General features: G+C 34.1%; 1 protein-coding gene across 4 annotated transcripts; it reads left to right on the forward strand.

The window, feature by feature from the left end:
• The first annotated feature begins 3,333 nt into the window (after nucleotides 1-3,333).
• LOC118195496 (SEC14-like protein 2) lies at nucleotides 3,334-60,107 on the forward strand. Of its 4 annotated transcripts, XM_085810615.1 has the most exons (13): nucleotides 3,335-3,490; nucleotides 6,416-6,494; nucleotides 12,723-12,798; nucleotides 12,894-12,937; nucleotides 17,085-17,147; nucleotides 27,131-27,224; nucleotides 40,123-40,217; nucleotides 40,312-40,390; nucleotides 49,890-49,970; nucleotides 52,719-52,805; nucleotides 55,997-56,103; nucleotides 58,200-58,509; nucleotides 59,967-60,107. In XM_085810615.1, the coding sequence occupies exons 2-13, from the start codon at nucleotides 6,447-6,449 to the stop codon at nucleotides 60,068-60,070; spliced, it is 1,188 nt and encodes a 395-aa protein (XP_085666741.1). In that variant the 5' UTR covers nucleotides 3,335-3,490; nucleotides 6,416-6,446; the 3' UTR covers nucleotides 60,071-60,107. The 4 variants fall into 4 exon arrangements, with proteins under 4 accessions (XP_085666744.1, XP_085666741.1, XP_085666743.1 ...); XM_085810617.1 differs by lacking the exon at nucleotides 58,200-58,509; XM_085810616.1 differs by lacking the exon at nucleotides 52,719-52,805.
• The last annotated feature ends 84,072 nt before the right edge of the window (nucleotides 60,108-144,179 follow it).

Raw genomic sequence — 144,179 nt, forward strand, 5'->3', positions numbered from 1 at the left:
TGGTTAGGGAAGCTGACTGCAATACCAAAAGGGACTGGTTTCGAATTCCGGAGAAGGATGGTTGTAATTGTCCGTCCCTTCATAGGAGGCGATGGTTGCCCATCTATTAGGTGCCTCCATAAAAATGAGATCACCACATCTGGCCTTGTATAGATTAATGGACTGGGTTACACTGTAAGGCAATAGCTTTATTTGAAATTCCTTTCAATTCGTTTTTCAGTTTCAGCCAAAAGTTAACAAGTGTGTTAATTTTGAAATCTTCAGTTAGAGTTCGATCATAGGAATTTCCTATCAATTGTTCTTTTTCCTTCACGAGATAAAATTTCAGGTACATTTGAACAGTGAATTTTTAATCCAATTTTCTTTTTCAGAATCTTAAGGAAAATATAGGCTTACCAGCGGCCGAGCGGTAAAGATGCTGAACATGGTAGTTCGTTCCGAGATTCGAATCCCGCGAACAGGCTGGCTGCATGGGCGTTTTCCTGGTTTTCCCCAAGTGTAACGTGTATACGAGCCAGTTTACCTTAGAAAGTCCTCCATGAAGGCATCCCTCCTTTAGGCAGATAGCCCTCGTGTGCTTTGCCGTAATTAAATAGTCCAAAGTCCATAGAGAAAATACATGTTGAAATTATTTATCAATATCGGATGCTAATCCCTCATTTATTTTCAAATTATTTTCAGTTACAAACTTTCTAAAAGTGGTAAAAAGCTTAAACTATAATTATCTAATTCTTCGATTATTAGCTTTTTATCATTGCATTTATTTTATCTCTAATGGTACACAAATTAGCACTTTGGCCTTGCACTCCTAAATTTAAGTCATTTACTTTTCCAAAAATATCAGCTAAATACGCTAAACGCGCCCTCTATAATTTACAAAACTATATTTTTTGCAATTCCAATTCTGAATCACAGACAAAAATTTGAATTTCTAATCGAAGTTCAGAAAAGGTGAATTAAAACTTTACCTTTGGATAACCACCTTTCTTCGGAATGTAACAAAAGCGTTTTATGTTCATTGGCCATCTTTTGGCATAAAATACTAAATACTGTTACGAAATCTACAGGTGCGGTGAGGTAGCTTCCCCGCAAAGCAGTTTTAGGGTTGCCATAAAATGGCAAGGGAAGCCGGGTTGCCACATTTGGCGAGAAATCGCCAAATTGGCGACAAAATTTTCGATATGCCATGGACGGATGGAGAACCTTCTGGAACGAATTTTTACCAGTTTACCCCAGAATGTTCTCAAACACCAGTCAAAAGCTATATAAACCTTGCTGGTTCGCAGTCAGTTAGTGAGTGTCTCGCCTAGCGAGCTGATAGTATGTGTGCCTCGTCTAGAGGGCGAGTTAGTTACGAGTTAGTGTGTGTCTCGTCTAGCGAATCAGTCCCTGCGGAGTCAATCGAGTTGGCAGCCGGGCAGCGAGTGCCAAGTGGGTCGTCAAGTGCACCGAAGGAGTCTGTTAGTGTAGCGCGGTTAGTGCATCGTCGAGAGAGCGTGTTGAGCTCCGGGAACGACTGAACTGAAGAGTCGGGATCTGTGCTCGTGTGTCGTCGAGTGCATCGCGAGTTGTAGCGGGGAGAGTCTCGAGAGTACGTGGAGTTAGGAGAACGACCGAGGAGAGTCGGGAGCTGTATTCTGGTGCTTTGCAATCAAGCTGTCTCCACCGTGATAGCCTGATAACCTGAAGGCTGAGTCGCTGATTGTTCCAGCGAGTGTATACAGTAGATTTCCGACGACTGTAAAACGTGACTTTGGTGCTGTCCTGACAATACTGACAAATAAAGTGTGCTTCGATACTTCATCAAGTGTCGTCGTTATTCACTCCAAATTTACGAACCCCGTACGAATGTGAAGGAAGAAAATAACGCAACAACTGATGTCAGAAAAGAAAAACGTAATAATATTTTTATTTAAAGCTTGGCTTTTAATAAAATTAATAATTTTTACACCTTGATTAAAAACGATTTTCATGTTTTCGGAATTGTTTTGGTTGCTAAAGTTGCACGATAAATGGAGCAATAAGTAAATTTAGTTTCAGGTGCGACTTTGTTTATTTGAGAAATAACACTGGATGATTTTCTGTTAAAGCCCGATCTCCGTCACTGCACTTATTCCAAGGAATATCATTGTCAGACATAAAATTGTCAATTACTTTAAAAATTTCATTTGCAGTTGCTCTACGGTGACCCGTATGGATCACCCGTATGGACTGACCAGCATTCTCACCGGACTTGAATCCAGTAGAGCACGTGTGAGACATGCTTGGCCGACGAGTTGAAGCCCGTCAACCTCCTCCTACATGTCTACCGGAACTTCGGAGAGCATTGCGTTTTGAGTGGTGTAATATCCCCAAGATCAGATCGATAATTTGATACTCAGCATGCCTAGACGTTGTGCGGACTATATTGCATCGTCTGGGAGACATACAATGTATTAACAATCATACCAACCATGTAATATTGTTTTTTTGTAAATAGATTTTTTTGTTATTTGCTCCAGGGAGAAAAAATCGCTAATTTTTTTAATAATATTAAACACATAGCATGTTTTTTTTTTTTTTTCTCTTTACCTTTTGTTTAATAAATAAGCTTTACAAATAAGTGCAATTTGTTTTGCTTCTAACTCTTCCTTTGCCTGATTTTGCATTATCCTTAATTTATGGACATGAGTGTAATTTCAACTACATTTGAATTGTAAATAGTTTCCGAGCTGTCAGACGCATCCATTGAGGTTTCTTAAACTTACATAATGGTAACATATTTTAACGTTTTTGATCTTATTTTATATAGTTTGTAGCAAACTCTCGTTATTAATCTAATCAGCATTAAAGCTTATAAGTTAGCTTTAAACTGGGTAACCAATCACGTCATTTTAGATTACGTGCAAACACGTTTCTTAAGGTCACTCAGAAGGCTTAAAGAACATTAAAAGATGCTCTAAGCAGCTATCAGTTTTTTATAATTTAAATCTTCAAGCAGTTACCAATTTATTTTATATTTGCATGAAATCTATAATTTACTTATTTCCCTCAACCCCGTAACCACCTTAAAAGAATAACAATGCAATCAATTAAAATTTGTAGCCTGTATGCACGTTCAAGTTCCAGATTTTCCTCGAACATAATAGATCGTAGCCATTTATTAAATAACAACACATTGATGTTTATCTTATGTATAAGACAATGCTTAGATGAGAAATATTTTTCCTAAACTCTGATAATCATACTGGTCTTTTGTTTCATCTTGTTTTTCAGTTTCCTTAGAATGCCGTAAGGAAGTTCAGAATATGCTTTTAATGTCACATTATTAATTTCTTTGATTGTACGTGAATCATAAAAGCATATGTTTTGACAGGTGTTCTCTCTTTCAGTGTTGTGACGCGTACCAAGTGAGGAATTGCATATTAGAATGCATTTGTATTTATAAATATTGAGTAAAATCTCAACTTTTTGATTAGTTTTATACAAGTGTGTTATAATATAAACTTAGGTAAGTTTTTCATTTCTCTAGATTTAGACAGAATAATTTTTATTGTTAGGTAGTTTACTATTTTCAGCTTATAAATATAAACAGAAGTCTAGTCAGTAATTGTTTATAAAATTGTCCTTTTCCATTATTTAATGAACCGAAAATGAGACAGGGAAAAAAACTATAAGAAATACATAATGGCATTGATAGAATTATTGTGAAATTACTAAGATTACTTGTATATTATATTTAATATTGTAATAAAAACTAGAAGTATTTTGATAAAATATTTTAAGGACATAACTACACATCATGTAATAGTCATTCATTCTGAAGGGCATATTATAAATCAGAATGTTTTGGAGACATTCAAGGAAAATTAGTAATTGTTTATAAAATTGTTCTTTTCCATCATCTAACTAACAGAAAATGAGAGAGGAAACAAACTATAAGAAATACATAATGACACTGATACAATTATTGTGAAATTACTAAGATTATTTTATTAGAATAAGATCGGAGACGGAATTTTGTTTTGTTATTTCATGTGAAGTAAATCTCTTCATTATCAAAGTCATCTGTATATTATATTTAATATTGTAATAAAAACTAGAAGTATTTTGATAAAACATTTTAAAGACATAACCACACATCATGCAATAGTCATTAATTCTGAAGAGCATATTATAAATCAGAATGTTTTGGAGACATTCAAGGGAAATTATTTATTTTTGTTGAAATAAAATCAACGTTGATTTTATTTTTCTCACACCAAATTAATTAAAGAAGGTTTAAGAAAAACATGCGCAGAGCATGTTAACTTTGAAAATTAGCAAAACATTAATTACTGATTTGAAATAATTTCCGTTATTTATAATGATATGAAATATACCTTTCTATTTCAATAGAGAAAACATATTTTGGTAAGAAATGCTTCCGATTCTTTAGATCATTCTTATATAAAATGTTACTCTTGTATTGAAATAACAAGATGTGATAAATTAGTAAGACATTTTAGGCAGATTTTATTTATTTAGATACATTCTATAAGTTCGTATTTCGTCATTGCTCATCCTCAGTTAATCTATGACTGTAGTTTATTTTAAAAGTTTTGGAGAAGAATGTATTTATACGTACAACTACAAAATGTGATTACGAGACAGCTCCCATCACAGTCCTCCACGAATCTTTCTTTTAACGATTCTTTTAATGTTATGTGATTAAGTAAGAATAAGATATTCAAATCTTCGCAATCCCCGAATTCTAAAACATATTCGAAATACAAAAGTTGGAATTTTTTTTTCATTTTCCGTTATCCGAATCTTTCGAAAAACATTACCTGAAGAAACTTTAAACGACTTAACTTAAAACTTTGGGAACATTAATTTCGCTTAGGTCCAAAAAATGGTTTATTAAAAGTACGCGTTTGTTTCAATTTCAGTGGTACCTTAATTTGGTTCTGAAAGCAATATCCCGAATTCTCTGCAAACAATTTATCATTCTCTAGTTAGAGTTTTGCCTATGATAACTTTAAAAATAAGCCTCCCCCTCTATACTCACTTTAATTTTAAAAAATTCTGAAAAACGAAAACATAAATTGAATGCTTACTGAAATAGTTTTTGCTAATTATGTTGAAAACATGAACTTTTAAGTTTCACAGATTTTAACTGTATGTTCAGTTTATTTAATTTCTCATGCATTTTCTTAACACATATAGGCGTATATTTAAAATCTCAGCTTCTAAATGTATTTCTCATTTAGCGCATATTTTAAATTTTGTTTTTAATAAAACCATTTAAGTAAAAGATAATTTTTATTTATCCTAAAATGAAGAGCGATTCGAGAAAAATTAAGAAATGTGTGAGCATTTTTTGGAACACTATGAGACGAGATAAAAATTAATAACTGATAATTTAATAAAAGTAACACTTGTGAAAAAATTTACAAAATAAAAACGCCTGACTTTTTATGTGTTACTGAAGAATATGAATATGTAAATCTTACGCCACCTTCCGTTTTGTCATAAATCATTAAAATACTTTTTACATTGGAATGTTACTGGAGAAAATTAAATATGTTAACGTAATTGGCTATATCGCGTAATGCAACCCTTTTCTAAGATATGCTATCAAGAACAAATATCTGTGAAAGGAAATCATAAGCATAATGAACCTCCTGTTCATAAGATACACGAAGCTTAAGAAACACAACATAAAACAAAGCAACGTCTGGCAGGAACCCTTTGTGGGTCCTGTGAAGGCGACTGGCAATAACCACATTGCCTGTGGTTGAACAATGGATGCCCACCGCATTTCACCACACCCATATCCATATATCTGCGCAAAGATTCGTCGAATATCAATAAAGTGTCCCTAATTTTATATACAGTGAAACAATACTTCAAATGATGCAATAAATCATTCAAAATATAGGACAGCAGATACTATGCATAGGCAAAGCAAATTAATCCCTTTTCTGGATTTCGATCTCCATCATTATGACAAGATTTCGAATTACGTACAAACACTACGCTATTTTGTCACTTTGAATCAGATGTATCGAAAGGTAGGTTTTTTTTTTTAATGCAAATAAATATAAGAGAGGTACTTGGAGCGAGATATCAAATTACGAATCGAAAGCACATTTTCTCAGACGCTTAGAATAATACGTAAAAGCTGATACAACCTGATACTCGCAGATGTTTCCTTCTTACCTAAACAGTAATATACGAACAGGAACATTAGTACCAGAAAAATGTAATCAACTCATTCCGCACCTTTGCAGTATAATAAGTAACAGTAATTCTGAAAATGGTCTTTAGCAAAAAAATATTAACACCAGTTCTAAATATGTAAAACTAAACGTATTTGATATATTAATTCAATTTGCATGGGAAAATGGATTCGCTTCAATCACTCAACTTCTGTTCAAAATTTCGTTTATAGTTGCAAAGTTAATAAGAAACAAAATTCCAAGATGTCTCCGGAAGAATATACAGTGGAGGAGCAAGAGGCAATTCAAGAAGTAAGAATGGTCTTTAATTTTTATTACATTACTTTACCTTTTTTGGATGAATATGTTAGTAATATTACACATATTTCAGAATATTTCCTCTGTATACCTTATGTACTGCAGTTTTAAAAATCAGTGAAGCATCTGAAGTTTACTATTCCTAAATAAATATCAGCATTTGTTCTCTTCGGATAAATCCGAAATATTTAACCGAAATATAGGGTTGGCAAGAAAGTAACTTCGTTTTTAGTGTGAAATAAAATTCAACTTTTTCTATGTGAAAAATGAATTTTTAATCATTCAAATATCTTATTCTGTTCGATGATCTATTGCCATCTTCATGATTCCGCGCTCACAGAACTTCGGGTCTTTGTCCGCAGAAACTCCATTTAAGTGCAGTTTGAGGTCATTGGTTTACAGAAACTTTTACCATTTATGAAGTTTTGTAAACTCCGAAATAAATGATAATCCGAAGGTGGAAAGAGCTATATGGGGAATTTGATATCACTTTCCGGGCCAAGCTCCAATAATTTCGTAAGTGTTGCTAAACATATGTGAGGTCTCGCTTTGTCGTGGAGTTCCTTTACGATTCCTTTGCGGTTTGTCAATTCTGGCCTTTTCTCATTGATTGCTTCCTCCAATTTCATAAATTGTTGGCAGTAAACATCTAAGTTGATCGTTTGGTTCCTTGGAAGCAGCTCAAAATACATAACACCTTTATAATCCCACCAAATTGACAGTATGACCTTTTCCTAATGCCGTTTTAGCTTTCGATATGATTTGTGCTGACTCATCATGCTTAGACCATGATCTTTTTCGATTAATGGTTATTGTTGAGGATCCATGTTTCGTCCATCAATGAACGAAACGAATTATCGATTGCGTTACGTTTGCGTTACGGGTCGATTGCGTTACGTTTGAAATGCGTATCACAAATATTGATTGTGTTGAATGAATTTCTTTCAATTAATGCGGAACCCTAATATGGAACTTCTTAACGAGTCCAAGGCATATGTGATTTTCAATTGTTGTGTGTGATACATTTAATCTTTTTTCAATCTCTTGCACAGTTATATGATAATTCGATTCAATTATGGCTTTAACTTTGTCATCATGAACTTCAGAAGGTCAGCCAAGCGTTGGTTATCTTTAGGTAAAGAATCTCCAGAACAAAATCTGTTAAACCAATCCTGGCACATACGTTCTGTTAAGCAATCAGCACTATATAAACATCGCTTATCTATTTGTGAGCATCAATCGTTTTCTTGTCTTTATGAAAATTAAAAGTAATATATGTCGAAAAAGTTTATTTTTGCTCCCCATGTTAAAACTGACCTTAAAATAACAGTTGTAAACACAAATACGTTTGTTTCTATTTGTTTCTATAGCAACCTAAAAATGTCAGTTTTCAAATCTCAGAAGAAAAAATAAGACTGACTGAAGAATAACCAAACGAACATAACGCTATCTTTGGGCAAACCGAAAAAATTTTCTCGACAACCCAATGTCTAACTGCTTGAATTTTTATTTGTTAGCCCAAAGGGGCAATTTGCCCAGAAGGGATATTAATTTCGTTTTGGCATTTTGCTTCGAATCACTATAAACGGCGAATCTCTTTTTAAATTGTTGCCACCAAATATTAGAGCCCTGTATTGTATTTAAAGAAATTAAATAATGAAGAATCTGCATAAATATACGTATATTTCTAGCATTGTAATAAAACAAAGGTACCTAGAGCCATCAAATTTTGAATAACACAATCCTTCTCCGAATATGGGCATACGGAAGGCTTAATTTGGAATTTGAAATTTGTTTTATTATCGATTTCATATTTTGTAACACTTCAACGAATTTTTGATTAACAAACTCAACGATTTTAAAGCGAACAATGGCAAAACTGCACGGGAAAAAAAAATCATTTTTATCTCTAGCGCTCGAGACTGTGTATCGGAAAGTCTAAAGATATGCTCATTTTAAAATTATTTTTAGATATTGCTGTTGAATTGAATTTTATGTCTTAAGTGTGAAGAACATGATATTTAATAAATAAAGGTAACACACAAAAGGTTAAAAAAAGTTCTTTTGGGCGTAATATGAAATCTGGAAGCTTTCAGATTTTTTTAATTTATAACTAAAAAACCTTATAATAATAAGATTATTTTTTTAATTAATATTTATTTTTTTATTTATGCCGAAGTATACTGATAGCGATATATTTTATTTTAGGCTAGCAGGGGGAAAAATCTCAGTTCATATTTAGAAAACATGTATATCTGATATTTTTTTTTAACTTAGTCTGTACAGATACAAAAACAAAATGTTTTTAGAGAAATTCCTTGTTTGCTTCATCTGAAATATTACCGTACTTATTTGCATATTTTCTCCTCTTTTCCTACTACTTTTACAGCTGCAATCTGGGAAGGGAAAAATACGCGGTATGTACTATCACTGAAAAGACGGCTTTAATAGTAAACATAGCATACTAAAAATCTCACATACAGATCCACTAATATTATTATATTTTGTTTTTCAAAGGACTTATAACTTCCAATAATTTTCATTTTACTTACACAAAATACTTCCTTATTTGTGCTCACATTTTATATTGTTATCACAAACCAGAAGTTTCTAAATCATATGCTAAAACCTCTGAGGGGGATCACGAGTGAAGGCGAAATATGCAAGTAAATACGGTATTTCCTTGATCTTCAAACATAGATACCTAAAGTCGGTCCTTTTAAATGAATAAGGAAACTGTTTCAGAACTTTATAAATAATTTGTCTAGTTTCCTGCTTAGATTAGGATCTTCTGTATTGATAAGTTCTACACTGTAATAAGGCAATGAATAATAACATGAATATAAAAAAGGAAATATAATTTCTTAATCAACATGCAAGTAAGGAAGAACAATTGTGAATGAGTTGTCCAAAACTTGAGACTTTCCATAAGAAAGGACCCTTCAAGTATAAAACATATAAGACATTTAGAACCAATAACATTTAGTTAGATAGTAAATTTTCAGGTAACTTCCTTGAATATATAAGACATGCAGGCAGAATCTTTGAAATTCTTTGCCATTTTACTTGGACTCATATTTTACATATTTGCGGAACTCTCATAGATGCAATAATTTCTTATCTTTTGATGGTGTAGGGATAGAAAGGCCTAAGTACCCTTTATTACCAATTTGTTGATCGTTGATTGTTGACCCACAATGAAACGCAATTATTCAGTGGTGGCAAAAGCGTTCACTGACTAAAAATGGTGGAGTAGTTTACTCACAATTAAAAGAAGAACACGTGTAACTGGAGAGTTTAATAGTTTAGACTTTGAAACCTCTACACCAGTGATTCTCAACTACTGTGCCGCGGCACTTGAGTGCCGCCAAAGGTTTTTAAAATTTGTAATTATACTCTGATAAAAAAATAATATTCAGAACTAAATCATTCGGCCGTTTTATGGAAGTAGTCTAAATTTTTAACTCTCTTTGCAAACAACGAAAACTAATAATTTCTCAAGAAATATCACGTGCCTTAATTATCCACAAATCCTCACAAAAGATAACAAGACTTCGAAGATTCGAAATTGAATTAAAATAAAAATTAACTCCCTAAAATACCTGGGTGTCATCATTGATAAAAAAAAACTTAACTTTATAGACTATCTAGACTAGATTAAAAGCAAGACCTCCAAAATAGCAAGCAATCTAAAGCGAATGAACGGAATAGGATGGGGAATGAGCAGACCAATCCAACACCTCATCTACTCTTTTCGTTCTCCTGATGAGGAGAGACCTTTAGCTGCCCTCAAAATTGATTGTTTTAATATACTTATGCTAAATACAAGGTTGTTATTGCGATTTTGATTGTCACATTGGCGTTTTTCTCTTCTATTCTAGTTTTAAAAAAATAGTTTGTTCTCATAGTAGTTTTGGGAAATCTGTGCTTTCTTAGCGAAAACCCTGGCCGCTCAGAGAGTTTTAAAATTAGTTTTTATAATCGAATGGAACCGCCATATGTTTTAATTCCGTTTTGTTCATGTTGAGCTGAGTGGCGAAACAAATCCTCCAAAAAGAGTCCTTCTGGTTTGGTATTTTGGAAAGTCCTGATTACTAAGGATTTTGCAGACTTTTTCTAATATAACATATGAAACTTCTTGCGTAGAAAATTGTTCAGCTGAAGTAATTATGCCATAGTAGTGAGCACGTAAATACTTTAGAATAATGATTTGAACTATACTTTAAATAAATAATTTTCCGTGGCCATTTGATCTTCTTGGTAATTTAATATTTTAAATAAAAAACATGAATCACGTTTTTAAATTTTAGAATATATATAATTAAAAAAAATTCTAAAAGGTTTCAGATTTTAATGTTAGTCCAAAGGGTTTGTTAAGTTTTTTTACACTCTCTCTGAAGTCATAGTCTATTAGTCTGCTCTAGCAACTACTAGTCTGCTCTAATACGTTTAGAATTCCCGATGCAGTGTTAAGTGTTCGTATGCATTTTTGTATTTTTTCAGTCTTCTCAGTTCATCATATCAATGTTAAATTTTCTTAGTAAGATGGCTAACAAAAAATGTTTTCGCTTTTTTTATTATTAACTTTTTATGTGTTAACAAATACTACGTTTTTCGCATTTACGCCGCATAAAATCAAATTCAACAGAAAATCACAAAATATTCAAAAACAGTATATCTTTAGAATTCTTGTTATAACGATATAACGTTAGAGATTGCCATACATATTTTTATATTCTTTATATTACGTCTTTAAAAACTAGCCACTCGCACGGATAGCCGCCTAAAATAGTCGCCATAAAAAGTATGCATATCATAATTTTAATTCACGTTTATTTAAATCAATCGCATTAAAAAATAGAAAAATTATTCTTAAGAATTGTGTTCATTACTTTTAAATCACTTAGTTTATTATTACCTTTCAGAATAAATTTGAAATTATCTTAAGCTTTAATGAATAGCAACACGCTGATGCGAAAAAGATAAAAGTATTTTACTTTTTGGGATACCGCTTATAAAGAGCTTGTTCTAAAAGTCCAAATGCACAGTAATTCATAAGGAACACATCAGGAAACTTGGGTGGAATGCATTTAAAGGGATTTTTCGGTTTCAATTCTCATTTTTTTCAGAAAATTAAGCAGTAGGTTTAAAGGTATCGCTTGGAGTCTTATCCTGATGAAACTTAACACGGTGAAGATTGTTTGGATAAAGGAATGGAATTTCTTCTTTGAAATCAAATGTTAAAACATATATCTGATAGTAATCCTAATTAATTTTGACATCTTTTTCTACTTTCCTTATTTGAAGCTTTCCGTTATAAGAGAATCCAGTAATAACCATAAAATCTTTAGAAAAACTCTCCTTGTTTTCTCTGAACAAACTTATTAAGTCTTTATTCTCCTCTTTTTCGGTAGTAAATCGATCAATCGATCTTTTTTTTTTTTTTTTTGCAGTCGGATAAGGGTATCCAAGCCTCATCAAATGTGTTTACATATTTCCATCTTCTCTTGCCAAATAATTTTCATACAGCGATCTACACATAGTCTCACTCTGAGAAATATGTTTCGGCGTTAAACGATAAATATCATTTTTTTTTGTTGCTGTTTTCAAAAGCTTTAAATCAGACTTTATAATTTTGCTCACAGTTCCTACAGAGATATTTAAAGGTTTTGCAATATCTCTTTGGAGGGCTGGATTTTCCTTTAAAACATGAGATGCGACTTTAGATTTAATAAGAGCTGTACGTACATTTCTTGAGTATGTTGAGTATGCTCCCAGTCAGATGTAAACTTTGACGTTTCTTTCCATTCATATTAATTATGTCACTTATTTTACGTGTTTAAATGTTAAAACCATGCTTTTCATATCTTTCTTTAATAATTGAATAACAGAATTTCTCTTTGGACAGTGCAAAAGTCTAGCATTCAGCCCACTGTTTATTTTTCTGCGATATTTTAAAGAAAAGAATATTTTTAATGCTGCTGATGATAACTAAACCTTATACCAATTTGATGTCAGTATTTTAAATTTAATATTTAAATTCAATTATTAAATTCACAATCGTTGCAAAAATGTATGAACATCATCTGTAATCAACTTCATATTGAAGTATTTCGAGAGATAATCAGTTCTGTCCATTAAAAAAGAACATCAGTATTTCAAACTATTCATCAAACTTTTGCTTCTAAGTTTTCTAACAAGATAGCATTTTATTATTTTCAGTTGAAACGTAGACTGGATGGTGAAATGGATCAAGAAATGTTTGCCGACGATAACATGTTTATACGGTTCTTGAGAGGTAAAATATATGCTCTTTTGATAAACTCAGTTGAATTATTAAACTAAACTTTTATTTAAATTAAATTTTGTTTACTAAATACTCTATCTTTATAGCTCGAAACTTCAACATGAGTGCTGCTGAAACAATGCTACGCAATGTAAGGTTATATTTTGCTTACATGTAACATGATTAAACCTTATTTAACCTTGTTTTTCTTACAGCATTTGTATTCTACTAAGATAACGATTATGCATGGATAAAATGTTGCATTAGTTAGTACATAGTTTACGAAATAACTTCTTATGACTTATTGGTATATTTTCCATTTCAAATAAGAACTCTCTAAAAAATGACAGGATTCTTATAACTATATTTCGATATAAATTATGCTCGAGTATAAAATCTGAATGTCAAAGAATTCGTCACTTGCATGCTACGCATCTGACAGTCAAAAATAGCAGAGATAGCAATATTAATAGTAGACTAATGGCTGCCATAAACCACTCACCGATCGCAAGAAACCTTGCAAGGGTATTTCTTGAGAATTAGTAACTGAGTGGAAAATTAATTTTTGGGGAATCAAGAAGTTTTCAAAAAAACAAACTTCCCAGGTATAAATGGTGATGTATCATACCGAATAATGAATATCTTCTAAATGGTAAAAAATAAAGATTTAATTCTCCAGCTATTTCGCATATTATTTCCAGCTAATATATGTTTGGAGCATTTCGTCTATAGCTAAAGCGCATTTATATTTTCATCGGGATAGTATATATCTCACATGGCAATCGCTGTTTCAAGTGCTATACACTCAGTCAAATCATTCCGTAGAACTCCACAGTTTCGGCAAGTTCATTGGATGCCTTTTATCATACTCTCAACGGTCAAAAACCAATGCTTTAAATCTAAAATTCAATGCATTCTAAAGTGTAACAATAGTTTTTTAATTGTCCCTTGCTCAATAGAAAGCCAAGCAGTTAACAGAAAGGCAACAGACATCATAGGAAACTTAATAACTTAATGAACAGAAGTTGATGTCAAGATTTATTTCATAGTTCACGCAAGACATATTAACATTACGCATGCTTGGATCCTTTTTTTTTTTTTTTTTTTTTTTTTTGTATTTTTCCAAACAATTCTGTTGGTCATTACAATTGTTACATTTTTAATTGAAATAATTAGCAAACTCGTGTTTATTTTGAAAATACTTTATAAAATAAATGAATAAATGTGACTTAATTCAAATTCCCGGCACTTTTTGAAGCACAGAACATTACGGAAACCAATACTTGTATCTTCAGTACTTATGGCAATACTTCTGGCTATTATACGTCAATATTGCTCAATACTTCTGACAACTACATTGTGTTCATTTTAAAACAGACGCGATATAAAATAATTACATGAGCTTTGTAATTATATTTTGTTATTTCTATTGTTTTGCTCACTTATGTCTATTGTTACAGTATTTGAGAGAGAGAGAGAGAATAGAGAGTAGAAGAGACTATTTAAAACAATTGTAACAACCGACAAAACTTAACAATAACGTCAAATAACAGAAAGACAAGACTCAATGATTTTGTTCCGTACCCTATTTTAAATGAATGCTTTCTATAAATGCACTTAAACGACTATTGGGCCACCATGTCGATGATGAGTACAAACATCCAACATTCATTCCCGTCTTTGCTTCATGCACGGATTCGCCCACCATGATGATGTAGGTAAAAGCAGGATTCTTCTGAAAAGACAACGTCGTGCCATTGCTGCGTCCATGTGAGCGTGGTTGGAAGCGCCATTTTAGGCGCTGTGTCCTGTAGTTTAGTGTAAAAGGAAGCGGCAACAATAGTCGCTTTGCTGATAATTTGTAATTTTGCAGACATTTACGCATCATATGTACGAATACTTGAGGATGTGCAACACACCCAGTTACCAAAACAAGTACATGATGTGGCTGATGATGTCCCTAATACCTACTTTGACAAGAGTCTACCGTTTCGGGTACTGATGAATTTGGCCTTTGATATTCCAAACATCGCTTTGTAGAGCTGTCTTAAACCTATCCGTCGCAAATATTCATAGAGTCATTAGATCTCGATCAACGCGACCAGCAGTTGCGCGGTACGATAATCCGCAATCCCGGTAGGCTACGATCATCCGGTGATCGAATTCTAAAGCACGTTGATATGAGTTCTTTCTTCTTATAGCAAGCGAAACTTGACCGCCAACAGACACACAGAAAAGAGTGAACGTGATTTTCAAATAAAAAATCGACCTTTCAGACTTCTTTTATATTTTGCTTCAAGATATCGATGTTCTTCGTGTAATGTGCATATGCTGCAATAATCCTTGTAATGCGCATTATTCGTTTGCATATTCTCAGCATGATCTACTCTTCCAGAAAATTTCAGGTTTATTATAGGCTTAGTTCAAAGTATAGTTTTTTTATGTCCAACATTTATCTGATGAATGAAATAGTTTCTGTGAACTCGTAGGTCGTTCATACATCTTCCAAAAATGAAGGCGTAAATGTAAATAACAATAAACCACTGAAAAAAAGAAGACTAAATAATTTGCGTTGACGACAAACAGGTTTAAGTATTTAAAACTGAACTTTGACCCCTTAGGAATGTGCGAATTCGTGAAGTATGAAGTGATACGTAGCTCATATTCAATGGCAGGAGGTATAAGTCACGTCATTACTGGAAATAGCACAAATACCTCAGTGCAAATATAATTAACCATTTCCTTTAATAATTGGTAAGGTTCATTCTTAATTTTGACCTTTAATAAATTTTCATTTTAGCTTCTGTCTCTTTATTATTAGTTTCTACCATGCAAATAAATTTTCCTTTAATGTAAATAAATTTTCATTTAGCTTTTGCCTCTTGTAGTATTAGTTTTTCCATGCAAATTTAAACGTAGCAAATATAAAAAATTGAAACTAGAGCCTGCAAAGTTTCATTTTTCTGTTTCTGTTAAAGTTAAACCGTTATCGTGAAGACAATATTGTTCGCCCATTATTAGACATAAATAACTCATAAGAAAAAGGAATCAGTAACAGTATAGTATTTTTTGACTATTAGCGAATAGTTAACAACTATTGTGTATATTTAATTAGTTATTATTTTATGTTAGCGTAAAGTGTAATTACTAATTTCTCTAAAATAAAATGATAAATAACATAGTGACCAAACAATATTGCATTATTTATTATTTTTATGCAAATTTACTATTTGTTTCACATTAAAAATTGCAGAAAAATATATTCGTTTCAAACAATTTAATGAAATTGCATGGAAGCAAAAGTATTTAAGTTTTTCGATTGAGATTCTTCAGAATGATACTGAAAATAGCATTAAAATGTAAAATAAATATGTGAAAAATATAAAAAAAAGTCAGCTGCTAGCAAATGCAAAAAATACAACTTTGATAAGACTCTAACTAACACAGCACATTATAGCAATGTATCCCTCAATATACTGAACCTTATAAAAAATCCATCATGGAAAAATATATATTTGTAATTAAATTTCCTCGTACTGCTATTTTAGAGCATAAAATAACTCCTTTTCATTTAAACAATGTGTTCGAAAGAGATGACTGAAAACTTCATGCCCTAATAGAGTTTCGAAACTAGGTAGATAATTTTTTGAAAACAATTTTAATGCTAGAGAAGGAACGACTCTAAACATAAAACTTCAGTTAGTGAAACATTCATTAGGATTTAATAAAATTAGATCAAAAGATTTTCTTCCTTTTAGTACAGGATTTGAGGAAGCGTACATTTCGCAAAAATTGGAGCAATTAGTATTTTCATGGGGTCAATAACGAATGCTGTTTTGTCAAGGGAGATACATTAATAGCAATTTCAACTTTCTAAAGTGCCCCTTAATTTGATAGATAAATCGCAAATTTTGATTTATATTAGATAATGAAAAATGATCTAAGTCACCAAATTCATTCTTAAAAGCCTCTTCAAACTTCTCTGTTTTTCGTAAGGAGCATTTTATGCTTAATTTATTAAAACATAATAAATACTTCATTAAGTGGCATGTAAATTCTTTACTCCTAGCTTTGAACCTGCTGTCATAAGATTTTTTACCTCTAATTCAAAATAGTCTATAACTGAGTATACGAGTCTAAGATTAATATTTCTATAAGTAAACTCTATATTCATTTGAGACCGGTCTATTAAGTCTTGAACACTGATTCTTTTATAAACGTGCTCAGCGTTTCTGTGACATTACTAGGTTAAATTTAAAAAAAAAAAAAAAAAAAAAATTTGTTTTTTTAATTTCTAGCATATTTCATGGAGAAAAGTGATTAATACTGAGAAAATTTTGAATGAATATACTCCAAGAGAAGTAAGTTTTTTTTAATTTCTATTGCATAGCTATCAAATTTGAATACTTTATAAAAGACTTTCATCTTTTCATTTATAAAATATAGATACGTCATTTCATATTTAAAATGTATATATTTCAAGATTTATTTTTCTACGCTTGGAGTGATGTATAGCAAAGTATTATCGCAAATCTCTCATGATAAATTAAGTAATAAGCATAGTAATTTAGAAGCCAAACAAAAAAAAATCAGCGTATATTTGCAAATTTTTACAAGACTAGTTTCGATTGTTTTGCCAATCCATCTTCCCCAGCTGTCAAAGTGCAAATGAACGAGATAAGGTATACTGATAAGATAAGAATGGCTGGACAGGAGTTAAACTACTGGCGCCATCCGTTGATGAAAAAAGAAAACTAAAACATAATTTCCTTAAAGGCTGAAGGTAAATATGGATTGGAATTAGGGTCAGTAACTTTTATGAATATGAAACGCCTCTAGAAAATCGAATTCACCAATAGTAGATGTTTTTTGAGTAATTTTGGCTGCAGAAAAATTGAAAATTTGACTTTCGGACCAACAATGCTGGGCAACAGAGGACTTCTGTGTTTCCTTTTTTTCTCTTAGTTTGAGCAATGTAAATTAAGCCACACTGCCAAGGAATCCTGTAAATACCCCAAGAATTCATACCCGGAATGGGGTCCCTTTAAGTATGGAACTCAAGATTTTATTGATAGAAAAATAAACGACCCGAAATTTAAATTTCTGTAAAATACGAGCAATTTTATAGCTAATTGATTTTTAAAGAAAGGAATGACAACAGAGTTTAATTCATATTGGTCAAGCTAAGGGAGCCTTAACATTTCCGGTTAAGGAACATGAGGCATATGTTAGGAAAAAGGAAACACAGAAGTCCTTTGTTGTTCAGCGTTATTGGTCCGAAAATCACACTTTCGATTTTTCTGCAGCCAAAAGTATTCAAAACACATCTTCCATTGGTGAGTTAGATTTTCTAGAGGCGCTTCACATTCGAAAAACATTTTCTGTTCTAGTTAATGACCCTAATTCCAATCCATCTTTACGTTCAGCCTTTAAAGAAATTATGTTTTTTTTTTTTTTTTTTTTTTTTGTTTTGTTTTGTTTTGTTTCAACAATAGATGAAGCCAGTAGCTTAACTCCTGCCCAACCTTTCTTATCTTATCTCGTTCATTTGCACTTTGACAGCTAAGGCTGATAGTTCGGTAAAAGCATGGAAATTAGTCCTGTGAAAATTTGCAAATATAGCACTGATTTTTTGTTGTTTGGCTTCTAAATTCATATTTGTTCGGCGCGTTTTTTTTTTACCTTAATAAACATAGTATTCGGATGTTATGCATATTCTAAGAATTATATGTACAGGGTGTCCCAAAAGGTCGTTTACAAACTTAACGTGCTAGTCTGTCAAACCATGACGGACTTGTGTAGATAATTGTGGCCGAAAATCAAACCATGCGTGCTATAGCAACAGGATCGTCATACAAAAAAGGAAGCCGAAAGCGGCATTAATATATATAGTTATTAATAATAATATTATATAATAGGCATTAATAGTTATAGTTAATATAATAGGCATTAATAGTTATGGTTACATACAGAAAATGTTCAAAATTCCTTCCATCCACCGCAATACATGCTTCACAACGTCAAAGCATAATTCACGGACACATGCTGCCGCTTCTACGATCCTGCCGACGAAGTCGATGTCACATGATCCGGGTGTTCAGTATACCAGGAACTTGAAATCAGGACTAGAGGTCAAAGATTCGTGGTACTCTCAATTTACTTTGCACAGCTCTTCTACAACAGGTGTGGGTTCAGTACATTGCCACCCTATATAGTACTCGGAAAGCTCTAGTTTCATTCAATTTCCGGCGCAACTGCAAACAATAAATGACTACTCGATTCATGCGCCTCACGACCTGTCCATTTCCATCCACGGCCCCAAAAACGTAATGACATCAGCTAATTTCTGGTTACTGAATCGATACATCTCGCTCACCAGGTCTGTCTGTACGCCATCCTAAAACTCAATCACATAAAAGCAAGAGCAAATATAGTGTTATAAATATGTTCTATATGCAATGTTACTCCTGACAATGCATTTACAGAGTTGAATCTGCATAATGTAATTCGTAAATGTAATGTCAATAATGGTAATGTAATAAATACCACTATTATCTGAAATCTCATATATAATGTCAATACCGTATCGCATAGTGTATATATAAGACGATATCATAATTATGTAAATATGTATATGCACAGCACTATTTATACGTGCACTGCAGTAATTTAGTTGCAACCGCCTTCTGCACACATGTAGTGTATATGTACAAGCCCAGCATGAAAGCTCCTCCAAGATCACTCACGTAATTACGCGGAGTAAATATTATGTTCGATACGTAGCTATATGTAATGTCACTTCCGACAAAGTAAATACAATGTTCAATATGCGTAATGTAATTGTAAATGTAATGTCAATTAATGTTAAGTATAATTCCTTAATTGCTTCATAAACTGTAATAATAATGTCAGTTTTGTATCGTATAATGTACATATTGTTGAACTTATAGACCGCACCGAATAATAATAGGTAATGTTAAAAAATTTTATCAACTTTGTACTATTAAAATTTTTTGATCATTAAATAGATAAGTGAAGGTTCACTTACCTTCTAAATAGGGCTGCCCTGAACTGCCTGCTTTTCCTTCTTCTCGGTATCTGTCTCTATGATGAACTTCGATTTACTGCGCAACACAGCTATAAACTTTTTAAGAAATTTTAATTCGTATGAAAGATATCTACAAAATATTTACAAGTTACAATGAATACAAGCATAATTTATACGGAGACGGTCTATCGTTATACATCTGTTAGACGCGTCAGCCGTTCAACTGACTACTTTTAGTCTCTTTCGCCAGAGGGCGTTCGTGGAAGTAAAGTTCTAGTAAGCAAACGCGACACTCCCACCTTGAGGTCCAGTATCAACAGAGGATGGACCTCAACTGACCTGTAGTTCAAGTCTTTTGAGATTTCGTCATACGTCGAGTTCTGTACCTCACTAGCATATCCTACTCAGGTGTAAAGTTGAGTTCAAGAGGTATGAGGTTCTTAGTAGGTCTTATAATCTCCCCTTGTGCAGTTTTCAGTTTCACTAATCTAATGTGTCCGTCGTGGGATGGAAAAATTTCCACGATTCTAGCTAAGGGCCAGTTTATCCTTTTTTCATTGTTGGACACAATTACAAGATCACCAACTTTCACAGAAGATGGTTCGCGGATGAATTTTGAGCTTTGTTTTAGTTGCCCTAAATATTCTGATCGAAATCTTTTTCGTAAATCTTTTCTCAATTTGGCTCTGTAAAGGTATCTTTTATTGATGGATTTAGAATCCAAAAGATCTAATTCAGGAACTCCAGTCTCTGTAATTTCTGTTAGAAACATTGCTGGGGTGAGAGCTCTTAAATCCTTTACGTCTTCTGACAAATACGTGAGAGGACGGTTGTTCATAATGCTCTCGCAGTCACAAATGATTGTCAACAGTTCTTCGTAGTTCAGAGAAGATTTTCCTAGTACCTTTCGAAGAATTCTCTTTAGTACTCCAATTAATCTTTCCCACCACCCTCCCCACCATGGCGAGGAAGGGGGAATAAATTTCCATTCAATTTTCTTAACTGTTGCATTTTCTAAGATAGAATTCCAATCTATGGTCTTAAACAAATTATTTGATCCAACAAAATTGGTTCCATTGTCGGAGTATACAGTGACAGGTCTACCCCTTCGAGCGATGAATCGCCTGAACGCGTGCAGGAAACTTTCGGTTGATAGAGATGAGACTAGCTCTAAGTGAACTGCTCTATATATTGCGCAAGTAAAAATGACGATCCATGTTTTTGGCCTCCTTTTAAAATTAAGGGACCCGTCAGATCAACATCAATAATCTCAAAAATTAAAGCATCTCTTATTCTGTCTTCAGGTAGTGGCGCTTGAGGAATCTTATATGAATCAGAGTCGAACCTTCGACAACGTACACAGTTTTGGATAACCTTGCGTACGGTCTCCCTACTCTTTATGATCCAATATTTTTCACGCAAAGCGCACATAACGAATTGTACTCCAGCGTGACTTAGCCTTTCATGTTCAGATTTGATCAGTTTTAAGACTAATGGATGTTCTGAGGGAAGTAAAACTGGGTAACGAAAGTCAGCATCATCGTCTCTCTGAAAGATACGTGTCTTCACTTTTATAAGGCCATTGGAGTCCATGATAGGTTCTAGAGCACGTATTCTTTTATCTTTTAATCCTTCGAAAGATTCTTGTTGGATGAGTCGGAAAACCACTGTTTCAGCTCCCTTTAGTTCTTCGACTGAAATTCTCCCATGAGTTCTTTCAGATGGTGGTGTTGTAGCATTTTTAATGAATCTAAAGATCCAAGATACGACCTTTATGATCTTTTCAAATTTTGAAATATTGTCAAAAAGGTTAAATTTATCTGTATTCGTGTTATTGCTTGCTGAAACCACAGTTCGTTTTCTCTCTCCATTTACTATATCAAAGTCAGGATGTTCTCCATCTGCAATAGGCCACTCTTCTGGAGGTCGATAAATCCAATCTGGTCCTTTCCACCATTCGGATTTCCTCAATTCTTTTGCAGAGCAACCGCGTGATGGCAAATCCGAAGGATTAAACTTTCCGGGAATGTGATGCCAGTGATCTGGGTTACTCAATTTTCGAATCTCATTTACTCGATTGGCTACAAAAGTGGACCAATTTTCTTTGTGTTTTATCCAAAAGAGAGCATTTGTGGAATCCGCCCAGTAAAAAACTGGAGCCTCTTTTAGTTTCAAGTCTTCTCTTATTGTATGAGAGAGCCTGGCTCCAATAGTGCAAGCGAGTATCTCTAGTCGAGGTATGGTGAGTGCTTTTAGGGGAGCAACTCTCGCTTTAGATTGTATCAATTGACAAGTGACTCCACTCTCACCGCTGTGTCTAAGAAAAATGCAGGTCGCATACGCGTCCTTGCTTGCGTCCGAAAATACATGCAGAGTGGTACTTTCGTCTATTTTGGGAAGCAATCTAGGAATTTTGATGTCTTTCAAATATTTTAACTGAGATGACCATGTGAAAAATTTCCTTGCTAGATCATTCGGCAGATTAGTATCCCAGTTAATTTTCTGTTTCCAGCACTCTTGCAGAATCAGTTTAGGCATGAGAGTAACTGGACTAGTAAACCCAATTGGGTCAAAGATTTTACTCAATTCGGAAAGAACAGATCTTTTGCTCAATACAGGGTTTTCTTCATATTTCACGTGACAAGACAAAGTATCGTCAAACAAGTCCCATTTCAATCCCAATACTGACACAACATCTTCATAATCTTTATCAGAAAGGTTTAGAATTGAAGTTTCATTTTTAAGTCTATTATGTTTCCAACCTCTTAGGTCAAATTTTGCAGTAGCCATGATTTCTCTAGATCCTTTGATAAATGAGTTTAATTCTTCAATTGATTCCACGCTCGCTACGCAGTTATCCACATACATGGCTTTCTTTAGCTTTGAAGCTATTTCCTGATGATGTTTTGGTACATTTTCCAAATGGTAGTTAATCGTGGCAGCGAGTAAAAAGGGGCTGGCGTTTACGCCGAATACAACCCTTCGGTGCCGATATATAGTCAGTTTTTCAGGCTGTCCTTTCTCCCACCATAGGAATCGGAGGAAATCTCGATCCGCTGGGTTCACACCTATCTGAAGAAATGCTCTTTTTATATCCGAAATTACTCCATATTTCCCCTCTCGAAATTTTATCAAAATTTTGGGGATCAATTCAAGATAATTAGGACCCTTTTCCAGGCAGTCGTTCAGAGATACCGAATTTTTCTCCTTTGCAGATGCGTCGAACACTGGTCGAATTTTGGTAGTCGAATTTTCCCGAAACACTGCTCTATGTGGCAGATAATGCCCTTTGATCTTTTCTGCCTCCGAAATATCGATAGGTTCAATTATTCCCTCTTCTACCCAATCCTTTAAAACAGTTTCGTAGGCTTCTAAGGAATTCTTTGTCTGAAGGGTTTTCACGCAAGACTTCAGACTCTTTTCTGCAAGGATTCTATTATCTGGCAACTCAGGATGAATTTGAAGCCACGGAAGTGACACCTGATATCTTCCAGCGTCATCTCTTTCTAAAGTACGGATAAAATAATTTTCTGTAGCCTTTTGTATTTCTTGTTTTGTTTGCGAAAGAGCTGGTTCAGTTATTCCGATAGAATCAAGAGACCACAAGTCACAAATTTTTCTGTCACTAATGTGTAGTGATAAAAGAACTTCATTAAAATTTTTTCCCTTTACCTTCGTTCTCCCTAATATTGTCCAACCAAGGTGTGTATTCATCGCTACTAAACTCTCCGTTACGTGTATTATTTCCCCTGTAAAGAGTTTTCCGGCATAATCTGCTCCTACAAGCATGTGTATTTCGTTAGGGTGTTTTTCAAATAAACAAGAATTCTCATTAGTTACATCACTGGGAAAAATTTTGTAACCTCTTAGTTTCTTTAAGCATTCCCTATCCTCCAATTTTGGAATATGTGAGCATATGGTTTTTTGGCTCAAAACTTCCATTTCGCATGTGAATCCTGTTTTTGGATTATTTAACTTAATCAGATACTTGTTGTGATTTTCCCTTTTTTCTATCCCTCCAAAAAGCCCATGAGTCACACTTTCCTGACCTAAAGATTTTAGTTTTAATTTCTCCGCAAGAAATGTGCTGATATATGATCTGCTACTTCCGGTATCCAGAATTATTCGTGTAAAATTGCTTTCACCATCTCCGTAAACATTGGCAATTAAAGTTTGCAAGATTACACTTTCATAGGATGAATTATTCGTTAAGGCCTTATTTTCAATTTGTTCTTCCTTAATTTCTCCGTTTTCGTTTTTAAAACACATTATAGTGGCATGTCGTTGTTTACATAATTCACACCTTATTCTAGAAGTGCAAATAAAACTAAGATGCCGTGGGTGTAAACAGCGATAACAGATCCCTTTCGCTTTGCATTTCTCCCTTTTTTTCTCAGTAGACCATAAAGATGCTTGTTTACACGTTATAGACTCGTGATCAGAAGAGTCGCAGAAAACACATGGTGTTTGTCCCCCCCGCAAACTTGCGTTCGTTAACTCCGAAGCTGTGTGTTTCGCAATAGGTCTGGGTTCACTCAGTTTGTTATGCTTTTGCGGCGCCGCCTTTGGCTGGACCGTCTGGAATGTACGTTCCCGCGCAACTAACTGTTCAGAAAGAAATTCCACTAGGTGACTCAAATCGTAATTTGATTTCCGAGCTGTTTTATTATACTCCAAAACCAAATCTGCGGGCAATGTTTTAAGCAAAATAGGCGTTAATAAAGCTCCATATGTTTCTGAGGTCATATTTAATGATTCAAGACATCGAATATGTTTCTGTATATAATTGAATAACTTACGGAAATTTTGAATGTCATTACAATCTTTTAGAGGTCTTATTTTCAGTAATTTATCTATATGGGCGTTTATCAGTACATCTTTATTTCCAAATCTTTCTGTGAGGAGTTTAACTGAAGTTTCGTAATTTTCTTCGGTTAAATCGAAACCGTCAATGGTGTTATAAGCAGTGCCTCCCAAAAAGGATTTCAAATAATTAAATTTGCTTATAGCGTCAAGCGTTTTATTTTGATGTATGGCTGATTAAAAAGTGTTCCAAAATGTCAGCCATTCGCAGCTCTCGCCATAAAACTTCGGAATCCTAAGTTTAGGAAGCTTCACATTATGACTTTCAATTTTAACGTTTTCTATAATACTTTCACTTAACTGTTCAGTGCTTCTTAACACATTAAATTTTTGTTGTTCTATATTAATTTCTTTCAATTTTTTGTTAGCTTTGTATTTAAATGTAGTTATTCTTTCACGATATTCGTCAACACCGTTTAATTCCTGGTCTAGATCCTTTATGTTTATTAATTTTTCTATATCGGCATCTATTTGTTTTAACTCGTTCGATTTTTCATTTAAGAGTTCTAAAGAAATTTCTAGTTCCTCTGCATTCACTTCTGTTTTTGGTAATTCAGTTTCGATTCGGCCAATTAATTTTGTAACGGCAGCCCTTATGTGGCCGCGTTTCCTTTTCAATGTGTCGATGAATTCCGTCATTATTTAATATTCAACAATTCAACAAGTATCAGCAATTCACTAATTATTTATGCTTATGTATTATCTATATAACTGATATCAATTTAGACAGTTTCAATAGTTAGGAAAACAGCAGTTACTGGCAGTCCCTGTTCGGGCGCCATGTTAAAAAATTTTATCAACTTTGTACTATTAAAATTTTTTGATCATTAAATAGATAAGTGAAGGTTCACTTACCTTCTAAATAGGGCTGCCCTGAACTGCCTGCTTTTCCTTCTTCTCGGTATCTGTCTCTATGATGAACTTCGATTTACTGCGCAACACGGCTATAAACTTTTTAAGAAATTTTAATTCGTATGAAAGATATCTACAAAATATTTACAAGTTACAATGAATACAAGCATAATTTATACGGAGACGGTCTATCGTTATACATCTGTTAGACGCGTCAGCCGTTCAACTGACTACTTTTAGTCTCTTTCGCCAGAGGGCGTTCGTGGAAGTAAAGTTCTAGTAAGCAAACGCGACAGGTAAAGTCAAGAATATGCAAATATGCATATGTATAGCATATATCATATACTTACTGCAGCAATTCAGATGTAACCGCCCTTTGAACACCAGTAGTGTATATGCACAACCCCTGCAAGTAAGCCCTTCCGAGCTCACTGGCAAAATTGCCGGAACATTCATAATGTTCTAATACGTTACCTAGCAAAGTCACTCCTGACAACGTCATATCAGTGAGGAATATGCGTAATGCATTAATTGCAAATGTTACGTCAAATAATGTTAAGTGTGATAACATTCTTTGCCCATTAACTGATAGATGATATGCCCTCGTCGTATCGCATAATGTATATATATTATCAAATTATAGAACGCACCGAATAATAACTTACAATGTCATAAATAAGTAAAATGTAATGTATAGCATAAATCATACGTGTACTGCAGAAATTTAGCTGCCTTCTGAACCCTTGTAGTGTATATATGTTTACGCCCCAGCAGAGGTTAACTCTCACAAGTCCCTTTGCATAATTGCCGGAGCAATTATAATGTTCCAATACGCAGCTTAATGTAAAGTCACTCCCAACAATGTAAACACAGATAGAATTTGTGTACAGTTTTATTTGTTAAAGTATTACCAAGTAATGTCAAGTACAAAGTAGAGTATACATGTAAATGTATAGATCTCGTGAGGCTCCTCTCTAGCCAACTTTTAGATAAGGGTGGACGTGGTGCTGTACTGATTAATCTTTACGGCAAAGGGACAATGCCCACGTCCACCGTCACTTAATCACTTATCACTTATCTCGCCTGGGAACATCGCCTTCTAGAGGCGGCTGGTCAGGGTTTCGGACAAAACTTCCTATGTCTACTTGTCGTCATGGCTTGAGAGACCAGCACGTAAAGTTTGTAAACGACCTTTTGGGATACCTTGTATTTTTAAAGTTTTAACCTATTCTCAGCTTTAAGATAAAAATCTTAACACTATTAATATATCACCTTGTAGAATCATTAGGTATTTTGGAAGTAGGAAAGACGAAAAATATGCAACACCTTCGCCGGGAATCGAACCACAGACCTTTGGAATACGCGCCCAGCCTGCAGACTACCACACCACGAAGGCACGTTAAGAAGGCGGGAGATCTACCTTATAACCTCGCGTTAAATGTTTTCACATTTTCACCAACGTTAGCGTTCCCTCCTCGTCGTTCTGAAGGAATGAGATCAAGTATGGTAAACGCTCTCTATAAGTTCAGCATAATTATTTTAACATCCTGATTTCTACAAATGTATTTCGTTTTACTTTAGGTGATAGAAAAATACCTCACTATGAACAGGATAGGCTTAGATAAAGAAGGATCACCTGTTATTTATTCACATTTTGGAAATCTAGACACAAAAGGTAAACGTCTTTTGATTTACGTAAATACAACTGTAACGTAACGCTAAATTTCTGATGGCCAGTAAAAAAAAAAAAAAAAAATATGATTTTACCTAAAATAATTTTTGTGCATCAAAACCCGAATATCATATTTCATTTTATTATAAATATCATACAATTAATGCATCACAGATTTAATTTATCAGAAATATCAGAGGTTTTATAACAAAGATTCGTGTTCGAGAATATAAGTACTCATGAAACACAAACACCAAGATTTAATGGACTGTAGCATTATTTCTTTTAACTTCTGTTTGGATGGACACTCTTGCCATCGCATAGGTGCACCTCCCAGCATGCAATCAAGCACAATAATAATGGCCGCTAGCTAACCACGTTGTCGTTTTCTCTCATCGTGGTTGCCAGATCACTTCTGCCTTAACATACCGCCCGGGTTGGGCATTTGTTACATAATTAACAATGACCAAAATTAAACAGTTTTAAATCACCATATAGTCCAAATCATATATCAGAAAATTTAAATTGATACACATGAACAAAAGCAATAAACATAATTAACCACAGAACATGAAATGCACAACATCTAAATTAAAATACAATGCATATATATAACAATTTTTTGAACTCAGGAAATATACATGAAATTATGTAACATCTACTGGTAGTACAGCTAATTTAGTTATTGGTCTTTTTAAAACCTGACTTGGTTTTTACAATACAAACTCTAACCTTTTTATTCTTACCATAAATTACCTCTTCTATTTTACCCAATAACCAAGTCGAAGTGGGCATGTTGTCGTCCTTTACTAAAATTATAGTGCCCTTTTTAACGTTATCCTTAGAGAAATACCACTTAAATCGTTGCTGTAAATGACTGATGTAATCATTTTGCCATCTTTTCCACAAATATTGCGTTACTTTAGTAGTGCGCTGCCGGCGCTTTAAAGAAGGTATCTGCCTACGTTAAAAAAACGATTTTGGCGAAAAAATTAGATTTTTTTTTATTGCCCAATTTGAAAGGTCAGTTTTGTAGGATTCCAAAAATGGTTCATTTTTATGTTTACGATAATTAGAAGAGATGATATAGCCAATTAACTGCACCGGAAGTGAAAGCAGAAAGACCGGAAGTGCCATTTAAAGGGCTAAACTTAAAGGTAAACAATGGTGTTATCCGTGTTTTTTTTTAACCTGTTTGTATGTAAATTGTGCTAAAACATTTCATTTTAATTCTGGGTACTTTGTTTTGTTTCTGGCAATAATTATTTGCCTTAATTTTTAGAATTGGGACTGGCAACACTGCGATTTTTCTTTACATTTGTTCCATGCTTGTTCTTCGTTTGCTACACGCATATTCACGCTTTATTTTTGTTTAATTTTTATAGTTATCTCTTTGCTTCTTTTATTTATTTTCTTTTGAACATTTGTCGAATTGTTTTAAGTATTCTAAGATGCCAAAAGCGAGATCTAAGAGAAGTAAAAAGCGATCTTTTTACGGTAACCGTTATACAACTGGTACTCGAACTGTTTGTGATAATGATGTAACAACTGCAAGCTCATCGAAATTAAAAACTTTGGAATTTACAGATGTTATGACTGCAAAGAATGATCAAGACTTAAAAGGAAATAGAATATTTGATATTATAAAATTAGCTTCTATCTTTTCTATTCTCTACTGTCCAGTGTGTTTCAAAACTGGCTTGCAATTAGTAGAAGATTCAAAATTTGGACTTTGCTCAAACTTTAGCTTGAAATGCAAATGTGGATTTATAAAAGCATTTTCTTCAACTCCCAAAAATGGAAATAAGAATATTTTAAATTCTTTCTTGGTGCTTGGATTAAGACTTATTGGAAAAGGTTACACATCTGGTAAAAAGTTGTTGTTTACCTTGAATTTGCCATTCATATCAAAAACAGCATTTAGGCAGCATGAAAGCAAATTGTTAGAAGCTGTAAAATATGTATCTAATCAGAACATGAAAGAAGCTGCCAAAGAAATTAGAAATTTAAAGAAAAGTACAGCTTGTGGTGTTTCTGTAGATGGTACTTGGCAGCGTCGTGGCCATACATCACTGAATGGTTGTGTATCTGTCATTTCTATTGACACTGGTAAAATTTTAGACTTGGAAGTAATGTCTCGGTATTGCAGAATTTGTAATGGCAATTAAAAAAAATGTAATCATGTATGCTCGAATCATAAGGGTTCAGCTGGAAATATGGAAGTCGTCGGAGCATACCGAATATTTGAAAGATCGACAAAAAGTCGAGAACTGCAGTATATTGAGTACTTTGGAGATGGAGATTCCAAAGCATATATGGAAGTAAAAGACATTTATGGAAAAGACTCGGTTAAGAAACTAGAGTGTATCGGTCATGTCCAAAAAAGAGTTGGTACCCGTTTGCGAAATTTGAAAAAAACCAAAAAAGGGTTAGGTGGAAAAGGCAAATTAACGGATAAATTTATTGATAAATTACAAAATTATTACGGAATTGCTATCCGAAGCAACGTAGGAAATTTACAAAGTATGCAGTCGGCAGTTATTGCTGCATTTTTCCATTGTTGTTCTAGCAAGAAAAAAGAAATGCATGGACAGTGCCCAGTAGGAGCAGACAGTTGGTGCAGGTATCAAACAGCAGAACATAACGGATTGAAAATTTCAGAAAAAAATCCAGGTCTACCTGAATCTGTTTTGAACATTATCAAGCCTACATATATGAGTCTATGTGATAAAGGCTTACTCTCAAAATGTTTGCATGGAATGACTCAAAATTGCAACGAAAGCTTTAACAATGTATTATGGACAATCTTGCCGAAAGAAACTTTTGTAGGTATAAAGACTATGTTGCTGGGTGAATATATAGCAGTTTTAATTTTTAATTCTGGGTATCTTGGATTACTTCCTGTGTTTGAACATTTAGGTTTATCAATCGAACAAGAAATGATTAAAAATTACTTTGGAATTGATAATGAAAGAATAAAGAACTCGAAGCGTCATTCGTCACTCATTTCGAAAATAGCCAGAAAAAAATTAAAATCAAATAGGAAATCAAAATTACTTAAGTATGAAGATATAGAGGGAGTGATGTACAAATGTGGAGAATTTTAAGTGTGTAAATGCAACAGAACAGTTTTTCTGTTAATGTGAAATCTTTAAATGCGTTTTCTGGAAAACTAATTTTTGTAGTGTTTTTACATGCAAGAAATGTAATTACTCAAAATGTTCTATAGATATCTCTATGAAATTTCACTATAGTGTTTTCTATATTGTTTACTAGGTTTCAAGCTAAAATCTAAGTTCTATTTATTTATTTGATTGTTTTATATGCATTTCTCAATAAAACGATAAGAAATATTTTACAAAAAACTGTTTTTTTTTTTCATGTAATTACACATATTTTAGTAAATTTTAGAAATATCATAAACATTTTAGTTCATAACACAGATGAGTGTTGTAGTAGTATATAGTTCAAGTAAAATTGAAATATATGCAGTGGGAAAAAATATACGACATTTAACGTAAGTGTTAAATTCTCCTAAAAATTTGCATACAATTGCATATATTTAAAACATTTATGAAAATATTCCTAAAAATTTACCTATTTTCATGATTTGATATCATATTTTTACTAAATGAATATATATTTAATCAGAATTCTATGTTTTAAAAAAAAAGTGCTCCGAACGTAGGCAGATACCTTTTAATACAGTTTTTTGTAAAATATTTCTTATCGTTTTATATAGAAATGCATATAAAACAATCAAATAAATAAATAGAACTTAGATTTTAGCTTGAAACCTAGTAAACAATATAGAAAACACTATAGTGAAATTTCATATAGATATCTATAGAACATTTTGAGTACGTACTATCCGAAAAATCAGTTAAATCAGGCTCTGTTATTCATGTTAAAGGTCGCCCGACTAGAAAGTGTGCGGGTGTAAGAGCTTCTAAATCATTCTTGTCATTTGACAAAGGGAATATTGGACGTGAATTTAAAATTCCTTCAATCTGGTTCAAAATTGTAAGAAACTCCTCAAATGTAAAAATCAATCTCCCAACTGCACGCTTAAGATAAAACTTAAACGACTTAACACCTGCCTCCCAGATACCTCCAAAGTGAGGAGCCCTGGGAGGGATAAACTTCCAATGAATTCTTTCAGATGTCAGATATTTGGTTAAGAATTCATCAGGGTATTTCAAAAAATTGTAGAGTCGCTTCAATTCATTGCTAGCCCCAACAAAATTTCGAACGTTATCGCTAAATAAGGTTGCGCATTTACCCCTTCTAGAAATAAATCGCTTCAAAGCAGCAATAAATGATTCTGTAGACAAATTTGAAACGATCTCGAGGTGGACTGCACGAGTCAAGAGGCAAACATAAATTGCAACATAAATCTTGTGCACTACGCTCTTCTTTTGAGTTGTATACTTTATACCAAAAGGACCACAAAAGTCAACACCAGTATGGTTAAAGGAAAAGGATGGATTCAGTCTCTCTAATGGTAAATTTCCCATCTTTTGATCCAGCAATACTGGTTTTACTTTGGCACACGTAACACATTCTCTTACTATCTTTCTAGCAAGATTACGCCCACTTATCGGCCAAAGCCAAAATTTTTGTCTAACACTATGCAAGAGCGCTTGTGCTCCAGTATGAAGGTTTCGAATATGGTAGTGTAACATGAGTCAGTTTATGATTTTTTGGCAGGACAGCAGGGTGCTTTGTGTTAAAGGGTAAGTTAGCTTCCTGCAGTCTACCACCTACTCTAATAACTTGAGATTCATCTAGAAACGGACATAAAAATTTTAACTGACTATTTTTACATACTTCCCTTCTCTTACTTAAGTTCTTGAATTCTTCAGGAAAGTTTTGACATTGGACTAAGGAAAGTAATTTATTTTCGCTTAACGAAACCTCATCTATTGTCAGATTACTTACTTGTTTTTCCTTGGATCTACAATTTCTTATAAATCTTAAAACATAAGCAAAAACATTAATTAATTTAGCATAACAATTAGTAATACTAAAAACATAATCCAAAAGAGAATTTTTAACAGTTACGGTCAAATTTACATTAGAAATAAGTTTCAGTTCGCGCACATAGTTCTCATTTGAATTTTCAAAGTTATTATTAACACTATAATTAATGACCTGTTGATGCAGAAAATTTGGTCCTTGAAACCACAAAGAGTTGTCAGCAATAATTTCCGGTCTCAGACCAGGAGAAATTAGGTCAGCGGGATAGTCTGCGGTTCTGACATGTTGCCAGCAGAAATCTTTACTTAGCTCTTGGATACGAGCTACTCTATTTGACACAAACACTTTTAGAAGATGAGGAGATGTAGCAATCCAGGCTAACACAATTGTTGAATCTGTGTACAGAATAACTTTGTCAACATATAAACTCAAAGATGTTATTACCTTACACACAAGTTTGGAAAGGAGCTCTGCTGCACACAACTCCAGACGAGGAATGGTTATTACTTTGATAGGCGATACTCGAGATTTGCTGCAAAGTAAAGTCACTTTAACTTCGCCAATTTTAGAGACACAGCGCAAGTAAATTACTAGGTTGATCTTTAGATTATGGTAACTAGGCGATTTTTTGGCGAACATTTGGCGACCAACTCTCCTACAGCAACCCTCTATTTTTTTTTCCCCGCCGCCATTTTGTCTTCACGAAGTAAAGACATGTTTCTTTTCTTTTTATCTACTGAACACTTCTTCCAACGATCTAGTAGCCGAATTACACTTATGCTAGAAATTTTATCTAACAAAACTGCTTAATCATGACAAATATTCACTGCAAAATTGGGAAAACGTGCACAATACCATACTCCTTACGCGTTTTTCAAAATAACACATACACATAAACCATGTACACGTCGACTTATTTTTACTTAAAAAAAACATCCCAGAATTACACAAAAATGGCATTGCGCACACTCTTCACTATATCCATGTACACTGCTTTTTTCTCATAAATTAGAAAAATTTCACGAAAATAACATGACAATTTTCTGAATCTTTAAACCCGGTAAGAAGAACATATATGAAATTACCTGATCGCGAAAAAGTATATACCCTTTCCAAATATGAACATTTCCACATATAAAATAAATAAAATATCCAAAAACTTTTACCTCTAAATCATCTATTATATTATAAACGTCACCAACGAATTCATACCGCAAGCATTACAAATACTTAGTGTCAAATATTTAAATTATTTCCATGCACGTTTACTTCAACTTAAGCGTATACCAAATTCCTACAAACATAAAATTCACAAAATAACTATCATTTAATTAAAATATCACTAAACCATGTACACGTCGACTTATTTTTACTTAAAAAAACATCCCAGAATTGCACAAAAATGGCATTGCGCACACTCTTCACCATATCCATGTATACTGCTTTTTTCTCATAAATTAGAAAAATTTCACGAAAATGCATGACAATTTTCTGAATCTTTAAACCCGTTAAAACAACATATATGAAATTACCTAATAACGAAAAAGTATATACCCTTTCCAAATATGAACATTTCCACGTATAAAATAAATAAAATATCCAAAAACTTTTACTCTAAATAATCTATCATATTATAAACGTTACCAACAAATTCATACCGCAAACATTACAAATACTTAGTGTCAAATATTTAAATTATTTCCATGCACGTCTACTTCAACTAAAACGTATACCAAATTCCTACAAACATAAAATTCACAAAATAACTATCATTTAATTAAAATATAATTAAATTCAAAAACACAACTTAAAATATAAATAAGCACATACATTAAATTAATAAAAATTAGCTTACAATCCTAATTACTTTAAACTAAACCATTGCTAATAACAATTTTCCCAATAATACCAAATTACTTTACTTCCACCTTACATTTAGAACAATGCATAAAAATAATATCCTCAAATAATTAAAAATACTAACTTACCTAATCTTCTTCAGAATCTTGCTTACATGGTGGATACACTTTTATTATGTATTCAATAAAATTATTGAAAGATTTTTTCTGCGAATTTTTCCTCCACACTTCCTCCGCTAAATAAAAAGCAAAATTCTCTTTATCACAATGCCTCGGAATGGCGCTTTTTATAGCACTCCACGTGCCCTCTATTGTATTGGTATGTGCACCTGTTTCCGGATCTTTAAAATAATATTTGTGGTTCACAGCAAGATGTTTAAAACCTTCATCTTCCAAACATTCATACGATTTTTCACTTTAGACAGCGCCATACAATCCCAAAATTATTCAACCCTACTTCACACAACACACAATGAAGCTTAATACAAAATAATATACAGCCACAGATATTTTTCCAAATTCCCCCCTTTTCTGATTTAAGAACCGTAATTCGTCCATTAATATCACATGACATATCCCATGATCCCTCATTTCCCTCACACAAAATAATGCGTAATCGGAACTGAGTACTGCTCACATTATTACCAAAGTCCCAGGTAGTAACCTTTATCGCCTCCAAAATGTCGCCAAACTACCAGTTACCATATTCTAAAGATCAGCTAATTACTCCACCATATCCATACTTTGAAGCATCAGCAAAACAGTGGAGCTCAGTTTCTTTAATTGATTCTATTAGAGTGCAACGAGGGACTTTGATTTGTTTCAACTCTGGTAGGGTCTTTTGAAATGTCTCCCATTCTTGTCGTTCTTTGATAGGAAGTGGATCATCCCACTCTAGATGTAAAGCCACAGCCTTTGCAGGAATATCTTAGCACGCATGATTACAGGCCCTAGGAAACCTAAAGGATCAAACAGTTTAGCAATATCTGCCAAAACCGTGCGTTTTGTACAGATTTTTGACGAACTAGACACAGTAAAACTAAAAGAGTCTTCTTCTGGATTCCATCTTAAACCCAGAGTCTTTACGGTGCTTTGTGAAGATTCTCCAAAACGATACTCTTGTTTTTCGAATGGAACTTGTTCTAAAAGAATTTTTTCGTTTGAGCACCACTTGTGCAATTCCATTTTCGCAGATTGTAGCATGTCTATTAACTGCCGCTGCAATTCTACAGCAGAGGTGACATCTTCTGCACCCGACAAAATGTCATCATTATAAAAATCGTTGAGTGTCGTTTTAGAAGCCAATGGATACTTATCCTTTTCATCTAAGGCTAACTGCTTCAACACTCTTGTTGCTAAGAAAGACGCTGATTTTGTTCCATATGTTACCGTAAGTAATTGATAAAGTTTAGATGCATCATTCAATGTGTTTCCAAAGGATGCATTGAAGTTTGCGTTGCTCAGGATCTATACGAATCTGCCGATCCATTTTGCATATATCAGCAGTGAAAGCCACCTTGTGTTTTCTAAATCGTAGCAAGATAGCAAACAGGTCATCTTGAACTACACCTTCATTCATCAAACAGTCGTTTAATGAAACACCAGACGATGAAGGAGCCGATGCGTCGAATACCACTCGTAATTTAGTTGTACTGCTGTCTACCATGATAAGGCATTATGTATTTAGGAGTTTCCGTCACACTCTGCATTTTTTTTTTTTTTTTTGCATATGCCCTAACGCTTCATATTCACTCATGAACTCACAATACATCCTAGACATGTCAGGGGTTTTGTCTAGTCTCTTCCACAAATTATTCAACCGTTGGGTGGCTAATTGCGAAGAATCACCCAAATGAACATCTTGTCTTAATGGTAGCGTCACTACATACCTACCCTCAATATCCCTCCGATGGGTTTTTCTAAAATGCTTCTCACATTCTACTTCTTTATTTTTTATTTTGAGAGATTCTGTAACAGCCTCAATTTCCCAAAAGGACTTGATTAGTGAATTTAAGTCTTCTTCGACTTTCATAAATCCGCACTGTATCGTATTGCCTGAATTTGAACCAACATTTACACCGGTAGCAATGTATCCAAATACGGAATTTTGAAGAGTTAAATTAGAATTTCGTGGATGAATTTGATCAGCCTTCAGTAGTTCATAGAAGCATTCTGCACCTAACAAGGCATCTATTTTCTGGGGCTTATTAAAATGAGGATCCGCTAGTTTGATCTTTTGCGGAAGCTGTGAAAATGAAAATTTAAAATAATTCACTGGTACTAAATCATTAATTTTAGGTACAACAAAGAATTCAAGAGCTCTGTGGTAATCTCGCTTGTTTGATATCACAGCAGTAAGCTTGGATTTTACCGATAGAGCTTTTCCATTTAAACATGAAATTGATATGTTAATTTTACTCCCTTTTATTCTAAGCCTATTAGCGAAATCATAGGTGAAACACGAACACTGACTTTCGCAGTCAAGTAAAGCTCGACAAGCAATAAAATTCCCGCAAGAATCTTTAACATAAATAATAGCAGTAGATAGTAATACCTCCTTTGAAATCACTTGTGAAGCAGTTACAGACGAACCAATAAATTCCGAATTGTTTATTTGGTTGCAATTAGATAACATTTCAAAACATCTGGCGTCAGGGTTTAGATTCGAGTTGTCTACTAAAGGAGGGTCAGAATTATTAGCCGGTGCTTCCTCCTTCCCCACACAACTCGCTATAGTAGCAGGTGAAAGCGAAATGTCTTGATTGGGAAAATGCAGTAAACTATGGTGTTTTTTCATGCATTTTGAACAGCTGAATTCTGAACGACAGTTCTTTGCAGTATGAGTGTAAAACCCAAGCAATTAAAGCATAATTTGTGTTTCTTAACAAATTCAAGACGTTCACTTACAGTCATTTTCAAGAAAGAATTACATTTATACAACTTGTGAAAATTGATACTTTTACAACAAATACATTTAAAATCTTGACTTTTAACATTTGACACTAAGGCAGTCACCTTTTGAATAGGTTGACCCTTTTTTGCATTAAACACATTAGATGACTTTGACGACTGCAAAGTTCTAGCATGATTTTTTAGAAATGTAATAAGATCAGATAATTTAGGTAACTCACTTGATTTTGAATCTCTTTCCCACCAAAGACGAGTGGAAACATCCAATTTTTGCAGCAAAATATATGCAAGAAATGTTTCTGCGAATCCCTCTATTTTTTTGTCTAATATTTCCAAAGACCTTACACTTTCATTCACTGTGTCTACTAATTTTAAAATAGAAGACGGGCTTTCATTTTGTATGGGAGAAATTGACATGAATCGCTTTATCTGGGGGAAAACCTGATCACGTTTATTGGAGTATCTCTCTTCTAAAAAATCCCAAGCAATTTTATAGTTATTGTCACAAATTGTGACTGATTGAATAATCCTAGCTGCTTCGCCATGAAGCGATAACTTCAAATACGAGAGCTTTTGGGAATCCGACAATACATTATTATTATGAATGCTTGAAATGAAAAGATCCCGAAAGCTTAACCAATCTTGAATATTTCCACTAAAAGACGGCAAGGTTAATTTAGGTAATTTCATACCTTGTGCACTGGTATTTTCAATCTTTACATTACTTGCATCTTTAGCACTAAATTTTGACATTTGTCGTTTAACCTTAACCCACAAAGTATCAATGCTGTCTTGAACAGTTTGTTGTTCAGTTACATATTTCTCAAACTCTTTTTCATCAACTATTACAAATAATTTATCAAAAATCTCTGAACACTCATTATTAAATTTTGCACATTTATTTTCAAAAAGTTGTAACTGAAATTCATCACAAGTATATTTTTCGAAATCTGATGTCGCTTTCGTTATATTTGACTTTAAAATTCTTTTCTTAATTAAAAATGCTTCCATAATTAACGTTAATTAATAATACCGAACGTATATGAGCAAATTCACTTACCTCCGTTTGAGGTAATCCAAATGAACCCGAAATTTGTAAATCCAAACACACACTAATTTTTAGTTATCTTGTCGAATGCGAAGTAACATATTACACTTTTCTATCAATTTAACACTTCACCTTTAAGCTTTTTAACCAGCACTTTATCCATAGGCACTAATCTTCCTACCGGGTTGCACGGACCACAATATGTTCGAGAATATAAGTACTCATGAAACACAAACACCAAGATTTAATGGACTGTAGCTTTATTTCTTTTAACTTCTGTTTGGATGGACACTCTTGCCATCGCATAGGTGCACCTCCCAGCACGCAACCAAGCACAATAATAATGGCCACTAGCTAACCACGTTGTCGTGTTCTCTCATCGTGGTTGCCAGATCACTTCTGCCTTAACAATTTGCAAACAACATATCATACTATAAAATGACACTGTATAGCTAATTTATTTTCTTTTGGAGTAAGTTTTTAAACTAGATAACAAAATAATATTTTGCAGAATATCTAATACCAGAAAAATAAAAGGCTCCAGTGATGGGATAAATGCTTGTTCTGTCACAGCATTTTCATTCGATAAGTTTCAGAACGGTTGCAAGTGTTTTGTATGGTTGAATGTAAATCACCTACGGTACTTAGAATGCAAAATTTGAGACTTGGTAAATCCAAAGTCCCAGATGGCTGAAAATTATTTTTCACTAGTATCTCAGTGAGTAAGCGTTTTGGAGTTACTTAGCGAGAATGAAATATCTGCTTGCCTTAAGCACATGTCTCGAGGTTGAAGAATTGTCTTAATAAATATCTTCAGCTTTCCTACAACGTGTTTGATTTATTGCTATAGGTCTTATCTGGAATTAGTTAGGCAGCTATAATTAACCCAGTCATAGAGTTTTTAAACAAATCATAAGTATAGACTTTGGAACTTTATAACCTAACAGTAGCAGTAATCTAGTTTAACAAACACTTACGGTTGCATGGCATATATCTTACAAGTAAAATACACGCTCATTGTTTGGTGATAACTGTAGAACATAAAAATAAAGTGGTTGTCCACGGATGTCCACTTAATTATGTCGTGTCTGGTCGGCTAGTGACTTGATTGGATATTTAAATTTGAGGCAATGAATGATAAGTTAAATACATCTAGGTAATTATTAGTGAGGATGAACATAATCAGCTAGAATAAGATAGAAATGAGAAAAATTTATTAATGTATTTTCCAACACAGAAGAAGGATTGTTGAGAAATGGCTTAATTAAGAAAGAAGAATTTTAATTAATAATTAAGAAAGAAGAATTTTAGCCATATTTAAGACTGCTAAATACTAGTAGTTCAACCTGGCTTGAGTTCGATCCCAGGTGAAAGGGCTGGCTGCATTGTTAATAGTTTTTGTGGTTTTACCCATGTGTAACGTGAATACGAGCCAGTTTCATTTAAAATGACCTATATGAAGTCATCCCTCCTCTTACTCAGATAGCCCTCGTGGCTTTGTGATATTCAAATAACCTAACCTAACCCTTCTCTTAGACAGATACCTCGCGAGTGGTTTGATGTAATCCAAATAATCTCTTAATTCTTTCCTAAACGTAATTCGCGTTTTTATTTACTTGTACGAAGTAAAGGTAGTATTGTAATCGCGAAAAATTTATGTTTTCAGATTTCTACTGAAATATCCTTTGACCATTCTCGAATCCATTTCAACTGGTTCTGTGATGACTTAGTACATAACTTAAAACCGGTATGTCACATAACTTAAAACCGGTTCCTCTTAGCCGGCAGTATGACTAAATGGGACTGGCCAGAAAAATACAAATAAGGAAAAATATATAAAGTCTACAATCTGAGTCTCAGGGCCAAATTCCAATTCTATCTTTCTTCGTATTTATAATCTTCATTATTGTCCCTGCAAAATCTTTCAAAGTTCCTTTTAAAAGCTTCCTTAATTTTTTTTTTCTATATTTTTCTTTCTTTTCTTATGTCAAATGTATTTCGTATAATTATCCTTAATATTTGCGTTAATTACAGTTATTGCAATGCCTTGTAAATTTTGTTAATAAGGAATACCTTTGTAACCCAGTTCCGTGTTTTCTTTTAGGTCTTCTTAAATCGATGAAAAAGTCAGATGAAGTAAAAACTGTTGTAAAAAGGCTTGAAACAGATGTTTTGGCAATGAAAGAAGAAAGTGCTAAGGTAAAATACATTTACCATGATCACTTTTATTATTTTTAAATCAGAACAAAGTTCTCAAAACTAAATTTTATATCTTTATTCTCTTGTATTTTAGCGAGGAAAATGTGTGGATAAATGGACAATAATATTAAATTTTGAAAACTTCTCACTTTCTACAGCTACTCACAAACCAAGTAAGTTTATTCATTAATAACTTTTATCACCCTAGCTGCTGAATGTCATGATGCATATAAAGACCCTTACTAAACATGGTATGAATTTGCAATACATGTTATTTCAGTTATTGTATATTATAAATACAACAACGAAAGGTACTTCCAAAAATGCAAATTTACCACATCATATTCAGATTTTCTGCCATCAAATTTTCCTCTTTTCAAGTTAAAATGTAAATGTGTTGCAGATTTCTTTCTGAATAACTGAGTGGTTATACTTCAAAATAAATCTCTAGGCATTAGTTGTTTTTGTGATCTTCTTAAAACCGCTGTTGGCATACGCATTATCTTAATTTTCGTAAAAAAATATTAATATCTTTACCTACAATCGAATGCTGAAACATATTTTTTTCGCAAAATAATAATGGAGTTATATAGTCTTTTGTGCGTTAAATGTAGCACAATAAATATAAATGGAAGGGAATGCATGCGTTATTGTTGGTCGCGATCACTACCACGTCAAATGAAAGAACAAATACAGACTAGCGCATATCTTTTGCTAGTAGCATTAGCTACATAAAGAATGTTATTTACAAAAGTATGCTTTTCTATAGACATCGCGATGCGTACATAACCTCTCGCTACTATATCTCAATCCGCTTTAAATTATGGTTCTTCCACAGACCGTGTGCTTGCTCTACATCTTGTAACTACAAGACGTAATTACAAAATGAGCTTGAAACGTGCTGCCACCTGTTGAACAAATTAATAACCTATTTCTGACATTATTATTTGTTAGTGTTTCTTCTATCAAAAGAGCGAGTTTTTCTTCAAACGTTGTAATTTTTCAAAAACTAGTGTTGATTGTGTTTTATAACTGGGTTATTAGAAAAAGTTTATTTATAGAAATCTCTTTTCGGAATATATTTACTATCAATGTCACAGTTTAGAAATTTATCAGTAGTTTTTTAAACTACTCTAAGTTTCTGTTTTAACCTACTAAATGATATTGTAGATGAATTCGAAAATTAAATCCTTTATATGTCTGCATATTTTTTTAATTATTTTAACTTTAAATTTACTTTTTTACGTATACACATGTTTGTTAAAATATATATATATATATATATATATATTCAATATTGCTTTTCTTTCATTGATAAAATATGCACGTAAAAATAAAAATATGAATATTTAATTGAACTGCGATTTTTTAATTTAAAATTTAACCCTTGTGAGAAAGAACCATGGCTTTAGAAAACAGTTCTTAGTAGTTCTTAAGTCTCAAAAAGAGAGGCATCAGAGCCTTATAAAAAGCAAAAAATAAATAAATAATATAATACATAAAAATTACATTATAGGTTAATTAAAGTAAACTAATTCCTAAACAGAATACGTAGATGCTAATTTATAAGTAGTAAAAAGATAAATAATAAAATAAAACAAAAGCATCGTAAAATTTAAGGAAACAATAAAACATATTGAAATTTCTTTTCGAAATTCCATTTTTCTTTTCTTCCCTCTTGCACTGCTCAAGGTTTCCAGCTCTTCTGTTGCAAATGAAAAGGAATTTACGTTCAATAACTAGTGTTAGTATTAGTTGCACTAAAGAAATGTTACATGAAATATTATATACTGGTATTTTGGCATAATTCAAAACAAAATCTACTTATTTTCATCTGCAAGAACTATTGTTTTTCTTAATTTTACATGAGAAGGTGACCCGAATTTACACCAGTGATCGCTCAGTTTAAGCTCTCGTTATCTGCATTTCGTTTTTCAGTGAATATTAAAATGAAAATGAGCATCTTTATAATTGGTTTGTGCATTTATATGTCTGGGATACTAATTACTTAGCAGACATTTCACTTTTAATGAAAAATAGCTAGTTAGGTTAAGACGATTTACATTCACTAATTTAGGCTACAATTCAAATGAAGACTGAGGAGGAATAAAATTACGCTTCGGAATGTAATACATCTGTTATTTTAACGCCTCATTTCTAAAGTACAGATGAATGGGAGGTCAGAAACCGAATGTTCTTACATGGTGATAAGTAGCAAAATTAAAGAGAAACTAAATCTGTACCGTTGGGTATATTTCATGCAAAGAATTTTCTTATTACTACACATACACACACAAGTATATATATTGTTTTAGTTCATGAGCTGTTTTTGTATTATATATATATATATATACAGAGTGTCTCGTAAATGTTGCGACAAACTTCTGGGGGAGGTAGGGCACACTATAAGGATTAAGAATTGGAAAGAATTACCATGCCTGGAAATGTCAGGAGTAAGTGGTAGCAGATGGGAAAAGATTCGTTAATTTGAAACATTTATTGGGCATGAATACAAATGGTGTAAGACAGCTTGAATGTTACAACAGATGCTCGAAGTTTGCACCACCAGACGCCAAACATGGCTGACACCGACAGACTATTTATTGCCGGATATGTTCAAACACATCGAAAGTTTCTTTGATTGTAGCAGTTGCGTAGGCAAGTCTTATCACGAGATCCATTTCAGACACAACAGGATCGTGATACACGACACTTTTGATAGCTTCTCACAAAAAGAAATTAAGGCTCGATAAAGCCGGTGAGTGGTGGGGCCAGGAAACTGATCCACCACGCCCAATGCATCGATGCGGGAACAATCTGTTCGAAAGGCTACGAACATACAGTCCAAAATGAGACCACTTCTGACCCGTAGTCAGACAAATTTTGATACAGATGTGCAAACAAACTGTGGTATGGTTGATGTCTGGAGAAGCGTTCTCGATAAATGCGTGCAGCGGTTTGTCCATTACCCTCAGCTATTCCATACACTAAGGGCATGTCTGCAAGCTCACGGTTCGTATAGCGTTCCATGCTCTTCGTATGGTACCTGCCGCTCCGAATGAGGCAATCCTCACTTTCCACTAGCACTCTCCTGTACAGCACCCCTGGCGGCTTATAATGACGTTTCTGGACAAGGGTTCCTATGCAATTCTTCATTCCTATGATGTGCCCTACCTACCCCAGAAGTTTATCACAACATTTACGGGACACTCTGTATATATATATATATATACTATATATATAATTACAAAACAATTCTTTTGAAAACAAAACACAAACATGTCTAGTATTTTCGCGCATTAAGCTGCAGAAAAATTATCATTAAAGACATAAAATAAGAAATTTAGAACTAATATTTCACAAAGACCAGATATTGAAATTCATAATTAATAAATTTCAAATAATCATATAAATGCAGCAAAGAATTTTAAAATGTTAAAACCAAAACATCTCAAACAAGCAAAATCTCGCTTCAAAAAATTTATGAAATTGAATGAAAAATGAACAAAAATTCAATCAATGTCACTTCATCAGGGGGAGGAACTTTGAAAGTAATTGAAATCTCTCTTCTACGAATTGATTCTTCTTCTAATTGAAATCTGTCTTCTTCTTGATTTTCACTTTCGTTTTCCAAATTTTTTTCACTTTCGTTTTCAGTTCTTTTAAAAAGAAAAATAATTCTCTTTTAAGATTATTCTAATTTTTCGAATTAGAATTCCCCCCCTTGCTTTGAAGAAAGGCCAAAATTCTTTCTGTATCGGGACAGTTCAATATTTCCCGTTCTACTGGGACGATTGGCAAAATTCAAATTGCGTTTTTCATGTCTTGAAAGCGCGACTTAGGATATATATTAGATCCATATATAGCATTGTTCTAACATAGGTATTTTGGCACAAAATCGAATTTTGTCCGAAATAACATTCTATTTTTTCCCATATTTCAATTATTTCAATTCTACGATTCTATTTTGTAAAATTTGGTGCGAAATTTAAGGAGAAATTAAAAAACTTATCTTGGCGGAATTTGTTTTAGTTTGCACCTAGAATAATTCACTTGGCGAACTTTTAATATACGGCAGACGGCAACCAATTTTCTTTTCCTTTCCATTATGCCGGAGCGGAAAAAAAAGGCATCTCGTTCCTACCTTTTTACATTCTGCATGAGCGGAAAAGAAGGTCACATCGTTTCAAATAATTTTAGCAATGTGTCTAAACCACATCTGATTTTTTATCGCTTTCAACAAATATTCCAAATTTCAAAACGCGGCAATATATAAATTCACGCATATCTTCGAAAGTTTGGAACAAAAACCTTTAATTTTTTGCAGATATGCTTAGAAATACGTCTACTTTAAGCTGATGGCAAAACTTTTATAGAATATAATGCAATTTGTTTTGGAAAAATTTATAAAAATTATTTTAAAATACAAATTTAAAAAATAAATCATAAAAAATGGGAGAATTTTATTTGAAACGAACCTGAATTTCGAAATGGGAAAAGAGGAATCAAATAATTAAGACACAATAACACGCCGAACAAATACCAATTCAGAAGCCAAACAACAAAAATCAGCGTTATATTCACAAAATTTTCACAGGACTAGTTTCGATGGTTTTACCGAACCATCATCTTCAGCTGCAAAACCACAAATGAACAAAATAGGAAATAATGATTAGATAAGATAAGAAAGCCTGGACAAGAATAAGCAAGTGGCGCCATCTGTTGGCGAAACCAGAACTAAAACATAATTTCTCTAAAAGCCGAAGGCAAATTTGGATTGGAATTAGGATCGTTAACTAGAACAGAAAGATTTTTATGAATGTGAAATGCCTCTAGAAAATCCAGTTCTCCAATGGAAGATGTTTTTTGAATAATTTTGGCAGCAGAAAAATTGAAAGTGTGATTTTCGGACCAACAATGTTGAGCAACAGAAGACTTCTGTGTTTCCTTTTTTCTAACATATGCCTCATGTTCTTTGACGCGAAATTTTAAGGCTCTCTTAGTTTGACCAATGTAAATTAAACCACACTGGCAAGGAATCCTATAAATACCCCAGGAATTCATATCCGGAATGGGGTCCTTGAGTATAGAAGTTGGAATTTTATTGATGGGAGAATAAACAACCCGAAAGTTAAATTTCTGCAAAATATGTGCAACTTTATAGCTAATTGATGGAAAGAAGGGAATGACAACAGAATTTTTATAATCTCCTAAAATAAGAGTGTGGCTTTTAGTGTGTTGAGATGACAATTTTTTAACTGCTTGATTAATAATGTTGGGTGAAAAGCCCCTGTCAATAGCTATTGCTTTTAAATAATTTAGTTCTTCATCAAGGGCTAGTTTGGAGGAGCAAACTTGAAGAGCACGGAAAACATAGGAATAAAATGAAGCTAACTTTTGTTTAGTCGGATGACATGATTTAAAGTGTGGTGGAAGGCAAACCGATGAAGGTTTACGGTAAACTGTAGTACTGAAGTTGGATGTGTTACGTGTGACCAGAATATCGAGAAACGGAAGAGAATTGCAAGTCTCAAGTTCAAAAGTGAACTGAATAGCAGGATCGATAATTTTCACCCAACATTATTAATCAAGCAGTTAAAAAATTGTCATCTCAACACACTAAAAGCCACACTCTTATTTTAGGAGATTATAAAAATTCTGTTGTCATTCCCTTCTTTCCATCAATTAGCTATAAAGTTGCACATATTTTGCAGAAATTTAACTTTCGGGTTGTTTATTCTCCCATCAATAAAATTCCAACTTCTATACTCAAGGACCCCATTCCGGATATGAATTCCTGGGGTATTTATAGGATTCCTTGCCAGTGTGGTTTAATTTACATTGGTCAAACTAAGAGAGCCTTAAAATTTCGCGTCAAAGAACATGAGGCATATGTTAGAAAAAAGGAAACACAGAAGTCTTCTGTTGCTCAACATTGTTGGTCCGAAAATCACACTTTCAATTTTTCTGCTGCCAAAATTATTCAAAAAACATCTTCCATTGGAGAACTGGATTTTCTAGAGGCATTTCACATTCATAAAAATCTTTCTGTTCTAGTTAACGATCCTAATTCCAATCCAAATTTGCCTTCGGCTTTTAGAGAAATTATGTTTTAGTTCTGGTTTCGCCAACAGATGGCGCCACTTGCTTATTCTTGTCCAGGCTTTCTTATCTTATCTAATCATTATTTCCTATCTTGTTCATTTGTGGTTTTGCAGCTGAAGATGATGGTTCGGTAAAACCATCGAAACTAGTCCTGTGAAAATTTTGTGAATATAACGCTGATTTTTGTTGTTTGGCTTCTGAATTGGTATTTGTTCGGCGTGTTATTGTGTCTTAATTATAGAAGCCCCAAACAGGCTTACATTTTGCTTTCTTTTTTGCACGTGGTGTGGCCGCCATTTTGTGATTGTAGGAGTTTCGGTGAGTACATTTTTGCAACTTTCAAGTTATGTTTATGTTTTGTACATTTGGATATTGTGCTTTGCTTGTCTGACTTCATGCATTTTTCTTACAAACGTTTTGTTTTCTATTCATTTCAGTGAGGGATTTTTCTGCTGTATTGTGTGTACTTTATTATTTAAGTTAATTTAATTATGTTTATGCTATTAGTTTATGCTCAGTTAATTTAGTTTGATTTTTTGCATTGTTTATCATGCCTTCATCCGTTAATCGTTTCACTAAATTACGCCTGAAACGGCAAAAGTTCCTGAATCATCTTGACTTTTTACTTAAATGTAAATGTAAAAAATTGATCCCCAATTTTATTCAAATCAAATCTAATCAAAAACCTTCGAGTCGCGTTTCAAGAATTCTGTTAAATTGCAAGCTTGCCTTACTTCGGTCCGTGATAAGGGATACACGTCAACAATTGTCCAAAATTGAACATGAACTCTATAAGCTTCATCTGGAACTCGCTAAATCCTATCCAAAATTCACTGCCCTTGAACAAAAGTCTTGGTCTAGAACGGAGAATACAGTTATCCGTCATAAAAACACCCTTGCAGTTAAATTCGAAAAACTTCTTTTACAGTCTTCCAGTTCAAGTAGTTCAAAAAATCTTCCCATTGTAAACATCAAGCCAATAGTTAATATTTCTAATGTTAGTCTTTCAGAAGAACAAGAGAGAATTCTAAAATATAATTTTAACTTCTCACAAACCTGTAAACCCTCGATTCCAAAGATTTTGGCTCCTATCGAAAAAGCTTTCAAGTTCAGTAAAGTTTCAGATTCACAGAAAGAAATGATTAGGCATCTTATCGCTCATAATGTGAAATTCAATAATAAACCTTTGAAACCAAATCTAACTGCGAGAGAAAGAGCTACAATGCGCGAAATTCATTCTGACCCGGATATTATCAGTTCAAAGGCCGACAAAGGTGGCCAGATAGTCGTCATGGATAAGAACACTTACATCGATGGTGTCACTAAACTCTTAAACGAAGGACCATATAATCCGATCCCTAAAGATCCTTCACCTTCGGACTTATCCAAAATAAAAACTGCGATCAAATCTTCGCAAATCATTTCAAGCAACTTAAAACATTCGCTTATCCCATCTGTTGCGAATTGTGCCAGATTATATGCTCTTCCCAAAATTCATAAAAGTGGTATTCCTTTCCGCCCTATTGTATCAAATTTAGGTACTGCCTCGTATCCATTAGCTAAATATTTAGTTTCTAGATTTTCCACTCTATTAGACAATAACATTTACACCATAAAAAATTCAATAGAGTTTGTAAAAAAGGTTAAAAACATTTCTCCTAGTAATTTACTCATGGTTTCTTTTGATGTAAAATCATTATTCACCAATGTCCCAGTGGAGGGTGCATTAAGATGTCTAGAAACCAGACTTCGCGAATTTCATTTCTCTTGCATCGAAATTTATGAGCTAATTTCTCTCACTCTACTCTGTTTGAAACAAACACATTTTGTTTTCCAAAATAAATATTACAAGCAAACTGAGGGATTAGCCATGGGAAGCCCCCTCAGTCCCATCCTGGCTGATATCTACATGCATTATTATGAATCAAAATTGTTTGAAACTTTAAACTTCCCGGCATGGTTCCGCTACGTAGACGATACTTTTACCCTGTTTGAAGGTAATAAAGATGATTTAAATAAAGTTCTTTCAACAATGAATTCTATTGATCCTGCTATTCAGTTCACTTTTGAACTTGAGACTTGCAATTCTCTTCCGTTTCTCGATATTCTGGTCACACGTAACACATCCAACTTCAGTACTACAGTTTACCGTAAACCTTCATCGGTTTGCCTTCCACCACACTTTAAATCATGTCATCCGACTAAACAAAAGTTAGCTTCATTTTATTCCTATGTTTTCCGTGCTCTTCAAGTTTGCTCCTCCAAACTAGCCCTTGATGAAGAACTAAATTATTTAAAAGCAATAGCTATTGACAGGGGCTTTTCACCCAACATTATTAATCAAGCAGTTAAAAAATTGTCATCTCAACACACTAAAAGCCACACTCTTATTTTAGGAGATTATAAAAATTCTGTTGTCATTCCCTTCTTTCCATCAATTAGCTATAAAGTTGCACATATTTTGCAGAAATTTAACTTTCGGGTTGTTTATTCTCCCATCAATAAAATTCCAACTTCTATACTCAAGGACCCCATTCCGGATATGAATTCCTGGGGTATTTATAGGATTCCTTGCCAGTGTGGTTTAATTTACATTGGTCAAACTAAGAGAGCCTTAAAATTTCGCGTCAAAGAACATAAGGCATATGTTAGAAAAAAGGAAACACAGAAGTCTTCTGTTGCTCAACATTGTTGGTCCGAAAATCACACTTTCAATTTTTCTGCTGCCAAAATTATTCAAAAAACATCTTCCATTGGAGAACTGGATTTTCTAGAGGCATTTCACATTCATAAAAATCTTTCTGTTCTAGTTAACGATCCTAATTCCAATCCAAATTTGCCTTCGGCTTTTAGAGAAATTATGTTTTAGTTCTGGTTTCGCCAACAGATGGCGCCACTTGCTTATTCTTGTCCAGGCTTTCTTATCTTATCTAATCATTATTTCCTATCTTGTTCATTTGTGGTTTTGCAGCTGAAGATGATGGTTCGGTAAAACCATCGAAACTAGTCCTGTGAAAATTTTGTGAATATAACGCTGATTTTTGTTGTTTGGCTTCTGAATTAGGAATCAAATAAGTTTAATAAAAAAGAAAGATTAATAAATATATACCAAAATCAATTATCATTGTGGAGCTAAAATTTTTAGAACCAATTTTTTTAAAAACTACTTGTGCGATTTTTTTAAAATTTGGTAGTTTGTCATAATATGAGTCGTAGAATTGAACTTTGGAAAAAAAATTGGTATGTTATTTCAGAAAAAGTCCGATTTTGTGTCAAAATACTTATATTAGAACAATGCTATATATAATTCTAATAAATATCTTAAGTCACGCTTTCGAAACATGAAAAACGCAAATTAAATTACGTTAATCGGCCCAGTAGTAAATAGAACTGTAACAATCCCCCCCCCCGCAGTGTACACGAGAAAACAGCTAGTTTATGTCAAAGTCATTAACAGCATACATTCGGAGCAAGTTTCTTGAAATAAAATTATATGCTAGCTTGTACCTACCTCTCAGAACAAATATTATATTAAATTTCAATAATTTGATCTTTGTCATTTTACAGGTGTTGAAGCTTTTAGCACTTTAGTATCCATATATGAAGCGAATTATCCAGAAAGGTTAAAAGCAGGCTATGTAATCAATGGTAAGTTTTGATATATTTTTATTTGTACTCTTCCAATATATTTTACTATAATAAGCTTTTAATTACTGTATTGTACGTTAAATATGAAACAGAATTACTATAACTAAAATTAAATTATTCCAAAGATTGATTTAATGTTAATTCCTTTATTAAAATTTCATATTTTTTCATTTTCATTTCCTAAAATTTCTTATCTGCGCAACTTCAAATCAATCATTTTAACATAAAAGTAAATAAATTATATTCATGTTTGTAAATACCACATTAGTGTTGAAAAATTAAGCCAAAAAAGTTTAACATTTGGAATTAAAACTTAATATTAATATCGTGATATAAAATATCGCTCCAATTTCAAACATGGAGATGAAACGTTATAACTCAAACAATTGAATAAGAAACCTTTTCATGATAATCGCTCCGAGTTGTATAATACTTGTAAATCACAAAATTTGAGAGTCACTTGAGAGGACAAGTATCCAAAGTTAACTTGAACCTATGAAATGGTTTTGAGGACTATAGATTAAATAAAAATCAGTCCAAGTGGGCAAACAATTTAATATGCATTGAAAAATCTGATCAGTCAAAACGAGTATCAGACATATGTTTGAAATGACAAGAAGATGTTAATAAAGAAACTTTGTCCTATCTTTCTTACATTGTAGATCACATATCACTCCCTATTATATCTCCGATGACTCAATTTAACGCAGTATCGTCACTGCTATATTTCCTTTATGTGTTCTACTGTGCTTGTTGGAATGCAAAAATTACGATGAAATTTCTGTTTATATCATTTGCATATTTATCATATTCATTCTTTCAGTTTTATTTTAGATTATGATCTTTATGGTTAAATACGTTTTAGTAACAGATGGGAGTGATAAAAAATTTCTCGTAAAAATGAAAGATAAATTCTTACTAATTTCGTATTATAGCAGTTGGTGCAAAGTTTCAAGAGAACCTTGTCTCTCATAAAATGAGATAAACCTATTATACAGCAAAGAATGGCCCCTCTGAGCTTTACAAAATTTTTTATGGATTAGTAACTTCTATGTAAATTTCCTTTGAATTAGTAACTTCTATGGATTAGTAACTTCTGTGTAAATTTCTTATGGATTAGTAACTTCTATGTAAATTTCCTTTGAATTAGTAACTTCTATGGATTAGTAACTTCTGTGTAAATTTCTTATGGATTAGTAACTTCTATGTAGTATTTGCACTCCCAGTCCATTTATCACTACTTTATGTACAGACATCATACAAGAACGACAATGATATATCCATTTATTGTTTCATAAATAATAACGATGATTATATGTGTTATGCGAAAGCAGACCAGTTGATACTACCCGCAAAGTAAATTAATTTTTCGCATGCAATGATCATCAATTATCAAGTATGAAGATATACTTTACTTAAAATTCATTGTTATTTAAAACATGGAATTGGCTAGACGTCATGCGCTGGCCACATCAGATGTTTTCTTTATAATATTGTCTTTTTCGTGTTGGCTAAGCTTTAGTGAAACTGGTTATTTAAGATTTCATAATTCTCAGCTAGCCTGTTTTGGTACCTGATTTTTCAACATGAGTTGAAGAACTTTGTAATTGTATTACATTTAACATAAAGGTAACATATAAAAAAATCCGCATATTTTATGGCGTGCAGCATGGAGCAAATGCGATTTGAATTTGATTTTCTTCTTGGCACTTTTCGTGTAAATTAAGAAAGTAACAGAATATTGCAACTATACTCAGCTTTATTACCATTTCATGTGTTACTTATGATTGTAAATTAAAAAGAAAGCGATTTAACGTCAACTTAAGCAGCTTCACTTACCATACATTATTCAGTCAAGAAATTTATTTCAAAGAGGACCTCATCGTTATTATTTTTATTCTACAACATGTATCCTTTTTATACATGCTTCAATCAGCTTATTCTATAGGGTGCGGCAGCGTTCATAGCGTAGTTTGACTTGCGTATCCCAATGACGTACTGCATGAATGCGCGCCAGCTCGTGCCGCATTCGTGTACTAATGAGCTGCCATTTCGAGTGTGACAGTGATATGGATCGTTGGAGTGCACAGCATCATGCCTTTGCTGTTTAAAGTTATCTCAAAAATAACTACTCTGTTATTGCTACCCAGCGTCTATTTCGGCAATATTTCAACTTGGGACGTTATGGGAAAGTTCCAGATGGACGGACCATTGCGACAGACATTTCCAGGTAGAGTAATTTCCCGTTTTGGGGACATTTCCTAGCCGCCTCGCTCACCTGATCTTTCATGTGCAGACTTTAGGGGCACCTGAAGCAAGACGTTTTCCGAACACGTTGTGCCACCATTCCTGAGTTGAAGGATCGCATCCGAGCTGCCGTCGGTAATGTCCCAGGGAATATGTTGCGCCGAGCTATGGCAAGCTTCCAACGCCGCCTAGATGAATGTTTTGTGCAGAGGGGGCATCATATTCAAAAAGTAATCCACGCAATGGACAATGACTTACACATTAGTAAATGGCATACCTTTAATTATTAATTGATATAAGAGGCAATAAATAAAATTTCTGCCTTATGGTGTGTTTTTAATATCCTCCTATGAACGCTGCCGCACCCTATAGAAACTACTACTAAATATAATTCATCTTTCTCTCAGATTTGAAAATAAGTTTCTGTATTATTTTTAAATACTCGTTAAAAAAGTGCTCCAATATTATTTTTATAGCTTAATAATCATTTTTATATTTCAGCTCAACTTTACTTCACAATAGCTTTTGCTGCGATCAAACCATTTTTATCCGGCCCAACAGCCAAGAAAATTCATATTTTTGGAAAAAGTATGCTTGTATTTATTATCATTTAGAAATTTCTGAACAATTTAAAGCCCTGTACTGAAGATCTAGTCTAGTCTAACTGCGGTAATTACAATGACTGAAATTCTAGAATTTTATTGAGATATTTAGGATTGTTATTCTAAGAAAATACAAGTGTTAAGCAACGAAACTTAAGCACTTAACGAAACACTCCAAGTATTATGCTAGGATGTACATTTCCGGTTGTGGTTCTGAAAGTGTTCAAATTGTATTAACAACAATATTGCGCGGAGTTTGAATCTTCATGAATATTAGAGGTTTTAACTTCAAACAATGGGACATAGATGGGATATGTGTGTATAAACGATGAAGTTCAGAAGATAACAATGCGTAGTCGTCTGACTGCTGTATCAGTTACCAAAAGAGAAGGCCTTTTGGATGCGTCGAGAGCCACAAATCTCAAGGTAATAGTTCTACAAATTGAAAAAGAAAAAGAACTTTCATCACTGAGGTAAAAAGAAGTTATCTGAAAAGGATATTTGAATTTTAAAAAGAATTATATAAAGCGAGGGGTACTGAATTTATGACAGAATATTTCTTGAGTTCAGTTTTTCTACAAACTACCTGTTGGGACAATATTTACTATCGGATTCACCTTTGAAAACCAGTCTGTTTGAAGAACACTTGTTTCCGTACTGCCAGAGGTACAAACTTTTAGACACTACACATTGCAAAATGTGTATTGTTCATTGATGAGTTCACCTTCATCATCCTTCTCATGTCCTGTGAGTACTTGCCTGGAGAGATTTCCTTCAGATGTGGATGATTGGGACTGTGCAACAGATGAATCACCGATGACATTCTGGGCCGCAGTATTATTGAAATGTCTGGAAATACAGACTTTTCACAATCAAGAACTGTCTACATATCTAAGAGACAAAATTAAAATTCACCAATTTCTTCAAACTCTGTACCTCACAAGGAGCTGCCATGTTGATTTGAAGAATATGAAAGTGGACTTGAATCTCTTTCTTTTCATGAGTTCATTTAATCGAAACAACACTGAACCCCTGTTAGGTATAACAGAAGATAAATTTGAAAATATTTTCGTTCTCACCATCATTAAGGAAAACTGACACTGTTTTCAAGGAGAATGGTTACAAGGACTTGCATCGATCACTTCTGAACGATGAGTACTGACATCTAAAATAAAGCCTATACCGTATTACGAAAATATTACATTAAGATGTAAATATTTCAGTTGCATTATCGAACGTCTGTATTTTTTAAGTTTACTTTTGATAATTGGCTTATTTTGTTACAATATTTAGAATTCTAGGAATCAAGTTATATGTTTAAATGAATTATTTAGATGTTACTTATAATTATTAGTTATAATTGTAATTATAGGTGTAGTAATTGAATTGTACATGTTGTAAGTTTTCTACCGAACTTATTTCTATCGAATCTATCTGGCTATTTTATAACATGCTTTGAAACCCATTGCAAAATATTAAGTTCCTCCTAATACTCGTTCTTTGAAGATTAGCCTATTTTATCTATATATTGTTGTTCATTCGAGACACATTTAAGCACAGTATGTTTACTAAATGAAAATAATTAATTACTTTTCCTTTTGTCTTTCAGTAAAATAAATAAATCTTTTGGTAATTTACTTCTCAGTAATTAACAAATATGGTAAGCTGTCTATTTACATTGTATTTACAAAATTATGACGTAGCAATTTAGTGCTATATGCCAAAGGGATATGGAGGAGGCTTTCTTAAGGAAAAGACTCATATTAATGTTACACATGTAAAAAAAGTATGGAAACTCTCATATATTCAAACTCGTCGGCTAGGATTTGAACCCGCTCAAACTATCTCTGTTCAACTGTCTCATTAACTCAACAGCTCGTTCTAAGTTATCTGAATGGCTTGTTTTTTCAAGACAATTTATAAAATTGCTAACAGTTTGTGAAAAGCGTCTATGTAAAATGCTTCTAAGAGTTTCTTTTGAAGTTCTTTTTTTCCCTTATACTTTCACACATTTGTGTGTAAAAGTATGTTTTAAACTTCTTCCTGTTTCAAAGCACTTTGTCGGAGAAGCCTTACCCATCTTTAGGAATCATGGAAGTTTATTTATTTATTTGAATATCCTATGCATTATTTTTATCTGAATAAAAGTATAAAATTTTTAATTTTCGAATGTAATTAATATTGGTAATGTAAAATAATTTTTTTAAATGATAATAAAAAAAATAAATATTTTGTAGCAGCTTCTAATCTTTTGCGTTATTTTTGGGTGGAGAGATGTTTTCAATATAAAATATTTTTTCACTAGAGAATCTTCATAAAATAGACTCCCACCGTTAATGTTTGTTCATACAAAGCATCAGAATATGCTTGTCAAGTAAACATATAAATGTACATAAAGTAATTTTAACGATGTTCATATCATACTGTAAATGCAACGAAAAAAACAGATCCTAAACCGAAAATATTGTGTTTTTTTTTTTTTTTTTTTTTTTTTTCTTAAGGAAACTCTTTCACATTTTATTTTTTCAAGTTTTAAAATTAAATTTGCCTGCCGGAAATATTTATATTAAAATATTTCTAAATTTACGTTACCTTTTGATGCAATAAAAAATTTGCTTTTCTTCTTATATAACAGAGAGCAATAAAGAGTGAATGCACGTTTAAGGTAAATAAGTAAATTCAGTTATTCATGTACCTCCGAAGTTTAGTTTAGAAAATTTTTGGTGTGTATGAGAATTATACTGTAGGGGTTAATATTGAAACGAGGCAGTTTAGAAAGATTAGATGAGTAGAGATATAATGTGTTATTATAAATTGAAAGTAACATTTAATATCTTTTACTTCAAACCTGGTAAATAAATCACCAATACGAATCGTTAATTAAGCTGTTGTAGTAATACACAATGCGAAATGGAAAGACTATATTATGAGTTTCTATAAGCCACACAAGCAGGAAAGGATATAAATAAAATAAGCGCTTTAAATTATTTCTTAGTTTTGTTTCTTTAAATATGAATAGTATTGCTAAGCCACAAGTTAAAACTCATAGAATTTTTTTCAGAAAACGACGTTATTTTGAACACTTGTTTTTTTAAGATGGTCAAATACATTACATTTAAATATTTTGGCGAAACACTCGAATATATATTAAACTGAAATAACAACTTATGTTTTCAGATGGATGGAAAGAAGAGTTATTGAAACATATTGATGCTGATGTTTTACCAGCTTTTCTGGGTGGTACGCGCACTGATCCCGACGGTAATCCAGCATGTAAAACATTTGTAAGTATAATTTTTACTTTTTTTATAGGATTCAAGAAGTAAACATAATTTATAAATATATTTTTTTATTCTGGTATAACATCAGATAATTAGGAACACGTTTTACCAGGCAATACATGACTGTCTTTCTCTTTTATTTGAGATTCAAAATTAATATCTTCATCGTTGTAGATATAAATAGCGTGACATGAACATAATGAATAGGATGTTCAATCATTAAGAAAACCTCCATTTTTTTTTCTTCTCAACATGTTTTGCTTCGGCCTGAATAGGAAGATTTTTTTACTCTTCTAGAAAACAGTAAACCAAAGCACTTCAATTTACGAATATTTTGAATGATAAACGGCCTACAGAAACGAATGATAGTCATGAAAGCATCAGACATGATTAATCTTTATTTTATAATAAATACTTTTTAAAAGGAAGTTATCTACCAATTGCTGGTAATGAATATTAAATATAACGTAATTTCAAGCAGATTATAGATACTTTTTAAACAATCGGAAAGAAGCTTCATCGAGGCGTTTTATTTTTTATCGCGGTAGTAGAAGATATTGTTTCTTCCAAGTGTAAGAGTTTTAGATAAGGCTCGACGTTGGTCCTGTTGGCTCAATATTAGGCATATCCGCATATCGGAAGAGAAGTTATGACTCCTTGTTGCTAAAACAATCAACTGTAATTATACAACTTGTTGGTAAAAACACAGACGTAAAATCATGATACTTGAACTTTACAGAACAAGATGGTAAAGACTATTTGTTGTCAGCTGGTGGCACGTGCATCTGTTGAGAAATAATGTGACCACAGGTAGCGGCGTGCGCAGCTAAAAATAACTACAAAGGAAACCCTTTTTGCAAGGTTCGTACACAAGAAATGCAATGAAATAAATTTATGATTACGTCCTGAGTAATTAAGTAATTAAGTCTTTTCTGCATTAGAAAAGTATACAAGTCCCTACTTGAATCAATTCGTTATGAAATAATATCGCAGCAATTTTTTAATCATTTGGCTTTGCCGTGTTGAGCAGATCCTTTTGTATAGTCTATAAGGCATTTGTTTGAGAAGGAAACACAAAAAATATGCAATGCCATAGCCAGAACACGAACTCTTGACCTTCCTATGTTAGCCAGACGTGCTTGCCAATTATACCCCGATGGTAAGGAAGTAGAAAAACTTACAATTTTGAATAACTTTCGATATCTCGCATAGTTAATTTCTGGACAATTAGTTCTTAAACTAGTGGGCCTATAGTAAATGCTTAATTTAAAATAAGATCTGCATACTAAGATCATATTGCAATGCCTTTTTAATCCTCTGATTGTTTTATTTTTTATTTTAAAAATAATTTTTGCGTCTTTGAAGCTGAAATATTCAGAGTATTGCTTCAACATAATTTTATTCATTTTAATTTTAGAAAGGTCTTTTGGGCAGTTAAAATATGGCCATGATAGTAGATATGATCTTTCGGAGCATTTTATGATGCATACCTGTCTAAAATAGATTTCTTAGCGTCAAAGAAAACTTAAGATAAGTTTTAACGCGATAAATTTTTATTACAGTCACATAGCTGATTATAAATGCAAAAATGCCACAAATTATGATTATTTGATCCTTTGTGCATATTGCATAACCCAATAGAAATGCTACAGTGAAATTATAAGACTCTGGTAAACAACATTTATTATAATTTCGCATATTTGAATATTTACTTTATATATGCATAATAATACAATAAAAAATTTCTGAATGTATCGAAGATTCTCACATCCCCAGAAATATGAAAAATATTATTAATATGGAAAAGCAGAAATTTACAAAATCTTTAGCGACTTATAGCAGAAATGTAAGATGTGGTAATATATTATCTTATCAATATTTAGCTAAATATAACTTAAATATCTTATGTAATTATGCTAAAATGTTATCTGTATTTTAAGCAAAGCTTAACTCAATGTGAAAGCAACGTAAAATGATATAATTTAAGTTTACATTTATATTTATGCTATAAAATTTAAATAGCTGTCTCTTTTAATGTCCTGAACATGTGATGGTTGAATTTCACTTTTTTCTTTCCCCCTTCGAAAATTTTCCTGTAGATCAATTATGGAGGGCTGGTCCCAGAATACTATTATATCCGCAGATCAGGCAAGGAGTTTTCTCAACTTCCTGGAATCAAGAAATATACTGTGGCAAGAATGTCTAAAATTGAATTAATCATGACCGTAAATGAGCCTGGTTCATTAATTGAATGGGAATTTGAAACAAATAAAGATATTGGTTTCTCTTTGCTGTACAAAGAGAATAATACGGAGGAAACCAAGGTTAAAGAACTCATTCCGAAGCAAAGAATTCATACTTGCATATCGGAAGAGACAGGAGTGTTCAAATGCGAAAGACCTGGCATCTGTAAGAATTTACCTAATAATCTTGTCTTTTAATAACATTTTAAACTCCTTTTTAAAATTATTAGGATAAACTATGGCATCTATATTAAGGTTATAAGGTATTTCTCCCGCCTTCTTAACGAGCCTTCGGGGTGTAGTGATCTGCACGCTCAGCGCGTAATTGAGAGGTCCGCGATTCGATTCCCGGCGAAGGCGTTGCATATTTTTCATCTTTCTTGTCTCCAAATAACCTAATATCTCTACAGTGGCGCTGGAACTAAAAAAAATGATGTTGGATCATGATTCTCCTCACAGTGAATTTGGCGATTGGATCTTTAAAAACTGCAGCTGCCCTTTAAAAGGGAAAGTATATAACGTATTTCTCAAGCTTATATTAAAAATCAGGTTATGCTTGTTATGTAAAACTTTAATTTTGTAACGCTACTGGAGCAGCTATTAAAACACCGATCACTGCCGATTACAAGGTCTTGGATATATAACCGTGCATGAACAACCCGAATTATCTTGCATTATACGGGCGCGAATTGCTCTAGTTGTATAGATGCAGAATTTTTTATTATTTTATTTAAAAGGTACATTTGTAGCATTTTGTTATCCATAATGGCAGAAACGTCTTAAAAAACAAACGAAAAATAGTTGATGGTAGAAGATTAATTCAAGACAAGAGATCAGCGGTATATTTTGGTGCACAAAACGAACTTGATTCAATGTTTTGTTTATTTTGAAAATGTGATATTAAAAGACACAATATTAACTGTCATTAATGCAGACATAATCTTTGCTTACATACATAAATATGCAATTTTTTAAATAAGCGTTTACTAGTGGAGCCAAGCGGTAAAAGTCGCTGAGCACTGGTAGTTTAATCCGAGGCACTAATCCCAGAGAACGGCCTGATTTCATGGGCGTTTTCGTGTATTTTCCGTATGTACCGTGCATACGAATTAGTTTCTCTTAGAAAGTCCTCCCCGAAGGCATCCGTCCTTCCCCTTAGGCAGATAACCTTTGAGTGCTTTGCCGTAACTAAATGAACCAAACCTTTTAAATAAGAGGAAGGGTAGGAAAATATAATATTTTTTATTCTCTATGGAATTAAATGTCAGCAAATTTTACATTCCTTGTTTGCCTGAGTTAGTTTGTTAATGTGACTGTAGAAATATATAAAAGTAATTCAATAAGAACGCTGACAGTATTTAGCAACATTTTGCTAGACTCTAGTTTTCATATAATTTAACGGAATTTAATATTTATGCAACATATGCTTTAATTTTTAAGTAATTATATACTAATGAATTGGAAAAAATATTTTAGAATAAATTTGGGCTGCAATTTGGTAAACAACTTAAATCATGTTAAAAATGTATTGTTATTACATTCGCAACGAATTTCAAAATTTCGGCTTTAGATTTATAATTGAAATTAATTTCTTAAATTCAATAATAGCGTTTTTCTTTCCAGATATCATAGAGTTTGACAACACTTATAGCTGGATGTTTCAGAAGGAAATTTATTGTAAAGCCGCAGTCGTGAGTCAAGATCGTCAGAGAGTTTTCCTTGTTTAATGACACGTGGCTTCAATAAAATGACCTTTATCCTGCTCTTTTTTACTTAAATTTATGCTTCAATGGAAGCCTTTCATCATTATTAATCCGCATAATGTTAGCATGCTTTAACAGAGATAAAAGGAATACATTTCATGATTGTCAGTTTCGTTGTGCATTTCACGCATTCTGTATTCTGATTATAATTGTTCAATATACTCTAATTACAATTTAAAAAATCATATTGCAATCTAAAAATTTACGTTTACAACCTATCATCTCAAATAGTTTATTTACCATTAAATATTTAAAAAGTAAATCAGTAAATAAATAATGTAAATATCAGCACTTTTTTTAAATTGCAAATACTTATGCTGTTTCTAGTATAACTTCTAAAATGGTTTTAATCAAAATAGTTATGTTAGCTTACTAGTTTAAAATCAATCCCCATTAATTTTGATCATATGAAATGAATTTTTGAAATAAGTGTTAAAACGATAACAGAAAAGCTTGCTATGATAGTGTTATCTTTTCATACATTATCACTATGTGTAGATTTATGTACTTATTGAATAAAACATAAACTTAATTATTCAAATATTGCTGTACTTTTGTTTCGCTGGATCTCTCGTGGAAGAGGCTTGCAACAATTACTTCTCTCGAATTGGCAATATATTTTTATATTTTCAAAATACAAAATCTGTTTATTAGAAACTATAAATGCTTCAAAAAAATTTCCTTCCAAAAGTTTTAAAGAAAATTTTGTTTATTAGAAACTATAAATACTTCAAAAAAGTTTCTTTCCAAAAGTTTTAAAGAAAATTCTGTTTATTAGAAACTATAAATACTTCAAAAAAGTTTCCTTCCAAAAGTTTTAAAGAAAATTCTGCTTGTTAGAAACTATAAATACTTCAAAAAAGTTTCCTTCCAAAAGTGTTAAAGAAAATTCTGTTTATTAGAAACTAGATATTTCAAAAAAGTTCCCTTTCAAAAGTTTTAAAGAAAATTCTGTTTATTAGAAACTATAAATACTTGAAAAAAGTTTCTTTCCAAAAGTTTTAAAGAAAATTCTGTTTATTAGAAACTATAAATACTTCTAAAAGTTTCCTTCGAAAAGTTTTAAAGAAAGTTTTGTTTATTAGAAACTATAAATACTTCAAAAAAGTTTCCTTCCAAAAGTTTTAAAGAAAATTCTGTTTATTAGAAACTATAAATACTTCAAAAACGTTTCCTTCCAAAAGTTTTAAAGAAAATTCTGTTTATTAGAAACTATAAATACCTGAAAAAAGTTGAAAAGAACCAATTTTAGTAGGTTTATATATATTATATAGTTAGTATGTACATATATATATATATATATACTAATATATTATATATATATACATACTAATATATCATATATGTACATATATACTTACTATGTAATTGAATAATCTTGTAAATATAAATATGTAAAAAATGTAAAATGGACCTTACAGAGCTTATACATATATATGTGGATATATATTTGTAATAATAAAATTCCATAGTCAAACTAGTAACTGTATGTTCTTTTCATTTTTAATGGCGACGTTCTCTTATTTGAAAGTACGTGGAATTAAATTCACAGCCCCGTAGTCAAGTTGTTTTTCCCGCCTTTTCTACGCGTACAGTTTTAGAATGTTCTGGAGATTTTTTAAAGCGAACTGGATTCGCTGACGAGGCTGACGTCATTCTTGGAAGCTCCGCCTTTCCAGAGGCTATAAAAAGACTCGCAAAAGGAATATCGGGGCAATGTTATCAGAATTCGATGAGATATTTACGTTTTGAGCTTGTTCTTTTCAGTTCGTTGTTACGATTTTTTTCTGAAGAATTTGATCAAGAATAATCAGAACTTGATTTTTGAAAAAGTTTATTTGACTGATTAATTACCTTCAGGTAGAAAATGTCCTTTTATAGGACACCACTCGATAGTTCTGATGAAGAGGACTACCGAAGCGAGCGTTCGTCCAAATCCAACAAGACCTATCCATTGAAGAAAGAGGATTTCATACTTATGGCCAAAGAAAAGAAAAGTAAAGCAAAAAAGGCGAAAACTATGTCAGATACGGAAAGCGAACAACCAAGTAAGAAGAAAGATGTTAAACCTGGTAAGGAAAAAAGAGACATTCAAACACAGAATGGAGAAGCTACTGATGAACAGACACCAGAAGATTTATCAATGGGAAATGATGAGGACATCTCAAAATTCAAGTCATGTTCTGAAGAAGAAATCCGGGACCAGATTGCGAAATTTGGATTTGACGTAATTTACAATTACTTTCATAAAAGAACTAAGGGTGAGATGGATGTAGAGACATTCACGAAAATATTTTATCCAGGGAAGATAACTGAAAGAGGAACAGACAGCAGGGAACAAGAATGGATTTCTCCTAAGAAAACCGCGAAAGTATCAGAAAACGAAGCTCCAATGGAAGTTACGATGGAAAATCGATTTGAGCAGCTAAGTGAAGTAGAAGGTATGGAAGAAGAAGGAGGAGTCGAAAAAGAGGAAACTCCACCCCCAATAGTTTTCCAGCAAAGCGAAGTGGATTGGCCTAAAATTCATGAAATCCTTATCAATACAGAAAAGCAACTCTGGTTTTGCAGAAAAGAAATATACCATTTCATACTTTCCAGTTACTCAACGAAAAACCTATTAAGGTTGTTCTTAAGGGCCTCCCATCGACGATGAAGGAAGAAATAATCCAGGCAGATCTGGAGAGAAGGAAATTCCCGATAAGTAAAGTCAAGCAGTTTTCCAGACGAAGAGGAGACGCTATCGAGAAACTTCCAATTTTCCTGTTGGAACTGAAGAAAACGAAGGAAGGACGTGCAATTCATGGACTCAACAATATGTTAAGTGTTAATGTCAAGATCGAGAAGTTTGCCCCGAATAAACGCGTAATTCAATGCTATAGATGTCAAGAATATGGACATTCGCAACATCTTTGCTCAAATCCTGAGCGATGCTGCAAGTGTGGACAGCACCATAGAAGTAAAGAATGCCCTCTAAAGCCAGAAGAAAAACCTAAGTGCATCTTCTGGTCACTACCGCATGTAAGTTCATACAGGGGTTGCCCCGTGTACAAGAAGCGATATGAAGCAAAGAAGCAGCAGGCGAAGCCAGCAGCTAAGATCCCTACGCTGGCAGATTTTCCGAAATTCATCGAAACAGAGGAAGACAGCAGTAAAACCCAGATGAAACCTCTCCACAGTGATAGAGTAAAGAAAAAATTGGAAAACCCACCCACAGAGTACAAGGATATTATAAACTGGATCCAAGATCCTAAAATCAAAATATTTCTGAACAGTATGGTTGAGCACGTTGAGAAGATCCGCGCTGCAAAAACCACGGCTGAGAAGTTTACTGCCGGGTTCAAAGCAGCCATGACACTGATGAGATTTGCTGAAAGTGAAGAGTAATCACCAGCTTAGAAGCATTTGAGGGAATTTCACTATGTTTACGATTTCTTTCACTTTTTCAACACACAGGTTCCCCTGTTTACAGCAGCAGAGCTCGGGGTCAGTACTTGGGTGGGTGACCACCCACGTGACTGACCTCGACGTATCATCTTTCTTCAACTAGTGAAGATACATCACAGCTTGTATGGCGGCCAGATGCTCCTTCTCCAAAGTCTACTTGACCAACTCACGTGCATTAGCACATGTCCCTGCTTCACCTTTGTCGGTGCGGTGTAAATCACCTTAATTTTTAATTCTTCCCAACGCCTTAGGGCATATCTCCAACAGAGACGGTTAAAGTAGCAGAGGCTACTAAATGCCGCCTAACCATTCACTCGATTTCGATTTCGAATATCGGGGCTTTTTCTTAAATGTCACGATGCAGTAAACTTCATACAAAAAGTTATTAGTAATTCTTTTTATTTACTCCGGATATCTGATTTTTGTAACTACTATTTCTCCTGAATAATAATAAATGGATCCTGTTTTATAAACTTATCGTCTGATTATTTAAGCTACGACTACATTTATGATTCTTCAACAATCTGTTTATTTCTGACTAAAGCTGATACATCACATATATACTAATTATAAAATTCTTTTCAAAAAACATGCCTAGTATTTTCGCTCATTAAGCTGCTGAAAAATTATCAGTAAAGACATAAAGACATTAAATAATAACCACCTAAATTTAGAATTAATTTTTCATAAACGCCAAAAATTGAAATTCATAAATAATAAATTTCAAATAATACCATAAATGCAATAAAGAACTCAAAAAATGTTCAAATTAAAAACTTTTCAAGCAATCAATACGCTAATTAAAAAAATTAATGAAATTGAAAGAAATAATAGGAGATGAATTCAATCAACCTCAGTGCCACTTCGTCAGTAGAAGGAACATTGAAATCAATTGAAATCTCTCTTCTTTAAAAATCCTTGCTTTTCTGTTTCCAGAATTATCCGATGAACCATTTCAATGTATTTTAATTATAACAGTTCACTCGAAAATTCTAGCCCTTCCCAAAAGCAACGGGGGGAAAATAAAGTCAATTCTAATTAGAATCTTTTACATTAAATAAAGAGAATTCTATTTAAAGAACTGAAAACGTAAGTGAAATAATTATGAATTTCAATTTTTAGTCTTTGTGAAAAATTAGTTCTAAATTTCTTACTTTATATCTTTATGAATATATATATATACTTTATATAATAGAGAATATTTGTTAAATTTAAATATGTGTGTGTGTATATATATATATATATATATATATATATATATATATCAATTTAAAAGTGAAGTAAAAAGTCGAAATGTAAATTAAATATATATATATATAATTATATATATAACCATCTTCAATGAACGAATAGCTGTAAACATTAATACCTGGTACATAATGTCCTTCTCTCGCTCTAGTTTCAGCTCATACGGTACGGTTAAGAAATATGTAAATCCTGCATAATCCTATGAACATACTGTTTTTAACACTAATATTATATTTATGAATTGTACCATTAACATCAGTATAATTCTCTCAGAATCAGAAAGAGACGTGCATCTTCCTGATTAGATTTGTTGTTACCAGATAAAATAAACAATACAAAGATTTATAAAAGCAATATTTATGATGTTTTCAGAGCTAAACATATATAATTATTGAAATTAGTTTAAAATTAAAACAATTAGCTTCATTTAAGGCGCCTTCTAAATAAACTATCATTTGTCTGTATTATGCATGTGAAATATGATTCATCTCTTTTCTCAAACTCAATGGACAAATAAGTATGTGCTTTAACATTAACATAATAAAAGAAATCTTCAAAAGAAGATTAAATTAAAAACTGAGCATTAGATGCCGCCACTTTTCAGTACTGCAATATCGTAGTTTAAAATTAGGAACTCAAATAATACACCTATAGTATTTTATAAACGCGTATAGTTTTCTGCAATAAAATGTTGATATGCCTTTAACATTTTTAGGGTAGAAGTAATTGTATTTTTGTGTTAAATAATATTTCAATTTTAATAGGTTTCAAGCACTTGAATAAAAATTTTATGTAATTCAAATTCTATTTTAGCGCTTAGTAAACAGATACAATATCTAAATTTTTCTAGGTTAATTTCGATTAAAAAACATTTTAAAGCTATTTTAATATTAAAAATATGTTAAAATAATACTGAATAAAATTAGCCACCAGTAGCTTTGTGCTTTTAAAAATTGTACTTCTATTTAATGGGAAAAAAAAAAAAAGAAAAAAAAAAATTATACCTAGGAACGGAATTTAAAAATACTGTACATTTACCTCCTAAGAAAAACACTTTTCAGTTTGAAACTAGAGATACTCGTTGATAATTTGGCACTTACACATTATTCCGTCGACCGCTGGCTGTCCTGTAGAATTCTGAAGGAATTGACCGTCACGTTGTTTAGGGCCATGATCGGCTTTATCTGGTGATGAGATTTTTTGTTACTTGGTATATACTGCCTTATAATTTCAGATATTTTGCTTTCTTACTTTCATTAATAATATGACTGTCATCTTAATGAATGTAAGTTTATGAAAATAGACACTAAAATAGGTAAATATTTAAAATTAGCTAATAAAGACTCATATAGGTTTTCATGACAGATCCAAAACCCAGACCGCTCAGAGGGTTAATAAACATTCAATATGCAACCCGCTTCGTTTCTGCGCTTTGTAAAAAGGCTTTCGTTGATCTGTTATTTTTAGGCCCTCCGATTTACCGAAAGCCTTATTTAAAGTAAAAGCTTCTCACAAATAATATTTCTAATCTATTACTGTTTCGTCAGCCGTATTCAGCTGACCGTATGGTGTCCATTAATACGCACTTTTTTTATAGTAGGATCCCATAAATTGGAAAAATAATTCACTGCTTGCTATTCTGTAGACAATAGGTCCCAAGTTTTAATCTTTTTTTTTTTTTTTTTTTTTTTTTTTTTTTTTTAGAATTCAACAAAACATACAGCAATAACAGTTAATTCATATCATTATTAATAAAATCAAAACATGGTTTATGTAAAATCAATTGGGGTTACATCAAACGAAAGTGCAGATATTATGAGTGTGTTGCTACTTTACGCTTATCCATAACTGGCATTAAATCAGGCTGCTTGGCGGCAGTTTCACGATTTCCGGGATAAAGTACCATTAATTTACTAAATTTTTATGAATTTTGTTATTAGGAAACATCCTGTTTGTGAATCAAAGGAACCTCCATCGCTGTGTTGATAACCAGAGAAATGCCTTACAGCTTTTATTATTTATCATCAAGTTTTATTTCGAAAAAAATGCAAAAAAACTGCTTTTTTATTTGAGGCAATTTTTCAACATTCAAACTGTATGTGTTTCCAGGCGCACTGTAAAGTAACACTAAATATACTAGGAAAGACAACAAATGTAGACTTTGTAATGCAGAGAAAGTTACCAAATTCAAAAATTATTTTATAAATACTTGGAATAAATAAACTTGTCGACCGCAAGATATCAAAATGAATCAACTGTCTTCTAATCCAATGCCTTTGTAATCAGTTATGGCTTACCATAGTAAATAGGTAGGAGATTTAGTCGCAGTGGTGGTTTTTTCTTCGACGGTTAACAAAATAACTATTTAAAAAAATAAATCTTATTTGAACGTTTGAAACAGGTTTTAAATCCCCTCGCAATCCACCAGCGTCCGTCCCCGATGCTTCTCACTTTAGGATCAAAAACGTAATGATATTTTGCTGTATTGTTGAATCTGAACAGGAACAGAAATTTCTCTTGTTAATGCAAGATTCGTTTTAGCAGCTCGTAAGAAGTTATTGAATATATGATTCACTCTTACTCGGGAGAGAAAGTAAAATTTGAGGTCTGTCGAAATAGATCTTAGTGTCACAATGGGATTTCTTTGGGAAAGGAATATTCACGGGCTTTAACGGCATTCATAAAAAATACTACCTTATAATTTAAGGAATGCTGGCTTTAATTGCATTCAAGGGATGGTGGCTTTATTCGGTCATAAAGTTTTTTATAAGAATTAGTAACTAAAATTAGGAAGCAAATTTATCTCACCACAATGATCATTGCTCAAAATGGTATTTGCCCGTCCTTTTTTATTATTCTAGGTCTCATTATCATCAAATTGCTCTCCATTTCATTTGTAATAATATTTCATTCAGTTTTTGCGATATATTATTTCAATTTAGTATGTATCTTTTGATCATTTTAATTTAATTTATTGATACTTTTACATTTTATTTGTCTTTAAGTGTTCACTTTCATTGTTGTTGTAGTTAGTAATGCTCACTTGTCGTACTACAAGTTAAGTAACATGTAAATGCATGTTGACGTTGTTGCTTATGCTCACTTGTCTGACGTAGTCAGCCCATGCCCACGAAATGCCTCGTGGTAAGGAGCTCAAGATTACGCCTGTCGTTGGCAACAGCCTTGAGCACCTTACAGGTGACAGGGCGACTTAGCTCAGTTTCACCCCCAATTTTGATGGTGAGCACCCCTGGGAACGGGTCCTAGGATTTCCCCCCTCTTTTCCTACCACAACCTCTCGACAGGATTTTCTCTTCGCCGCATATTTAGAGTGCTTCCATGCCGCACGAATGCTAAACATTTACAAACATCCATGCCTTCTTCGGGATTCGAACCCAGGCCCTTCGTCACGGCAGTCAGCCCCGCTACCTACGGTTTTCCGACGTTCACTTTTATTGTTTTATTGATTATTTTATTTGTTTATTTCTCTTCGTCGTTTCTGACGTTCTTTCATAAGGTTTCAACACAGGGGTTATCAACTTGCCCCATCCATCGCTTTTAGCCATTGCAAGAAGATCATTCCCTTCTCTTCCCCTTCAAAACTCGACATTCAAAACTTCAAAACATTTTTTTTTATAATTTATACAATAAAACACATAGAAATCGCTGTTTGGTTTTTGTATTCATAAACTAAAACTAAATACCTAACAGACAAATAAAAGGCTCACCGTATCCTCCATGAAAATATGAAATCTCCCTAGGGAGAATATCTCCCCTGTTTAACAATCCCTACTCTAGCACATCTAATTTTAGAAATTAGGTCCGGCTTTTAGTTTATTTAAGCATTACGACCTGCACAATAAATGTGGTACTTCATCAATGCCCATAGTAAATGTTCTAATGACATTTAGCAAAAATTTTAACTTATTCGCTGCGTGTAACACAGAAAAGTATTAGACGAGCCAAGTCGTGATCTCACGACTAGATCCGCAATTCTTATACTACAAGAGCATCCTGGAACTAATCCACCTACCAGAGTCATTTCGCCTATCCCAATAACAATTGCATGGGTCATATTTCGAATGAACATTTATTTAAATCAAGAAATTCTCAAATTATTTTTCCTGACCTATATCCATTTGTGGTATGAGGAATATCTTTCAGCAATTTGAAGTAGAGGGTTTAGAGGGTTATTTATTTTATTCAACAGAAGATTAAGGCTAGATGAAATCAGTTGGCTTTTATAAGTCAGCCAAACTTCTCTATAATTTTTCTTAGTTTTTAAGGTTAAATTTTGAGCTTATGTTTCAGAAATAACGTGACTTCCTAATTTAAATTACATAATTTTCCATTTCTTCATCAATACCCCTAAATGCCAACTTCCAATAGCACATCGACTTCTTTGCACATATATGTGCAACTAAAATTTAATCGCTTTTACATTCCACACTCACAACTATTATTTATAAATTACCTTTTAGGAATTGACACAAAGCGAGACATTTCTCTAACAAAATAAAAACAAGATAAGATCTAACAAGAGAAAAATAAGATAAGATTTTCTCTAACAAGATAAGAGAAAAATTAAATATAAGCTCAGGAAATCTATGCGTTATTAAAATACAATACTACTCTGAGATATTTAGGTAAAGAACAACCTTCACAGAATATCATCTATGTTACTCTAAAAGTTTCATTTTCAAGAGTTTAAAATCAAATCGCAGATAGAATTCAATTCCACTACGCTAAGATTTTTATTTATAATTTGCGTTTTTATTGGAAACACGCTTTCAGAAGGATGAGGGAACTCAAAAGCAAAACTAAACTCCAAAAATTTCGTTTGATATGTTCTGTGTGATTGCGATTAAATGCGATTCCAGGTGGCAGCACTATTGCGGTTTTCACAGAGAGAGTGTTCAAAAACTTACCAATAGATGGCAGCACGAAATCATTGTATTCTTCCTAAGCATACAGTGGTGGCCAAAATTGTGTACACTTTTGGAAATTTGTATGCTTTTGAACATTGTATGCTTATAGAAAATGTTACGTTTCGCAAAATGCAAACTTTTATACATCATTTTAAAGAGAATGTATTACTGAATTCAATACAAAACACAAAATTCAATTATTTGCAATACAAAAAAGTTATATGTACTTTAATATAAATAAAAAACACAGTTATAAAGTGGTTTGTAATGTCTAGCTTTCCTGGCCAATCACTGTTCTTGTTCTGAGAACCAATCAAATGTTAGTAACTGCCAGTAGAAGCTGACATCATGTTTACATTTGAAACAATTCATTATTTTGCTTTGTTCTGTAGAAGGAGGGCCTGTTTCTTATACACTGCAATTACAAGTAGGAAGTTTTGTAAAAATTTTTAATATTTAGTCAAGAAGCAATGACATCAAATAAAAGAGTACATTGGACACCTAAAAAGAGATGTAATATTATTGTGTTACGAGAAAGTGGTCTTTTCTATGCTGAAATTGCAAGACAGGTGGATGGTTCAGTGACTACATCTGGAGTCCGAAAGTTTTGTTTAGGATATCAGGAGACAAATTCAATAAAAAACAAAGAAGGAAAAGGCCGAAAAGGTGCACCACATCTATTGATGACAGAAGAATAAAACGCCTATGTCTCCAAGATAGAAAAATGTCATCAGCGGCCATCAGAAGTGATCTGAATGATGCTGGTGTTTCTGTCAGTTCAAGAACAATCAGGAGAAGATTAACAGATGTTGAACTGAGAGGTAGAATTCCACGAAAAAAGCCTTATCTTAATTTTCAGCAACGAAAAAAAAAAGACTACAGTGGGCAAAGGAACACATTAATTGGACAGATCAGTGGTCACAAGTTATATGGAATGATGAAACTAAGACATCGTTATTCGGTAGTGATGGGCGAAAATATGTAAGACGTAGAATAGGAGAAGAGCTACATCCTGACTGCATTCAAGCAACTGTGAAGAAACCATTTACTGTTACGATTTGGTCATGCATGTCAGCAGATGGTATTGGTCACCTTCTTGTCATCGATGGGACACTGAATGCCAGAAAATACATTGACACTATTCCAGAACCGAAACTTCTACCTTACATCAGAAATCTCTTTTCCAACAATGCTTCGTTTATTTTTCAGCAGGATTCTGCGCCTTGCCACACGGCCAAAATATCGAAAGAGTGGTTTCCTACAAAGAGCATTAAATTGTTGTCATGGCCAGGAAACAGTCCTGACCTCAATCCTATCGAAAATTTGTGGCACCGTTTGAAAACTCTTGTCCGAATGAGGCGCCCATCAAATAAAAGGGAACTAATTGAGGCTATAATTGTTTCCTGGCATCATGTAATAACGAAAGAAGAGCTTAAAACTCTTGTCAGCTCAATGAAACGTCGATGTGAAGCTGTAATCAAAAATAAAGGGTACCCTACTAAGTACTGATAACTCACTGCAATCATCACTATCTAATGTATATCGATAACTATTATCGTTTAACTTTTTTGTATTGCAAATAATTGAATTTTGTGTTTTGTATTGAATTCAGTAATAAATTCTCTTTAAAATGATATATACAAGTTTGCGCTTTGTGAAACGTAACGTTTTCTATAAGCATAAAAAGTTCAAAAACATAAAAATTTCCAAAAGTGTCCACAATTTTGGCCACCACTGTATTTCCATGATTTAATTTTCAAGGTGTTGCAACAATGAACTTTACTACCGCTCTAAATGTATTTTGATTTAAATCAAACAGATCAGAATAATTCTAGAAAATAATTACTTTTCTTAATTACTTTGTAATTATCTTTTAATGATTGACAATTTTCGCAAATATTTCAATTATTTTCTCTATGACCTGACGTTCAGATAATAACAATCTTCAATTATGTACAGCCGTATAATATAAGCGTCATGTCAAAATTACCAAAACAAACGAAAAGTATTGGAAAAAATATAAATGATTCTGTTGATGCTGTTCGCTAAAGATGCTACAATGTGTTTTCAGTTCTTTTACAACATAGTCAATAGTGGTAACTATGAATTACTTAGCTCAGTACCGGGTTGTTATTTGAAACGGACTGTATTATCTGTCAGTGATATAGACGAAAATGATAAACTTAAACATGGACCATTATTTTTGCAAGAGGAGTTTTTGGCAAATTATATACTTATTGGTATGATTTCTTAAAGAATAAATTTTTATTCGTATCTATTAGATTATAGCAGAGTACAACATGGATATCTCTTAATGAAACGAAGATTTAGATACATACAAGTGCATACAGGAATACCGATAATGTCAGCATCAGCAATCATTAGTACTGGGAAAATATCATGTATGCCAAGTATATCACTTACCGACTCCCAAGCATACTCAAACCAACCATACCCAGTAATACGCGAAACATGGAGGTAAAAGGTGTGCCTCTTACTATGACAGAACCCACGGATTTACGTGCGGAGCTGTTCACGGATAGACGGGAAATAATCAATTATGATGAAAAAGACAGCAAATTATACACGCAAAAATTAGAGAAATTACAAAGTAAATCAAGAGAATAAAACTACACAGTATTTATAAACATAGCTACTCTATAAGGCGTGTTTTGAGACTCTTAACGTCCGCCACCGAAACGAATTATGGGTATTTTCAGGGTCTTTGAAAAGGTAAGTAATGTTCTAAGCCTCATTTACTTTCAACTATTGGCGCCGAACCAATCGTAGGCCGATGTATACTTGATTTCTGCTTCTAATTTGCTTTGTTTACCTTCCTCACATTACAAAACGATAATTAGTTAAAAAAACGTACTCAAGACCCTCTTTCCCAAATCACTCATATTCTAATTATTACTTTACATCTAACCTCCGTCCAGAACAGCCTTGTATTACTGAGAAATTACTTTTGCGATAACGAACCTAACACTGACTTAGCTTTGCGACGCTTCTAGAACTTTTCCAAAAGGATAAATATGTTCGCAGTACTAGTTCTATGTTGATGATCATAACCATTCTGGTTATTAACTGAGTATAAGTAAGTGCACTAATTTTAGTTTTGACTATTTTCGGTTATATTTTTCATAGTAGGTTATACTTTTTAGTAATTGAAGATTTAATTTCTCCTTCTGTTAAGTACACAGTGATTTATTTGTTTGGTGGAAGAACATGTCCTCAAAATTAATATCTCCCCCCCCTCAAAAGGAAACAGTGTCTCGAATGCCTGATAATGGTGATGTCGATAATGTATATGAAATTTAAAAAGGTAAACTTTTTTTATCCTGAAAATGACCTGAAATTTTTTATCTAAAAATAACTTAAGCTGGTCGAAATATTACGGCGATGCACAGAGAGCATCAAGAGTATGTGTAGTATTATAGGCTTAAGCATCCTTAATAAATAAGTAGCTCCTCATGCGCAATAGGATCGCTGCTGCGTTCATAGAGAAAGTATTGCATCCAAGCCTCTTCCTAGCGAATTGAAAGATTCCTGATTTTACGAGTGTTTTGCTGTAATTAAATAAATCAAATCAAAACCTGATCTCACTATAAAAACTGCAAATTAAGAAATAACCACAAAATACAGCTTGATTAAAACGCTGTATGATGAAAGGAATAACCTTCACGGCACTTTCCCTTAGGCAAAACTTTTGCCTAAGGGAAAAGGGCAAGTATCTTATTGTTTAAGGTACTTATACATCTGCATTAACTTCAGAACTAAGTCCAGAGTTTTTTTAAAGATTATTCTCTTCCACTTGCTCCAGAGTCACTCTCAAGACATTGATTGTTTCCAGTGCCTTCTAAAGCAGGATATTTTCAAACGTAAGCAGAAACTTATCACCTAGTTTTATTTAATTTCTATGCAATCACCTGCCACTGTAAATAAACTTGTTCCTGCAGCCAGTAAGTTTCTTAATTCCAGAATAATAGCAAATCTTATGATTTAATCCATTCTTGCACCTCGTCAAAACCTCCTCATTAGACTTGAATGTCTTTGCTATTATCGGTTCATTCTAACCCTGGAGTGAAATAGTGCACCTATGTTTGATTATAGATTTCTATAGGTTATAAAAGCTTGTCTGCATTCTTTTCATAATGCCGCCGAAGTTGTGTGTATGCAACTAATATTTTTTCTTTGTCTTCATGTATAAAACGACAGGAACCCATTTGCCGCTCACCTGCCTAAATTAAAGACAATATTTAACTAATGTTCGCATTACCAGCAGTTATTAAGCTCCTTATAGATTTGTCTGACGTTGATTTTCAGATCGACACGAATCAGGGCACCAACGACTATCAGCTTGTCTTCATAGGTTGAGATTCTAGGTCAACGAACAACTGGTGGTTTCTCAGTTCTCACTGTTCTTTTTTGAAAGATTTGCATGCACAATCTCGCATTTTTAATTGAGACAGACATTCATGTCAAAACTGTGGGTTAAGTCTCGAGTAAATCTGAGAGTGTATGACACTTTCGTTAGTGAAAAATCTAATGATGATCTCTTGCGCAACATTGTAGCGAACCTACTGCTCCGACATGCTGATTACAACTAACAGGAGTGATGTAAAGAAAACCTGTCACTGCTTCTGACAATGTCAAACACATATGTGTTTACCCAATGAGGCATTGAACTCTGAACCAATGTAGAAATTGACACATTTCGGTGAGTATTGATTCGGACGAGACTTTAATAACTTCAAATACTAATTTTTTTTTAAAAAATCACGAAATTGAATTGAAAAAAGTTATATCCAAATAGCGCTTTCTTTTCATTTTGAGAATTCATCAATTTTCTGAAAGCTGTGTAGAAAATATAAAATTCTACTTTTCACATAAAATAAATTCGTTGCAGAATAAGTTGAAAGAAATTTTTCGGAGATGCAACTGAAGGAAAACCTTCTATATGCTTAAGTATTTTTCAAAACGCGCTTGCGACTACAGCCTGTTTTACAAGTAAAAGACACAAGTTTGAAATAAAATTTATTTCAGATTGTCTAAGGCAGGTTACATATACAAAGTCTTTTACCGTTAGGTTAACGAACGCAAGACTTTTGTACCTGCCTCTCTTATGAGTAAATTGCTGAATGAGGGAAAAATATTATACATTGACAATACTTTGTGGGCAAATTTGAATAATAATTTAGAAACTTCAACATTACTTGTGATTTATGGAAAGCAACCTATATTTTATGCAAATAGAAACATAACACGCTACCAGAATTCCACGGAGATGTGCGCAGAAAATTTATAGACGAAATATATCTGATGCTGAGCATATATGATAATAAATATGTTTAGTTGATAATAATAGACGAAAATTTCCTTTTTGTTTTGAATAAAACGTTTTATATGATTTGACATTATCGTAGAAAGCCATGTAAGTATTGCAATGTTTTTCAGTTGAATGATTTAACTTATGTGAGATTTACTTCTTCTCGTTAAGAAGGACCAGTTGAGTTGCTCAATATCAAAAGTGGTAGCTGACGTGCTACAACTTGGCGTCGTAGAACATCGTAAATATATTCAACAGAATTGACTTCGGGCGAGTATAATCGCCACTCCATTCGAATGATAATTTTCCCTTTCATTTTCTTCACTCGTCATACCGGATAGATGAGCTCAAGCATTAGTGACCTGCAGGGAAAACCCCAAAGCTACAAAACCTAATAAACCTTACTTGGTGTATACATAAAGTGACCAGGTTTTTCCGAAACTAGCTCCGGTTAAGAAGCTTTGACTGGAATGAAAACGTTTAACAGCTTTTCTTTTTCACTTGCTTCCTTTTTTAACAGACTTAACATTTTACTGAAACTTTACAAAGACAATCAGTGATTTCGATCTCTCATGGAATTGGTCGCCTTAGAGAACATGGCTACCAGTGATGTTCAGTACCGAAAATTATTCGTACTCCCTGTAGTTAAATCACATTTAGAGGTAACTCTTCATGAGAGAAGGTCGTCATGATAAGTTTTATTACATTTATTATCCAAAGGCAGGCTTCATTGTTTCAACTATTGTCAATTAAAGTTCAATTTTTAATGTTACAGATTTGAAATAAACTGATAGATTTGAAAATGGGGAAAGGCTTTGTCCTTTTCTCTCAGTTTCATCTTTAAGCTCGAATACGTTTTTAATATTACGGCTATTTCATAGCTTTCTAAATACACTATTTCGTTGTTAGTTTGCTATCAAGCATTCCTTTATCGTAAAAAAAATGTCTCTTTCAAAGCATTTCATTTTCCGTGTTTTTCCATACTCCAGTATTTTCCGAAGGGGAGTTATTTAAATTTTGCAAATGATTCAATTTGTATTCATATTCCTTATTACGAAATGAAATTAAAATACAAATGCATAAATTATTCAGCAAAACATTCTTCTCGTACAAATCTTATGCCATAAACCACTTTTTTTCCTGTGTATGTACGATTCTTTTCTTTTATGGATGTTCTAAATAAAAAATCAGTATATAGAACACATGATTATTTGATTACTAAATATGTTTCTATTCTCTCAAAGTTATCTCTATGACGTATGAAAGAGAATTTTCCGCTAAATCCGTGAAACGAAACGAATTTTAATTCAACTTTTACTAATTTTACATATGCCAATAATGACATTCGGTCATGCGAAGTTCTACCTGTGGAAGATATACGTCAAGATATAATGAAATTTTCGCCGAAAGTGAAAGTGAAGAAGAAGAACCGAGAAAACTCTTCTTAGTTTTGAAGAAGAAATAAACTGTTTGAAAACATTTCTGCAATTACATGGAAAATACTTTAAAGTGTTTCCGAAGAAATTAAGAGTTTTAGAGAATGCGAATGTTATTAATTCCATTTTATTGAAAATAAAAGGAGCAACTGAACATTAGAAAAGTTTGTTTACAAAATTAAAAACTGTTTCCTGTATTATAAACATACACTGGTGTGCAAAAATTACGGACGAGACGGTGTTTTCAATATAACTTTGTACAAAAACTTTCCAAATCAACACATTTAATACCGTAAGATCCCCAATACGTAAGAACATGAGTAATGTAAGCAACACTTACTAAAAGAGAAATCAGAGGGATAAAAAGAACTTTATTGAAAAAGTACCATGGAGCGCAATGCGACTGAAGGTCGAAACATCCCTGTGATGGGTGTCCAGCAAGAAACATCCGGTCTTTAATAGGGGATATGATCTCCCCTGACTGCTAGGCAGGTTTCACAGCGTCTGCCCATGCTGAGAATGAGGGTGTCAATGAGTTGTTGAGGCATTGCTGCCCATTCGTCTTGCAGCGCCAATCGAAGCTCCGGAATCTTTACTGGTGGTAAGGTACGAGCTGCCAAGCGTCTGCCGAGAAAATCCCATACATGCTCGATGGGATTGAGATCCGGAGATCGTGCCGGCCAATCCATACGTTCAATATCCTCACTCTCTAAGAGCTGTTCGCAGCTACTGTGCGATGACATGGTGCATTGTCGTCCATGAAAAGTAACTGCGGACCCATAGCCCCTCTAAAAAGACGCACATATGGAAGAAGAATCTCGTTACAATAACGGGTCCCGTTGACTGAACCTGCGTCGAAGATGTGAAGGTCTGTACAACTACCAACCATGATGCCTCACCAAACCAGAACACCGCCACCTCCATACCTGTCCCTTTCAATGATGTTCGAGGGATGATTGCGGCTTCCCCGCTCTCTCCAGATGAGTATGCGATAAGAATCGCTACTCAGACTGAATCTGATCTCGTCTGTAAAGAGTACTCGTCCCCATTTATTGTCTCTCCTATTCCGGTGTTCCCGGCACCACAGAGAACGCCTTCTCCGATGGCAGGCGTTAGAGGTACACACCGTACAGGGCGTCGTGCAAACAGACCATCACCGTGCAGTCTTCTGGCCACGGTAAAACGCGATATCTGTCGTCCAGTCGCCTGTGTCGTGTGTCTAGCGATTTCTCCCACTGTCTGCCGCCTGTTTCTTCTGGTCTGTAAGGCAATATACCGGTCATCTGCGTGTGTGGTTCCTCGTGGATGACCATTACTAAACCCCCGGATAGCTGTTCCTGTAGTTTGAAATTGTCTCCAAAGTCGTGAAACGATGCTGTGAGCAATTCCGAACTCTGCAGCCACACTTGTGACACTGCGGCCTTCCTCCAACTTCCCAATGATTCGACCTCGGGTAAAAGCATCCAGATGTCGTCTAACAGATTGATTATTCGCCATTTCTCGCTGAGGCAGCAACTCGGTGTGATTTTAACTGCTATACGGCGGGCAATCTCTTTGCCAGAAATACTGATCTTACACCGACAACATGCTTTATACTACTCAGACACTCCCCCATTACGTCTACCTGCATATCTGCGCATGTGCTACCGTACATCACCTTACTTAATCTCCTGATTGGTCTTTCTGTCCGCTCTGCCTCTTCGTTCAGCTGATATGCTAATTTTTCGACTTCGTCCTTAATTTTTGTACACCAGTGTATAATAGAAGGTTCAATTAATTAAGAAGAAGAAGAGCATTAATACGAATAATTTAAATTTTTTGCCTATTTTACTTAGTTAAGTTCTCTAATAGTTTTGTTGAAATTAAAATTGAAATACTCACATTTAAAAATGATAATTTAACTGAAAATAAGTTTCAATAGAAATTGTTTAAAATTAGATTTAAAGTAAAGGAATTTAACTGGAAAACAGTTAGAAAAGTTATTAATTTAGTACTGTGTTGTTAGGAATCTGTTATACGGATAACAATGATGTTCCTATTTAAGAAATTGATAGCAAAGTTTCTTAAAAAAACTACTTAAAATGGTTCGCTTTTAAAGCTATCATTTATTTATAAAATAAATCTAAAATTTAAACGTAATACATACTCAACCTGTAATTAAGAGCGATAATAAATTAATTAATTAAGCGTTCTGCAAGAGCAATAAGCCATTGCGAACAAATAGGAAACAGTGCCCAGTTTTAAATTCAGTACCTGCAAAGATAAAAAAATAATAGTTTAAAAATTTAAAATATTAAAGAATTTGCCGAATAATTTATATCTCCCAGCACATAATCTTCAGAGGATTGGTGAGTTAGTTATAAGTAAATGGATCAACCTGTTTCTGAACTGATCATGACACACAGATTTACTAAATTTAAAACTTCAATAAACTAGAAAGCAATATGTGTCTTCATCAGTTCAACGCATACATGCTGGAATGCGAAAGGCACCTTGTCCAGACTCAGCTAAAATCCGTTACGATCCAGAAGGAAACAGTAATAGTACCATCCATTCGATTCAAGTAAACGTGTAGCGTTGCGCGCCTCCAACTTGCACGCAACCAAGAGGTGACTGTTGAAACTGGATAAAAGACAGAGTCTTGTTAAGGGTTTAAGTCCCTTTTTATTCAACGTAATAAATTACATGTGCGTGCTCTTGACGCTCACAAACTGCGCCAACTCGGCGGTCAAATAAAAATAATAACCTGAAAAGAAACTAAAAACAAGACTCTAACTACGAGGCTCTCTAAAAGTAACTAACCTCACCGCGTTTTACAATACCGCTGCTAATTCAGCGAACTTGAAGATCACGTTGAACGATTAACAATACTTCCAGGCAAGCACACAGGCCGAAACGCGGGGTTCTTCAATTTCTGTCTAACTACCTCCGCGCTCGGGAAGTAAGAACAGCACAACTTGAACTCGTTTCCTTTCTATTTAACTCGGAATACTTCCGCTGATAATTTGAATCCTTGCGCGTTCTACTAAAAATTTACATACTCTGGTATTGGCAGTTCCAGGGGAAAAGTGAGGCTTGACAGGAAAGGTAGTTTAAACTTAAAATAAATGTTAGTTAAAATAAATATAAACCCTACATTTGCCGCTGCCAGAATTTGGAAAACTTGGAAGCAAGTCCTACAAACGACCTGTTGTAAGTTTCTATAATTCTGAACTAACTCGAGAGAACATCGTTTACACAAAAAATATCTTATGTAACAAATTGTATACTAAAATTCTGTGTATACTTATAACTCTCTCTTCTTACAGCAACTTTTCCTGGACTTCATCAATCAATCTTGGTCTTTTCCTTCCAGCATCTGGAAGGAATAAGTATCAGTATCTTTCTAAATACATTATAATTTACACTTTCTTGACACAATAAATTTTTGTTTTTAAACGATTCGTTTTCCTTAGTTATTGCTTAATTCACATTCATTCAATTTTTCAAGCATTAATTTAACTTTACCCTGGCTCTCCACCATGTGTGGTGTCAAACGGGAATATTCGTGTTTTAGTCTTACAACACTTCCCCTAACCACCATGATTTGTTAGAATTCAACGACCAAATAGACACACCTTACTCGACATTCTGCAACTCAATGAGCTACTTTAACATTCTTAAAAATTCAAGTGTAGGTGGAGAACCCTACAAAACACATTCATTCTAACTTCCCCCTCATTCATCTTTAAACATGCAGGCTTTCGCTCTAAAGCATGACTTTATCTACAGTTTAGTACTTAAATTTTGAATTCATTCCTTTTGAGCATTTTACTTTTAGCATCTAAAATTTTATGCTTCTAGACTAAATTCTACTTTTACATAACATTCAAGTATTTACGTACATTTACAAAATTTTAATACATATGATTTTTACAATTTACCATAAAATGAATAAGAGAAATAAATTTTTACTTCACGTATTCTTCGCCAAGCTGGCGGCACTGAAACTAAATTTCTTATTAATACAAGAATACGAAGTTATTTTTATCTTCGGCCAAATTTTGGCTTTAACATATCAGAATTAGTCTTTCGACCAACAGAAAATGCTTGTTCTTAGCTTTTATACTTAAAGAAAATAATACTTTCGCCTTAGCTAAATAAAGTAAAACAAAACTAAGTCTCAACCGAGACATATTGACTTTCGTCAAAACATAGAACTTCGTACTTATGCATAACATTTCGGAACAAAAGAGAAAAAACAATTATAGAAGATTTTAACTTATCTTTGAGTTTTCGATGATTGAAACTCCGTCATTCTTTTCTGGCAATATTGTTCCCAAGTTATAGGTTTCATGGACGTCAATCTTCTCCTTACTGACCTCCGAGTGTCGTCCACATTAGTTTTTCTTTTGCGTCCTCTGCATGCTGGCCTCTTGGCGGAGTAATCGTCGGGCTGTTGTCGTTTCCGTTTTTCCATGGGATGGCTGGTCTTGACGTCCTCCGGCCTGGAGTCCTTCCTGAATTTCTTCTCTTCCTGGTATTTTTGTTCCTCCTGTTGCCGTTTCAGTTTCCGGAACGGCGGCCTTGCTGGCACCTGACTCTCTGGCCCTGGGCGGGTTCTCCTTGATGTATAATTTCTCCTGCGATCCGTTGTAGGTGGTGTTTTGCTCTTTACCACGGTTTCTTTACGCGGTGCATCTGTATTCTTGTTTTTCTTAAATGCTGGAGTTTGAAATTCTTTATTTTTTCTTTTTGATACCGTCGTCCGGGTTGTAGAAGGGCTAGGTCTCTCCTCAGTTCTCTGCTTCTTGGGTGGTGGAACAGTTGTTATCTCTGGACCTTCTACTTCGTTTAGGCTTGAGTCCTGCAAGAAACTTTTAAGGATTTCAAAATCATTTGGATTATAGTATTTTTTCACCTGGTCGGGACTTGCTTTACAGACCTCCCCTCTCTCGTTCTTAAGATATAATACGATACCTTTGATTTCCTGAATTACATATGGGCCTTCAAATTTTGGAGCTAGCTTTGCCGTAAAATTGTCTGGGGCACTTGATAAAGAAAATTTCTGCTTCAATACTTTATCCCCAACTTTAAAATCTGCTTCACGGCGTTTCCTATCATAATATGTTTTTTGCTTATTTCTTGCCGTATCCGAGCTTTTAAGCGCCTGATCAATCAGTTTTTGCACTTCTTTCTGTTTAAACTCTTGCTCTCTTTGTTGCACAAAGAATAATTTATCTAAAGGCGTAATTAACTTTCTGCCTAAAAATAATTCTGCTGGGGTTTTTCCCGTAGTATCGTGATTTGCCGTTCTTAAAGCATAAGCTAATTCATTTATGTAGCCATCCCAGCGCTTGTGATGTGTGCTCACGTAACTGCGAATTATTTTTACTATGTTTTTATTCACTCTTTCTGCTATGTTTGCCTGTGGTGTATACGGAACCATTTTGATATGGCGTATGCCAAGTCCACTACATATGTTTTCAAATATTTGACTAATGAATTGTTTTCCGTTATCGCTAATGACTTTTATCGGTGCACCGTATTTTAAAATGTATCTGTGTAAGAATGCATCTGCGACTGTTTTGGCTGACGCGCGTTTCAGTGGAACAATTTCTGTCCATTTTGAAAAATGATCTACTATTACTAAAAGAAAACGATTTTTATTTAACTCGCTCTGGGGGAAGGGACCAAGAAGATCTATGCCTAAAATTTCATTCGGAAAGGTAGCGCGAATGTTATTTAAGTACCCGGCCGGGCTGTAATTAATATCACTAATTAACTGACATTGATTGCAGGACCTGACATAACGCCGTTACTATTTTGTATAATTGCGGGAAATATACCGCCTCGCGTACCCTTTTTAAAGTCTTTCTGACCCCTAAATGACCAGCTGTTTTCGCGTCGTGTAATTCCTTCAAAATGCTTAATCGAAGCGAGGCTGGGATCACTGGTTTGTACTCAAGATTTTCGTTTGTTGTTTTCGTATAAAATAATAAATTATCTATTATTTCATAGTTTTCTGCTCTATTTCTTATCGCATCGATATCTGTGTGCTCAAAGCTTTCGGGGTCTTTCAAATATGCATAGATATTTCCAAATTCAGGATCAGCTTTCAGTTCAGTAATAATAGTATCTCTAGAATCTAAAATTTTTGAAGTCAACACAGCGCATTTAAGTTCATTTCCTTCATCGTCCAGTTTTATACGAGAAAGTGCGTCAGCTACATTGTTTTCCTTACCCGGTTTATAATATTTTATTCTGATGTTATATTCTTGGAGTTTTAAAGCCCATCTTATTAACCTGGGCATCTTATTAACCTGGGCGTTCCCCGAGTAAAATCTACCAACAGCCGCATGAACCGAAAAGACTGTTACTGGCGCTTTGCCGAAATAAACTCGAAATTTGTGTACAGCCATTAATACGGCTAATGTTTCTCTTTCTGTAGCTGTATAATTCCTTTGTGTCTGATTCAATGTTTTACTAAAAAATGCCAGAGGATGGCTATTTTGCGTAAGAACCGCACCCACCGCATAATCTGACGCATCTGCTGCAATTTCCAGGTTTTCGTCCCCCTCCGGGAATTTTAAAACAGGGGTATTGATGAGCGCTTCTTTTAATCTTTCAAAAGCTGTGTTTGCTTCCGCTGTCCACGTAAATTTACCTTTCTTTCTTTTGATTACTAAGAGTGGTTCAACAATATTAGCGAAATCTTTTATGAAAGACCGATAGTAAGAACATAACCCAAGGAAAGAAGAAAGTTTCTTGGCGGTGTTGGGCGGTGGAAAATTCTTGATGGCTTTTATTTTTGAATCTTGCGTTTCTATACCCTTTTGCGAAATTTTATAACCGAGATATTTAAGTTCTTTAGTTGCGAACTTGCATTTTGAGGCGTTAATTGTAAGACCGGCCTCTTTTAATAATTTAAAAACTTCTTCTAGGTCTTTAATATGTTGTTCCAACGTACTACTCGTTATAATTATATCATCTAGATAAATTAAAGTTGATTTTCCTAGGACAGGCTTTAGAACAATGTCCATAGCTCTCTGGAATGTTGATGGGGCCCCACACATCCCAAAGGGCATGCGTAAAAATGCATAAGTGCCCGATTTTGTTATAAACGCGGTTTTATGTACGTCTTCGGGTCTCATAGCTATTTGATAGTAGCCAGTCGTTAAGTCCAAAGTAGACATGTATCTTGTCGATTTGATCTGTCTAATGATTTCCTCTATAACCGGCAAAGGGTAAACTGGAAATTTAGTAATACTATTTAGTTTTCTGTAATTGATAGCAAACCTCCAAGCCCTTTTATCCGGAGGAGGAAACTCGTTCTTTTTCCTACATAGTACGACTGGACTCGCGTACTCACTATTTATGGGCATTATTATTTTATTCTTTAACATCTCCTGAATATGTTCTTTGATGATTACGTCTTTTTGTTTGTCGTACCGATAAGGTTTAGTCCTACAAGGTTTTTCGGCAGTTACTTGTATCTTATGCGTAACTATCTGACAATTTCCCGGTTTTTCTGAAAACAATTTAGCAAAATTACTCACCACTTGCTGGATGGCTTGCCTTTCATGGTCATTCAGATGGCTAAGGTCAACTTGCGATTGTTCCACAGGTTCCACCGCCCTCTGGTCCATCTCCAGCACAACGGAACTGTCTTGAAAATTCAATTTGGCCCTCGCGGCCCTTAAAAACTCCATACCTAAAAAAAGAGAATTTTGCAGATTTTTCACTACAAAAATTAATACTTTGAGGCTTTCGTCTTTTACCTGTATGTTTAATGATAATTTCCCGATGCAGTGACATGTTTTTCCTTGCGCCGCTATAATTTCCGTATTTTTGGTTTTAAATAATCGTACCCTATAAAAATTCTTTTTGAAGAACTTTTCGCTCATAAAATTTCCTTCTGCTCCTGTATCGATGAGGGCTTCTACTGGTACATCGCCAACCAGGACTTGTATAATTGGTAGATGTGAGTTTTTTACGATGACCGTATTTAAATGTCTTTTTGAGGGTTTTTTTAAAACTTCCGGGGTCTGGACCCTCCCTTTCACAGGCCCCTCTACTCGTTTCCTTTCAATCTGTGCCTTCTGGGTACGCGGATGTTTATTTTCGAATTTTCTTTTTGGGCCTTGACCTTCGAGTTTCGATGAGTTAGCTTGATAGATCTTTCCCCCATAAGAGCGATTTCCATTTCTGGTTTCCTCATTTGAAGATTTCCTTCGGGTACTTTGAGAATACGTTGCCCCTCTAGCTTTTTCCGCTATTCTGCGATTTTGAAACTTCACCGCCAATTCGAAGAGCTCCTGCAATGTGCTTGGGTTTCTAATTTCGAAGTAGTCTTGAACAGTGGGTAACAATCTTGGTAAGATTATTTCAATAATCTCCGCATCGGGTTTCTTCCCATACAGCATATCCGTCAGCTTAATTTTTCGTAGAATAAAGTCCCTCAATTCTTCTATATCCCGTTGATAGAAACTATATAGTTCGGCTTCCAGCCTTGCTCGATCTTTCACTATGGGGAAGGCCTTTACTAACGATTTTTTGAAATTTTCAAATGTATATGTCTGGCTTCCAAATTCCCCTAATAAAAATTTGCCTATATTTTCCACCATAGCGCGGCCTGTCCTCTTAGTGCGGATGTGGCGATGGCAACTTTTTGTCTTTCCGGCACAGGGTAGAGCTGAAAGTGATTTTCTAGGCCTTCTAGAAATATCGCCACCGAATGTTTTGGACATTCAAACGTCGAAATTGAAGTTTGGCTTGATTGACGCTCTCAAAGTCTGGACCAAGTATCCAAAACCTTCCAATTGGCTTGTCATTTCTTGGTGTTGTCCAGCGGTTTCCATCGAATTTTCGGCCATTTCAGTTCGATAAGTGTTCGGGCGCCAATGTAGCGTTGCGCGCCTCCAACTTGCACGCAACCAAGAAGTGACTGTTGAAACTGGATAAAAGACAGAGTCTTGTTAAGGGTTTAAGTCCCTTTTTATTCAACGTAATAAATTACAAGTGCGTGCTCTTGACGCTCACAAACTGCGCCAACTCGGCGGTCAAATAAAAATAATAACCTTGAAAGAAACTAAAAACAAGACTCTAACTACGAGGCTCTCTAAAAGTAACTAACCTCACCGCGTTTTACAATACCGCTGCTAATTCAGCAAACTTGAAGATCACGTTGAACGATTAACAATACTTCCAGGCAAGCACACAGGCCGAAACGCGGGGTTCTTCAATTTCTGTCTAACTACCTCCGCGCTCGTGAAGTAAGAACAGCACACCTTGAACTCGTTTCCTTTCTATTTAACTCAGAATACTTCCGCTGATAATTTGAATCCTTGCGCGTTCTACTAAAAATTTACATACTCTGGCATTGGCAGTTCCAGGGGAAAAGTGAGGCTTGACAGGAAAGGTAGTTTAAACTTAAAATAAATGTTAGTTAAAATAAATATAAACCCTACAAACGTAATACAATATAATTCAAGCAGAATAATTATTTAAACAAATATAGAAATAGCATTAAAAATAGTAAAACTGTTTGCATCAATTACGTTATTCGCCCTAAAATAAGTGGTTAGACCAGTTAAAGAAATTTTAGGGTTATTAACCAGTTATTATTATTTCAGACTTTACTATAACTTCTTCTTTCCGTATTTCTCACCAAGAATGCAAATCAGTTGTGATTATTTAAACGGACGGTTTGGAATTTAAGACAGAAAGTGTTTCTGGCATCGCGTGCGCGCTACTTGTGTAGTTCCTGCCAGCTCTAACTATTGCAATTATTCGGCTTTGCAGAGTCTCGCTGATGATACTTTGATTCTGACTCTCCGGTAAAATTATTCAACCAGCTTCTAATATCGTATTTAACTGTACATCCTTTGACTACTGTTCAACGTTAATATAAATTGTACCGTTATATTTATTTGCATCACCATGAGTTGTGGTTATTATAGTTCTCGAGAGCTCTTAAGTTCTGTTTAAATAAAGGGGTTAGTATAAACTCCTTAAAACCTGTGTCATTTATCTCAGACAGCGATAACTCGCTTCGGATCTGTTAGGGTTATAGGACTAAAATAGCATTACTAGATGAAGTGAAACCCTATATAGTAATTAAAATAAAATATCGAATCAATTGCATCGAAAATTTATAACCTGAATATATTATGTAATATAAATAAACAATATAAAAACTTACGAAAAATCTTTAAATATATGCCCATTCGAACGACTTTAATTTGCAGAAATCTTGATATCTATTATTTCCAGCAGTCATGGTATATATAAATATAACTTCTTAAAAACTGTCATGAAATTTATTATAGCAATTTATTTATCATAATTATTGTTACAATTGCTACTTCTTAAAAAAAATTAAAATGAATTTGCACTATTTATTATTTAATTTTAATTAGCATGTTTGACGGCTCATTAATAATAAAAATTAAATTAGGAAGTCAAATTTACAGAAATTTTAAATTGATGAAAAACGACATGCCTTGTTTTGCAACAAATCATTTTTAAATGCAGTGTTTGATCACTTTTGAAAAAAATACAAACCTCATATCTTGATTGCATAGAATTTACAAAACTCTTGATCAAGTCTTGTGGAATTCCATGCCACTCTTCAATAAGCGCACTGGAAAGTCCGAAGATGCATTTGACTCGCCTAAGGCTACCCACCCATTATTAATCACCTTTAAGGTGACGGAAGGTCTTTTTCTAAAAATGTTCCTTATATTTCTGAATTTATGAGATATTTTTATCGGATTGCACTCACACTAAAATATAATTTCTACAAAAGTGATTAAAAAAAACTCATTATTTTTTTTATTTGCGCAAAAACCTGAAAATTTTATATCGAAATTAACAAAATCATTAGCCATCACTGAAAAGAAAATAATCGTAATAAAAACATATTTTTGAATTTATGTTATATGTTATCAACATAAGCATACAGTGAAGGGGCTAAAATTCCATTAAGCGTGGTAAGTTGGCGCCAAATTATTTTGGCCTTCAAAATTTGGCGAATTTTTTAGGCGCACTAAATGAAAGCACTAAAATGTGATTTTTAAACGTCAACAAAATAGTAACTTTTAAGTTCTACAGTAGAGAAACGCCGTTATTTTATGTAAACAGAATAGTAAAATGAGATGATAACAGCTTTGCAAGTAAAAGCACAGTCCTATACTATATATGTAATTCATCATAAAACAGTAGAATGAACAATTCTTGTAAATAATTATTGAGTAAATAAATGTATTATACACTTATCAGATCAGAGCACTGCGAAGTCAGTTTTAAACGTAAACAGAATAGCAAATTATGCGTATTCAGCACCATAAACTAACTAAAATATTCAAGTTACTATCGTCGTGGAATTCACCACATTAAACAACTTTCGTTCAAAGCTTTAAATATTCCACATCTTTCGATTGCCACATGCAAGGAACAAAACTAAAAAAAATTAAATAAATAAAATTAAATGAAAACATTCATAAAAAACAAACTTTATGTCATATGAAATCCAACATTCTCCCACCAACAACAGCTTAACCTTCTGCAAATATTTATATAAATATAACATTAAACAGATATATAACCATAATATTAAACAGTAAAACTTTTAAAAACGAAACACATTATTTCAAAATTAAATTAAAAAAAAAAATCTGGCTACACTAAATTTGCGCTCTTACAGTTACCGAAATAAAGCTCCAGGTTTGCCACAAGAAAACATACAGCTGGAAACCACAACCAAATTAAAATCGCACCAAATAAAAAACTCTCGCCAAGCTTGGCGCTCACCCCGATTATGGAATTTTAACCAAGATATGATTGGAAAATACTGATTCCCTAGTAATACATGGTCAAATAAAAATTAAAAAAAAAATAGTCTAGTGAAAGAAAAATGATATGATTTAAATTCTTTATAGTTAATTTCTTAACTCCGAATCTACATCATGTATAGTAATGTAAACTTTGTGTACAAAATTTCAAATGATTCTATGAATAACGTTTAGTTATCATGGTTGCTACACACATAAATCACAAAAAAAAAGTGATCAAAAATTGCATTTTAAGTTTTCACTTTAAACTTACATGATATAGACAACAATTCTTGTTGCCAAACGAACATGAGAAAATGCATAATAAAAATACTTTGCCAGATTTTCCAGACATAATGAAATGCTTAAAATTATTTAATTAAGAAATAACATAAGAATGTGTAAAACTGCATCTTTAATTTTGCTTTTAAACTAATTTGGCTAATTCATTTGAGTGATATCTTCTGTTTCCAAGTATTCTGGATGATTCTGAACTAAAAATGCTCGATGGAGGCAAGCATTCAGAACCACAACTGAAGATTTGCTGCTCAGTGGAGTCATTTTTGATGAGTCCACTCCAAACCATGAAAGTACTTCCATGAAAAATGGATCATTCATGAACGAGGAAAGCGATGAAAATGTTTTGCTTTTCATGAATACATTTCATGTTCCTCGCTCCATCCACAAAATACACAATCACCTTGCCTATGCTTGCTAGCCAAAGGATGTGGTTGACAAGCATACTTAGCAAAAGTGGCAATAGGTGAACGTGACTCTTGCTTGTCTCCTATTATTCCAGAAGCAGCCAAGCAAGGCTATCTTCTAATCATTATTAAAAATATAATGAGTCATAATTAAAACTGTGGAGTGTGGATTGCCTCTATTGTGCTGTACCGTGCAGCAGAGTAATCAACAAGTAATAAAGATACATTTGGATTCCTAAGTTATTTTGAAATTCTATCAAATGTCTCCAGCATCTTCTACTATGTAATCGATATTTCAGTGATCTAACTTCAAACCACTCGCGACTGTAAAAATAATTGGAGTCTTCCATATTGTAGCAGTCATCAAATTACCTACAAGGAACTAAACTATCATCATATATATAAACAAAAATGTTTCATAAGAAGAAATTGAATTTAATTAAATAAATTTAATTTAAATTTAAAAACAAATTTAATTAAATAATTCTTTGCGCCATTGCTGCAAGGAATGAAATTTAAATTTAAACAAATTAAATTTAAATTTAAACAAACACGTATAAAAGTAAAAAAGCAAATTTAAATCCAAAATAAAAAAATGTATAAACATATAAAAAATTTAATTCCCGAACTAATCTACAATATCATTTAAATTCAGAAGCATAAGCAAATCAAGTGCAAAACCAATCCATGAAAATAAATTCCCTAATTTAGCAAATTAAAATTAATCCAAACAATTTTTTTAAAAATGCATAAGTGAATGACTGTTGAGCAGGCAGGAGACAGACTTATCAAGGGGAAGTTGCCTCCAAACCTAACTCTCCAAACATTCAATTCGTGTTTCGTCATTCATGCAGGCAAGGGTAAAAGTCAAAACCAAAAGTAAAAAGTGAAGAATGTCCAAAAAGTGTGGTGTGGTGTATTTAATTATGGCAAAGCACACTAGGGTTATCTGCCTAAGAGGAGGGATGCCTTTCGTTGAGGACTTTCTAAGGGAAACTGGCTCGTATACACGTTACACATGGGGAAAACCACGAAAACACCCATAAATGAATGTCCAAAAAGAAATACCAATAAAGTGGTACCCTTAGAAATTAGCATTTAAGAATTAAAGTTCAAAAAGGAAAATACTAATGAAGTCTTTTGAGAAACAAGCAAGTAAAGTCAAGTATTAAATTAAACCTTTTAATTTTTTTAAATTAAATTTAAAAAAAAAAAACTAATTTTTTATAAAAAATAATCTAGAAACTAATGTATTTTAGAAACCCTTGTCTACAGAAACCTCCCCGACACGAATATGCATATCAATAAAAAGAAACTAAAAAAGAAATAGATATAATCCATATAAACCAATAAGAAACAAAAAGAACTAATTCACAATTTTTAAAAACAAATAAATACTTAAAAATATAATTTCATATCTAGAAAATACTTAAATATTACATAAAAATTTTAAAAAATACTTAAAGCTATCAGGTTCAATGTTTCTTCTAACCTTCTTCGGAAACATACAATGACCTGACTAGAACAGAGAGCTTACTAAAGCTATGTTCACTAATTGTAGTAAGTAGACAGGATACAGACGAAGGGTATACAAAACCCTTTATTTTTTTTCTTTATATACAATGACTTCCGTACTTCGGAATACAATGACCCTCCACTCGGGGTCTAACTTAAAAGATATCAAAATAAAACTAAACTCTAATTTAACTTTAGAATAAGATTGGCCTTATAATAACAGAAAGCGTATGTAGCACAGAGACTGTGAACACTACAATACGTTTAATTTATCAAGAGGATTAAAACCTCTGGCCTGGAAGGCAAAGTAGCAACTGCGTGACTTCTAAGGTAAGCGGCCTGCTTCGAACTCACGGCTTCCTCTCTTTCGCTTGGCAAAAAGGCCACACTTAAATACTTGGCGTTCGCCAGACAACTTTGCATAAACTCCTTCACGCTTATAATTCTGGCCGGAAGTAGAAAATGAGAAGTGATAGTAAAGATTTAAAATAAAATAAACGTTAGTAAAACTTAAGATCCTTACAAAGCAAGTAAATAATAAGTTTTAATTCTAACTTACCTACTAAATGAACGTTGGGGTCTGCAAAAGTGTTTTTAAAGAGAAGAAGTGTGTTCTTCAAATTAATTATATAGATGGCGCTGCTTATGTAGGTAAAGTTGAGTGCCAAGCTGCTATCTTTGTTATGGTAAAATTTTTTTGCAAACATTAATATTAAAATATAAATAAATCAGGAAAAAATTAAAAATTAAAAATCAAAAATCATAAATTAAAAATCAAAAATCAATAATTAAAAATCCTAAAGGTATGTAATTCAAGTTTTAATTTTAACGATAAATTATTTAGGGAGTTAAGCCAATCTAGAGAGGTAAGTTTGCTTGAAGTAAAATAGAGTTAAGTGGTATTGCGAATTAATAAATGTAAACTGCTTGTAATGTGAAACTAGCGGGCAAGCCCGCCAGCTGAGCGGGCTGAAGCCCGCTTATCATTGTTCGTGTGTATAAGAGTTGCCATCGTAATTTCGCCGTTATGCGAAAGTTGGACCGAACTACAAGTGTACAGTGGCTATGCGCGGGCTGCGCCCGCTTTGTTCACATATGCATGGAGAAGATACTGCATAAACGATACACATGTGTTAAAGCAAGAAAACACCCGGGGAGCCAGCTGGTTCGCCGGGACCGAAAGTTGGATCGAACTACCAGCGTTAAGAGGTTTTGAGCAGGCTGCGCCTGCTTTTATCACATATGCATCCAGAAAACACTCTATACACTATACACATGCGGAAAATCACGAAAACACCCATGCAGCCAGCCCGCTCGCCGAGATTCGAAAGTTTGACCGAACTACCAGTGTTCAGCGGTTTTACCCGGTATCCGCACGCTGTATTCACGTATGCATCCAAATTTTGTATACTGTACCCCGGAATTCGAAAGTTGGACCGAAATACCAGTGTTCAGCGGCTTTGTGCGGGCTGCGCCCGCTTTATTCACATATGCATGGAGAAGATACTGCATAAACGATACACATGCGTTAAAGCAAGAAAACACCCGGGGAGCCAGCTGGTTCGCCGGGACCGAAAGTTGGATCGAACTACCAGCGTTAAGAGGTTTTGAGCAGGTTGCGCCTGCTTTTATCACATATGCATCCAGAAAACACTTTATACACTATACACATGCGGAAAATCACGAAAACACCCATGCAGCCAGCCCGCTCGCCGAGATTCGAAAGTTTGACCGAACTACCAGTGTTCAGCGGTTTTACCCGGTATCCGCACGCTGTATTCACGTATGCATCCAAATTTTGTATACTGTACCCCGGAATTCGAAAGTTGGACCGAAATACCAGTGTTCAGCGGCTTTGTGCGGGCTGCGCCCGCTTTATTCACATATGCATGGAGAAGATACTGCATACACGTTACACATGCGGAAAATCATGAAAAAACACATTGAGCCCACACGGTCGCGTGGATTCGAAAGTTGGACCGAACTACCAGTGTTCAGGGGTTTTGCGCTTGTTCCCCCTCCTTTATTCCCGTGCGCATCCAGAAGATAATGCATACACGTTACACATGCGGAAAATCACTGAAACACACATAGAGTCAGTGTGTTGGCCGGGATTCAAAGTTGGACCGAACTACCAGCGTTCAACGGTTTTGACCGGGTTACGCCTGCTTTATTCACGTATTCATCCAGCAGATACTCCGTATACGATACACATGCCTAAAATCACGAAAACACGCAATCAGCCAACCCGCTAGCCGGGATTCGTAAGTTGGACCGAATTACCAGCATTCAACATTTTTTCGCGGGATTCATCCGCTTTATTCACCTATTCATCCAGAAGATACTGCATACACGGTACACATGCGTAAAATCGCGCAAACACCCATGGACCCAGCCCGTTTTCCGCGATTCGAAAGTAGGACCGAACCCCCTCGCTTTCGAAAAAGCAATTTTATCTCACCTAATTCCGAGACAGTTGCCACTCCGAAAAATGAAATAACGTTTTCGCAGTTTTTAATTAATAACTCATATTCTTAACTTTAATATTTTTATTCTTAACTTTAATTAATAACTCATATTCTTAACCAGTGCTCAGCGGTTCTGCGCGGACTGCGCCCGCTTTACTCGCATATGCATCCAGAAAATACTGCATATACTATACACATGCGGAATATCACGAAAACACCCATGCAGCTAGCCCGTTAACCGAGATTCGAAAGTTGAACCGAACTACCAATGTTCAGCGGATTTGCGAGAAGTTCGACCGCTTTATTCAATTATGCATACGCGTAAAATCCCGCAAACACCCACGGACCCAGCCCGTTTGCCGGGATTCGAAAGTAGGACCGAACTACCAGTGTTCGGTGGTTTTGCGCAGGCTGAGCGCGCTTTATACACGTGTGCATGCACAAGATACTGCATACGCGTTACACATGCAGAAAATAACGAAAACACCTATGCAGCGCGCTTGTTCACCCTGATTCGAAAGTTTGACCGAACTACCAGTGTTTAGTGAATTTACCGCTCAGCCGCGAATGTGCCGTTGTATAAAGTGTAATCGCGAAAATTATCGCATTTATTATTGAAACAGTAGATTCGTTATTAAAATTCCTATATTTTTTATAAACTTCAATATAATGACTCAAAAAATTGTATCAATATATATATTAATGCAATTAATAATTCATAATTATTTATAATAAAAAAAGTTTCCATATACCATCTCCAAGGAAAATATGTTCAATTTAAAACCCCGAACGGAACTACCATTGTTCAGTGACTTTACCTCTCAGCCGCTAATGGGCTGTTGTAGAAAGTGTAATCGCGAAATTTTCGGGTTTGTTTATTAAAACAGTATATTCATTATTAAAATTCCTTTACTTTTTATAGCTTCAACATAATCACACACAATATTATATTAATGCAATTAATAATTCGTAATTATTTCTAATAATAAAAGTTTCCATATACCATCTCCAAGGAACACACATATTCAACTTAAAACCCTGAACGAAAAATAATTTTATTCAAAAATTAAATTAGTATTTTAAATAGTAATTTCAGTTTCTCTTTTAAAAATCTGTAAAGAAAATATTTAATCTAAAAAAGAAACAAATCAAAAGTAAATTTTAAATATTGAAAAAAAAAAAAAACATAACAGAAATATATAACACGACACGTAAATTAAGTGGACGTACCTAAAACCATGAAAAAATATATCATTCGGAAAAATTAATTATTCCAAAGCATAATAACATATTTAAAAAAAAATAGCGCTTTCAGATTTTTTAATTAATATCTCAGCTGTTGAAAGTTATAGAACTCCAAGAACGTCATCATTTTAATTTAATGTAATATAACAACTCTTACTCAATATCAATAAAGAATTAACATGGCAATAACATATCGTGTCAATTATCTTAACCTGAAATTAATAAAATAGAAAAAGTAGCTGTTTATTTAAAATACTGACATAATCGAAATATTTTCAAAATACAGTGAGTTAACATGCAATCGCGTGCTTTATTCAACTTCAGAATATTAACCTTGATTTTTATCTCCGGCCGTTCAAGAAAAATGAGAGTAAAAATTAGCGTTTTCACAGTTTTTAATTAATATCTCGGCGAACGAAGTCGTACGAAGATGACAATGGTATCAATGGATTCGCAGAATTTTTTAGAATCCGGAGATACCTGTCTGGAATTCCAACTCAGCGCCGTTCCATAGATATTTAAGAAAAAAGAAATTGACACGTGACCTTTCGCCGGCACAAATCTCGAGCGGAAGCAATTGTCCCCCCCCCTCGCTTTCGAAAAAGCAATTTTATCTCAGCTAATTCCGAGACGGTTGCCACTCCGAAAAATGAAATAACGTTTTCGCAGTTTGTAATTAATAACTCCGCCGATTATTGTCGTACGAAGATGGGACTGGTATCGATGGATTCGTTGATTTTTTTCGAATCCGGAGATATGCGTTTCGAATTCCAACTCGGCGCCGTTCCCAAGTTATTCGAGAAAAACGAATTTGGCACTTGGCCAAATCCCTAAAACAGGGAAAACCCGACCAAAAAGTGCAAAACGTAGGGAAATGTAGGGAGAAAATCAGTTTTTAATTAATATCTCGGCTAATTAAAGTCGCACGAAGATGGCGATGGTCAATACGGCGAGCCACGGGAATTCTGAATCCAACGGTACCTTCCACTAAGCTCTGCACCCGGCCGTTCTTGAGAAGATGATGTTACAAACACACAAACAAACAGACAGAGGCACACAGATTTTAATAGTATAGACTAGCGGGCAAGCCCGCCAGCTGAGCGGGCTGAAGCCCGCTTATCATTGTTCGTTTTTAAAAGATATCCTATGTTAAATTTGGCCGGTATTGAAAAGTTGAACCGAACTACCATTTTTTAGCGGCATTCCGCGGGCTTCCCCCGCTTTTTTCACCTATGCATCCAGAAGTTACCGCATACACTATACATATGCGGAAAATCACGAAAACACCCATGCTTCCAGCCCTTTCGCGGGTATTCGAAATTTGGACCGAAATACCAGTGTTCAGCGCTTTTGGGCGGGAGCCCGCCCAAAACAGTGTTCACGTGTGCATGCAAAAGATACTGCGTACACCGTACACATGCGTAAAATCACGAAAACATCCCTCCAGCCAGCCCGCTGCCGATTCGAAAGTTGGACCGAAATACAATTTTTCAGCGATTTTGCGCGTGCTGTGCCCGCTTTATTCACGTATGCATGCTGAAGATGGTGCATAAACGATACACATGCGTAAAATCACGAAAACAAACATGGAGCCTGCCTGTTCGCCGGTATTCGAAAGTTGGACCGAATTACCAGTGTTATGTGGCTTTGCGCGGGCTCTGCCCGCTTTATTCACATATACACCCAGAAGATACTCCATACACTATACACATGCGTAAAATCACGAAAACACCCATGGAGCCAGCCAGTTCGTCGGGATTCGAAATTACCGCATTACCAGAACCGCATTACCAGTATTCTGTGCCCGCTTTATTCACGTATGCATCCATGAGATACTTTATAAACGATACACATGCGAACAATCACGAAAACACCCATGCAGCCAGCCTGCTCGCCGAGATTCGAAAGTTTGAGCGAACTACCAGTGTTCAGCGGTTTTACCCGGTATCCGCGCGCTGTATTCACGTATGCATCCAAATTTTATATACAGTAGCCCGGAATTCGAAAGTAGGACCGAAATACCAGTGTTCAGCGATTTTGTGGAGCGGGCTGCGCCCGCTTTATACACATAAGCATGGAGAGGATAGTGCATAAACGATACACATGAGTTAAAGCAAGAAAACACCCGGGGAGCCAGCTCGTTCGCCGACACCGAAAGTTGGATCGAACTACCAGCGTTAAGAGGTTTTGAGCAGGCTGCGCCCACTTTTATCACATATGCATCCAGAAATCACTTTATACACTGTACACATGCGGAAAATCAGGAAAACACCCATGCAGCCAGCCTGCTCGCAGAGATTCGAATGTTTGACCGAACTACCAGTGTTCAGCGGTTTTACCCGGTATCCGCGCGCTGTATTCACGTATGCGACCAAATTTTATGTACAGTACCCCGGAATTCGAAAGTTGGACCGAACTACCAGTGTTCTGTAGTTTTGCGCGGGCTGCTCCCGCTTTATTCAAGTATGCATGCAGAAGATACCGCATACACGTTACACATGCGAAAAATCCCGAAAACACACATTGAGCCAACACGGTCGCTTGGATTCGAAAGTTGGACCGAACTACCAGTAATCAGAGGTTTTGAGCGAATTTCGGCCGCTTTATTCACTTATGCATCCAGAAGATGCTGCGTACACGAGGCACATGCGTAAAATCACGCAAACACCCATGGACCCAGCCCGTTCGCCGGGATTCGAAATTAGGACCGAACTACCAGAGTTCAGCTTTATTCATTTATGCATCCAGAAGACACTGCATACACAACAGATATGCGTAAAATCACAAAAAACATGAGTGTAGCCTGCCTGCTCACCGGGATTCGAAAGTTACCGTATACCATCTCAAAGGAGCAAAGAAAAATGTTTAATCTAAAAAAAAAAAAAAAAAAGTGTGAATTTAATTTTTATTGGTGCGAACTTATTTAAAATATCATTTGCATTAAAAGATAATATCTAAATTAAGTGCACGTATCTAATAACATAAAAAAATATATTATTCCAAAAAATCAAATTTATTATTAAAAAAATAACAACATATTTTTAAAAAATAGCTTTTTCAGATTTTTTAATTAATATCCCAGCTGATTAAAGTTGTACAACTTCAAGAACGTCATCATTTAAATTTAATGTAATATAATAACTTTTATTCAATATCAATAAAAGAATTAACGTGACAATCATCCTAACCTGAAATTAAAAAAAAATTGTGAAAAGCAGCTGTTTATTTAAAATGCCTACATTAACGAAATATTTTTAAAATACAGTTAGGTAACATGCAATCGCGTGCTTTATTCAACTTTAGAATATAACCTTGATTTGTATCTGCGGCGATTCAAGAAACTGTTGCAATCGGAAAAATGAGCCCGAAAATTAGCGTTTTCACAGTTTTTAATTAATATCTCAGCTGATTAACGTCCTACGAAGATGAGAATGGTATCATTGGATTCGTAGAATTTTTTGGAATCCGCAGACACCTGCCTCGAATTCCAACTCAGCGCCATTCCATAGATATTTAAGAAAAAAGAAATTGACACGTGACCTTTCGCCAGCACAAATCTCGAGCGGAAGCAATTGTCATCCCCCCGGCGCTTTCGAAAAAGCAATTTTATCTCAGCTAATTCCGAGACGGTTGCCACTCCGAAAAATGAAATAACGTTTTCGCAGTTTTTAATTAATAACTCCGCCGATTATTCTCGTACGAAGATGGGACCGGTATCGATGGATTCGTTGATTTTTTTCGAATGCGGGGATATGCGTTTCGAATCGCAACTCGGAGCCGTTCCGCAGATATTCGAGAAAAACGAATTTGGCACTCGGCCAAATCCCTAAAATAGGGGAAACCCGTGAAAGAAAGTGCAAAACGTAGGGAAATGTAGGGAGAAAATCAGTTTTTAATTAATATCTCGGCTAATTAAAGTCGCACGAAGATGCCGATGGTCAATCCGGCGAGCCACGGGCATTCTGAATCCAGCGGTACCTTCCGCTAAGCTCTACACCCAGCCGGTCCCGAGGAGATGATGTTACAAACACACAAACAGACAGAGGCACACAGATTTTAATAGTATAGACTAGCGGGCAAGCCCGCCAGCTGAGCGGGCTGAAGCCCGCTTATTATTGTTCGTTTTTAAAAGATATCCTATGTTAAATTTGGCCGGTATTGAAAAGTTGAACCGAACTACCATTTTTTAGTGGAATTCCGCGGGCTTCCCCCGCTTTTTTCACCTATGCATCCAGAAGTTACCGCATACACTATACATATGCGGAAAATCACGAAAACACCCATGCTTCCAGCCCTTTCGCGGGTATTCGAAATTTGGACCGAAATACCAGTGTTCAGCGCTTTTGGGCGGGAGCCCGCCCAAAACAGTGTTCACGTGTGCATGCAAAAGATACTGCGTACACCGTACACATGCGTAAAATCACGAAAACACCCCTCCAGCCAGCCCGCTGCCGATTCGAAAGTTGGACCGAAATACAATTTTTCAGCGATTTTGCGCGTGCTGTGCCCGCTTTATTCACGTATGCATGCTGAAGATGGTGCATAAACGATACACATGCGTAAAATCACGAAAACAAACATGGAGCCTGCCTGTTCGCCGGTATTCGAAAGTTGGACCTAATTACCAGTGTTATGTGGCTTTGCGCGGGCTCTGCCCGCTTTATTCACATATACACCCAGAAGATACTCCATACACTATACACATGCGTAAAATCACGAAAACACCCATGGAGCCAGCCAGTTCGTCGGGATTCGAAATTACCGCATTACCAGAACCGCATTACCAGTATTCTGTGCCCGCTTTATTCACGTATGCATCCATGAGATACTTTATAAACGATACACATGCGAACAATCACGAAAACACCTATGCAGCCAGCCCGCTCGCCGAGATTCGAAAGTTTGAGCGAACTACCAGTGTTCAGCGGTTTTACCCGGTATCCGCGCGCTGTATTCACGTATGCATCCAAATTTTATATACAGTACCCCGGAATTCGAAAGTAGGACCGAAATACCAGTGTTCAGCGATTTTTTGGAGCGGGCTGCGCCCCCTTTATACACATAAGCATGGAGAGGATACTGCATAAACGATACACATGAGTTAAAGCAAGAAAATACCCGGGGAGCCAGCTCGTTCGCCGACACCGAAAGTTGGATCGAACTACCAGCGTTAAGAGGTTTTGAGCAGGCTGCGCCCACTTTTATTACATATGCATCCAGAAATCACTTTATACACTATACACATGCGGAAACACCCATGCAGCCAGCCCGCTCGCAGAGATTCGAATGTTTGACCGAACTACCAGTGTTCAGCGGTTTTACCCGGTATCCGCGCGCTGTATTCACGTATGCGACCAAATTTTATGTACAGTACCCCGGAATTCGAAAATTGGACCGAACTACCAGTGTTCTGTAGTTTTGCGCGGGCTGCTCCCGCTTTATTCAAGTATGCATGCAGAAGATACCGCATACACGTTACACATGCGAAAAATCCCGAAAACACACATTGAGCCAACACGGTCGCTTGGATTCGAAAGTTGGACCGAACTACCAGTAATCAGAGGTTTTGAGCGAATTTCGGCCGCTTTATTCACTTATGCATCCAGAAGATGCTGCGTACACGAGGCACATGCGTAAAATCACGCAAACACCCATGGACCCAGCCCGTTCGCCGGGATTCGAAATTAGGACCGAACTACCAGAGTTCAGCTTTATTCATTTATGCATCCAGAAGACACTGCATACACAACAGATATGCGTAAAATCACAAAAAACATGAGTGTAGCCTGCCTGCTCACCGGGATTCGAAAGTTACCGTATACCATCTCAAAAAAGCAAAGAAAAATCTTTAATCTAAAAAAAAAAAAAAAAGTGTGAATTTAATTTTTATTGGTGCGAACTTATTTAAAATATCATTTGCATTAAAAGATAATATCTAAATTAAGTGCACGTATCTAATAACATAAAAAAATATATTATTCCAAAAAATCAAATTTATTATTAAAAAAAATAACAAAATATTTTTAAAAAATAGCTTTTTCAGATTTTTTAATTAATATCCCAGCTGATTAAAGTTGTACAACTTCAAGAACGTCATCATTTAAATTTAATGTAATATAATAACTTTTATTCAATATCAATAAAAGAATTAACGTGACAATCATCTAACCTGAAATTAAAAAAAAATTGTGAAAAACAGCTGTTTATTTAAAATGCCTACATTAACGAAATATTTTTAAAATACAGTTAGGTAACATGCAATCGCGTGCTTTATTCAACTTTAGAATATAACCTTGATTTGTATCTGCGGCGATTCAAGAAACTGTTGCTATCCGAAAAATGAGCCCGAAAATTAGCGTTTTCACAGTTTTTAATTAATATCTCAGCTGATTAACGTCCTACGAAGATGAGAATGGTATCATTGGATTCGTAGAATTTTTTGGAATCCGCAGACACCTGCCTCGAATTCCAACTCAGCGCCGTTCCATAGATATTTAAGAAAAGAGAAATTGACACGTGACCTTTCGCCAGCACAAATCTCGAGCGGAAGCAATTGTCATCCCCCCGGCGCTTTCGAAAAAGCAATTTTATCTCAGCTAATTCCGAGACGGTTGCCACTCCGAAAAATGAAATAACGTTTTCGCAGTTTTTAATTAATAATTTCGCCGATTATTGTCGTACGAAGATGGGACCGGTATCGATGGATTCGTTGATTTTTTTCGAATGCGGGGATATGCGTTTCGAATCGCAACTCGGAGCCGTTCCGCAGATATTCGAGAAAAACGAATTTGGCACTCGGCGAAATCCCTAAAATAGGGGAAACCCGTGAAAGAAAGTGCAAAACGTAGGGAAACGTAGGGGAAAAAGCAGTTTTTAATTAATATCTCGGCTAATTAAAGTCGCACGAAGATGCCGATGGTCAATATGGCGAGCCACGGGCATTCTGAATCCAACGGCACCTTCCGCTAAGCTCTACACCCAGCCGTTCTTGAGAAGATGATGTTACAAACACACAAACAGACAGAGGCACACAGATTTTAATAGTATAGACTAGCGGGCAAGCCCGCCAGCTGAGCGGGCTGAAGCCCATTACTTCAGGGGATGGATGCCTTCGTGGTATTCGAAAGTTGGACCTAACTACCAGTGTACAGCGATTTTACATTTGCTGCGCCCGCTTTGTTAACGTATGCATGCAGAAGATACTGCATGCGGAAAACCACGAAAACACACATGCAGCCAGCCCGCTCGCCGGGATTAGAAAGTTGGACCGAACTACCAGTGTTCAGCGATTTTACCGCTCAGCTGCTTGTACGAAGTGTAATCGCGAAAATTTTCGGGTGTGATATTCCAACAGTATACTCGTTGTTACAATTCCTTTATTTAAATTCTTTTTGGTAAACTCCAACTGCTGTCTATATATTTTATACTTAACATCTCTTTTGTAATTATGTTTCATAACAGTAAATATATACTGGCATTTAAATGCCTTTAAAATAGTAGAAAACATTTAAAAGCATTATGTTACAATTTTTTCATGCTCGGAAGTAATACTTTTAACTGCGAGCAAACCTTTGATCTTAGTCGTAACTGTAACTGCTTTCGGCGGCGTTTGTTTACATTTTTCAAGCGTGGGTTTTCGAGCTGATCAGTTTTCGTCAGTTATCTTTGTTTACCTTCTAAAAATGTTCTTCGAAGGGTCTTCTAAGACTCTTGATAATATTTTAGTCGTGAATTTGTTCTATTTTGATTATACTGGTAATTTTTTTTTTTTTACTTATGCTATCATAATGCATACTATTAGCAAGTAGTATCATAAACCCAAAGCATCAGCGGTTCTAAAATAAAACTCGTGCATGTGTGAAGAATATTCATGGCAGATGGTCATTTGTAGATGCTGTTACCGCAGAAAAAATTGCTGACACTTAAAATTTAGCGGATATGACAAATGATAAAAGTCCAGCGTGAAAATCAATTGTGAATACAACTGCGAGTGTAAAGGCAGCTGAGTTGAAAACAACTTTTCAATCTACATCAAATTCTAATCAAAATTTGATTGAAAAGTGTTCCTATATTTTAATGAACAGCGAAATGTTTGTTGCATAATGCTACAACAGTTCTTCAGATGTAATATGAAAGGGAATGTTTGGCTATTGAACTCGTTTGCAAATTGTGTAAGAAGGTGTTAATTTTAAAAAATCAAAAATTGTAAAACCAAAACTTGCAGATTATAAAATTGCTGGTAAATAACAGAATGTTAAATAATAATATGTGCAATGCTATGGAAATTCTAAGAACAGATAACAATTATCAAAATATTTTGAATAATTAGGCAACGACCACAGGAAGTGTCATTTTTACTTCCGTGTGTAATGTAGTGGTGTAGCGTATTCAGCTACGGCAAAGCACTCGAGTGCAATCTGCCTAAGATATGCATATAGGCATGTATTTAATAAAAAATCAATGAAACAAAATCATCCACAAGAACTGCATTATTCATTTCGTTTTCTTTGTCGGAATCTGCATCAATGATATTTTTTTAGCTTTGAACAAACTCCAAAATATCCTTGTCTCCAATTATTTGGGGCTGTACACACATTATCATCAACTACTGCAACTGTTGTTCTTTGGATAACACAGTAGGGCAGCACACAGAAACTTTTCCAAACGTTTCATAAAATGTCAGTCGTGTGAACCCGTAAAATATTTTACTGTACCTATGTCTATAAAAGACATAACTTTGGGAAAGACATTACAGGCCTATCCCTTGAGTATATTAAATATCATGCAAAACAAAATATTTTATATGAATTGAAATCAGTTATTGCGTCAATAGTTCAAAGAAAAACAGAAAATAATTTTTAAAATCTACCGAGTAAGTACGCCAGATGGGCGAGCTACAATCCGTATTTGTCTGAAAAGAAATAATAATAATAATAATAATTTCTTAGTTATAGGTTTATATTAAACACAAAAACTTGAACAGAAAAAAAAATGTAAACAGAAAAAATTGGTGGGCTTTTGACGGCATAAACTGCCTGACACCTGGGGTCTCCTCTGCAACCTCATCGACCAGGGGGTTATTTTTTCTCCCAGGTATCAGCCCCTTCCCTGGTCTGCTGTTACAGAATCATAGACAAAATTGCATCACTATATATAAATATGTATATATATATATATATATATATTGATGCAATTGTATATACATATATACACACACGCACAATTAAGATATATATATATTTGTATGTGTTTACAAAAATGCAAGCAATGAATAAGAAAAATTATTTACAAAAATTTACATGTTCTATGTACACCTGAAAAGAAAAACATTTTAATTTGAATGAAATCATTTCTATATACACCTGAAAAAAAGTATTTACAAGTTCTATGTACATCTGAAAAGAAATGTATAAAAACATTTTAATTTGAATCAAATCATTTCTATATACACCTGAAAAAGAAATATTTTTATGTGATTGAAATCAGTTCCATAAATACCTAAAAAAGAAAAATACATAAAATGTTTTAAAATTAATGAACGCAATTGTATGTAGACCTGAAAAGGAAAATTTATAAAAAATATTTACAACATTGAAAAAATAATACAGCTTCCGATTGCCTAACTACTACAAATTCCACTTTGTAACAACAGACATAAAAGCCGACTAATGCATAATTCTCAAACTGTTTCAGCTTCATCTTGACTTGCTTCAATTTATCCCAGTCATCCAAAAACCTCAAATCTTTTTCATTTTTGCTTTGGCTTGATTAACTTCATTTTGTGTTGCAAAAATCTCACTGTTTCAATGTCTCGAGTAACTTTTTTACTGCAGAACCTCCCTGTAAACAATATTTCTTGTGAATACTTTAGAACATGCGGGCATCAAACGGCCTTGCTTCTTGGTGTCTTTCACTAAAACACGAGCATTCCTCATAGACGAACATCTTGAAAAAGCTACGTAAAGCATTCCATGACTGAAAACTGGTTGCGGTAAATAAATCCCAACTTTCTTAAGTGTCTGTCCCTGTGACTTATTAATAGTCATACAAAATGCAAGCCTGATGGGAAACTGTCTTCGCTTGAGCTGAAAGGGGAGGTTTGAATCTGATAGTGAAAGTTCAACACGTGGAATGAAAACTCTCGATCCAGCATTCTGTCCAGAGATGACTTCACAATCTAAAACGTTTGGCATAATTCTCTTCACAATGAGCCTTGTTCCGTTGCAGAGTCCAACCGATGGATGTAGATTTCGTAGAAGCATAACTATAACTCCAACTTTCAAATTCAGACGATGAGGTGGCATTCCAGAAGGCGTCAGGCTGTGGATGAAATCCAGTTGATACGTTTCTTGTTCTTCGTCATCGCAAATAACCGAGTCTGCACTGTAGTGCGTGAAAACTTGACCTGGAAACGTGGAAAGAATTTCTTCATTAAGCTTCAGAGCTTCCTCGTTCTTTGGACATAAAATCGCTTTACTGGCCAAGTCTTGTAAGTCGAATTCATTACCGCAGCCAAACATTTCTTCTACTATCGATCTGTTGACCACACACAAAGATGGAATTTCGATAATGTCTTCGTCCAAGCCACTGTCATTTTTAAGACGACCGTCTCCCAACTGCAGAAGCCATTCTGAAAATTCTTGTTCTTCCGGATTCAATCGCATATTGGTGGAAAGCGTGCATTGTTTGAAATGTGGCCACAAAAAGGAGTTCCTGAGGCAGCTCTCGATCGCAGAAGTTCGGTTTCCATGTGCGACAACAGGTAATGTTTGTCTCCAGTCACCTCCTAAAACTAAGGTTTTACCGCCAAAAGGAACATCCAGTCCGGTCAAGTCTCTCAGTAATCTGTCGACAGCTTCCAAAGCGTAATGAGGCGTCATGGTGCATTCATCCCATATGAAAAGTTTCGCAGTCTTCAAGTACCTTCCTTCAGCGCTATCTTGTCTCACACGGCACGAAGAATTTTCCAGAAGTGGAACGGGCAACTTGAAAGTAGAGTGTACAGTTCTTCCACCGGTCAACAGCACAGCAGCAATGCCTGTCCACGCAACGGGAATGGCAACGTGGCCCATTCCTCGAACAGCATGAAGGATCGTCCTAAAAAGGAAAGTTTTTCCAGCTCCGGCAAACGCATTAACACAAAATGTCTTCGGTGTGTTAGGATTCTCATCTCGTACAGCTTCCAAAACCAACTCGTAAACTAATTTCTGTTCAGGATTCAACATCCCGTTCAACACTTCGGCTTGTTCGTTTTCATACTGGACATCGAACTGCGGGACTTCGAGAGAAACAGCATCAGTCAATGTTGGTTGCGGGAGACCAAGAGAACATAGCGAAACATTGTGCACTTCTAACTGGTCTTCTATACTTCTCAGTGCAAGGCTGAAATTGTCTTCTAAGGAGTAAGATCTCGCAAAATCTTCAGAAAGGGACTCTTTGAATTCATTCCACAAAGCGACGGGTTCCGCAGGGTTGCAGAAAACACAGATGAAGCAAAAAAGCTGTCTTAGCTGCGGTGGCATTTGAAAAGCTGATGCTTCTGCCAGAGTATTTTTCCATTCTTCGTCGTCTTGCAGCAGATGCCTTGCACGGCAGGCTTCCTTGAACGTTGAATACTCCACACCTTCGTAAGTTCTTAAGTCGGCAAAACTCTTCGCTCCTTTAACGTGACACAGCAGCAACCTCAGATGGAAACGCTCAACATCTTTCGGGCTAACAGAATACATTCTTGAAATGGTGTAATCTCCAAGTCTAACTCGTGTCTGCCAGGCATGATTCCTCCAGGTGAAATGTTTAGGAATTTCGGCATACAGGTAACCATTCGCTTCGGGAACTGTCCTGTTCAGTTCAAACCATCCGGTGAGCATGGTATTTTTCTCGGCAGCTCTCTGGAAAGCATTCCTTTCTTCGGATTCGGCAAAATAGACGGGCTGCAGGTTTTCCAAATGAACCGGTAGTCGTATGATGGAGTGCGACTTAGAATGCATTCTTTTTTCAAACAGCCTCCACGCTGCTTCAGGGGCAGACACGTATCTTGCATTTAAGAAGCATTTGATCTCGTCCCACATTAAAGTTCTATCTCCAGATTCTTCCAGAACAACTTTAGCTGCATCATGACCCTTGTACACGTATTTGAACAAATACTTCACCGATTTTATGGAGCTGCATACTTCAACGTTTATGTGGGCGTTGTACTTTTTCGATAAATACGGATTGTAAGGAACGACCCATCTGTTATCGATGGCATGCCCTTGATCACGATAAAGTTTCCATCGTCCCTTCTTCTGTAGAGTGGGTAGCCATTTACGTTCTCTTTAGTTTCTGCCTGAAACGGTTTCGGAAATCCTTTCGAACATACACCATCACTCATGCAGGGAGAGTTTCTATTCAGTTCACCGCAGGGTCCGTGAATCATCGATGACTTCACAATGTTGTGTAGCTCCGGATGTCGAGTAGCATCTGGAAGTTCAGCACGCACCAGCGAGTCGATGCACTCTGCATCTCTTATTTTGTCTTCTTCCGCTAAAAACAACAAAAGGTGCATATGAGGCAATCGTCTCTTCTGAAATTCGATGACGTGTATATCTGCAATGGTCGCACCTAAGATGTGATTCTTTGTCAAATCTTGCGTCAAAGCCGTTTTCTTCAGGTCAAATACCCTCGAAACGATGTCCGGGCGATCGTGAGCCTTCTGTCCTGGGAATAAGTTTTCTGTTATTTCCGGCCATTTAGGGTTGCACGTGAAAGTCAAAAACAGATCCGGTTTACCAAAGTCGCGCACAATGGCCATCGAGTCCTGATAGTTTTGCTGCATGCAGCGAGGGCTTCCTATAAACGTTGACGGAAGTATAACCGGTATTCCAGGGCGGACGCCCGTCTCTTGACCAACTCTGTAAATGTGATCGGCAAGACCCATGTAAGTTTCCACTCTCAGATTGGTCTGATGGCTCCGGAGGTACGCAATCCTGTTGCCTTCAACTTTTACGTATGCATCCACGAGATACTGCTGAAACAATTTCCGGCCATACAAAATCGGGTTGTAGCTATCTCGTCGTACGGACACCCTGTGACTGTAAAACTGTAACTCTGTGTATTGCTGTCCGACTCTGAATCCTTGCTCGCCATGAGGAAAGAAAAGTACGTACGTCATGGGTTCGTCATGGGTTCCAAGTTGGGATTTAAGGTACTGATGTTGATGAGACCGCCACCTCTCGGATGGATCACGATGTCTCGGTTCGATGGAGGAGCGCCGTCCGTACTCTTGAAGACGACTGCAACTTCATTTTCTTTCGGAGCATTGTAACGTCCCCTGTGCTCGCCTGCAGCAACACTTTCACCCTTGATGTACATGCGGATATCCGCAGCAGTTTCGGCACCTTGCTCTCGTACAGTTTCTTCTTCGAATTCCTTCAGCATCTTGTAGGCTTCCGCATATGGATTAACGTTCCTTAAAACTGTGTCCAACTGTCTCAGGAGTTCGGCGTTCAGGGCAACATTTCCAAATATGTTCATTCTCTGCCTGAGGGCTTGATCCGAATCTAAAATGTACAGCTGAGCATACTGTTCTTGACCGGGATGAGGCGGATGAAGGTGGCTCGTTCGATGATATATGGCACCGTGAATCCTGAAGCAGTAGGGACCCGAACCCGAAGGCATTTCTATATTGGCACCCAATGAAGCAAAACTGAGCAGGCAGTTGTAAGTACGTATGTTGGCAAAAAACTCTTCAGAAAACGGGTGGTTCCCATTCATTAAATTGTGCCATTCTTCTGGATATCTTCTTTCAGCTTCGACAATTTTCCCATTGTTACAGCAGTGCATGTATCTTCCTCTTGCATTCCTTTCTCCCGTAAAGAACAATCCGTTGCAGAGATCGCAGGAAGCTTCCATTGAACCGGCGCTGTGTTGCTCAACATAAACTTCGAGTCCACATCTTCCTGCATTGTGAAGAGTGCTGCGTGAACGTTGTGCTGCATTCATGCGTAGCCTGTCTTCTCGTACGGACATTGTTTCTTCGGATAGGACTTGTCTGTGGCGTGCAGCGTCTCGCGTTCTTCGTGTAGCAGCGTCCTCTTCCGACTCTTCCGCTCGAACTTGACGATGACGATGAGAGTCCAGTCTGTGCCTCCTACTGGTTTCTTCTTCACTTTCTTGAGCACGCAAATTTTCTTGACATTGGGATTGCCTGCTGAGTCTCCTAATGGTTTCTTGTTCCGTTTCTGCAGCACGTAAATTTTCTTGATGTTGAGCTTTCCTGCCGAGTCTCGTAGCGGTTTCTTCTTCCGTTTCTTGAGCGCGTAGGTTTGCTTGCCGACGCGCTTGCGTGCTCAGTCTCGCAGCAGTTTCTTCTTCATTTTCTGCAGCTCGCCGTAAACTCTGTGCTTCAGCTCTTCGTCTTCTTGATGCATCTCCTGTAATGCCTCTTTTCCGTTTCGGCATTTCAGTACGTTAAAAAAAGCACTACTAAAATATTAACTCGACTCAAAAAATTGACTACGCAGATGAAAGAAAAAAATTGCTCATTAAACCAATACTGCTGGAAAAAAAATTAATGCATTCTATATGTATACAACACAAATTTTAAAATAATCCTAGACTAAATGAAAAATTTTCCACTTAAGAGCAAATTAATTTTAAAAAATCAAAAATGTAAAACAAAAACTTCCCTGTTAAAAAATTGCTGGCAAATAAGAAATAATATGGGTAATATTATGAAAAATTCCAAGCACAGATAAAAATTATGAAAATATTTCTAATAATTAGGTCAATCTGAGAACAATGCACATAAACAGAAAATGAAAACCTAAACACAAAATAAATAAAAGGTATAAATACAAATATAAATTAGGAACTTCTGAAATCAATTCTGAAATTCAAATAACAAACCTAACAAAATAACAAATCTAATAAAATATAGAACATTCGATCGCCTTAAAACGATAATTGTTATCGCACACAGGAAAATGTCAAAAATATAAAATGTAAATGCAATTTATCGAGCAACAATAACAGAAATATAAAACACGAATGAATAGATCTTTAAAAAAATACAAAATAATACATTAAATATATAAAAAGAGTCACCAAGTTAATGTTCCGAAGAATTCTCAAGTTCTAAACTAACAGGAGCATATAAAAGTCTAAAATACTACTTTAAATTACTAAAACTACAAATATAAATGCAAAAAACAATCAAATATCCTGTAAAAAGAAATAAAGATTAAGTGCAATGAGTAATAATAAGAATATTTACGAAATTTGAAATGCTGGAAAAAATTGCGACGGTCTCCTTCCAAATCCAAAATTCGTAAATAAATTTTTTGTTGCCAAACCAGGAAACTAAACTTTTGATTCTATTTGATCTGTTGCCAGACCGGGAAACAAAACTTTTTATTTTATCTATGACGTCATTTACTCGACTTATCAAGGGCATAAACCAATCTACATTCAACTAACGACAACTAAATGAAGAGAATGTTTCTATTTTTAGTTTTATTTTAGCTTTTCAGTTTATTCCTTTAAGTTATTTTAATTTTTCATTCTTAGTTTGTTAGTGGCGAACGGCCTTGGCGTTCCCATAGCATTTTTATCTCCGACGACTGCCGAGACTGTTGCCACTCGGAAGACTGAGTGCCGAAATTATAGTTTTCGCAGTTTTTAATTAATAACTCCGCGGATTATTGTCGTACGAAGATGGGACCGGTATCGATGGATTTGTTGATTTTTTTCGAATCCGGAGATATGCGTTTCGAATTCCAACTCGGCGCCGTTCCCAAGTTATTCGAGAAAAACGAATTTGGCACTCGGCCAAATCCCTAAAACAGGGAAAACGGGTGAAAGAAAGTGCAAAACGTAGGGAAACGTAGGGGGAAAAGCAGTTTTTAATTAATATCTCGGCTAATTAAAGTCGCACGAAGATGCCGATGGTCAATATGGCGAGCCACGGGAATTCTGAATCCAACGGTACCTTCCGCTAAGCTGATTTTAATAGTATAGATGTGTGTTCTGTTGAAAAATTGTGTAAATATTGCAAGGCAAATAATTAAAGTAATTAAGTAAAAATGAAATGTTTTAAAATTTAAGTTTTAAAGCAAAATTTAAATTTTAAAATGTCAAAAAATTTCCCAAATTTTTTTGAAACGAAGTCCTTAAAAAACCTCTAAAAAAATTCCCAGTAATTTCCCAAAAATTCCTTAAAGAAGTTAAATTTAAAGAAAGAAAATTTTGAAAGTTTAATGAACTTGATTTTAACTGATATATCAAAACTTAACTAAATACTGGCTAAAGTATGGAAAATTAGAAGAAGAAGATTAAAATCTTCACTCAATTCGGGCTATAATTGAGACTTTTGAAAAGAGTTGGCCCTTTATTAGTAAAAGGAAAGAATCCAGTATTGATTAAATATACATATTTACAAATATTTTACAATAAAAATTTACAAATAATTTCTCTACTCTTCTTTATCCTTCATTACCCTCCAGCTAAGGTTTAAGGTGATAGGTAAATGCAGATAGTGTACATATACATTTATATATAAAGAGAGATAGGTATATAGGTAGATATAGATATATAGATAGATAGATAGGTAGGTAGATATAGATATAGAGATAGATAGATAGGTAGATATAGATATACACTCTCAAACGTGAAATTGGAACACCATTAAGAAATGCTCATAGAGATGTGGAAATAAGAGGAGCGGTAGAGGTAAGAACACATATGCAGATGATTAAAGAAATAAAGATATAAAAATTAAACTGTTTGTTCAGTATTTAATGGGGCCATCACGGGCAGCTATTCAGGCTCTCAGTGTAGCTCTCAGTTCCTCTAAGGTATGCGACTGCGGTGCCCGAGTCCGATGGCATGCTCGATGGGAGAGAGATCGGGAAAGGCTCTCGGCCATGAAAGGATGTCAGTTCCATTGAGCTGCTTAGAGTGTGAGGTTGGGCATTGTCCCGCATGAGGCCGAGCGTTGTCCTTCTGGAGTAACGTGCCTGGGGCTTGCTACACAAATGGCCGAAACTCAGCCATATCAATCTGTATGTAATTGCCCAATGTTAAACTGCCAGTAATGTGTACAATAGATGGTCACTTTCCGAAAATAATGCCACCCGAAAACATGAAGCCCGGTATGACAATCGACGATGTGGGCTGGCAGGTAACTTTCTCCGGGAAGATGCCACACATGTCCACCATCATTACTTCTTCGTAAACAAAATAGAAATTCGTATGAAAACAATGCCCGATGCCATTCCTTCCTCCATTGATGATAACATCGACACCATGCTAGACGGGCTTCCCTATGTCGAATGATTAAAGAAATTCCAGTGGCTGGCTGACGTGCGTGTATCCCTGCCTCATGTAACCTGTTAAGTATGGTTTGGCAGGGGACAGGTACCGCTTCTGATAATGGTAGGTAGATTTGCATAGGATCTGCCGCAACGAAAGTACTCCCACGAAACATTCGCCGAATTTGCCTATCATGGCGATCTGACGTCCACCTGAATGATCCACTGCCTCATTGCCGTCTTCTCAGATGGTCCTGCGTCCATCGTACCACAAGTCGCTGAACTATACTTACGTCCCGTTCAGTAGTCAGCTACTCGCTTTTATGGCCAGAAACCGATACATGTGACAATATACGCATGCGAATTTAATCATTTACATATATCTCTGATCTTGTTATTTTCCCGTCTCTTTGCGCATTCTTTCATGGTGTTGTTTCGCTTTTGATGAGTGTAGATACATGTAAGTGCGTGGAACTGTAGCTTTCTTTCTTACACAATTTTATGGTGGAACACATTAGTTAGCCATTTTTTTTTTTTTTTTTTAATTTCCAGCAATGACGCAGCAGATTTTTCTTTTTTCCCGCCCGTAAAAACCCAATAATAGACATGTCAAGTAACAATAACCTTAATATCAAGTAACAATAACCATAATATTAAGTAAATATAACCAATCATTTTTTTTAACTTTAAGCAATTACTATTTAATCCCATAATTAAGACACAATAACACGAAGTCAAACAACAAAAATCAACGTTATATTTTCAAAATTTTCACAGGACTAGTTTCGATGGTTTTACCGAACCACCATCCTCAGCTGCAAAACCGCAAATGAACAAGATAGGAAATAGTGATTAGATAAGAAAAGAAAGCCCAGGCTTTCTTATCGAAACTAGTCCATCGAATCATCGAAACCTTAACTGTTTGACTTCTGAATTAGTATTTAATCCCATGTTTGAATATTATTTATATCCTAAGTTTGAATCAGTATTTCTTATTTGTTATAACTAATATTATTATTGAGTTTAACTTTTTCTCAATGAGAACTATAAGTTAGCTTATAGTATTGAACAGAATAGATAACCCAGCAATTTTCAAAGCAAACGGAAAAAAGCATGATATATGATATACATTAAGAACGGCCTAACCCGTATTTGAGATCGTTATATTGAGGATGCTATATTTCCTTTTAACATAAAAGAAAATCCATAAGTAATAATTTGTATATTTTTTCATGTTAAACTGCATATATATAATGGGTATATTATTAAAAAAGCCCTTTTGAGCTAAGAAATATCGCTTCATATACATATTAATTATTAATACAATAACATGTTTTGATCAGAAAGTATAATAGTTATAAAGCATTACACGCGTATTGGCTCCTTTCATCATTTCTGTGGAATGGAGATAAGAGAGAAAAATCAAAATACCTCTAGTTTTTTTTTTTTTTTTTTTTTTTTTTTTTACAGACGTATATAAGAGACAGTTTTATAAGTAGCTTGTGCACATAAATCAGATCAGTTTTGCCTTTTTAATAATGTAATTAGCCTCCTTTATTGTCCATGTTCTTTGTGTTCTAAATTTATTTCTATTTTTACGGTTTCTTTTTAAGAGTCACAAATCTGTAAAGATGCAATAATTTTTTTTGAAGCTATTTAAATACGTATCGGAATGATAAAGAAATAAACATCTGATGCTATTCATTTTTTCCGCTCCAAAACATAAACATCGTTTTGAGATGATTCAAGATCAAAAATCGAAATTAAGAGATTAAAGTCTTTATTATAATATCCGAGATTTCTAAATTTAAAGTCTTATTAATAGTAAGAAGAAAATATTTTATAGCATTAGAGATATTTTACTGTTCGCAATATGTGTTGGGACATTATGCTTCGACCCAATTTGGTTCCCTTCAAGGTTAATGCATAACAAGAGGTTTATGTCCTGTACTCAAAGTAACTTCATAATCTAGTTTATGGGTGAGGAAATATTTTATTTCGCTTTGTTACCTTTTTTAACCCAAAACCTATTTGGCCACGCACTGAGAATGTATGAGAATAATCTTCTTTGTACTAAAGTTTATTTTGTTGCGCATTTCTTTCTTTAATCCCGGTTGTTTCAAACAATTTTTTTAATTACTCAGACCATTTCTGACTGCTATGGTGTCCTTCTTGCGAGATCTTGCGTGCAAGTTCCATTCTCATATAATTAATATAATATCTATCAATATCTGAACTGCAAAAAATAAATGAACTTTAATAAACGTTACTTCAATAATTTGCAAAGTATTGCTACTCAAGTAAACTACTCTAAAGGTAAGAACTGTGATAAAATACACCGAAATGATAATAATTCTGCTCTTGATTTTGATATTATATTTCAGATTTATCATGAATTTGGATCTTCTATATAACTAAACAGTTTCCACATCAAAGTATAAGAGAACTAAAGAACTGAAAAAGAAATTTCTATAAAAACAATTTTACCTAAAGCCATTGTAGTGAAATCTATCTCTAATTGGAATAATGCGAGTAATTAAGGAAATAAATATCGAAGACACATGATCTCAGTCAAGACACATGGCATATGATTCGAAGACACATGATTCAGTCAAGAATTAAACGATGAGCGCTGTGAAATAATTCAACGTCCAGACATTTTAGTGACAATGTAAAAAACTATAAACAGGAATATTAAAGCAAGTATTTATTATGAAAGGCATAGCACAAGAATAATTCTAAAAACGCAAATTTATAAAAAAAAGGAAACCTTTCAGATTTTATATTACGCCCAAAGGCGCGTTTTTTTTAACGTTTTGTCTTTTACCTTTATTTATTAAATAACACTTCTCACTTAAACCATAAAATTCAATTCAACAACAATATCACAAACTATTTAAAGTATCTTCAGAATTCCCGATACAGTCTCGCGCGATAGAGATAAAAATGATTTTTTTCGGTACATTGTTGCCATTGCTCGCTTTGAAATCGTAGAGTTTCTTAATCAAAAACTCATTAATGATTTACAAAATAATAATACTTTACAAAATAATAATGCTTTTACAAAGTAATAGATAATCTAGAATTGATTTTATGTGCAAACAAATGTAACAATGTTCAAAGCGAAAACAAATGTAACATAAATTGGATTTCTATGGACCCTTTCACATTAAAAAACATTTTCTGCTTTAGTAAACGACATTAACTTTTCAAGGCTTTCAAAATTCTAATATCTCAGCTTTTTCACTTTGCATTATTATTTTCCGCGACAGATCCCGTTACATTTGCTTTCGCTTTGCTCCCGTCATTTCTTTAAATATAAAGACGCTTTGCTGTTCCGACTGCTAAAATGTTCTGTCCCACTTCTGAAATGCAGAGATCGAGTTCAGCAACAGCCGAGTGGATAAAGTCCCTTATCTCTGGTAGTTCTGTCCGGCGTTCGAATTTGGGATGGGCTGGCTGCAATGGGCACTTCCGTGGTTTTCTCCAAGTGTAATGTGCATATGAGCCAGTTTGCCCTAGAAAGTCCTCCACGAAGACATCGCTTTGCTAAGGCAGACAGTCCTCGAGTGCTTTGTCATCAAATAAACCAAACCAAACTGAAATCCAGAGACTTATCTCTGATTATTCTTGAATTTGATTTATGTCAAAATAGGGTTGCTTTTCTGTTTAATTTTAAAATCCAAATTTTCTTTAGCATTAAAGTCAAAAATATGATACATATTCATAAACCTTCTCGTTGGATGCTCTGGAAACAGCCCTTTTTTCAGATGAGGGCAAATAATAAATATGGGCAAATTTTACTAAAATACTGCCTCATATTTTTTTGTCGATATGTATGTGTGTTGTCAACTAAACGTACGGGAGGATAAAATGTCTTATCGGCTGAATGTCCTATCGGCTAAATGTCTCGTCGACTAAATAGTTGTCGGTTAAATGTCAGAGACTCGAAAGGATTACATCAATTTCTGCAGCTATGCTTAACTTCCATCTCGTCCTTCACTGAACTGATGAGTTCATTTGTGATGTAAATCCAAAATTATGTTCATTTGTGATGTTAATTTAACTTCCGATATATTATGTAATTATCCTATATTTACAAGGAATTTTTTTTAAGAAAAATTAGTTGTTTATAATGACTATAATTTTTGTATTTAAAAAAAGGCCCTAAAAGTCTGTTTACAATAAAGAGCAAATACTTTTGAAACTCATTTTACTCAAACTATTGCTAATTTTTCAGATTAGTAGCAATTAAAATAAGAGTTATTATGTCAAAGTTGAAAAATAATTAAATATTTTTTTTATAAATGTTCCAATTTGGGAGGATATACAGATAAATAGTTAATGATGAATACACAATGTAACTGTAGATTTAATTAAATAAAGAAAACAGAAACAAAATTAATTTCAAAGCGCTTTTAATTTAATACTATGTTATGAAATACAGTGAGGATTTTGTATTCGAGAAACACAAACAAAAGATGTATGTGTTTCTCAGATACAAAATGCCCCATATACCGTAGATGTAAACACACTTTTTTTTTACTTGTGTAAAAGAAAATCTTTATTAAACAGAAAACGAATGAATAAGCAAATTTTTGAACATATTCACTTCCATTCCATCATGACAATTCATTGCCAAGGGAAAATTCTTTGTTTTTAGTTTGAAAATCCTACGAAATTCACTTTTGATACGCATCGGATAAAAGCGAAAGAGCCTTAGAATATATAATTTCCTATTGTTACTAAGGGTGAAATTTTTCTCAGAATGTATTTGCCGGAAAGTTTAGTGATTTCACTTAATTTCAAAAATCGAACCAATCCTGTCTTATTTTATGATTGCGTTCTTTTTTTCTGCGCATTACTAACGGGTTATTGCAAGATTTTCCATAGCATCATAACTCTGTAAGTAATTCACAATAGAACTGCAACCGTGCGACCTTGAAGGAAAAGAATATACGATTGCTACCTTTTATTTATATATTTACTTTTTCCCACTTCTTTGGCGTCGTGTGAGTTTCGTAACGGTCACTGCATGTGAAAAAGGAAAAGACGATTTTTGAGGATGAACTACTATGATATTTTTTGGACACAACGGTAATCAAAACAAGGATCAAGCGTTATTGTTGTGTTTTTACGCTATTGCTTCCTGGTAGAATTTCCCGCTCAATTTCCTTCCGTTTTTTCTCGCCAAGTCCGCTGCCGCATCGAATTGTCGAGGTGAATAACATTTGTTTAGACACGTTCTTAGGAAGGAAATCACTTGAAATGCTAAATTTATTCATGTTTACAGACATTTACATATAAAACGAACATATTTATTTTACTTTATTTTAAAATGTTATTGTCATTAATATTATGATTATTACTGAAAGCTGGTAGCGAAAAAATGCGCGGCTTGAACACGGTAAAAATAATGCTGATTTTGACAGTTCTATCACAAAACTATTTTGTAACAAATATTAAGTATTCTTACAAACATTTGGCAGAATTTGTATTTTTACAAAATTTTTCTGCTACTGAACTTTTGTGAATATAATAGGGCTTCACAAAAAGAAGATTTAGCATTTAAGGGTATATGATAAATTACTTTAATATTATATTTCTTTATTACGGTAAGTACTGTAAAATGTATTTTAATGGAAAACAAAATGTCATCTTATACTAGGAATAATATGATGCAAAGTTTTTCTGTACTTAATTGTTGTAAACTTCTTATTTTTATTGCATTCTAATATTAATATTGCAGTACAGTTATAGTGCATTGCAAATATCATTCCAATGCAATATCTGACTAGTCAGTTATGTATGCTGTTTACAGAGTAATCTTGTAGAGCTCAAACTGTTGTCTGCAGACAAGTAGTGGCCCTCTAAATTTGCCCTTATCTAGATTTCCAAAAAAAGATAAAAATTAAAACTAACTACGTATACCACACTGTATGTAAAAATCTCAGAGTTTGCAAGTTACACTATCACGTTTTTTCCCATGATTGACATTTTAAAAAATGTATTACCGGTTATCCTATTTATGGACTTCTCACTTAATCTTAGCAACTAAAGAGGGACTGCGGTGCTTTAAGGAATCTGAAGTGAAGGGCTGAGTGCAACAAAAGAAGGACTATAATGCAACAGGATTGCGGTCTTAGCAATAAAAAAAAGAGACTGTGGTGCAAAAGAGAAAGTATGGTGCTAGTATTAGCAACAAATAAGAATTGTGGTTCGTTAGTAGGGTAACCGGTGTAACATTATCCCACCGATGGAATTCTCTAGTCATAGCAACAAAGATTGACTCCAGTGTCATTATGACTGTACTGCGTTTTACTAGAACGCATCCAAAGCACATCTGTTTCATTAATCTGAGTTCCAATATATTTTTTTAATATGGTCAAGCCTTGAATACTAGCCTTACTAGCCTTCAATTATTAAATACAAATATACATTTTATTCTAATAACTGAATTATGTAATACTAATATAAAATTAAATGATTCCCACTAGGACTGATTCTAGCGCGGGCAAGATGGTACACAATATATGGGCGACCAAAATGAAGGTTGGCAAAATGATTATCAAACATATTTTATTCCTGTAAAAAAGGGCGCTCAATTTTAATTTGCCCGTGGGCGGCCGAAGGTCTAGTATCGGTATTGATTCCCACTTGATATAAGTCTGAAAAACTCTGTTGCCGAGTCATTAGGGTGGAAACAGGAAAAATGAAATTTCCGCAATGCCTTCACTGCAATTTGAACTCTGGGCCTCCCAGCTGCTAGTCGGACGTGCTTCCAACACGAATGCACATGGTAAGGCGAGAGAAAATATATTACATTATTCTCCATATAAATAGCGCCAGTGGCCAAATCCTGATTGACGAATTATCGTCTACAACATTTTAGTTCGGGTGCCAGCGTAGAATAATTTAGAATTTTTGAAGCAGGGAAGTTGGGATAATCAACTTTATCCTCGCGAGGATTCGAACTCCAGTCCTCCCGCTTGCTAGCTGGACGTGCTCCTAATTACACCGCGAAGGCACATGATGAGGAGGGAAAATGACTTAAAGTGTACTTTCCACTAATAATTTAATATTAATATTAAACATCTCGTATTATCTACACAATAGAATGATATAAATACTAAATAAAAACTTAATTATATTACTTGTATAAAATAGACCATATCTAAGGATACAAACAAGACACTAACTCTGGTTGAGATCGTTTTTATTCCAAATAAGTTGATTACGCTCAAAAAGCAATTGTGCTATAACAAGAGAGAGATCGATAATTTGTGAATACACTCATGTCCATAAATTAAGGATAATGCAAAATCAGGCAAAGGAAGAGTTAGAAGCAAACCAAATTTGACTTAATCTTATTTATTAAGCAAAAGGTAAAGAGCAAAAAACATGCTATATGTTTGATATTATTAAAAAAATTAGCGATTTTTTCTCCCTGGAACAAATTACAAAAAAAAAAAAAAAAAAAAGAAAGAAAAAAAAAAAAAAACTCACAAAAAAACCAATATTACATGGTTGGTGTGATTGTTAATACATTGTATGTCTCCCAGACGATGCAATACAGTCCGTACAACGCCTATGCATGCTGAGTATCAAATTATCGATCTGATCTTGGGTGATATTACAACACTCAAAAAGCAATGCTCTCCGAAGTTCAGGTAGACATGTAGGAGGAGGTTGACGGGCTGTAACTCGTCGGCCAAGTATGTCCCACACGTGCTCTACTGGATTCAAGTCCGGTGAGAATGCTGGCCAATCCCTACGGGTGATATCCTCCGATTGAAGGCATTCGCTTACGATGTTTGCACGGTGAGGACGGGCGTTGTCATCCATAAACACAAATTGTGCGCCCCTGGCGCCCCGAAACAAACGTACATGTTGTTCCAGAATGACGTCCCGATAGATTTGGCTTGTCATGGTTTCAATTTGACCATGCAGTTCAGTTCTGGAGCTCACAATAATTCCACCCCAAACGAGCACTCCTGCAACATCGTAACGGTGTCGTTCAATGATGTTTTCTTGGTGGTAACGGGTACCTGGAGCTCTCCATATGAATGTCCGGCGAGAATCAGACTGCAAGCTAAACCTGGACTCGTCGGAAAACATCACACAAGCCCACTGTTGCGGTGTCTACAATGCATGCTCTCTACTCCAGGCTAATCGCAGGCGACAGTGAGTTGCAGTAAGTAGAACGCATTTGACAGGTCTACGAGCATATAGGCCAATCTGCCCTAAGCGTCGGTACACGGTCTGCCTTGAAATTGTCGTACCAGTGGCTGAAGAGAGCTCACGAGACAGGTCTGAGGCTGTGCTCCGCCTGTTTCTTTTGGCAGTAACTTCCAAATACCGGTCCTCATTCGGCGTTGTAACTCTGGGGCGACCTGTGCTGTAATGTCTACTCACATTACTACCATTTGGAATCGTTGCCAAAGCCTGGTGATGACACTCTGGGCAATTCCAAGTTCGTCTGATACTTCCAATTGGGTACGCCCACATTCCAGACGGCCGATAATTCTACCACGTAAAAAATCATCCAAATGCGTCCTTTGTGTCATAACTATTCGGTTATTGCACTGAAATGCTTATAAAGCGCCTGCGAACAATTTTACTTCTTTGCCTGTATTCCTTATATATCACTCTCTTACACTCTCGTCATTGTGACGTACCATCGGTGTCATCTGGTTACTTCCTGAAATTTGCATATGGATCGTGAAGATGTGTGTAGTGATTTTACAGGTGATATATTTATTGTAGAGTTCGATTTGCGCGTGACTCCGAATTATCCTTAATTTATGGACATGAGTGTAGAATAATATTGGGTGTACTTAAATGACTGCAATCAAAAGAGATCCATTTATTATCATCAAAGACAAGAAAAAAATCTTAAAACATGGTTCAAGGATTCTAAAGATAATTTTTCTAAGAGATTTATGATTGTTGCTGGTTTTTCATGTTTTTTCATGTAACAGCAAATTAAGATAAAAAGGAAAGGATAAAAATGTTAAGATCAACTGCACATATTATCAAAAACATATTTTATACCCAAATTTCAAATATAAAATACCTTCTCTTTATTGGTATTTCTTTTTGGACATTCTTCACTCTTTACTTTTGGTTTTGACTTTTATCCTTGCCTTCATGAATGACGAAACACGAACTGAATGATTGAAGAGTTAGGTTTGGAGGCAACTTCCCCTTGATAAGTCTGTCCGAATTATCCTTAATTTATGGACATGAGTGTATATTAACAAGATTTCGGCCTAGAAGAAGAATGCGAGTATTATATGCCAGGGAAGCAAGCCCACGAGTCCCTATGAAAAATGTCAGTGTTTTGCAATGGAGCACGCAAAGACTAGTAGAATACTTTTACTCATTTATGCCTCTATTTTTTAGTTATAAAAGTTTTCTCTTAGTGACTAAAATTGATGTTTTTGCGATTTTTCCTCCTGTTAGATGAATATGAATATGTTCTCGTTAGAAAGCCCTTCTTTCCCATCTGTAGATAGCCCTCGCGTGCTCGGCTTTAATCGAATTATCTCAGCTAACTCAACAAATATTACCCACAAGGTATTATAAGAATAAAATACCTTGAGGAAATGAGTTTTTATCTGAAGTCAATTTTAAATTATAAGTTAGTTTGTTCGATAACTCATAATTCAATAACAAGTTATTAAATCAGAAGCTTAAATTCAAACTGAACTTGCTTTCTTTAACAAACACAAAACAACAGAAAATAAAATCTGAAAGGTTTCAGATTTTAAATTACGACCAAAAGGGCATTTTTTTAACGTTTTGTGTGTTACCTTTATTTATTAAATATCATGTTCTTTGCCCTTACACCATAAAATTCAGTTCAATAGCAATGTCGCAAAATAATTTTAAAATGAGCATATCTTTAAAATTCCCGATACACAGTTCCGCGCGCTGGAGATAAAAAGGGTTTTTTTTTTTCCTCCGTAGAGTGTTGCATTGCTCGCTTTGACATCCTTGAGTTTGTGAATCAAAAATTCGTTAAAGTTTTACAAAATATGAAATCGATAATAAAACAAATTCCAAATTTCAAATTTGGTCTTCCACGTAGCCATATTTGTAGGAGGATTACGTCATTCAAAATTCGATGGCTCTATGTACCGTTGATTTATCACAATGCGAGAACTATATGTATATTTATGCAGATTTTTCATTATTTAATTTCTTCAAACATAATGCATTTTGTAACATAATGTACTCTACGAACTACTATGGCACCTTCGAACTTTTTATTTAAAAAAAAAACAGGCTGGTTAAATTTCAGCTTACTTTCTTTAGATGCTCAAGGCTCTGACAAACGAAATCTTGCTCTCTTTCCACGATGAAGTTAGCTGGCTTGTTCTGAAATTACTATCAAACAAGTGAGAAAATTCCCAACAACACAACAACAAAGTTCTTTAAAGAAAACTAAATGAATAATTGTGGGATAACTTTAAACTTTTACTTCTATAATATAATGTTGCAAAAATACCTAATCGATAGATGCGTATTTCAAGAAAGAGAAATCGGTTAAATCAGAAACCTATTCGGATTATAATGGAAATTGAAAGTTTAATAAGTCTTTACATAAGCCAACATGATGTTCATTAATATCAGTTCCAATAACTCATATTATTAAATCAGAGAAATAAACTCAAGCTTGTCTCCTATTATTAAAGAAGGTAAACTTTAATTTAGAGAAACATGCTTATTTTCGTTTGAAGAAAGAAGAATGAGCTTTAGCCGCTTCATTAAATAAATACAGAGAGATGAGCCTTGTATAATTTTATGCATTATAACAATCCGAATGTTCCAGACATTTCTAGTCTGAGCTTATTTCCATTAGAAAACCTAGCACTTCCTAAAACACTGAGTTCTGTTTAGAATTAAATTATTTTAAAGAACTTTCATTAGAAGAAGGCAAAAACAAATTGCAAAGGGAAACACTCTTATATCTACGTTGCAGTGCAAAGTGCTGAATGGGGAAAACTTCTTTCTGAATCAGTTTTCCTTCTAAAAAGTGTTCTACTTCAAAATTATCCCGGAAATCTTTCAGGAAAACACTATAACAGAAATCAGGAATACTTTCAGAAAAAAAGTGTGAATCAGTAGAAATTTTGGAAAAAACGTATTAATTAATTCAGTTAAAAAGACAAACCGAGAAACGCGAGGTCTGGGTAATAACTAAAATAGTAACTTCTATGTTTCTAAAAGTGCTTGGAAGAGAAATTCTGCAACGGAAATATCCAAAGATTTTCACAAGGTTTTACTTTCTGCTATCAGCAAAAAAACATGAAAATAAAAAATAAACTGCCTTTTATTTTGAATCGCGTTGTCACGAAATATTCTAAAATCTAAATTTAAGAGAAAACATGTAGAGAATTTCAAATTTAAGCTCTGTTCAAAAGGCAGATTCCAATATTCAGTTCTTTAAGGACTGATGATTTGGAACAATAAAAGTATTTGCAAAGTAATTCCAAATTATATATCGGGAAAATAAGGGAAATATCTATAAGATGTACTATTTCAGTTTAATGCTAAACGAAGTAAAAACGTAGTCCAAGAAACGATATTTATAGCTGGTCCAGCATTTTCTGTCATGTGCATCACTTTAACTCTTGCAATATTCATGTTAATTACTTAAACTAAAATATGCTAATACTAAAAGAATAAAAATTCATATTTTCAAAAGGGAGTTCAAGTACGCTTGTAGAAATTTTCTCCTTAATTACCGCTTATCTTGCTGGTGTATTTGGAAACACGTCCGGCGAACACTCGCGAGGTCCTGAAATCGAATCCTGGTGACGGCATCGTTCTTTTTGTCATGTTTTTAGTTTTAAAAATTTTAAATGATTCTACAAGTCACACTGAATTAAAATGTGGTAAACTATAATTTGTCACCCCCAAGATTTGGCAACTTGGTTCCTTCCTTCCCAGTTGCTCTTTGAATGGAAGGAAGTTTCTGCTCCCATTTAAAGAACATTTAAAGGCCTTCCACTTAAACTGCACGCCTTCGTGCTGCAACTGAATAGCACTTCCGGCTACCAATCGCGAAATCCTGAGTTTGAATCCTGGCAAGGGCATCGTTGACTTTGACTGTTTCCTGCTCCAAAATAAATGTAATGATTCTACAAGTGGCTCCCGAACTAAATTTTAGTGGACTATAATTCGTCACCACATGGATTTAGCGAATGGATCTTTTCGTGCCCGGTCACCTTTTAAGTGCGAGAAAACTTAAGAAATTTTAGCCACTCTTATTGCATACGTTGAGTAACTGGGAACATGTTTGGCTAGCAGTGGAAAGGTCAGGAGTTTGAATCCCGGCGAAAGCAGTGCTGATTAAAAGTAATTCTTCGAAATAAACGTAATGGTTGTGGAAACTGAATATAACATTCTTGTATATTACATTTATATACTTGTCAGGACTTGTATGTCCTTTTATTTGCTTTGGAAACATGATGTGTCCTGAATAGGAACAGGGAGCTTACTCAAGCTATGTTCAAATATGTGTGGAATAGACAACACCAGCAGGAAGGGTTGACTTACCCTTTATTCTCTATAAGATCACGGGTGCTCCCGCTGTTCGGGATACAGAGACCAACCACTTCTGGTCTGAAAGTAAAAATATAAAACTACTAACTAAAATTCTAAATAAGAGCTAACTTTGAATTAGTTTACAAATGCCTAACACTAAGACTGGCCTTTTAAAAGATTAGGTATGTAGTACGCAAACTACCGAAACTACAATACGTTTTCAATATCAAGAGGACTAAACCTCTGGCCTTAAAGGCAAGCAGAAACTGACTGAAAGCATGCGTGTAATGCAGTGGTAAGGCGGCTCACTTCCTCCTTCTCTCTTGGCAAAAAGCCACAAATACTTGGGCGTTAGCAAGACAATTTGCATAAAGTTAACTCATTTAATTCTGGACGGAAGTGGAAAATGAGAAGTGATAGTACAGTTTTAAAATAAAATAAACGTTAGTAAAACCTAAGATCCTTACATACTATCCTTTCTATTGCCCTCATATAAATACGTTATTGTCTCAGTTTAATTCTTTTATGATTCTTTATAATTTTATTTTCGAATTTTATGTTCTATATTATTCTTTATTTCTTATTCTATATAATTTTATTTTCCTTTTATAATTTTTCTATTTTTTTAAATTTCTATTTGTCCTATATGACTGGGAATATTCTGATTGCTAAGCAATTAATTTTTAGTTTACTTTTAAAACTCTGCAACTTAGAAAAAATTTAAAATTTTCTATTCCATACTCTTTAGTCCAAAGAAAAGAAGGAATGCCATAAAGAAAAGAAATCGTTGTTTCTGTACGTTCGAAAATGATTGCTTTTTATCAGCGTAGCAACGAAATGCATATCACATCACATTGTTTCACGGTTTTCTGATCCATTCTAGGATTTTACATTCTATTCATTTAACTTAAATTCCTGTTTTATTTAAAAATTGTATTTCATCATCACCTAATGGGACTGTTAACAAAAAAATCTTAATTTTTTTTTATTTTAAAAGTATAAAATAAATCGTTGTTAGTAATCGCACGATAACAAATTCGGCCTATATATAACTGCAGTGGGTAGTTTGATTACTAAGCAGGAAGAAAATCTAACATTAAATACAAATCCTTTATATTGAATTCTAAAATAATTTGTTGAGGCATAATACATTGTCATCAGATACACGTTCGCATGCAAAACCTAAAGAAATTCCCGCAACAGAAGGCGAAAAATGAGTTACGAAATTTAACTCAGATAAAAAAAAACGAAGAAAGAGTTCAATAAAATCGTAAAACATAGTGCATGAAATACATTTTAAGTTAAATATATTTATATTATGCACGAAATATTTTTAAATGTTATATTTTATGATACTCTGGTCATAGATGACTAAACAACTCGTTGGACTTCTATATAAGAATAGTATTAAAATACAATTTCAATGAGCAATTAAAGAGATTGCATAGAAATGAAATATCATAAAAATTTATACATTTAATTCATTTTAATGTCCCTTAGACAATTTTTGTTTAGAATCTTCAACTGACAATAATGCCATAATTTTATTTTTACTCCCTTATACGAAGGAAATGGCTGAAATGGAAAATTTCGGGTATCATCTTTCATTGAAAATATCCATTTTAACAGCTCTCGAAATAATCTAAAAGATGTTCTTGCGTGACATCTGTACCTACGGACAGAATAAAGAACTATTTTTGCCGAAAAGGATTGTAAAATGGATTCAGAAAAGATTTTTTCTTGGCGTCTGTACGTACTTACGTATGTATCTCGCATGCAGATAACTAAAGGCATAAAAGCCTTAACTCGAACATAAAAAAAATCAGTCACGTTTAAAGCAAAAAATGAACAATTTACCAACGAAATGAGAATAAGAATAAAAAAACCTAAGCCCACCGAGCCAGGTAACCGAGTGGATATATATATATATGGTCCTTACTTAATAATTACTTAATAATGCAAGAACGAGTATATGTAGAACACTGAAATTTCGTATATGGAGCTGTTATAACATGTAGTTTTGCATCTCCCTTTTTCGTTGCAATCGGCTGCACCAATCCTATATATATATAAACAAATAATCAAATGTAAGTAAGGACCATATATATATATATATATATGTTCCACTCGGTTGCCTGGCTCGGTGGGCTTAGGTTTTTTTTATTCTTATTCTCATTTCGTTGGTAAATTGTTCATTTTTTGCTTTAAACGTGACTGATTTTTTTTATGTTCGAGTTAAGGCTTTTATGCCTTTAGTTATCTGCATGCAATAGTTGTAGAACTACCAACAATTTAAAAGAGGCAAGTTAAGTCTAACGAACTGCCATTTGTCTCATTTGAAACTCAGTAGAATAGTGAATTCAGTTTCTGCACCTTTAATGTCTTTTTGCTGAGTAGGACAAAAAGTAAACTTTCAGTTATGTGTAGCGAAAAACCTGTCTTCTTGCCCGATGTTTGAATTGCTTGTTTTTGCATAGAAATTCTAATCTTAATTCTAAAAATTATTTTTAACTGTTTAAACTGTATTTGGTAATTAATATTTTTCTGTATTCTGTGTATTTATAAAAATGTGTTTACTTCTGTATTCTGTATTTTATGAGGATGTTTTCAGCTTTTATGTATTTTTGCTTTGCCGCGAAGTGAGAACTGAATTAATTGAATGAGAAATATATCTCTAATGAAATTCGAGGAAATAAGTTGAAATGAAAGGCAGCAAAAATGTGTATAATTTAATAAACCATACAAGGAAGTCATGTGGTGTCCATAAGGAAGTCATATTGTGTCCGTATGATGACTTTTTACTTACCTACAACCTTAAACCTTACCTATGACCTTATTTTTTAAAGGTTTTAGTATTTTTAACTAAAATGATGTAATATAGATGTTTTTATAAATTTTATTTTAGAGAATGCGGTTAAAATAATAAATAAAGAAAATTGTTGCCTCTGAATGAAGGAAAATTATTCTTAATGGTAAGGGCTGATTAGTGCATGATGTCACCTTTATTTCAAGGTTTTCAATTTTAAAGTGACAAAAGATTACATTTAAATTTCTGTTTAATTTAGAAATCCGGTCTTATTTTTGTTTAAATCGTGAGACTGCTAACAATGAACTATTAAATCTTTTGATTTAGAAATTTGTCAGTGACAGCAGTCGCTCTATAGTTAAAATACATCTAACAATTTTAAAGCAAGCCCTCCAAATTCGGTACGTTATAATAGAAAATCCTAATAACTTTCATTCGGAAGATTTGGATTAATCTTCCAAATATCCGGTGGACCAAAGATCCTCTTATTAAGATGTCAGAACCGAAAACAATGTCTATATTGGTCTAACTTCTTTATTAACTGACACAGATCATTCAGTGTTACTCGAGACGTACTCCATATATTACTGGTGTGATTCACGCTCCATGTGAAGGCATTATTCGATATACTTCCCATTTCATGCAATGCGTTTGCGCTGTCGTTGAAACCAATTCCCTAACCCTCTTTCGAAAAAGGTTAGGTATGCACTGTTTTTTCCATTTGGTTACACCACCTGCCATTTTATTTACGTAGGAAACCGTTCTTTCCTAGATTGTCCTTCACTAGATCAAAGTAGCCGAAGTCCGAAAGTGCATGATATTGTCTAGCATGATAGATCGCTGTCCCATCCAATTATTCGATGGTTAGAGTAGCTGCCAATGAAGTGTAAGAGCGTGTATTATCATGGCAATTATGGTTTGAATGGAAGTTCTTGCACGGCCTTTCCATAGTGGCTTCACATAGCTCTTGTAGTACTTGAATGAACTGCTAGCTAGTCACAGTTTCGCCATGTTCTAAAACATCAAAGAGAATGATGTCCTTACATAAAACAGTAACCATGAACTTCTGCATTGATTGACTCTTTAACGTTTTAGGCTTTGCCGAACATGGGTAACATCATTTCTTAAACATCAAAAAGATCATAAATGTTCGACCATGTTTTGTCTTCTACGGTAAAATTAGAAAAAATACGTCTTTATTGCCTATAAATGTTTTCAGTAGTTCAAAATAGCAAACGACCTCCTTCATATCACTTATTAATTATCGAAGCTAATTCTTTGCAAATACTTTACAAGGGACTAAGAGGCTTCCACCATCTTTCATATTTCATTAAAACCAAAACTAACTTCTGCAAGAATTTCGCGTATTGTTCGCTCGAATCAGTGTGATCAACCACGGATGATTAGTGTTCCTGGTTGCAGATTGTGGTCTCTCAAAATATATATTGTATTTTGTGCTGCTTTTTAATACTTCAGACTTCTTCATGCACCTGCGTGCATTGTTCACTGCACCGGTTCTGCAAATACGATATAGCCATCTGTGGATGTCAGACAAACTCCATCTTTAATTATCAGGAGTTTCCTTAATTATTACTTTATTATTATTAGTTAATTGTTATTAATTCCTTAATTATTACTTTATTACTATTCCTTAATTATTATTAATTCCTGTCCTTAACAAGGATCATCCTTAATTATCAGGAAAATAGATTTGTTGTATTTCGTATACATCAGTTACTTGCGATAAAAAATGTTATTACACCCTTATATATACATGACAACTCACTCATAAGGCATAAGGAGTTTGCATAGGCAATGTCAGAAATTAAAAATGTTAGATAGGATTTTGCATTACTGTCGGTACGATGGTTGTAATTTCACGTAGCAACTTCCTGATTCAGTGATCTCAAACTGGCGGTGCTTGAAAATATTTCAGTTATGTATTTCTTGAAAAGAATTCAAGATTTTAGTTTAAGCCTAAGCTTACTGAAACCGAACATGAATAACGCGCCAGAGAATCTATAAGTGAACATAATTAATTTAAATATGATATAAATCTTATTCAAAGATTTGAAGATACAGATTTTATTAGCTTTTATTCATACTTACCAAAAAGTAAATAAGCTCAGCTAAGAATTTTCGCAATAAAAATAATCACTTTGTTTGGGAACACATTTATATGTGAGCAACATTTTAATTCACCGATGACCATCTGCATTACATGATGAAGATTATTTCATTCAATTCTAAGGCTGATTGATTCTAAGGCTGATTCTGACTCTGATAATTTCTTTATCAGAGTCAGAATTCCAACAACATCAGGAAAAGAAGTGACAAAAGGAAGAAGTGTGAAATGCACTGAAGAAGTGCAAGAAAACAAATGACAAAAGAAGAGTCCAATGCAAAAATTAATTAAATATAAATATATATATTTTTATTTATGCGTCGAAGAAAAATTTAATAAATAAGAGAAAGATATTGGCTTGTTAATGTATTCTTAAGATTGTCTAAAGTAAGTTATTTAATGATTAATTAAACATGTTAGAATTATTTGAAAGAAATGTCAGAATAATTTAATATTTAGCTGTTAATATATTTGAACTACGAAATGTAACGAACAAAAATGTCTTTCAGATACCAGCTTTCAGATTAGAAAATAAATATAAATTTGAAGTTTGTTTTCCTTTGTGATGCTATTATTCTTTATGTGTGTTTTTGATAAATGTTAAATAACAGAAATTAAAAGTTTGTTTCAAATATTCTCCTATTAATAAAATTTTTCATTTTGAAAAAAGAAAAAAATCTGGTCCTTTCAAGCTGCTTTTAGATTGTGCATCCGGCTCACATGCAGTTTGAGTTGAGACCACTGCCCTAATTAACCTCAATAATTTTACAATTAACAAATATTTTTTCACAGTGTATCTAAAAATAGATAAAGATAAGAGAATATAGACAAAGAAAAAACAAAAACGTTTCGACGCCTTCTTTTTATAATATAAACGTTCATTTTACTTTTTTTTGCACGTGATGCTGTCATTTCGTCTACTACTTATTTAAAATTTTCACATTGTTCTATGTCTTAAAATTAGAAATTAATGTTAATGACCTAAAAACTGAAATAGTGTATTACAGTACAAGTTGAAAAATCGACGATTTCACAAATTTTTTGTAAACATTATGGGGTCCAGGAGTCGCGAAAGAAATCTCAGTGATAAAAAGGGGTCGCGACTGAAAAACGTTTAAGAAGCCCTGGTTTAGAGTATTCGTAACGAAAAATATCTTAACTCACATGTTAAACAAGAATAAGCTTTCTTTTACTCTGAATAAAAGTTATTATTGTTAAAGTTTCTGTTACATAATTCGTAGCTGGTAATAAATGGTATTCAGCTCATTCACATAGTATTTACGTTTTACAGTCTATTTTAATTTCAAAAACATTATTGTAAATAACACAAACCAAGGTAAATTCGATTTCTCCTAATACTATATTATAATGCTACGTATTTTATATTGAAATTTTATTTTAAAAGAGTCAGTTTTCTTTGAAACATGCTCTTCATTTTACTTTTGTTTTTGATAATGATCCAAAATTTCGGTGATTGAATCCGTAATTATAAGATTTTAAGCATAAACCATTCTATCGTCAAAATTACACCTTTTTACAACGAAAACCTAACCTTTTTGCAGCATTTTTTGAGCTTTTAGAAGTTCATTAGGAATACATTGTACAAACTGCCCTTCGATTCAACCATGTTTATGTTTAGCAACATTTTTGCATTGGAAAATCACCGATTCTTAAGTCAGTATCCATCTCAGGAAACAGACAAGAATTTCCATGTCGGTGAGGTTTAATGAATACGGAATGTAAAAACAACAGTTTTCGTACTAGAAAGCCATTCCAAAACTAAAACCGATTACAGGCCAGAATCTTTACTGTATACCAAGTCCTATGACACAGAGAAACAAAGATGGAATTCAAAATCAGCAATGAATATCTATCTTTGTTATCAAAAATTACTTTGCTCTTTTATGTTCTTATTTACTTTCAAATAAAATATAAAGTCTTTTATCTATTAAAAACCTCCTTACTGGGAGAATCGACATGAATCATCACTTTTAATTCAAAATAGATTTTGCTAAGCATTTCAAGTCTTTTCCCGACCATGGCTAACATATCCTGTTGATGGACTCTCTGTATGCTCAAACTCTGTGTACAGTATCTGTGGACATGTAATGTAGGATATCGTTGATCCTTTTCTGGATCAGTTTTCATCGATCTAGTACAATTTAGTAATTTGTATAATTTATTCATTTTTTCATATCATGGACAGACTGCTACTTTTGCAGTATCAGAATACTTTTCAACAGAATACCAGAAAAGTCGATGCTTTTCTAAGATTTTCAATTACAGCAGAGTTTGACGGCTATAAATCTATTTAAAAAATTTGCCAGCTTCCTCTGAGCATTGCCAAATGTACACAAAACTTATTACTCCCATCCTGTTCAGCAAATGCCATTTTTCACGCATCAACGACAGAAAAGCACTTAGCTCGGCATGCCCAAAAAGCCGGAAAACACACGGAGAGTAACAGACGAAACTGGCACTCATAGAAGATATAAATTTTGTTTCACCTAGTAATCAAAAGTAAAAATTTCATCCTCAGTAGTCAAAGTTTCCGTTGAACTTTGATAATAAGAGCAAAAAAGGCAAGGATGCCAAGTAAACTTTAAAACTAATCAAAAAAGCAACTTCATTTTTAATAAAACTCTGTCGATTTCTAGGAAAATCCGACACTGATCCCTCTTTCGTTCCTAAAGAAGTGTCTGATCTTCTTCGAAATCCATATAGCTTTAATGAAATCCACGCGAAAACAAGGCTGCTTTTTTGCCTAATATTAAATCTCCATCATACTCTTAGCAACAGAACTAACACCATAACACTAACTCTCTGATCTGCGATAACGTTTCTTGGTATCGATTGTGATCTATTTTCTGTAGGGGAATAAAATAATAAAAAGCAATTTATTTTGTTCTCATTTTTTTAAATAATTAATAATGTTTTTATAATAGATTTAAAATGGTGACTATTTTATAGTTCTATATGTCGGAAAGCTAAGAAATTTGTTCAGCAACCACAATCGCTCAAACTATTCTAAACATGAAAAATCTGATCGAATATCTGAACATGTTCCCTTTTGTTATCTGCGTAATTATGTTTCACTTTGCTCTAAGAATACAGAGCTTGTTCCTGAAGTGGAATAAAATTTTCCACATTTAAATCAGGAAAAGTGAATAAGTAAAGACCAAAATGTGGAACTAAAGTAATGAGATTTATTTATTTGCGTAAAAGGCATGATTAAATAAATAAAAATAAACTAAAAAGAAGATTCACCAGACGAGTAAAAATTGTGTACATCATGATAGTAATGATTTACATCATGCTGCATCAACTAAATAAATGAAAATGAGCTATGTATTACATTCAGAAATAAAAACGTGTATTGATAACAACGTGGTGTATAAACGTAGTGTATTGATAACAACGTATAAACGTATAAACGTGGTGTATTGATAACAACAAAGCACGCGGAGGATATCTTTCTTAGCAGGAATGCTTACATTCACACAAACGCAGAAACTCATGACTCCTCCTGCAACCAACTCACTCAATGTCAAGAGAACCCATAACGAAAACCCAGCGGTTTAAATCTTCAAACACTCGTAAGGTATTTGGTCTTTCTCTTTTGTAACTTGTGACGAAATCTCAATGAGACTTTAAGTGACTAATCGCTAAGTCTTAAAAGTAATACAGTGACTTAAGAAGAATGCAAATTACTTTTTATTTTAAACTAAAATAGATGAACAGAAAGCACACCTGGTCCTTACAAATCAGCCAGCGTTTATGAAAATAACTCAAAGTAGAAATTTAAATGTAAAATTAAATCTAGATATCTAATGACGAAAGGCTAAGCAAAGTAAATTAATCGCGAAGATGGCTCGGACTTCAACCGGAGAGGAAATTACTGTTGGCAAGCAAAATGCACAGCCGAATCTTACCATAACCCTTTGCGGCACAGTGTGCCCGGTCTGGACACACCTAAACATTTCCTTTTGTACGCACAGAAAAATTGAATGAAAAAGGATTATATGTTACTATAGGTTACTGTGAACCTTCTTTATTTATAGTAAATGGCAGCTCAACACAAACCAGTCCATATATTTTAGCCATTCTTAGTTTCTTAAGACCCTCATTTTTCAAATTCATATTTGAAAGAAATCTTCCAGAATTTTTAGGGTATAAAAGTAATTGTTTGAAAATAAATTTCTATGTTATTTTTTGGCTGTATGCTAATCTCCTTATTCTATATTAGTTTTAAATGTTTACCTTGAAATCAAACGGCGAACCATAGGTGTGCCCAGACCGGGCTCACCTATAATCTAGGACAACTGAGAGTCTGCATTTTTTGTTTCTCCGCATCTCATTGGTCAGTTCATTGACAACAATGCTCGTTTCAGCACTCTTTTCGAAGCTCTATTTGATCAGTGTGCCCACTTTGGGCACACCCACAGAATTAAAAGATAAGGGCTATCTTCACAAAATTTTACTTGTGTACTCCTCTAGGCCTAATTAGACTGCCTACCTTTTTTTTTAATCAAAACTCCAACTTTAAAAGGTAGCGTGCCAGAAAGGGTTAAAATAGCAATCCTGGCAACATGGCCTTCAATAGCCAGAACTCGCTCTGTCTAAACAATCTGAAATCTTCACTTATATTCATGCCAGCTAATTTGAATTCTGGCCGAAACTCGGAAAGAGAGAACTAACAGTAAAGATTCAAAACATAAAATAACTAGTTAAACGGATTAAATAAACCCTACACACTGATGGATTTGATGCATCACTAGTCTTCATTTTAGTATTGTTTCATGGAACTTTTTCTTGTGTTATACCTTTCGGTAGGCAATTTATGGTCTATTTATCATAGGAACTGCTGTGATTTACGCTATCTTCATGTTGGATTGACAAGTGTCTTGCTACTTTCATGATCTTACTCAGTTCCACTTTACTTCTTCATTCGCTGATGCTAGTGTTATATGGATGATTATTTCAGCTATCGAGCTGATATGATGTTCATCGTGATAAAATATACGGCTAGATTTTACTATTATGGACCCATTTTCTAGCTGTCCTTTTATCCATAATCATTTATGAGCAAGGTAAATAAAAAAATCATCCTATTATAAATTATTATAATAAACAATTCAAAAGGTACATGTTTACTGTGATGCATCATATTAACCTTTACTATGTAATTTTTTTGTCTCCCACTGTAAATGCTGTGTGTAAGGTCCTTTTGTCACACTACATGCATTCAGTCCATGTTAGGTCCACACGCGTTGAAACACTATATGATTACTGCGATAGCATGGGTGTCGCAAATTTTGAATTTTTCACAATCAAATAGCAATGGTGACATGTAAGCAATATCTTTAACTTACCCCTCCCCTCATCATACACGCAAAAAAGGGTCCTGCAGATTTAATTTCCAGGTGAAACATTTATTGCCATTTTCTCTATTGTACTCCCAATACTTTCTTCAAATAAGTATGTAATATCAATATCTTCCTGTTCAAGAATATGCTGGGACTACAGACTGGACGTGTATCTGGATGTCGCAAAGCAAGAGGATGTCATGAAGAGTATCTATAATGTGTGATGGAAAAAACTTAGATCAGTGAAATTAAATTTAGTTTATTACCGGTAAGTATGTGTCAGTTACATTGTGTTATACAATTTGTGACAGGAGGATTATTTTCGGTTTACCCTGTACAAAGGCTTACTTTAGTTGAACCGTATTTCTTTCACACGATAAGGCAATATTATTTTACTTCACAACGTCTAGTATGAGAAGAATGAATTTTATTTTCTATGCAATAATAATTTAAAAAATAATAAGAAAAATACATAAAAAGATAAAAGGCATCAATAACTATGTGCTGGGGTACAAATATCGAAACACTTTTACCGGTGAATTTTTAAATTTTTGTGTTCACGTTCATTTATTGTTTTTCCTCGGTATATGAACTGAAGTTAATCCTCCATATTTCTTAAATTTATGTGCCTGTGTGATGTAATTTTTTGTCAAACATAAATAGGAAATCAGTTATTAAGAAATTATAAATTTCAATGATGAGATTCCTTCTTTCAAGTTAATCCTTTCGCAATGCTGATTTAATTATCTTGTAATTTGATTTGTAAAACCTTACTTGCACAGTTATGAACATAATTCTCTAAAAGCAAGCTGCATAGAAAAGCTGACATTAAGAAGTTGAAATACAATAAAAATGTTTAATAGAACAAGTAGATTTGACATTTGGTCTTTCTACCTGAGTTCGATCGATGACTCAAAAATATTGCAACGCAAAAAAAACATACTTCAATACAATTTACAGTTGCCAATTCCGTGATTACCCTTAACCAGCTATCGCCATTTGCAAGCATGACACTCTATTCAGGAGATGAGAAGAAATTTTATATTTAAGTGTTAATGCTACGCATTACTTTGGCTTTTTATAGTAGTAGCAGTTATCAAAAATATCATCAGTAATATATAATACTTTCGCCTCGTGTGGACATAATAAATGGTAGTAATACGCTATAAATTTCATATAAAAATTTAATTTCTTTTATTAATGCGTATCACATTTTATTATTGCTTACTTTTCTATCATTCGACATAATTTTCATAATTCGTGACACATTATGAAAACCTGATTTCCCACTGAAAATATTATTCAGTTGTAGCTCATTTTTCCGTGGAGTAATTCTGAGGAACCAATGCTACATTTAACTACAGAAAGTCGTTTTGGTGAATAGACAGTTATTTTCCCATGATTCAATGAAAATATTCCACTTAAATATTTTCATCATGAGAACGAGTGAAAAGTTTTTACTTGAACTTTGCAAGTAAACTTGGTCTTTGCAATGGATCCTTAACGGATCCATTGCAAAGATCAGTTATAGTAACTTTCGCCAAAGTTATAACTGATCTTGGACGTCGTTCAAAACCCACTGCATACATGGATTTCCAGTCCATTGAAAGTGTTTCTTTGATTTTTAGGTTCACCAAAAGAAAGTGATTTGGCTGATCGAAATTCGTAGATGGGTCAACAGTAATTTTTACATGACTCCATAAAAAGAGTGATTTGGTATCATACCAGGAAAATAAGATAACTAATCAACAGGTTCAACCCTGTTAGTCTACGGTAATTATTGAAACTTCTTCTCATACACCTAACGTACAATAAACGAAAGTACACATATGGCAGTTTATTTTATGTTTGAAGCTCTAAACCTTTACACCTACGAAAATGCTCTAAAAAGGAATTTCCAGTAGTAACAACAAATATTAAATGATAAAATAAAAGAAAAAAAAAAGACGCATTCTATTTCATTCATCAGATATATTAACGAGTATCTTACCCCCACAAATGGCTAACGAATCCTGAATTTCCCAAACTTATCATAAGACATATGTATTTTCTTGATTTTAATCTCACTTCTATGCCTCGATTTATGTACTTAATATATTGCCTTAATTTCTTGGCCATATTTCAAAATTCACATACATCCACTTTTTTACAGACGTTACAAAAATAATTTAGGCAGTATAAATACAACTTTGCCCATCAGAAGAGGAAAACTTAAAGCTATTATATTTTTCATATATGGACAAAACTCATTCTTAAGTTAAAGAATGGTTTATAATTTATGTAATAAAACATTTAGTTCTTTCTAATGACTTAAAATTTTGTTGATTGCAAAACATGCATTGTGAGTATTTAATACATCATTTAGCCCTTTAACATTATCCCCTTAATCTGGAAATTCCATTTATTGGCTCTGTGTCAGAAATAAAGTAATTCAATAAATGATTTTCCCCGGAATATCATTTTTTTCTTAGAAAGTGTGCCATAAATTGAAGAAAATGACGCAAGTACTTTCAAAACACTACAACTTTTATTTATCGTTCTCTTAGGATTCTTAAATCACAGTGTTGAAAACGTGTTTACAAATCAGGGAGCAAACGATAAAGAATAAATATTTAAATAGCAGATTTTTTTTTATTATTTTTAATTTCACTTTCAAATAAGAATTTCAGATTACAGAAAGCCGCATGAAGGATACAGGAATTAAAATAAGTAAATAAATAAATAATAGATGTTTTATTAGAATATTTTTCAATGTTCATTCATGGAGCTTGGCTCTTCAATTCGAATCACTTCGCTAAATAGGATTTAATCAACCTATACTCAATTGATTCTTTCTCAATATAAATGTTTCTCAATATAAATGAACGACTGATAAAACAGTTTATGTGGGAAAGGAAAGCGTTCTTAAGAAAGAAAAAAAGAAAAAAAATTTCACATTACACCAAAAGGGGCGTTTTTTTCACTTACACACGCGTACGCATTTGGGTTAACTCCCCTTTGAACTTAAAATATTTAAAAACATCTTTAGAATTTCCGATAGACAGTCTCGCGTGCTAGAGTTAAAATATTTTATTCTGTACTGTGTATTGCCACTGCTCGCTTTAGAATCATTGAGTTTCTTAATTAACAATTCACTAAAGTTTAAAAATATAAAATAGATAATAAAACGAATTCGAAATTCAAGATTTGGTCTTCCAGGTCCCCATATTCGAATGGAGGACAATATTATTCAAAGTTTGATGTCTCTAGATATCTTTCTTTTTTCACAATGCGAGAATTATACATGCATTCATGCAGATTCTTCATTGTTTAATTTCTTTAAATATAATACAGGGCGATAATATTTGGTGACAACAATATGAAAAGTTATACAACCGTTTATAGTGAGTGAGTCGACGCAAAATGCCGTTTTGAGGCTAATAACTTTTTTGTTCTTGGACTAATAATTCCATAATAAATCTGCGCATAACGCACACCATTAGAAATGCCTTTTCTTAATTAGTAGAACACTGCAGATGTTCCTAAATATAACCAGTTAGAAATTCAACGGGCGTTTTATAAGAGGGCCAACGGAGAATTCTAGAAGATATTGGCATTTACGTAAATGGTTTTCTTAAAAGGGGAAACAATCAGCAAGAACAATTATCAATTTGCGTAATAAATTGCCCTATTCAAGGTTCTTGGATTCTAATAAAAACTGAATTAGAAGTACTATATATCGGCTTATTAATACCGATATATTAATTAAATATGGAGACTTCTCTAAAGACAAAAGAACATGGGAAAGTGTCCCTCAGTGCTTAGTTCTCAGCCCCCTGCTGTTCTTTTTGTATGTTAACAATATTCATCAACTCCTGTAATGGGACACCAGAGTTGCTTGTTACGAGATGATAAAGCAATCTGGCACAAAAGCAAAGACATAAAAATATCTGAGAGATTATTAAACCAATGCATTGGAGGCGTTCCTGTTTCATCGAGAGAGCTAAAATTGAAAATAAACCCTCTTAAAGCAAACTACACAATTTTCTCCACAGATCGAAAACGGAAAAAATCATTCCATATACCGTATTGATGGATGGCTTGCCAATTACCAAGGCGGATAACCCAAAATATTCGGGCGTGACTTTAGATGCTGAACTACGCTTCAGTGCACATTTGGAAAATTGCTCCAACAAAGCACTTAAGAAATTCGAATTCTGAAAAGCTTACGTGGCTCGGATTGGGGGACCACTCCGAAAACACTAAGATCTACTTACATCGCGTTTATAAGACCAAAGCTTAAATATGCGGCACCTATCTGGGTACATGCTTCTGAGACCGCATTGGAAAAACTTGACAAGATAAAGGCATGAGCAGCCAAAATAATATCTGGAGCTATTACATCTATCAGCAATATTAAGACAGAAGAGGAGTGCGGACTTCCGACCTTTTCACAGAGAAAGAAATGTCTCACACTCAAATTTACAAACAAGGCCAGGAGCCGAGACATGGGGCACATCCACAGAAGGACTTTTGGAAACTGGGATAACAGCTCAAGAGGTCATCTAGCCTGAAATATGACAATCATGAGCAGAGAGATCAGAGAAAATATCCCTCTGGAACCTGACGCCGAGATCTTCTTTCAAGAGCCTAACCTGACGTCTTACATCCCAATTAACACCAAAATAAATTTCGATCTGGTGGAATATTGCACAGAAAAGCTGAACTGAACTGAAGCTGCTATCAAGGCAAAAGGTACTCGAAGAATTGAGTCTTTTTTGGGAGCTGATTTGGTAAAAATTTCATCAGATGAGATTGTCCAATAGGGTGGAGCCGGTTTTCTTCACTCTACCAAATTTGAGCCACTATATTCCAAAGCAATGGAGCAGGCAACATTGCTTCCAACTTCACATGTGAATTGAGAGCAATTCATGTCGATGTAAATTCTCAGTCCATAGCCCTGAGAATTTACATCGACCTTGATGATAAAGCCGGTGAACTTGTAATTTACTGTGACTCTAAGGCTGCCCTAGAGGCAATATTGCAGAGACATTCAAGACTCACCCAGGATGTACACCAATACCAAGAGGCAATCAACCGGATGGAAAAGAAATGCATTATAGACACCTGTGCATGTTTAAATCGATGGAAACGAGAAATGAACTGGCTAGAAACGCAAGAAATGTCAACAACTCAATCCCCGTCACCCTTGAAGATACTGATGCCATTTCCAGGTACAGACTCAAAGAGAAATCTATTAAAAAAGACCGTCAGATATGTGAGAGTGATGCAAACAGAGAAATCATAAAGACCATTACTAGACTGAAAACCCGCGATTTTAGAGAAATGAAAATTAATGAAGATCATTTAGAACTTGTAGAAACTTCCCCGAAACGAAGCTTTCTCCAGAACACATCTTCCCCTGTCCGGCAATACTTACAGATCTGCAAAGCTTGGGGGAATTTCCATTCCAGGCAGAGCTGTATATAGTGAAAAAATAGTGGAACTGGCAAAAGCAGTGATTTCCACGTACGGATCCATTTGACTTCTCAGAAAACACGACACCAACCAATCAACCGAGCATATTAATAAAATTTTGATTTATTTTCACATATGAATAGCGCATAACGTACTAACAAAAGTTTTAGTCCAAAGGAGCAACTTGCCCAGAAAGACGATTAATTTTGCGTTGATTCACTACAAGTGTAGTTTCACTTTTCAAATTGTTGCCACCAAATACTATCGCCCTGTATTATATTTAAAGGAATTAAATAATGAAGTATGTTTGGGATGTATGTAAATTTTGAATAATGTAATCCTATGAGCATCAGGAAGCCCAAATTTGAAATTTGGAATTTGTTTTATTATCAATTTCATACTTTGTAAAACTTTAACGGATTTTTTATTAGCAAACTCAAGGATTTCAAAGCGAGCAATGGCAACGTTGTACAGAAAAAACAATTTTATCTCCAGCGCACGAGACTGTGTATCGGAAATTCTAATAATATGCTGATTTAAAAAATTATTTTGCGATATTGCTGTTGAACTGAATTTTATGGTTTAAGTGCGAAGAACATGATATTTAATAAATAAAGGTAACACACAAAGTGTTAAAAAAAAGTAATTTAAAATCTGAAACCTTTCAATTTTTTTAAGTTTTAAATTTATTATGGCAGAAAAATAAGTTCTAAATTTATAGTTTATTATTTTATCTTCTGCTTTATTTTCGCAAATGATATTAGTGATATTAGTAATATTTTAAACTACGGGAAGCAGAAATAATGAGCAAAAACGCCCCATTACAAAAATCTACATATTATATTACAAAACTCTTTACATTACATTAGTTCTTAAGATAACTAGCTTCTAATTAAAATATTCTTCCAATGAAATCTGCCTACTTGATATTCTCTTTTGGCTAATGATTTCGGTTTTTAACTGGTTTTGAACTTCATACAGGATGCTGCCTTCTTATTGCTATCAATAATATATCAAACTTTCCTTTTAATTTCCTTTGCGAAGCAGCGCCATTTAGTTTCAGCTAAAAGTTCAGCACCTTAGTTTCAGCTATTATTAGGTCCCTAAAACCTAATCGCTTATAAATAAACGAAACCATTTACTAGTCTACTGCCCGGCTAGGTGGGAGTGTTTCTTCTCAGGTTCACAAACTGCAGAGAGATTGCCCCAGTATTACCGTAAATTACAATTCTGATCACTATTGAAATTCAAATTATTTTGCATTCTGGTGAAGGCCGATATTAGTTAAATTAAACCTTACAAGGTAATTCATAATTTAACAGATTAAAAAATACATTATCCCACTCATATATGTGCTAAATTTTTAACTTCAACACAGTTTGCAATAACATCAAAAAAATTAAATGCTTTGGCCTTGCTTGAATATTGATTTCCCATGATTGTCAACTGCATAAGTACAGGTAGAAGCTAGATCAGTACCTCTGTAATGAATGCCACAGGTGACTGAGATATTATTGTACCCAGCTTTAGTTTACACTGGGACAACATTATCTCAATCATCTACGGTACTACAGAGGCGTTGCACCAGTTTAAATTTCCACCCCAATATCGAATTCGCAAAAACTTACGTTTTAACACCAGTTTGGAATTTTGACAGAGAAAACCTGGAGGGAGCGGTCCGAGAATTTCCCATGCTTCTTTCCTTATCGCCAATCCCTCGAGACGATTTCAGCTAGCCGTGTTTTTTGAGCGCACCCTTGCCGCACCGACAATATATGCTTAAATCTCTACTTTCTTCGGTATTCTAGCCTGGATCCTTCGGTAAGACAGTCAAAGGTCACTGCTCATATTCCAGTCTGAGCAGCTGTCGCTGTACAGGTGAAAAAAAAAGTATAAACAGTTTAGAACAGGGAGAAATCATTTAAAGAGTTACAGTCATTGTTGAATCAAGCCTATATGATAATTACACCATCATAAAAAAATTGATTCAATAAAGATTAACTATCGTTTTGTTAGTAAAACATATAATATAGGAAACAGCTTTTTACTAAAAAAAATAAAAATCTTTTTATAGTGTGAATTGAAATGTAAGCCCTTGAATCATTTAGTTCTTAAATTATTGTAGTTTCTCAATGAAGTTAGAGACCTTCATAGTTTTCTTGATGCATATTTAATAGCTCCGATGGAAGTTGGTTTATTTGAGAATAATATTACAATCATCATAGTTATATTCTTAGAACTGCAGATCACTTTCGCAGGTAGTCGTCTACGGGAGAGGAGATATGACAGAATACATTTTATTTACAAATTAATTATATTTTAATAATAATATAATATAATACTTGTAAATTTACTATATTCTAATATATAGATTTAAATTATTAAGAAGTGCATTTGCTCCATTTAAATCACTGAACTTTTCAAACAGCTGCATACTGATTAAATATAAAAGATAAAATAAGTATCTTATATTTTATTTAATGGCAACATCTTGTGATTTATCTGGCTATACACAAAGCGCTATAAAACTCTTTAGTAATCTTCTATAACAATTATTTTAAATAACAAGAGGTTTTCTAGAAAATAAGGTCATTTGTTTATTTTTATCTAATTTTTGTATTAAAAGCATACTGTTTTCTCTCCCTGTCCTCCACATAAAAACTTAATTTGCAAAAATACGTGTTTAGTGTTTACAAAAATATTAAAGAATGAATTTCTATTTAGAGATAATATTAGAAAGACTATTGGAGAAGAAGGAATTCACCTTTAATTCCCAGTTACAAGTGTAGAGACTAACACGGAATTTACTGAGATTCATACTGGAAATATTTATTCTCTACGCAACGAATTAACCTTTTTCAGAAACCAGGAAGGATGCCTCTAATATTATTTTTCATGGAAATCTTCCTACAAGGCGGAACTCACGAATTGTAGAAGGAAACAGTAGATAATTCTTGGAAATTTTTGCGAGATTTTCTCAAGGATAAAACTAATTTGCAAGTAGCTGATTCGAATTTACCTGATAGTAGTTTCTAATCAGATTTTATTAGACCAGGTATGAATAAAATTTTACTGAAAATAAAGAGAACTAATACATTTACTAAAGAAAGAAGAGGAATATTCTGAAATTTAAATATTTAATAAATTATAGAATGCTATACACACCTAACATCTTGAGGTTACTTACATAGATACATCCATACATAATACAATTGTACATGCATGTACATAAATAGAATGTTTCTAAAAGATTGCATTAATATATAAGATCAATATCTGCTTACCGACATTTCATAGACCCATAATCTCAGTTTAATCATTGAATAAAATAAGGAGTTTTTTCAGATAGCAAAATTTTGTCACCTAGAGATATTTATATGAGACCACAGAGCAAGCAATGTAAATAAAAATGTTTCCCTTACAAATAAGTCAAATTAAAAGAAGGCCTCAAATACATATATATCATCACAATTACCCAACACCTTAATCAAGTTCTGGAAATTGTACGCAACAGCTAGTTGTATTAAGCTCTCGAATGATAATTTCTGAAAGGTGATTTTATATTAGTAAGACTTTTATTTAGAAATCTTATTTATAAATTATCATTCGTAGAAACAATAAAACAGAAATGTAATGCCTTAATCCATTAAAATTTACATAGCCCTAAATCATCTTTCTTTTCATTGGATGAAACTGGTTTAAAATCATTGGACTAGTTTCATTGGATCAAACTGATTTTTTTCAGGCACGATTTTGGCTATTCTATATAATTTGGTTTCCTAAAACCATTTTCAAAGAGAGAAGAACAATTTAACTCGAAGTGTTTTCTTGATGAACAGCAAGCAAACGCCATTTATAAACTGGATACATTTTCACTAAAGTTTTCACTAAAAATGTGATCAAAATTACTCTCCTCATGAACCTGCCATGCTTATTAACTTCCTAATAGTTCAAAATACTTATCAAAGCATGTAATAACTTAAATGAAAATTAATGATTTTTATCATTGATGAGTCCAGTAACAATTTTGGAATTATTTGAAAAGCATTTCATTTTATGAGAAATATCTAAAAAAAACTGACAGACAAATTTATAATCTCTTAAGAGAATAAAATGTTAAAAACCTTAGTGCTTTGCACAAAAGTCTCAGAGTTTATCAATCACTGAAATATATTTTCTTCTATGTATGCAGATCCGAAATGTTGCAAAAATCTAATGTATAATTAACAATCATAAAAAGCAATAGACCTTTTGAAGATATCATAAAACAAAATATTTTCATCTCTTTGAATATCAGTGAAAATAAATATAGCTATTACATCATAAAAATTATAAAACTATCC

Source organism: Stegodyphus dumicola, chromosome 2 (assembly GCF_044657685.1).
Source record: "Stegodyphus dumicola isolate Sdum_Otavi_A_Nest chromosome 2, ASM4465768v1".
NCBI lineage: Eukaryota > Metazoa > Arthropoda > Arachnida > Araneae > Eresidae > Stegodyphus > Stegodyphus dumicola.

Excerpts from the sequence above, each read along its gene's own strand:
- LOC118195496 (XM_085810615.1), top strand. The coding sequence starts at position 6,447 with ATGTCTCCGGAAGAATATACAGTGGAGGAGCAAGAGGCAATTCAAGAA. Across the intron at positions 6,495-12,722 it reads AGCAAGAGGCAATTCAAGAA|TTGAAACGTAGACTGGATGG; the intron begins GTAAGAATGGTC and ends TATTATTTTCAG. Across the intron at positions 40,391-49,889 it reads TACAGCTACTCACAAACCAA|GTGTTGAAGCTTTTAGCACT; the intron begins GTAAGTTTATTC and ends GTCATTTTACAG.